Source organism: Balaenoptera acutorostrata, chromosome 7 (assembly GCF_949987535.1).
Source record: "Balaenoptera acutorostrata chromosome 7, mBalAcu1.1, whole genome shotgun sequence".
NCBI lineage: Eukaryota > Metazoa > Chordata > Mammalia > Artiodactyla > Balaenopteridae > Balaenoptera > Balaenoptera acutorostrata.
The window spans coordinates 82,912,353-83,056,531 of NC_080070.1; the positions used below are offsets into that span (position 1 = coordinate 82,912,353).

The 144,179-nt window shown below is 40.1% G+C and overlaps 1 long non-coding RNA gene across 2 annotated transcripts; it reads right to left on the minus strand.

The window, feature by feature from the left end:
- Window positions 1–10,824: 10,824 nt before the first annotated feature.
- Window positions 10,825–68,334, minus strand: LOC130708550 (uncharacterized). Of its 2 annotated transcripts, none has more exons than XR_009008770.1 (4): window positions 68,078–68,334; window positions 17,061–17,132; window positions 14,926–15,106; window positions 10,825–12,994 (listed from the first exon to the last, which is right to left on the minus strand). It is a non-coding gene; the product is annotated as an uncharacterized LOC130708550 (long non-coding RNA). The 2 variants fall into 2 exon arrangements; XR_009008771.1 differs by lacking the exon at window positions 68,078–68,334 and adding an exon at window positions 18,364–18,456.
- Between the last annotated feature and the right edge of the window lie 75,845 nt (window positions 68,335–144,179).

The following is a 144,179-nucleotide window of genomic DNA, read 5'->3' on the forward strand; positions in this document are numbered from 1 at the left end:
AATATGGCTTTCCATAATTTTATGATTTCAAAATTAACAATTTAAAAATATTCTATCTGCTTTACTTTTCCAAATCTTGAAATCAGAATTTCAGAAATCATGTATTATGCACCTGTGTATTACATATGAAAATATTTATTTTACATTAGAATTGAGATTTAATAATGAAAAACATGTTTGGAGCCATTTTCTTAAAGAGTTACATTTTGGGGGGCCTACTTTCTTTTTGAATTTTTATTTGTACTATTAAGTACCAACTAGAAAAAAGAATGTACCATATAAATATGTGATGGAAGAAGTCCACTCTTATAGAGAGGGTCCCTATACACTAGAAGAATAAATACTAGTGTGTTGAATCATTTTGTGACTCAGTTATTGAGGGGGCATTTCAGGTAAACAAATTTTATTTTCTGTGAGGCAATTCAATCTGTTTTAAATTATTCTTTGACCTCTTCATTTTCTGTGGCTGCTAGGTGGTTAGAAAACATTTTGTTTTATTACACCTCTGTGGCTAAACTTAATTAAACCTGGTAGTGTCTCTTTGACTGCACATCTGTCTTCAATTAGTTTGCTCTGTTGATTTTTCCCCTCTACCATATATACATACTTTAAAAATGCAGAAGTATCACTGTGCCTACCACGCGATGGCAGCACCATGTGCAAAGTCTCGGATCAGAATTGTAGATGATTTTATAATTGTGGAATCATGGAAATTAAAAGCTGGTAAGGACTCTAAAGATAACCTGTTCCAGAACCATCATCTTGCTTATAGAAAAACTAAGCCCTGGAAAGTTTAAGTGACTTGTTCCAGGTCACAAATCAAAACTAAAAAGTGCTCATCCACTTTTCTATCATATTGAATTGTCTCAAATTAAGAGGGGTTGCCTACCTTAGAATTCAGTGCTTGGAATGTATGAAGCTTCACTTCCATTGGTTTTATATCTTTGGTCTAGCTCAAAGGTATTTCCAAATATTTCAGGAGTAATTTATTATGTAGGTAACCTGTAATTTCCCAAATTACTTGGTTGATGCAGTATTAGTATTATCTTCATAGATACAATGTATAGGATTTTAGGAGCAACTGCTTGAAATTAAGAGAAATCAATCAATAATTCTTTCATTTATTCCAATAGTATAATGATGGAACTGAAATAACTACTTGGTTATTTTAGATATTATATACTTATAGCATGCTTTTTTTTGGTTCTTTAGTTAGTTTAATTTAGCTGGTATTAACTTTAGTGACCTTTTCTACTTTATCTCCTTTACCTTTCACTCTTTCTATTTATCTATCTATCTACCTTTTATTATTGCTGTTGTTTTAGTTGTTATATTTACTAAAGAGATTTTACAGTTTTATCTCATTTGTTGATTGGATTTGGATGTAGCCCTGAAAAATGTCAACTTTTGGTTTCCACTGTTACCAGTACTGTTGGTAGGTTTCCCCTTGAATTATGTGAAATAACATTTTTAGGTTTTCTACTATCATCCAGGGGTATTAAGAAGGGGTGTTGGGCTTCCCTGGTGGTGCAGTGGTTGAGAATCTGCCTGCCAATGCAGGGGACACGGGTTCGAGCCCTGGTCTGGGAAGATCCCACATGCTGTGGAGCAACTAGGCCCGTGAGCCACACCTACTGAACCTGCGCGTCTGGAGCTTGTGCTCTGCAACAAGAGAGGCCGCGATAGTGAGAGGCCCGCGCACCGCGATGAAGAGTGGCCCCCGCTTGCTGCAACTAGAGAAAGCCCTTGCACAGAAACGAAGACCCAACAAAGCCAAAAATAAATAAATAAATAATAAAATAAAGGAATTCCTTTAAAAAAAAAAGAAGGCGTGTTGCATCTTACAAGGACTTTAGAAATTTAATATACTTTATTTCTGAATTTACTTCAGTATATTCATTATCCAATTTGGAAAAATTTAAAGGAAGACACTAGAAAAATGGCATAGGTAGCTTCAATACAACTATTTGTAGGAGTGTTCACATACTTCCAAATTACGAGTTTTCACAAATAAAAGTATTTAAAGTAGACAACTCTGATTTATACAATATATCAGTCATTTGTAAACCCTTGCATGGGGTCAGTGAAAGGAAGGATGTCATTGAAATATTTTTTAAATGAAAAATTATTGGTGATTATATTACCTCTCTCCCAGGGTCGTTGAGGATGAAATTAACACTAACACTGGGCTTGGTCACTCAGAAAAAATAATTATATATATCAGAAAGTTATAACAAACTTATAAAAATCAAAATATGTCCCTCAAGATATTCCATATTATTCACATAGTAGCTTCTTTCAGAGAGGGAGATGAAGATGCGATGCCTCTATTTTCTATGTCCTGGGAAATGTTGGTAAAGCTTTAAATCATGTTCGCACTCTTCCCTCTCCATCCACATTGGCCTTACAACCGACTTTTTCAAGACATTTTAATAATCAGTTCAATCTTTTTTGATCTAATGCATCACCATTTTGCAGCTGTCTCCCATTCACTCCCTAGCTTTACGGATAATAAGATCAATGATCACTTTAGGGAACAGAAGTAATAGCATATAACTTCAATACAACACGTATTTGAAATGAGAGTAAAGTTAGCTTAATAACATGGTAGAGAGGATTTTTTTCTTACATAAATACAATATGTGATGGCTCAGTGTACTATAGTTCTTGCATTTATGCTATAATGTTGCCTTTTAAGTGTGTCTTCCTTTCTAAAGGTGTTTTTGGTTCAGAACTTATTTTGGAAGAAGAAACTTAAAATAAATACAGTTTAAGTGGGGATGAAAATTTCAGAGTAAATAATGGATAAAAGTTTGATTAAGACATCATAAAGAAAGTAAATTCATTTTATCTTTAATAAGTTTAATTTATAATTCCAGCTATGTCCAAATAAATAGAATGAACAAAGAGTTTATCAAGGACCAAGTTTTGGTTTTGTGCTAAAAAAATGCTAACGCAATTAAGATCTTTACCTTTAAATAACACAATAGGGGCTTCCCTGGTGGCGCAGTGGTTGAGAATCAGCCTGCTAATGCAGGGGACACGGGTTCGAGCCCTGGTCTGGGAAGATCCCACATGCCACGGAGCAGCTGGGCCCGTGAGCCACAACTACTTAGCCTGCGCGTCTGGAGCCTGTGCCCCGCAACGGGAGGGGCCGCGATAGTGAAAGGCCCGCGCACTGCGATGAAGAGCGGTCCCCGCACCGCGATGAAGCGTGGCCCCCGCTTGCCGCAACTAGAGAAAGCCCTCGCAGGAACCGAAGACCCAACACAGCCAAAAATGAATAAATAAATAAAGTAGCTATAAATAACACAATAAAGATCTTTACCTTTAAAAAGATTAATAGTAAGGAGAATCATATTTGAAAGAAAATAATATTCAAGATCTACATCAATTTTTCAAGGGCAACTCAACTTTTCAATATTTATTTCATTCTCCTTTGAAACTGAAATATTCTCTCTCACAGTTTGCTTGCAAAACAAGTGGTCCTGTTTGAGTGAAAGTAATTATAAAAACAGTTTTGAAAAATGTTCTTACATAATCCTGAAACTGATCACCTAGATCATGAATACTAAGATAACAAGGATGTTATCTTTAAACGGAATCCAAATAATTTGATTTATACAAAAATCCTGCCCAAAGAAGACATTTCCAGTGTAAACAAATACAAATTAATAGCATACTGATTTACATAGCTAATGCTACAACAAACACTGAGTATTATTTTTTATATCATTCAAATGTAGTCAATGGCCATAAAGTAAAGAGGAATTTGGACAATTATTTGGTAAACACATGTCGAGTCCCATGGAATCCAACATCTCTAATTAATTTCATTAATATTCTTACCTTCTCCAAACAGATCATCTGCAAACACTTTCTCTCCTCCTATACTTGGTTATATCCCAGTGAACTGTAAAGATTACGAGAGAGAACCAGACCAGAACAAATAACAAAATAATTCTGTTTTCAGATATTTCTAAAGATGATGGTGTCTGTGCATGTAAACTTATCAATGACTAATTGCAATGTTCTACTTCAATTTCAGTTGAAGACAGACAAAACTCATGCTTCTGTCATTCTTCAAATTTTTCCCACATATCTTTAATTGGTTATTTGATAAATATTACTAGGATGGGAGATTTATGGGGACAGTGATTTTTGTCTATTGTGTCCACTGCAGAATCACTAACACTTTGAAGAGTTTCTGAAACATACTATTCATTTAAAAAAAATGTGTGTATGAATGTGAATAAATGATGAGCAACTAATATGGGTAATTCAGATAATATTTTCTGTAAATGATAAATACATATTTTCAGAATTCCCTTTTTAGCTTTAATTATTTAAAAACACAATAAATTACATGTTTGAAATTAAGAATCAAGGATTACGTAAGAGGTAAGAAACTTAACGTTTCCTCAAATTTGAATCAAAGTGATGATCTTCAGTGTTCTATTGTTATTTATGCCAACAATGAATTTGCAATGTATAGGACCACTAATATAGATAATACAATAGAAGATTAAAGAAACAAATAATTTATAAATGTTTTTCCAATAAATTTTATCATCAAAATAAGGACACAAATAAAATGTATTCTACCTTTGTAATACTCCCTCTCATTCTACCTTAGGCTAGGAACAACTTGATTAAAGTTGACAGACAACTTACCAGTCAAACTGCAAATGTAAATAATGAATATGGGCATATAATCATAACTTAATCTAAATCATGCCCAATAAAATATTTAAAATAAGAATATAAAATGAAAAATTATTTGTCAATCTTAAATTATAAATTAACATTAAATAAGAAAAGAAAGTAGGGGTTCCAAAATGCAATACAAGATATAAAAGGCATAGAAAATTTAGAGGCAAATATGATAATTATATTTTGTAAGAAATTTCTAATTATCCAACATCATTGACTATTGGAAAAATTATGATTGTGCCCAGATATAGATCAGTGGCTCTTAAATATTTTGGTCTCAAGACCCCTTTTCCAGTCTTAAATATTGTTGAATTTCTTAAAGAACTTAGCTTTGTGTGTGTTATATCTATCAATATTTATCATATTCAAAATTAAGAAAAATTTAACATAAGTAGTTGACAAATACATATTCCATTAGCCATCAAAGCAATGATGTCATGACATCTCATGGAAATGTGGGAAAAGTCCACTGCACACTAAGGAAGGAATGAGAGTAAAAAAGGCAAATAACATCTTAAGAGTCTTAATAATTTTTTGACCTTGTAGAGTCCTGAAAAGCTCTCTGAGACACCTAGGGATCAATGGACATACTTTGAGAATCACTGGTCTACATCTACAGTGATGAAAATGAAGTATGAACTGTGAAAATGAAAAAAAAAAAGAAACAATTAGCACCAGATTTTTTTGACAATCATCTTAAACCAGTACATACATGACAATCATTCTATGGTGTCTTTTATTTTTTATTTTCTGCACTAAAAAAAATCAAGTTCTAACACCTTACTTGAAAAGATTTATTATTATTATCATCATCCTTTTAATTTCTCTAAGCTTCTTTAGAATTTGTTTCACCCAGAACTTTGCAACTCTAGAATTATAAGGTCTAAATTAAATATTATACATATCATAAAAATTTGTCTCTTCTATTTTTGCCTTAAAAACTCCACAAAAAACTATATTACACAGAAATCCAGAGTAAATAATGAAATTTGGCAGGCATAAAACAATGCAAATTCTTCCCCAAACAGCTTTTCTCTACATTAAGTCTCTTCAATTTTCTTGTACATTAATAGTTGGATGGAGCCAAAGTAGTTATTTACTTGAAAAATGTCAGTAGCAATGAGAATGCTTTACAGTAAACTAAAAGTATATATAGAAAGTATATATATATCCATATAGAAATAAATTTGAATTGTGTAGTATAAAAATTACATTTTCTCTCTCTCTAGATTCCGACCTCATTTTACCTAGAGTCAGATAAAAATATAATGTGACCTGTATGTATAACTGAATCACTTTGCTGTATACCAGAAACTAACACAACATTGTAAGTCAACTATATTTCAACATTTTTTTAAGAAAAATAAAAGCTATAAGATCTCTGAAAAAAATTAATGTGACCTATAGAACTTAAAATAATGTGGTTTTTAGTTTCAAATGTCTTAATGAGGAAAAGTAGATTTTGCTTCTGTGTTCTTTTAAGAACAAATAAAGTAGAAGTAGAAATTTTATTCCATTGTCTTTCTTATGTTTAGAAATAGGGACCTACCTCCTGACTTTTTTCTTTTTTAAAAAAATTTTTTTTTTGGCCGCACTTTGAGGCTTGTGGGATCTTAGTTTCCCAACCAGGGATTGAACCTGGGCCCTTGGTGGTGAGAGTGTGGAGTCATAACCACTGGACCACCAGGGAATTCCTACCTCCTCATTTTCATCAAGCATTTTCTTCTTAAAAACTTATCTGTTCTTGTTTGATTTGTAATATTAATATTTTGATTAGGTTCTGTTCAAATGATCATTTAATTAATTTTATCTTTCAGTATTTTAAAACACATTGAGGTATAAAGCTATGGTTCTATCTACATTATTTCTCTTTATACATCTGAAAACCATAATACCCCAATCAAAATATTGTTGAAATGTTTTCATTTGAAATCCGAAAGTTTTTTTTGTCACCTCAATGATTAAAATATATATTTACAGACTTAACAAAGTAATAAAATTTAAAAAAGGCTATTTTTCACAGTCTGACTCATTAGACATAAAGATTCCTTTCATCCTATCCCATCCCCATATGTCCCACTCCCTCCCAAAGATTATCTTGCACAACAGAGAATGGGTGAAATATCATGATTTTACATAATGTAGTACATTCGGATGAAAAGTGGGGAAAAAATCAAGTAATTCATGGATAGATATCTGGAATTAGGCAATGTTGTTAAGTAGCTACCTATTAGCCTTTGGCATTCCTCCACCTCTCCCCAGGTGTCATTTCACCCAGTTCCAGGATCCTTCCTACCCAGGTGATCACGTTCCCAGCCCCAAGCTCAGATTGTACCCTCTGTCCATGGTCCCACACTGTGTCCCCATCAGCCTTCTCATGCTCCATGCTTCTCATTTCTTTCCTCCATCAGCATTTACTTGCCTGTCTCATTTGCTCTGGGTCCTGCTCTCTGCTGGTAATTTGGTAAATTAACTTTTTGAAAATAAATTTGTTTATACCTAAAATAAAATAATTTGCAATCCAAAAAGTAAGTTTAACTTTGTTAAAGACATGTCATAAATAGCATTTAAGGGACTTTGACATGTTAAAAATTAGGCCTTTCTCTTCTCGGATCATGTATTAATAGTCCTGCTCAATCATATAGGCCCATAGTTAGATCACGTGACAAAGGCACAGCAATACTGAAGCCAAGTTTGATACTTAGATAGGCCAGTTGGTCCTGCTATTCATGTCAGATGAAATGAACATAGAAGTCCTCAGTATGAACCAGTAGTTCTTTATGTGGATGGCTTGACACACTCATGGCTACTACTAGAAAAGAACAAAAGTATCCATTGATGATACGTCAGTGAATTCACCTTTGGGAAGGAAGGTGCATAAACAAGAGACAGTGTCATATGTTCAGAGCTATATATTTACTGTCTGTGCCTCTGCATGTGCAGCAGAGATATTTCTGGCAATGAATGTGAAATGACTATAGAAAGATTTGAAAATGCATAACCAATCTTTCTGAGAAAATATGGAAACTCTTAAAAACCCAAAACTTTAGAAGAACACTTTGATTTTCACAGACAACAAAGAAATACAACCCTTGCCCCCAGAGAAATAGGCAGAAAACTTTGAAAGCTGAAATCCAATTTGATTCTCTCAGATTTTTGCCGGCTATTTGCTGTGCTCACATCATTACAGTTTGTTTTCTTTTTATTTTAAACTACCCAAAGTTTCCTTTTTAAAGCTTTTCTCTGCTGCCTTTCTTTTCTTTGCACAAACACATTGAAATGAGGAATGTTAAGTCTGTTTTCATTAACCTCTTACACACATTCCAGAAGACTTCACCTCCAAATGATCTCATTCTGATTTCTTTCCCTTTTGAACCCTCTCCTTTCCAGAAACAGAGAACATCAAATTCCTTCTGATCAAAAGTGACCATTTGCTTCTGGTCAGAAGAGAATGGACCACTGATCAGCTACTACCTTTGTAACCAACACTTCTCTCCACTCCCAGTGCCCGCCCTGTTTCCCAACCCAGCCACCCATACCACTTGCCCAAGACAGCAGCTCTCACAGAGAGATGGCTTAGTCAGAGTTCACCACGGCAATATGGATAGGAAACTTCTTTGACAGGTGCCGCAAAGGAGCCTTACGGAAAGTGGAGTTTCCAGCAGCGGTCTGTGGAAGTAGCTTCAGGACCTTCTCCTACAATTCAGCCACAACAAGGGACCTTCAGTCATATTTCCTCACACAACTCAGACAATGATTCATCTTCTTACTAACCTCTCCAAGCTCTCAACTTATTGCCCAGGGTGGAGGGATACTTCTATCCATCCTGTATGAGTGTTTCTAAACTTAAAGCTTACTTAAAATCTCAGCATCAAACAAAAACAGCTCAGGAATTTAAAAATGCCATTAATATACATATAAAATATAATATATTCCATAGCAACTAAATTAATTTTCAAGGTTTTAAAAATACTTCAATTTGTTTTAGTTTGGGTATGGTTTTAAAAAACAACCTATTTTGAAACTCTTTTCCCTGGTTGGTGTTACCTTCTAAAACAGCTGGGCCTATATTCCACCAAACCAACTAGCTTGGGAAAAAACATTTCCAAGAATTTCTAAATACAAACGGAGAGTTGTTTAGGTATCAGGATGATCTGGCACAATCTGTCTAAATCCTGTCCTTCAGGTTTCCTAGAATGCAACTAAACCCTGGAGGGAGAGAAAAAGTTCCTCCTGGCTTACTCCATAATTCTTACCTGACCCATATTTTCTGCTACTTCAAGCAGAAATCTGCTGAAAAGCTCACCAAAAGGAAAAAAATATATGAAAAGCTCTTTAGGGACAATTTCGTCACCCTTGATAGAAATGACTGCAGATGTACACACAGCCTCCTCTACAGAGCCTGCTTACTGCTGCACTCGGCTTGTGCAGTGGGAGGGTTTTACTTCCTTGGTTTGTGGCAGCTTAATTATCAGCCTTCAGAAAAGAGGATCAAGTAGGTAGACCAAGTCTAAATTGTATTCTGCCATAATTTCTAGCAACCTCTAATCATTTGTAAGGACTGGAGTGTAAACAGCAAATTAGTAAATGACAATTGTTTTTAGTGAAATCAGGAGAGTTTGATTTCAAAGGAGCCAATGTATTTAAAAAGCAAAGGCTTATTAGGTGCAGTCATAAACACCGGTTAGCTGCCGATTCTGACAATTTCCAGCTATGTGTTCTTCATCAGTCATGCTGCCACCCGCACACCCCGACTCTCTGACGGCTCACTCAGAAAACAGAAATTAAAATATCTGCAACGAATCCCTCATCCACTAGGTGTGACAAAATGAGAAAATGGGTGATGAAACACTTTGCACAATGTGAAGAGCTATTCTAAATGTATGAGAATATCCATTAGAGCATTATTCAAAAAAAGGGAGTTAAATGCATTTTGCTGCAAATTTTAAGACCCACACCTAGGAAAACTCAGACAAAGTATCATAGGAATACTTAAATCATGATAATTAAAAATAGAGTGAAATAAGAGAAGCATTTGACTACTGTGACATTTACAATTATGAAATATTTGCAGTAAGAAAATGAAGTAAGAAATCAACTGAACTTATTTGATGGAAAAAAAGGTGAGAGGTGGAATTTTAAGTACTCTTGGACAGTACTAGTAAGGCTAAATAGAAAAGGGAAACTGCTTTGGTGATAGTCTATAAACTGGGCTGAGTAAATGCATATTCACAATTATCTTAATATTTAAGCTGTTTCCTTAACTCCCTGCTACTTCAAGGAACATCACAGTGGTTTGCCCTTTGTACTGCCACATACATCCTCCATTGCTCCTAAATATCTGATTAGTTGGGACAAAAACATATTAAATTTTAAAAATTTCTGAGAATACAGAGAAATGCAATAAGAAAGTACAAGTCTTAATTTTAGTTTTGTGGAAAGTACAGAATCATAGAATCAAGTGTTTTAGGGCTGGAAGGGACTTAAGGGGGCAAACACTGCTATCTTTTTTTTAATCCTTTCTTTGATATGTGTTTTTGAATTAAAATTAAAATTAAATTTGAATTACAATGAAGATAATTTTATAATCACCCTGGTTTGATCCCTGTCACTGGCAGTGAGTGGCATTCTTTCTCGAGGAAAATTCCACAGATTTTTTGATGTCAAGTTAGGGACAGAAATTAACTTGCTTTCCTTCCTAACAAAGCCATGGAATCAAGTCTAGGTGCCTGTCTGGAGCAAGACTCATTGGATTTGTCTTCCTCTATCCAGAAAGCTGAGAAGATTGTGAAGTAGATCACACGTGCAAGAAAGGAAGAGTGGAAGCATTGCCTAGAGTAGCCCAAACCCATTATTTATTTACGTTTATGTAAGCTCTGGTGCTTTTATTTGGTCATAATTCCCCATCTATCTTATGCTTCCGACATGAAACTTTGTCCTGAAACTCAATATTCTATCATTATAGCTCTCACTAGCAACGAACTAGCAACTTTAAATTCTCTATTGCGAGGAATCAAATGAGAAAGCAAAAACTGACACACTCATTTTAAGCTGCATCATATAACAATGGCTCACAACCCAGTGGTTTATGAATGAAATAAAGATAATTTATTTATTACACACGCACTTGGATATTCACATGCCCAACACATGATACACTTGACAACTACGGAAACATGAGTGGAAAAAATGTGTTCGTAGGATCAGGAAAGAACTTTCACCATGTAAAGGTGAATGAGTGCATTAACAATTTTTTCCTTTACTTTCCTCTAAGAATTTCCAAAATCCACTGAATTTTTTTGAAAAAGTTACACTTGAAATAATATTCAACAAAAACTGATCTACATTCCAACTGGTATGCTAACTCGAATTGTGAGCAGTTTAAACTTTTATCACAGTGAAACATATTTATAGTCATGCTTGAACAGATTAGGTTAGTAGCATGCGTTCCATTCTGCAATATGAATACTGTTAATCTATTTCCCAACAAAAGTCAAAAGATGCCCAGTGCATAGAAAAATACAAATCACTGTAGCCAATATATTATGGGACTGATCTTGGGACTTACACAGTGATGATGAAGTCCTAAAATGCCATGCCCGCAAAAGCACATTAAAAAGTGGATAAACATACTTTATCAGACAATCTCTAAAAATTAAAAGATGAGGGCTTTAAATTTGGGGGATGTTCTTGCTGTGTACTTTGAATAGCGCCTTTCTGCTCACCTCCTTTTGGCTTGACTGGTCCATCAGACATCACCTTCCTGAGGGCTAGCTGGCTTTGGTCTTGGTTGCCATTAGCTGGTGGAGGCAGATTATCAGACTGAGTTCTTTGAATGGGGAGGACTCCTGCTATGCTGTGTCTGTGCTGCTTCCTGGCATGATTAGACTGACCACTTTTATGTGCTGCTGTGGTAGTGTGGGTGAAATGGAAACCCAGAGTATGTATCCTCAGATGGAACCAGCTTGAATGTTATTCATGCAAACAGAAGTGATCTTTTGCTCTATCGAAGTAAGTTGTGTGTTCAAATGCCAAAATGACACCACATGCACAGCACTAAAGGGGGTTAAAACTGGCTGTTTCTTTGGAAATGATGACTTTGGGAGATGGGGAGAACATTCATCTATCTCCATTGTTTGGCTGATGCCTCTTGGAAGTAACAGTGCCCCTACATTTTTAAAGTCTCTGTACTCACTAAGTTCTTATATAATTCTATCATTTGAAATTACAGCAGTTAAGATGGGTGAATTGTTATGCTTTAATTGATATCTTAACTTCCAAAGGATTTCCAGTGTTTTGAAAAAAGAATAACCCTATAAATTCTCTTGTATCATATACACAGTGTGATCCAACAGAATGGACCCAACTGTGCTCCTTAATGAGGTAACATGGCCTCATCGAATATGCTTGAACATATATTAATACTACATACTTTTTGGAGAATATAAGAAACATTATTTTCTTTACAGATTTTTTTCCCAAAAGACTAGAAAATTTCTCACATGGAAAGCTTCATTATTTCACATGCATAATTTATTAAAAATTTTAAACGTAAAATGGTTTTTCCATTTCCCCTAGGTTCTAGAACTTGACTGTTTGTTACATGTCTCTTCTGCCTAAATTTTTTTAGTGTTTTTCAGAGGTGAGACTCTCATTGCTAATCTGCTCAAAATGCTTATGTGTGTGCCTTTTTTTGGTGTAATGCCTGGAAAACCGGCAGCCACTTGTGCTTATAATTCCTGTATTCTAAAGGACATTTAAGTGCACACAAAAAGGACACACAACATAGTTTTGCCTGCACACATCACAGACACAGCTACCAAATACTATGAGCCAGGTTGGATGGATGGTGGAGACAAAGGAGAGACAGCCAGTTTTATTTCATTCTATGTAAATTAAAACAAAAAAGAACTAAATGAGAGAGAGCATATTTATGTATCGATACTGTTCCTACACAGACAAAGGGACAGAGAACAGAGGGAGCCGGGAATGCACAAAACAAAGCAAATGGGGAAGGACAGCAGGAAAGAAAGGCAACAGATGAATATTAAGCTGCCATGCTGAGGAATTTATTTGCGTCTTTTACTTGGTTGAAGGCGGAGTTGTTGCACGGCGGCTTTGGCAGCGGCTATAGCAGCCCCTGCATCTTCCAGGTGGGTCTGAGTGACGCTGGTTTTGCTTTGACTGCGAGATGGTCCATGAGAGCGGAGATGGCCTTCGGATGAGGATTTCGAGCTACCGGGACTACTATGGGATTTCTCAATGGTGGGAACCTGCATGTCTGGTTACAAAAGGGTAAAACATGAGTTAAAGTTGCTCCAGCGTTCCTCCTGTCAAGCTGGGTCTCACATAATTTGAAACCGTCTAAGATTTATGTTAATTCTGTTTCTTTTTTGGCATGTTTATACAACTGCTCACCATACAGCAATGTGATTCAACATTTGGGAGGAAAGGCAAGAGGATGATAATCTTGAGAGGTTTGAGAAGAGGAATACATTCTAAGTAGTCTCATATAAATGAATATATTAACTTATAGTTTCACCAAGCAACTCTGCTAATTCTAGCAGGGACCAAGTAAGAAACACTAGGCTGACACTGCCCCAGGAGGAGTTTTAAGTAAAATTCCTGGAGGAAGGTGTGTGAGTCACTGGGATACATGGAAGTGGAGACTGTATTATATCATCATCTCAGGTGATTTTACAGAATGTATATATAAGATCACACATTTACTGTGATAGTCATAGAGAGAGAGGTCTTTATACCAATCATCTTCCAGAATGTTAATTGGTGAAGAGTTGATCTGGTTAAGTGGATTCCAGAAATGATCTATACAACTCATAAGTAATCTATAGCACTTATTGTAGTCAGTGGTTTATTGTATCAACTCAGTGGTCTTCTGGACATGACCTCAGTTTTTCATCTCTTAGAACACTTGCATTTCCAATCCAAATTGCAAAGAACCACTTTTCAATTAGCTGTACTTCCTGAGAAGAGGCGAAAAGGAAGGAATACTCAGATCCAATATAAAAATTTTTATTTAATACTTATAAATAGCTCAGCATATCCTGGAAATATACTACATGGTTCTCTCATACAGGCAGTAACTCATCTGATGATGAAGATTACTGTTGTGTTGTAGGATAACTGGTTAATGAACCTCCCAAAGGAAAAGCTCATTCCAATGGGAAAGCTGTGCATATTGCCAAACCCAATGTATGATGCTGCAATTTAAAAATAATAATAATAGTTTAAAAATATCATATAGGGCTTCCCTGGTGGCGCAGTGGTTGAGAATCTGCCTGCCAATGGAGAGGACATGGGTTCGAGCCCTGGTCTGGGAAGATCCCACATGCCGCGGAGCAACTGGGCCCGTGAGCCACAACTACTGAGCCTGCGCGTCTGGAGCCTGTGCTCCGCAACAAGAGAGGCCACGACAGTGAGAGGCCCGCGCACCGCGATGAAGAGTGGCCCCCACTCGCCGCAGCTAGAGGAAGCCCTCGCACAGAAACGAAGACCCAACACAGCCAAAAAATACATAAATAAATGAAAATTAAAATAAAATACAGCTGCAATAAATGTCTTTGCAAATAAATTTGTAAAAAAAAAATCATAGAATTAGTTTGAATGCACCATTTAGGAATGGTTTAAGTAATTTTCAGCATACCAATTGTTTTGATGACATGAGGAAAATGTTTTTGATATAATTAAAAAGCAGAATGCAAAACTGTTTATGTCCATATATTACATATATGATTTATGAGTAAGAATATAGATATGAAAAAATAGGGATTTAAACAGAAGAAACATGCATAAATGGTAATGATGATTATGTCTAGTCAATGAACTGTTGAGGATTTTTATGTTTTCTTTATGAAATACCCCAATGTATTTTATAAAATCATATTAACCTAAATTTTGAGAGATGAAAAAGACCCAATAGCTCATATAACCCAACCTCCTCCATTTTATAGGTTGAAAAACAGAGAACCAGAGAGGTGAAGATCACAAAGGCATCAACCTAATTATGGGCTGATCTGAGACTAAAGCCCATTTCTCCTGATTCCATATCCATTACTCTTTGCATGATATTGTATTAAATATTTCCCAATATAATACCTTTCAAAAGATATTAAATATACAGGCACTCATATTCAAGAAGATACTGAGTGAATAAACAGACAAAAGCTTTTTTCAACTTGAAATATCTCTTACCCTTGGATGGGTCAGGGAAGATACCATGGCTTCTGCTTTTGATGACAGACGGCTTTGGGGACTGCTGGCTGCTTTGACTGGAATGGGACTTGCCATGATCAATGCTTTCAGTCTGTTCTTTGAGAGGATACCACCTAGGCGTGTTATCGAGGTGAGATGTGCTAGATTAATCAATCAATACCTGAAAAAAAGTGCAATAAGTGAATAAAATTTATGGATTAAGCTGTAATTCATTTGTTTTTTTTCTGTGATCTGAAATTTATTCAAGGACGTAAGTCAAAGGATATAGTATAACCTTTAAGATGATGAAGTCTTCCTCATTTTTCTTCACCCATGATACTGAGAATGTCTTGTGCATACCAGATGCTGTATAAACATTTGGTTAAATCGAACTGTATGACATCTCTATTAATTAAATTATTGGGAGATGATGCAAAAAGGTAGAGTCACAAGTCAATCTCTTTATGAAATAAAGTCTTCTTTTGTTAAATGGACACATGATATTCTTAAACTGGGCTAGTGTTTTTTTTGCAGATTGTTTGATTTTAGTTACAAGAGGGACAAAATGAAAAAGAATGGCTAATTTTCAATTACTAACTTATTCCCTCTATTTTAAAACACACTTTAGTTCACATTTGAAACAGAGATATTACCAACAGTTTACAATAAGAAAGCGCTGTGTCATGGTTTAATTGGCAATATTTTTTCTTTCTTAGTGGTACATAAACAATGGTGCATTTTACAGTAGTTGGCATCTTAAATTTGAGCAGATATTAAAAAATAAAACCGGGCTTCCCTGGTGGCGCAGTGGTTGAGAATCTGCCTGCTAATGCAGGGGACACGGGTTCGAGCCCTGGTCTGGGAAGATCCCACATGCCACGGAGCAGCTGGGCCCGTGAGCCACAATTGCTGAGCCTGCGCGTCTGGAGCCTGTGCCCCGCGACGGGAGGGGCCGCGATAGAGAAAGGCCCGCGCACCGCGATGAAGAGTGGCCCCCGCTTGCCGCAACTGGAGAAAGCCCTCGCACGAACCGAAGACCCAACACAGCCAAAAAATAAATAAATAAATAAATAAATAAAATCAAGTAAAAAAAAAAAAAACAAAAAACCAAAAAAAAACAAAAAAAAAAAAAAAAAAAACAAAAAAAAAAAAAACAAAAAAAAAAAAAAATAAAAAAAATAAAACCACACAATGGATATATGCTTTAGGTTCATGTGAACAATAAATTATAAGGACTTCAATAAATCAGATTTTTGAAATAGGACAATAAATCAGATATAACCATACTCTAGAGTAGTTCTGTCTAAGACCAAGATTAGTCCAAGTGGCTATACCACATGGAGCCTGCAGGTGAAGTTCAGATGATCTAGTTTTGATGGGAAAGAGGTATAGAGTGTAGGAACCAAACAAGACCTCATGTCACCCAGACTACTCAACTGTTTTCTATTGTCTCTATCAAAAAGATATTGTATTTTTTGGTGTTATATATTTTTGGAGATTTATTTTTTTAACATTAATTCATAACTTCTGCTTTAAGCAAATATCACTAAACCAAATATGTATTTTTGGAATATGATAGATGAAAGATATCACAGAATGTGACCATCCTGCCACATTTCATAATTAGGTTACATTCCTTGTGAATTTATAAAAATTGTTTTTACTGTTTTCTCCTACTTCTAGTTTTGCTTCTTAAAATATTTTGAGATGTTTTGTGGGACACTTAAAAGAAACAAGAATGTAAAATGTCAAATCAAGTCATTCATACGTGCAATGAGGAATAGCAATTAAACTGAAAATGCATTTGAAAAAAATCCAGCTCATTTTATAATACAATAAATTTATCTCAAATCTTTTACATAATCATTTAGATTCACAGCATGATTATATAACTTTCTATCAAAACAATTAATATTTCATCTTGCAAATTAATTATAAAGTACAAGTGGTAAAGTGAAAATTATTTCTCCAGTTGCTATTCATCTATTCAAAGAGTCATTCATAAATAAATTCTATCCACCAAAGAATTTCATCCAGAAATAGTTATCTTATACACTTAAGAAATATGCTTTCCATAAAGATTTAATTGATGGTTTATAATGAAGCAAATTAAAAAAAGGAAACCATAGGCTCACCTCACCAAGAAAATCATTGGAAGAAAATCTATCATAATCCCAGACTGTCACCTCCAGTGTTTTCTTCTTGAGCTACAGTTCAAATCAAAATGTCATTAACCTCATTTCTCATCATAAATTTTCATTATACACATATAATAGACTCATTTATATTTTCATTCCTTGAACTCCTTCCGCTTATGTAAAAATACTTTAAGTTTATATAAAACTGTACACTTACATTCAATATTATGTAAACTGTCAATCATTTTGTGGTCCAACCAAGTATTTGATCATAACATACCTCACTATTTTGCAAAAAAAGGGTGATTTTTACTTATTTCCTGTTATTCTACCCCTGCCCATTATTAAAAGTACCAAGCAGAATCTATATATACTCTTTAAATACATGAAATTCATAGGTTGCAAAAATGTCTAGGTTATTCAGAGTATTTGGATTATAGTTTTTTGTTTCAGTAAATTGCCAAAACACATTAGTAGCACTGTCTAATTTCTGCAGATGAATTTAACTTATTTTAAATTCAAGAACCCAGATCACAATTTATATCCAGCTTCAATTTCATAGTCAAATTAGAAATCTTCCAAAGGATAAATTAGAAACCTCATTTTGAAAGACAACTCATCTGTAAATTGTTTTCATGGATGTCTTCTTCCTATTCTATTTGTATTCTTTTCTCTCTGAATTCATCTTTATAAACCATCAGCTATTTTCTATTATTGATACAAAGTTATGACATGAAGATTTTCAGAAACACATTGATGCAACTTTGCTTAGAGTCATCTATTTGTTGTGATAATCCTTTACACTAGTCTTCTTCATGCTTTCTTCTGTACAGTTTAGTTGCACAATGCCAGATCCGTAGGAAGCCTCAATTTAGAAAAGAGATGATCCCTAAATTGTTGCCAGGAGGGGTAATTCATTTCAGTGCATCTGAATCTTATTTCTTCTTTGTTTATGAAAGTCAAAATACAGCTAGTTGGAAAATATTTTCCCTCAAAATATGAAAAACAAAGCCCAGTCTATTGAAATATTTAATTTTGAAATAGTCAAGGGAAAATGTCCCACTAGTCTTACTCATTTTGTTTATTTTTTAGCTGTTTTGTCAAAATGTGCACATTTTCTTTCACTGTACCTTCGAACTGCACCCAGTTCCTTTTACTGGCTATATTTCTTGCATGTATTTCACTTAATTTTTTTTGTTTGTATGGAAAAATTGATATGAATCACAATCTTTCAATAATTCTGTCATCACTATTTTTAGATTAGCCTGAATCTGTCATATAGAAAATAATCATTGCATACCAGTTCCATGGAGATACTTTTGTAAATTACTGTTTGATTCCACTCAGGATTAAGACTTTTCTGAACATATTTAGTCCTTCTCTTGTACTCAGCACTGAATTGGAAAAAAAGAAAGAATTACCCTGATTATTTACCTTGACCGATGACTTCATAGTCAACCTGAAGGGCATGCAGACTTCTAAATGTATTCTTTTTTAAACATCTTTATTGGAGTATAATGGCTTTACAATGTTGTGTTAGTTTCTGCTTTATAACAAAGTGAATCAGTTATACATATACATATGTTCCAATATCTCTTCCCTCTTGCATCTCCCTCCCTCCCACCCTCCCTATCCCACCCCTCTAGGTGGTCACAAAGCACTGGGCTGATCTCCCTGTGCTATGCGGCTGCTTCCCACTAGCTATCTATTTTACGTTTGGTAGTGTATATATGTCCATGACACTGTCTCACTGTCCCAGCTTACCCTTCCCCGTCCCCATATCCTCAAGTCCATTCTCTAGTAGGTCTGTGTCTTTATTCCCATCTTACCACTAGGTTCTTCATGACCTTTTTTTTTTTCCTTAGATTCCATATATATGTGTTAGCATACTGTATTTGTTTTTCTCTTTCTGACTTACTTCACTCTGTATGACACACTCTAACTCCATCCACCTCACTACAAATAACTCAATTTCGTTTCTTTTTATGGCTGAGTAATACTCCATTGTATATATGTGCCACATCTTCTTTATCTATTCATCTGATGATGGACACTTAGGTTGCTTCCATGTCCTGGCTATTGTAAATAGAGCTGCAATGAACATTTTGGTACATGACTCTTTTTGAATTATGGTTTTCTCAGGGCATATGCCTAGTAATGGGATTGCTGGGTCGTATGGTAGTTCTATTTTTAGTTTTTTAAGGAACCTCCATACTGTTCTCCATAGTGGTGGTATCAATTTACATTCCCACTAACAGTGAAAGAGTGTTCCCTTTTCTCCACACCCTCTCTGGCATTTATTGTTTGTAGATTTTTTGATGATGGCCATTCTGACTGGTGTGAGATGATACCTCATTGTAGTTTTGATTTGCATTTCTCTAATGATTAATGATGTTGAGCATTCTTTCGTGTGTTTGTTGGCAATCTGTATATCTTCTTTGGAGAAATGTCTATTTAGGTCTTCTGCCCATTTTTGGATTGGGGTGTTTGTTTTTTTGTTATTAAGCTGCATGAGCTGCTTGTACATTTTGGAGATTAATCCTTTGTCAGTTGCTTCATTTGCAAATATTTTCTCCCATTCTAAGGGTTGTCTTTTGGTCTTGTTTATGGTTTCCTTTGCTGTGCAAAAGCTTTTAAGTTTCATTAGGTCCCATTTGTTTATTTTTGTTTTTATTTCCATTTCTCTAGGAGCTGGGTCAAAAAGGATCTTGCTGTGATTTATGTCATAGAGTGTTCTGCCTATGTTTTTCTCTAAGAGTTTGATAGTGTCCGGCCTTACATTTAGGTCTTTAATCTATTTTGAGTTTATTTTTGTGTATGGTGTTAGGGAGTGTTCTAATTTCATACTTTTACATGTACCTGTCCAGTTTTCCCAGCACCACTTATTGAAGAGGCTGTCTTTTCTCCACTGTATATGCTTGCCTCCTTTATCAAAGATAAGGTGACCATATGTGCATGGGTTTATCTCTGGCCTTTCTATCCTGTTCCATTGATCTATATTTCTGTTTTTGTGCCAGTACCATACTGTCTTGATTACTGTAGCTTTGTAGTATAGTCTGAAGTCAGGGAGCCTGATTCCTCCAAATATTTTGTTTTGAATCACTATGTAATCATCTCATCATCCTCATGTCTTAAACTGTATTTTAAGTTGAATGCACAATGACAATTTAAAAATATCTTGGATGCCTTTAGTTTTATTTTCCCTAAGGTATTTTTTTTAAAGAAAAGCTTTTAGGTGTTCTAACTAGAATACAATTTTACAAATCTTAATCTCTCCTGAATGTGTGAGATAATTACATGAACTATACAGTAACGTCAATATCTTCTTGTCCTATAAATAATAATTTGATATTTAACCTTCCAATAGTTTTGCAACTGATCATGTCAGCAAAGCCAAATGGTCTTTCAATTCATTTTTTTCTATAAAAAGCTGAAATAACTGTACTGACTGAGGAAAGGATGAAAAATGGCTGTTGCTATAGCTGAGATTCCATGAACATTTGTTACCTTATATTTATAGTAGATTTTGACACCCTTGGTAAAGTAGAATACTTAATCTAGTTATGAAACAATCTTAATTAAATACAAATTCTTGGTTTATGTCAATAGCTTATGTTACAAATGATGAATGAAATCAAAACTTGTCCTCATTCATTATAACTTGGGGCATTTCAGTTTATCCTTGACTCTTCCATGCCCTCTGATCACCAGTTAGAAGCTTATATCTTACACATTTAAGCATAACTTATTTTCAAAACTTATTCTAATTAAGTCTGACAAAACATTTATAACTGGCATCAACCAGCTAATGGGGTTGGAATTATTGCTATTTGCTATGAGCCAATGGTGCCCACATAAACAAAGCTTTTCTCTAACACTCACTGGCTTTTTCCAAATTTTCTGCCTAGAAAACAAACCTACTTGTTTGGGGTCCATTCATGTGCCTGGACTTCATAAACTGCCTTACCCTAAAGGTACTGCATCCTGACCCTGGACCTGTAGTTCTATTCCCAACTGTTGGCAGACCAACTCTTGTTATATTCCTGGTCCCAAGCATTGCCAAATTCTGGAATACCTATTATTGTTCCCCAGATGCTAATTTACTTATTCATTCTAGATAAAACTATTAAGAATCAAGCTCCAGTTCACCATTCACTTTTAGAGATGGGTCTACAGCCAAGTATCTTTTTTTCTCCCTCTGGCTTTATTCTATTTCTTATCAGACATACACAAGGGCAATAATTTCCAACATTGACTGCATATTAGGATCACTTTGGGATCTGAGTTCCCAGGGTGGTAGGTGGGGCAACTAGCACGGCACCCACATCCCCCTGCCCTTCACCCCCAAGGAGAGTCTTATTTTACAGGTCTGGGTTGAGGCCTGAACTTCAGAATTTTAAAAATGATCTAGGTAAATCTAAAGTATTGCCAAGACTGAGAACCACTGAGAACCACTGAGCTCATGTCTCCTAGGACCTCACATTTCAGCCACTGTGAACTGAATCCAATTTAAGAAATGAAGCAGCACTATTCTCATTTGTAACCAACCTATCTGAATGTACAAAAAAAGAGAGTAGGATTTGACAATTTTGTCATTCAGCACAAAGTGCAAATAATTCTGGGGAAATGTATAGGCAATGATTCAAAGACACAGGAACTTTCATAGACTGTGGACAGAAAGTATACATTTGTACATATACTTTTTAGGTAAGTTTGTCTATGTCTAGTGAAGTTTATGTACTCAAGTACCCAGAAAATTCCACTTTGACTTAATTCCACTTCTACTTTAGAGAAATTCTCCCACATGTACAAAAGGAATTTGTTAAAGAACATTCATTGCAACATTGTTTCTAATAGTGTGTTAATAATATAATAAATACATTATGATATATTTATTCAATGAAATTTAAGCAGCAGTTAAATTAAATGAAATACACCTTCATTTATCAAGATAGATAAATCTTAAAAAACATCTTAAGCAAATAATTTGCAGAAGAAAACCTATCATGATATAAAATTAAAATTACATGAAATAATACTGTAAATTATTTATGTCTACTTGTATATATGTATGACAAACATTAATATCATAAGACAGCTTGGGAATTATAGATGTTAAACTCTATTTTGTGGTTATCTCAGGAGGACAGGGGAATGGTTTCAGAGGACTTCAGGGGTATCTGTAATATATTTTTTATTAAAAAATATCTGAAGCCAATATAGCAAAATGTTACGATTTGGTAAAATTGGATAGCAAGAACACAGTATTTGTGACAGTATTTTCTATAATTTTCAGTAAGTTTAAAATATTTTATAACAACATTCAAAACTATTTTAACAAATTATGTCCCTTTATACTTTATGATTTTGATTCTTTAAATTAATGACATAAGAAGAATGAATATGACCACTTTTAAGTTAATATTCAACTTTGGTTGCTACTTTAGAATTCATGGCTATTCCTGTAGTAGGTATACTAAGAAAAAAACACATTGTGTAGTATGAGCTTTAAAGTTTCTATTTGTTTTGGACTTAATTATCCAAGTGGTGAGATCATGGGAAAAACATATTAGGGATAAGATTCATAATACAGTGAACAGTGGTAAAATAGTTATTTTTTTTCAAATTCTGAAAAATGGAATACACAAAATTTTAAAATAAGATTGAAGATGGAAATTAATGTCAAAGGCAAACTCATGTATTTTTAGTAAAACACTAGATATGTCAGTATATATTAAAATAGCCTGAACTATTGAAATGTCTTCAAAAAGATGTATTAGTCAACATATTTTCTTAATTTATAAATATTAATAATTGTTATATTTCACATGCATACTTTAGTCATTTTTTTCACCCATATGTAGCAAAATTATTGAATGCCAACTCTGCACCAGGAATTATGCTCTATCAAAATGTACAACTGCAAAACTCTTAATTGTACTGACATACCATTATGTCATGAGAAGCACTTTATAAAGTAAGCACATTGAAATAATAACAGCTAACATTTATGAAATGCTACTTTTTCACAGGCAGAGTTCTAAGTGCTTTTCATGTGTTATATTATTTAACCCTCAAAGCAACTCTATGAGTCCAGTATTATTTATTATCCTATTTTATAGCTGATAAGAACTGAAGCTCAGAGGAATTCAGGCATGTTGGCAAGGTTGCATAGTTATTAATTCATAGGACCAGGTTTCAAACACAGGGAAACTAATTTCTTGCTCCGAAACATGGGCTATATGAACTCAACTGATGAGGCCCATCATAAAATTTCTTAATTGCAGGTTTCATTAGCTGAAGTGTCTAGTTTGTCTTCTTTATTTTACAGTCAAAAACTGCACACTTCAAATTGAATATATGTTTTATATATACAACATAAATTATTTATAGTGTGTGTATATATACACATATCGAAAATGAGGACAGCTTTAGAGTTGCCTAGGGAAATATTGAATGGTATATTCTAAGACTAAAAGAGTGCTGTGGAACAACTAGGGATAATTATTATAAAAATTTACTTTTGCTCAGATACACTCACATATAACCCCAATTAGTTGGGAAAAATCTAGATGTTCACTTTACTAGGTTATCTTAATCTTACAAATAAGTTTGAATCTCTAGTTCTCTCAAGACTCAAGGTCTGTGTCCTTTAGGGTTAACGAGGGTAAACACACCTTTCTCCTGATCCTGCCTCTACCAGCCCTGGTTGACCTGTGTAAATGCCAGTGAGATCCTTTGCAATCTTTTCACACTTGAATTTCCTGACACGCAGAGATGGCCACACAAATCTCTTCCTTCAAGAACCCTTGTTTCATAGCTACCATGTATTGACCATCTTGGGCATGATGTCAATGGGCTGTGTTCCCACTTTACACAATTGAAAACTCCACAGTTCTCATTGCCATATCAAAATCTGTGGATTTACAAGTTGAAGGTGGCCAGGTAAGCAGAGGGATTCTTGAATGTGAGCAGAAATCCAGGCTGAGAAATAAGTGGAGTTCCTTTTCCTTTCCTACCATGTCTGGTAAACACGCTACAATCCCTCATGGGAAGACTGCAATAATTACATTATTCTAGGACAGTTAAGCCATATGTAATAATCAGAGAAGTTTTTTAATAAAGGAAAATAAAAAGTCAATTAATCAAGATGGAACACGGTGCTTATCAAAGAAAAATCTAGGGACTTCCCCGGTGGTCCAGTGGTTAAGACTTTGCCTTCCAATGCAGGAGGCGTGGGTTCGATCCCTGGTCAGGGAACTAAGATCCCACATGCCGTGGGGTGCGGCCAAAAACTTAAAAAAAAAAAATCTAAACCTTTATTTCCTTAAAGTTTTGACTAATTTCTTTTTTCTTTCTTTCTCTTTTTTATTATTGGACAATCATTTTCTCATAGGTAGATATGATTTTAAGGCTGGCAGAAAAAGGTACTTAAAATTCAATTACCCTCTCCTAAACCAGCAGAATAAAAACAGTTCTCTGAGTTTCTCTGTAAAAAAAATTGAGAAAGAAGAATGGAATATAATGGCTTGTTTGTTCTTAACTTTCATAGAATTATCTAAAGTACTGAAGGTCTTCATTTGTATTTGGTTTTTCTTGATTGGAAAAAATACATATATATTTCTTTATTGAAAAAATATATAATGAGTCCAATAAAGATATATATATATATATATATATATATATATATATGTGTGTGTGTGTGTGTGTGTGTGCGCGTGTGCGTGTGTGTGTGTGTGTGTGTGTGTGTAGTTTTTTCAAAATTACTCCTGTGAGGATGTTGCCTTTAATTTAGAAAGAAGCAAAGAGCATATCCCATTTTATAAGCTCTGTTTCTCTGTGTGCAATAGTGCATTTATGGGCTGTCACTTGATTGTCCTCTGTGCTCCCTGAGGTCTGACACTATGGCTGTGTTCTCAATTCCAACCCCAGCACAGAGTCTGGAGCAGTCTGTGCTAAATAAATGGTTTTTGGATGGGTCTTTAAAACATGTTTGTACTTCTCTTTTTCCTTTAAAATCTATTGAAATAAAATGTTTTGGCCTTCAAATTGTAAATACATACACACCTGAATCTGCTTTACATTCTTTCCAGAGGATATAGTTTGAGATACTAACAAGGGTGTTTAGAGAAAGTCCAGCCAGGAATTAGGCTTCCAGGTATCATGACAGCAAAAATCAGCTTCAGTCATGGCAAAATCTCATTAGTGGGAAAAAAATCTGTACTTTGTCCCACAGTGTGATGAGAGAACACCACAACGAAATCCTTCAGATATGCTCATTTCCATTTCTTAATTATCCGGGGACAAGTTTTGAGTTCATGGACTCTTCAGGCTATTTCCTTGTCTTTCTTTCACCTCCTCTCGGCTGACATTTGGGCTGTCAGAGCTTATGAGTATCTTGATTAAAGGATGGCAAGAGGAAATGAAAGGAGACAAGAAAACTGGACCAGTGAAATTCTTTTAGTTAACACAACATTTTAAAAAAAGATTTAAGAATGAAGGATGTATTACACTTATTATTGAAGAAAAGTTGTTTGATTTTCTATATAGTGTTGTTAAATAATTTGGTGTAATTCTGTAGCCCAAGCATGCTGCATTTCTTTTTTGCAGGGATAACTGACCATTGGCTATATGAAGTTTATTATACATATTTCTAGCAATAATAGCAACTGCCATTTATTGAGAGCTTATTACGTGCCGGACATTATGCTTATCATTTTTGGTACATTCTCCCTGTGTTTCACAAAAACCCTGGGAGGGGGGCTATTATGATTCCTAGGTGGAAGAGGAAATAGTTTTAGAGAAACCTCACAACTTCTAAGTGGCAGGGCTGAAATTCAAATCCAAGTTCTTAAGGACTTCACTCATTGGCCTCCTCAGCTTAACTTACAATGTCAGTACCTCATCAGTATAATTCCTTTTCACATTGACAATTCTCGAAGAGATGATGAAAGTGATTTCAAGATGAAAGATATGATGAGAAAGTGACTCTAGATCTTCTAAATTGTAATCTAATACATCCCAGAATATTCTGACCATTATTTACATTTACAGAAAACATGTTCTCTTCTAAGTTAAATATAGACAATCATTGTCATTCTGACAATTTCCCCATGGTTTCTCTGGATAAAAGAGAGGAAGCTTCTGAATAAAGTGACTGATAATGTCTGTTGTAAAATGACACTATTTCTTTGAAACAAAACTCATTTCGCGTATCAGTCTGAGAGATCTGGAGATGAGAGAGCCAGTCATAACAAGCAACCTTTCTCAGTAACAAATTTTACTGGTTGCCATAATTATGTGGTTTCAAAGAAACAGAAAGTTTCTGGGCACCAGAAATGTTGTAGTGACTAATACTATTCTTTGAGATATTTAAATATCTAAGCCTTTACAAATCAGAAACTTCCTCTTTTGGGCAACAGCTTGTCAGGGTTAGTAAAGATGCTGAATTTTAATGTCACAGACAAAAATCCTGTACCACTAATATTCTGGGTGGGACTAAAATTCCCATCACCCTGTTGCTACAGGTGGTACAAAATTCACCTCCCCAACTAAATAACACATTTAATTTATAATGCAATGAGATGTGCAAAAAAATGCTTTTGGCTATGTGTTAAGAAATATCCTTAGCTGACAATGTAATGATGCAACATGCTCTAGCAGAAAACAGACAAACCAAAGAGGTTGCTCTTATGCTGTTGCTAACACCCTAGAGCAGGCAGATTCTGGCATCCTATATTACACAGCAATAATTTTGTGGTACAGAAGGTATAAAGGCATGAAGATGTTTCAATATCAGGTCTAAGTGAGGGTAAAAGACCAGACAGCTCTCATCTTTAAGATGAGATACACACCTAGTACTGGTCATCCAGAAGATCAGTTAATTCCTTTTGAAAAATGACTAGATTTTTTTGTTTGGTTGTCATAGAAGACTCAGAAAAATCTGAGCCATGGTTTTTGCATGAGAAGCTAAATGAATTTTAGCAGACAAATTATAAATGAAAACTTTAGTTATATCTAATTTCAAAGTGATAGTTCCTTATTCATACCTTCCTATGTTTTTACACTTTTCTACTTTTCTGGGCTCCAATGCACATACCTGCTACACATATTTAGTAATGTTGTGGTCAGAATAGTCTGCTATTAGCCTAATTCAATTGATACCAACATGTAGAAAAATAAAAATTATAGCCGAAGTTGAACTGCAGGTGAATGTACTTAAAAGGCAAACAGGAGAACTCTAGACATTTCATTGAAGTGTGACACTGAAAGAGAACCAACTCTACCTTGCATTCTGGACAACCATGACTTGACTGCATTGATTCCAAGAGCGAGAATGAAGGATACAGCAGGAAAGTAGGAAAGACAGGAAGAAAAAGTTAGGAACAGAAATAAGGAAGAAAATGTGAGAATAAAAACTAGATGAGCTATACCATAATATATTAACAACATGAGGCAGAAAATAATCTTAGAAGTAAAGTGAAAATAATACCTCACAAGTGTAGTAAATTCCAAGGTCTTGGCCACTGTAATAATTAGGAGTAATTTAATGAAAGGGCTAAGAATTGAATACGAGTAGCACAATAGCCTGCTTTTTGGTCAAATTCCACCCAGAAGGCATGTTTTGTTTGACAAATGGCATGGGGATAGCTTTAGGTGGGACCTCACTCTTCATTTCACTATAGTTCCCACCCTTCTTTCTCTGTTACCTACTGCAGAATGGACTGACATATTCATGCCACCTGCCTGACCTTTCCAGTTATTCAAGTTTGCAATAGTCTAATTGAAACATATTCTGTAACAAATAAAAGATAACCACTCTCTTATAGTATAAAAAGGTGATACTAAAGGATATTAAAGAAGATAGAAAATAAAAGACAGTGCTTTATTTTCGTTCATTCATTAGCAAAAGCTGATTAGAGATATACCCTTAGCAGTCATTTCCTCTTGTCTCATAATGCTGTCATTAGATAACACTGAAGGTCTAATGACCCAAATCAAAGGCAGAATGAAGTTATCAGTTTGTTATATTCATGTTAAAAAAAATAGTGGTGGGATGAGGGATAAATAAGGAGTTTGAGATTAGTAGATACAAACTACTACATACAAAATAGATAAATAACAAGGTCATACTCTGTAGCACAGGAAACTATATTCAATATCTTCTAATAAACTATAATGGAAAAGAATATGAAAAAATATACATATATATGTATAACTGAATCACTTTGCTGTATACTACAAACTAATGCAACATTATAAATCAACTATACTTCAAAAAAGTAGACAAATTACAGTTATAACTACTACATAAAGACATAAACTAACATAAAATAAAAACTTCCCTTTCCTGTTCTATATGGATCGTTGGTAATGTCTGAATTAAATTCATTTCAGCCTGCAGAATTCTCTTTGTATTTCTCAAAGGGCAATTCAGCTGGGGAAAATGTGTTTCTCAGATTTGTTTTTCTGGCAATGTCTTATTTATTTATTTAACATCTTTACTGACACAGGCCGAAAATACTACACTGCAGCACTATTTACCCTAGCCAAAACTTGGAACAACCAAAATGCCCATCAACAGATGAATGCACAAAGAATTGGTCCATGTACACAATGGAATATTACTCCGATAAAAAATATAAATTAAATATAAAAAACAAACATAAGTAAGGAGACATAAGCTTTGGGGGTTTATCCGGGGACATTCCACTCTAATTTACGACCAAGGTACACTACTTCCAGGAAGGTACTGTTTCCCTAGTAACCAGAGTGTGGAAAGTAGAAATGCTGCCGCCCTGTGGCCGATTGCCGCAACAGCAGCTTTAAAACCTGTGCTAAAGGTCACTTCATATTCACAAGGACTGCACAGCTATAAATGACACCCGCCAACAAAATGTGTTGAGGGAGGTAATGGCCAAAAACATTCAAAATATGACGCATACTTCAAGAAACCATTTACATAGGTAAGCTGTACTCACTCTTTAAAAAACAATAAAAAAGTACAGGGCTATAAACTCAATATAAGGAATTATTAGACATATGCAAATTCAGCCACAAAAAGGTATCAGCTCACACCGGTCAGAATGACCATCAGCAAAAAAAAAATACAAACAATAAATGCTGAAGAGGTTGTGAAGAAATGCATACCCTAGACTTTAAATGGCTCATAAACTGGTAAGTGCTGCTAATGAAAACAGAATGGAGGTGCCTTTAAATGGTAAACAATGAGATACCATATGATCCCACAGGCCCACTCCTTTGCCTATAACCCAGGAAGACAGAAATGGAAAGACACAGGCAGGCAAAACTGCACTGCAGCAACATTACAATAGCCAAGACATGGAACCAACTAAAAAGTCCATCAATACACAAATGGACAAAGAAGAACTGGTACGTGTACAGATGGAAAATTAGCCATGGAAATGAAATGAAACAGTGCTGTTTGCAGCACCATAAATGAGTCTAGAGGTAATCACAGCTTGAAGTAAGTCAGAAAGTGAAGGACACATATCCTATGATATCATTTAATGGTGTTACCTAAACACTGATACAAATGAAGATTTTTCACAGAGAAAGGCAATCATAGATTCGATCAACAAACGTATGGTTAACTAAATAGAAAGTTGTGAGGATTGGATAAATTAGGATACTGCAGTAAAGAGAGATGTACCAACACATGTGAAATATATAAGCACCAAATACCTACGGAAAACCAAGAGAAGACTACTCAACGTTGTGTCATAACCCACATGGGAAATGGATCCAAAGATGAATAGATATATGTATATGTGTAAAAGAACCACATCTTGCACACCTAAAACAAACAAAACATTGTAATCAAATTTGCTGTGATAACAAATAAAAATTAAATTAAGAAAACCAACAAGAAGTAATGAGACATAAACCTATGGGAGTTTCTACTGGCACATTCCATTCTAACTTACTAGTTGGAACATTACAGCCAGGAAGGCTCTTTGCCCAAGTAACCAGATTTGGGAGTGCAGAAATGTCACAGACTTGTGATCGTCACCTGCAAAAGCAGCTTTAAACAAAGTGCTAAGGGTCACTTAATCTTCACAAGAATTGCAGCTCTGTAAATGACACCTGCCCTCAAAAAAACTCCTGGGTTCCAATATCGAGGAAAAAATTCGAAAGAGGGCAACCTTTCAAAAAGACAATTTCAAGAGACATACTTAACTCACAATTTTTCTTTTCCTTCATTTCTTTTTGTTTAACAAAAAAAGCCATGGAAAAAGCTCAACATTAGGAATTAATAAAGACATGCAAATCCAATCTACAAAAACTTCTACCTGACAAAAGCCAAAATGATCATCAGCAAAAAATCTGGAAACAATAAATGCTCAATGGATTTTAGAGAACTGTGTACCCTCTAGCTGCTGGTGGGAAGACAAATGGTAACAGCAAGTAGTGAGAACAGAAAGCAGGTACGTTTAAAAGTAAAAATTGAGCTACTATAAGATTTCGTAGGCCCACTACTGGGCCTATCACCTGAGAAGACCAGAAACAAAAAGCCACAAGCACGCCAACGTTCAGTGCTGTTCTGTTTACAACAACCTCGACTTGGGTACACCTTAAATATCCCAGGAAAGAGAAAAATGGATAAAGAAGTGGGGTACTTATATACACTGGACTATGACTCAGCCATGAAATCAATGTCATAAGGCTAGTAGCACCATAATGACGGGATTTAGGTACGATGATTCTAAGTGAAATAAGTCACACAGAAAAAGAAACTTATCTTAAGATATCACTTAGAGAGGGAAGGTAAAACTCGTTACACATGAACTGAATTACAACACAGAACAGAGTCACATATTTAGAAAACACACTTACGGCTTCTAAAGGGGAAAGGAGTGATGGTGTGATGCATAAAACAAGAGTTTGAAATTAGCACAGACACCGTTCCATAAACCAAATATGCAATAGACAAGACCTACTCATTGCTCAATGAACTGGACTCAACACACTCTATTCTCCGCAGAAGCATATATCTAACTGGTAAGAATCTGAAAACAGTATTTATTGATATCTCTCTGTAAGTGAATCAAGTGCACACAAAGTGGCAAAAACACAGCAGTGAAAATCAGCTAAACCCCATTATAAAAATAAATTACAAAAAAAAAAAGACTGTGAAAGAGAGAGAACTTCTTACAAAATTCGTTCAGGGGATGTGATGCAACCTGGATTGAGCACATCTAGACCCACAGCTGGATGAGACATAAGGCTGGACACTCTTGGGGCTGAGAGGATTGTTGAGGTTGCATGAGCAAACGCAGACCCTTTAAAGTAATACTTCATGGTATCCATTCTAAGGGTCCCAAATCTCCAGGTTCAAGGGAATCATCCTACAGCGAAAACAAGCATGGGAAACCCAGTGGATGGTATACAGTGTGATCGGGAAAGGTTTCTGAAATGCACCTCATTTCTCATCTCCTGGTGCTCGGGTTAGCCATTCCAGCCGCTTTACTAACAATCTCCCGACTGGGAGAATCAGCACCTTTCACCTCCTGTTTCGTACAGTTTCCAATTTGTCTGGAAGGTGAACAGGAAGAGGGGGAACCAGTGAGAGATTAGCTCTAGGTGTTGGGACAGGCACAGGTCACTCTATTTTCCCATCAGGAAGAAGAATTAACCACAGGCTCAGCCTGCCCCCAGAACAAGATTAGGGCCTGAAGCAATCCTGCCGTTTTGTGGCCTACTCCCAAAAAAGCGAGTTCGAAAATGGAGCTCAGGGGCACTGCAATTCACAAACCTGCAGAGATATAAATGATAACTCTCGTCCACAAATATATTGAGGGAAGGCAACGAAGAGGATTTGAAAGCAAGGCAGAATTGCAGGAAACAGATTTCAGGAGGTAGATTCGAATCGCCTTTAAAGCACAGGAAAAGCGGCAAAACCTCAACAATGATGCCCTTGGCCAAAAAAGGCGTATGCGTTTTTTCCTGAATATATTCAGGAAAAAACGCATACGCCCTTTTTGGCCAACCAAACAACCTGGAAAGGCAAATCAGCGCTACAAAGAAGTCTCGCTTCCCATCGGTCAAAAGGGCCATGCTGAATAAAGTGTCAAAACCAGAAATGCAGGACAGGCCATGGAGAAACGGGAGCCTTGCTACGCTGATGGGCGGGATGTAAATTGCCAACAGCCACTCTGGAGAAGTGTACGGTGTGTCCTGAAACATCTAAAAACTCAGTTTAGAGAGCATAGGGCACTTCCACTCATGGGCGTATAAATTGGGAAAACTAAAAATCAGCAAGACACAGGCACCCCAAAGTTTAGGGCTGCTGTGTTGACAAGAACCTCCCCTTCGTTACACCTTAAATATCCCAGGAAAGAGAAAAATGGATAAAGAAGTTGTGGTCCTTATGTACAGTGGAATATCACTCAGCCATGAAATCAACGTCATAAGGCTAGTAGCAGCATGATGAGTGGATTTAGGTACGACGATTCTAAGTGAAATAAGTCACACAGAAAAAGACACTTATCATAAGATATCACTTATAGAGGGAATGGGAAAACCCCTACACTTGAACTGAATTACAAAACAGAACAGAGTCACACGTTTAGAAAACACACTATGGCTGCTTAACGGGAAAGGTGAGGTGGGGTGATGCATAAAACAAGGGTTTCAAATTAGTTCAGATACCGTTCCATAAACCAAATATGTAATAGAGAAGACCTACTTCTTGCTCAATGAACTGGACTCAGCACACCCTATTTACCGCAGAAGAATATATCTGACTAGTTAGAATCTTAAAACCTAGGTATTGACATCTCTGTAAGTGAATCAAGTGAGTGTAAAGTGGCATAAACACAGCAGTGAAAATCAGCTAAACCTCATTATAAAAATAAATTCCAAAAAAATAAGACAGTGAAAGAGAGAGAAATTCATACAAAGTTCGTTCAGGGGCACTGAAGCAACCTGGATTGACAATATCTAGACCCACAGCTAGATAAGACATAACGCTGGACACTCTTGGGGCTGAGAGGATTGTTGAGGTTGGGTGAGCAAACGCAGACCCTTTAAAGTAATACTGCATGGTATCCATTCCATCGGTCCCAAATCTCCAGGTTCAAGGGAATTTTCCAACAGCTAAAACATGCATGGGAAACCCAGAGGATCGTACACCGTGATATCAGGAACGGTTTCTAAAACGCACCTCATTTCTGATCTGCTGCTGCTGGGGTTCCCCATTCCAGCCACTTTACTAACAATCTCCCCAATTGGAGAATCAGCACCTATAACCCCCTGTTTCGTACAGTTTGCAATTTGTCCGGAGGATGAAGGGGAAGAGGGGGAACCAATAAGAGACCAGCTCTAGGTGTATGGAAAGGCACATGTCACTCAAATTTCCAATCAGGAAGAAGAATTAACCACAGGCTCAGCCTGCCCTCCGGAACCAGAATAGGGCCTGAAGCAATCCTACGGTTTTGCAGCCAGCTGCCAAAAAGCCGAGTTGAAAAATGGAGCTCAGGCCCACTGCAATTCACAAAGTTGCAGGTTTATAAATGATAACTATCATCCAAAAATATATTGAGGTAAGGCAAGAAAGAGGATTTGATAGTAAGGCAGAAATGCAGGCAACAGTTTTCAAGAGGTAGATTGGAATCTTCTTTAAAGCACATGAAAGGCGGCAAAACGTCGACTGTGATGCAGTTGGCCAAAAAGAGCGTATGCGTTTTTCCCTGAATATATTCAGGGAAAAACGCATACGCTCTTTTTGGCCAACCAAACAAGCGGGCAAGGATATTCTGCACTACAAAGAAGTCTCACTTTGCTTCGGTCAAAAGGGCCATTCTGAAAAAGTGGAAAAACCAGAAATGCAGGACGGGCCATGGAGAAAAGGGAGCCTTGCTACGCTGATGGGCGGGATGTAAATTGCCAACAGCCACTCTGGAGAAGTGTACGGTGTGTCCTGAAACATCTAAAAAACTCAGCTTACAGAGCATAGGGCACTTCCACTCATGGGCTTATATCTTGTGAAAGCCAAACATCGACAGGACACAGGCACCCCAATGTTTAGGGCTGCTCTGTTTACCTGAACCTCGACTCGGATACCCCTTAAATATCCCAGGAAAGAGAAAAATGGATAAAGAAGTTGTGGTACTTATGTACAATGGAATATTACTGAGCCATTAAATCAATGAAATAAGGCCAGTTGCAGCAACTCGTGGAGACTTAGGTACGATCATTCTACGTGACATAATCAGATATAAGAAGAGACATATCATAAGGTATCACTTATAGATGGTATATTAAAATGGCTAGAGATGAACTAAATTACAAAACGGAAACAGAGTTACACATTTAGAAAACACACTTATGGCTTCTAAAGGAGAAAGGTGGGGTGGGGTGAGGCATAAACCAGGAGTTTGAAAATAGCATAGATACGGTTCCGTAAACAAAAGAGGTAATAGACAGGACCCACTGTATAGCTCAAAGATCTGGACTCAGCACACTGTTGTCAACGGAAAAGGATATATAAGACTGGTAAGAATCTGTAAAAGAATTTATTGATGTCTCTCTTTAAGTGAATCAAGTGGATAGATGTAGAGCAGGAAGAAACACAGTATTGCAAATCAGGGATACCCCATTACAAAATTAAATAACAAGAACCAAAAAAAAAAAAAAGACAGTGAGAGAGAGAGAAATTCTTACAAAATTTGTTCAAGGGCTGTGATGCAACCTGGACTGACCACATCTAGACACACAGCTGGATGGGACCTAAGGCTCTACACTCGTGGGGCTGAGAGGCTTGGTGAGGATGGGACACCAAATGCAGCCCTTTTAGAGTAATAGTGCCTGATCCCCATTCCATGGGTCCCATATCTCCAGGTGCAAGGGACCCTTCCTACAGCTGAAACATGAATGGGACATGCATAGGATGGTACACCGTGTGTTTGGGAAGAGTTTGGAAAAGTCACCTCATTTCCACTTCTCCTGGTATTCGGGTTCCCCCTCCAGCTCCTTTCCTTAAGTTTCCCCACTTTGGGAAGGCAGCACACTCAACAGCCGGTTTTGCACAGCTTGGAATTTTCCGGTGAAGAAGGGGAAAGGGGGGATGGGATGAGACACAAGCCCTAGATGTTTGGACAGGGATATGCCACTCTACTTTCCTAATCTGGAAGAAGAATTTCCCTGTCCTTCGGGTGCCCCAGAAACCGGAATGGGTCTGTAGAAATCCTGCCCCTTTGTGGCTGCTTCCCTAAACAACAAGTTGAAAACTGGTGCTCAGGGGCACTGCAATTCACAAACATGCAGGGTTGTAATTGACACCTCGAATGGAGTCATTTCTTGAGCCAAGTATTCGTAAAGGACTTGTAAGTAAGGCAGAATTGCAGGAAAGGGATTTCAAGAGGTAGTTTGCACTCGCCATTAAAGCACATGCAAAGCTGCTGAACATCGCCAATGATGCAGTTTGCCAAAAAGGCCGTATGCGTTATTCCTTAATATATTCAGGAAAAACCCTTACTCCATTTTTGGCCAACAAAACAGGCGGGCAATGCAAATTAATTCTACAAAGGGGTATCACTTCACACCAGTCAGAATGGCCAATCGCACAAAGTGTAAAACCTGAAAGGCAGGACAGGGCATGGAGAAAAGGGAACCCTGACAAGGTGATGGTGGGAATGTAAATTGCTAACAGCCACTCTGGAGAAGTGGGTGGTGATTCCTTAAAAATCTAAACACCAGAGCTTCAGAGCATATGGCGCGTCCACTCCTGGGCCTGTATCTTGGAAAAAACGTAAATTGACAGGACCCAGGCACTCTAAAATTTATGCAGCCCTGTTTACAAGAGCCTCTACTCGGAAGCTACCTAAAAGTCCTTGGAAGGAAGAATGGATAAAGGAATTATGGTTGATATGTACAATGGAATATTACTCACTCATGAAATGAATGAAATACGGCCATTTGCAGCCACTCAGAAGGACCTAGATACATTCATACTAAGTGTCATAAATCACAGAATGATAAATATCATATGATATTACTTATTGGTGGAATCTAAAAATTGATTCAAAGATACTATCTTACAACACAGAAATAGAGTCCCAGACTTAGAACACAAACTTATGGTTACCAAACTGGAAAGGTGTGTTGGAGGCATAAATCATGCGGTTGGAGTTAGTATATACATATTTACAGAGAGAAAACTTGTAATCAACATGGACCTGCTGTAGAGCACTTGGAACTCTTCTCAACACCCTTTAGTAACCTCAATGGGAAAATAATTCTAAAAATAATATATAGTCATCTCTGTATAAACGAATCATGTTGGTGTACATCAGAAACGAACAAAACATGGCAAATCAACTATACTCCATTATAAATTTAAAATTAAATTACAGGAAAGAAAAATGATCACTAAATTCGTTTAGTCGCGGTGAGCGTGCTAGGGTCACATCCCTGGACACAGACTCAATTTGGTCCCAAGGCTGGACTGTTGTGGGCCTGAGGACCTCGGGAGGGTATGCCAGCTCATTCGCCCCCCTTGAACATGCAGTACCTGGTCCCCTCTGCATGGGATCACTATCTCCAGATCTAAGTGTGCCCTCATACTACTAAACCAACCCTCTGACACCCAAAGGATGGTGGACTCTCTGGGCTGGATGACATTTGGAAAATCACCTGCTCTCAACATATCCTGGTGTTTGGGTTCCGACCTCCTGACTCCTTCATTAGGGTCATCCCACTCTGCAAGACAGCACCCTCTACAGGTGATTTTCAGGGGTTTATACTTGTTCGGGGGATGAAGGGTAAGGGGGAAGAAGGAATGGGACAGAAGCCCTTCCATGTTTGGTCAGGCACATTCCACTCTAATTTAAAATTCAGGAACAGGCCTTTCCCTACATCTAAGGTGGTGTCAGTAACCAGAGAGGGACAGTAGAAATCCTGCCGCCTTCTGTTTCCCATAACAACAATTCTAAAACTGGACCTTATATGCACTTCATATCCACAATGCCTGGGGAGCTGTAAATGACAACAGACTTCATAAAATATCTTGGGGTAGGTAATCGAAATAGACTTCAAAACAAGGCAACCTTTCAATAACCCTTTTTCAAGGGGTAAATTTTACTCACACTGTTTAAAAAAAAAGCACTTATGAAGATGCTCACCATTGCTTTATGTTGGACAAATGCAAATCAGATGTACAAAGAAGTATCACCTGGAAACACTCAGAATAGCCATCATCACAATGTCTGCAAACAAGAAATGCTTCAGAGGGTGTGGAAAAATAGAAACCTACTACTTATTATTATTATTATTTTTTAATCTGCATTGGGTCTTCATTGCTGCGCACGGCTTTTCTATAGTTGCAGCAAGCGGGGGCTACTCAACTTTGTGGTACGCAGCCTTCTCTTTGCAGTGGCTTCTCTTTTTGTGGAGCACAAGCTGTAGGCACGCAGGATTCAGTAGTTGTGGCACGTGAGCTCAGTAGTTGTGGCTCATGGACTCTAGAGCACAGACTGAGTAGTTGTGGTGCACGGGCTTAGTTGCTCTGCGGCATGTGGGATCTTCCCAGGCCAGGGCTCAAACCTGTGTCCCCTGCACTGGCAGGTGGATTCTTAACCACTGCCCCACTAATACTACGCTATTGGTGGCAATGCCAATTGGTAACAGCCACTATGGAGCACAGAATGGAGGTTACCAGAGTAAGGGGAGGCGGGAGGGATAAATTGGAAATTGGGATTGACATATACACACCACTATATATAAAAGAGACAACAAATAAGGGCCTACTGTATAGCACAGGGAAGTCTACTCAATACTCTGTAATGACCTGTATGGGAAAGGAATCCAAAAAGGATTGGACATATGTATAACTGCTTCACTGTGCTGTGCAGCAGAAAGTAACACAACATTGTAAATCAACTATACTCCAAAAAAATTGAAATTGAAATGAAATGAAATAAAATAAAATGAAATAGAGCTACCAGATGATCCAGCAAGTTCACCCCTGTGTGCATATCTGGAGGAAAGCATAAATCGAAAAGAAACATCTTCCCCAATGTTCACTGCAACACTATTTACAATAGCAAAGAAATGGAAGCAACCAAAATGTCCATCAACATATGGATATAGGTAAAGAATATGTGGTACATATATATAATGGAATATGACTCAGCCGTAAAATAGAAGAAAATAATGCCAATTGCAGTAACATGGATGGACCTAGAGATGATTGTACTAAGTGAAGTAAGTCAGACAGAGTAAGACAAATATTGGATGATATCACTTCTAGGTGGAACCTAAAAATTGATACAAATGAACTAACTTACAAAACAGAGACACACTCACAGACTTGGAAAACAAACTTATGGTTACCAAAGGGAGAGGTGGTGGGTAGGGATAAATCAGGAGCTTGGGGTAAACATACAAATACTACTATATATAACATAGATAAGCAACAAGGACCTACTGTATAGCACAGGGAACTCTACTCAATATTCTGGGAATACCTTTATCAGAAAAGAATCTGAAAAAGAATTAATATATGCATATGTGTTACTGAATCACTTGCTGTGCAGCTGAAACGAACATAACATTGTAAATCAACTATATGCCAATAAAATTTAAATTAAAAAATAAAGAAAATCACCTGTATTTCAAAAGAAAAAAAAGAATTCCCATCTCTTTATATGGCTTGATAGCTTACTTTTTTAGTGCTCAATATTATCCCATTCCCAGAATATATTAATACTCTATCATTTCTTTCACCTATTGGAGGACACCTTAGTTTCATTCACATTTTGGCAATATTGAATTAGGTGCTATAAATATCCATATGCAGGTTTTTGTCTGGACGTATGTTTTAAACTACTTTCAGTAAATATCCATGAGAACACTTGCTGGATTGTACAGTAAGGGAATGTTCAATATTATAGCAAGTGTCAATCAGACTACCAAATAGCTGTATTATTTTTCATTTCCACTAATAACAAATGACACTTGCTATTGTTCCACATCCCCTACAGATTTTGTTCTTGTCATTTTAGCCATTCTAAGTGTTACATAGTGGTATGCAATTATATTTTTAATTTGCTTTTTCATGGCAGCATGTAATCTGGATTATTCTTCTGTATACTTATATGCATAGTGTCTATTTTCTTTGGTGAGGTGTCCATAAAGTATATTGGTCCACATTTTATTTAGGCTGCTTTCATTTTTTTCTACCCAATCTGTATTTATTTTATTTATGTTCGTGCCTTATTGCATTAGCAAGGACTTGGAGTAAAATATGGGAAAGGAGTCATGAAAGGGGACATCCTTGCTTTTACCTGAACTTAGTGGAAAAGCTTCATGTTTCTGACCATTAATCATGATGTAAGAGAAAAGTTTCCTGTAGATCTTTCTTATCAACTTGAGAAAGCTCCAGTCTATTTCTTTAACTGAGAGTTTTTATGAAGAATGGGTGTTAGATTTTTTTCAAAGGTCTTCTGAATCTATTGATATGCTAATGATTGTCTTTAGGGTGTTGATATGATGGATATAATTATTTCATTTTAGAATGTTGAAACAGCCGTGCATACCTGGGATTATTCCCTCTCATTCATGATATAAAATTCTCTCAAAATATTGTTGGATTAGATTTGTTAATGTTTTGTTGAGGATTTTTGCATTGATGTTCCTGAGAGATATTGGTCAATTTTCTTTACTATTCATACGTTCCTCTAAGTTTGGATGTTGTGGTTTTAGTGTCAGACATTCATTTGGGGAGATTCTCAGTCATTTTTTAAAAAATATTTTCTGTTCTTTGTTATCTTTATTCTCCTCCTGCTATACCCATTACGTATAGTTCACAGCATTTTTCATTGTTCCACAATTATTGATTATTCTGTTCTGTTGATTTCTTTCCTGCCCATTTTCTCTTTTCTTTTGAGATTTAAAGGTTTCTCTTGATATGTCTTCAAGCTCACAGATATTTCTCCTCAGCCAGCTCTTTGACTGCTAAAACAAAATACGAGAGACATGGTATTTTATAAACAACAGAATTTTTTTTTCCCATAATTGCTGAGGCTGAAAAGTTCAAGAAGAAGTAACCAGGGGCTTCCCTGGTGGCGCAGTGCTTAAGAATCCACCTACCAATACAGGGGACACGGGTTCAAGCCCTGGTCTGGGAAGATCCCACATGCCATGGAACAAGTAAGCCCGTGCACCACAAATACTGAGCCTGTGCTCTAGAGCCCACAGGCCACAACTACTGGGCCCGTGTGCCACAACTACTGAAACCCACACGCCTAGAGCCCGTGCTCTGCAACAAGAGAAGCCACCCAATGAGAAACCCACACACCGTAACAAGGACCCAATGCAGCCAAAACATTAATTAATTAATTAATTAATTTTTTTAAAAAAAGAACAAGTTACCAGCTGACTTAGTGTCTGGTGAGAGACCAATTTCTGATTCATAATGTGGGTCTTCTGTCTCGGCAATGAAATCATGTAATGCGCATAAGATCTTCTGTGTGCTCCATTTATTAGGTCACTAATCCCACGTTTGAGGTCTCTGGCCTCATGACCTAATCACCTCGCAAAAGCCCCACCTCCTAATACCATCAACATGGGAGCTGGGTTTCAAAATTTTAAAATTAGAGGTACAAAATGTTTACATCATAACAGGGACCACAGAGGTAATTGATTTTTCCTTTCATGTTAAAGGTTTGCACATTTATATTTATTATATAAACCCCATACCCTTGGGGTTTTTTTAAGATTGTTTTCCCGTATAGGCCAGTACAGACCATTGAGTAGAGTTCCCTGTGCTATAAAGCAGGTCTTTATCAATACTTTCTATTTTATATATAGTAGTGTGTATATGTCAGTCCCAATCTCCCAATTTATCCCTTCCTCACTTATTCCCTGGTAACCAGAAGTTTGTTTTCTATATCCATGACTCTATTTCTGTTGTGTAAATAAATTCATTTGTACCTTTTTTTTAGATTCCTCATATAAGCAATATTATATGATATCTGTCTTTCTGTGTGACTTGCTTCAGTCAGTATAACAATCTCTAGGTCCATCCATGTTGCTAAAAAACAATTAATTGTTAAAGATAAGTCTCGAGAGATTAACCAAGATGGCGGAGTAGAAGGACGTGCTCTCACTCCCTCTTGCGAGAGCACCAGAATCACAACTGGCTGCTGGACAATCATTGACAGGAAGACCCTGGACTTCACCAAGGAGGATACCCCACGTCCAAGGACAGAGGAGAAGCCACAGTGAGATGGTAGGAGGGCCACAATCAGAGTAAAATCAAATCCCATAACTGCTGGGTGGGTGACTCACAGACTGGCGAACACTTATACCACAGAAGTCCACCCACTGGAGTGAAGGTTCTGAGCCCCACGTCAGGCTTCCCAACCTGGGTGTCTGGCAACGGGAGGAGGAATTCCTAGAGAATCATACTTTGAAGCCTAGTGGGAATTGATTGCAGGACTGTGACTGGACTGGGGGAAACAGAGACCCCACTCTAGGAGGGCACACACAAAGTAGTGTGTGCATCGGGACCCAGGGGAAGGAGCAGTGACCCTGGGGGAGACTGAACCAGACCTACCTGCTGGTGTTGGGGGGTCTCCTGCAGAGGCGGGGGGTGGCTCTGTTTCACTGTGGGGACAAAGACACTGGCAGCGGAGGTTCTGGGAAGTGCTCTGTGGCGTGAGCCCTCCCGGAATCTGCCATTAACCCCATCAAAGAGCCCAGGTAGGCTCCAGTGTTGGGTTGCCTCAGGCAAAAACAACCAACAGGGAGGGAACCCAGCCCCACCCATCAACAGTCAAGTGGATTAAGGTTTTACTGAGCTCTGACCGCCACAGCAACAGTCAGCTCTACCCACCACCAGAGCCTCCCATCAAGCCTCTTAGATAGCCTCAACCACCAGAGGGCAGACAGCAGAAGCAAGAAAAAACTACAATCCTGCAGCCTGTGGACCAAAAACCACAGTTACAGAAAGATAGAGAAGATGAAAAGGCAGAGGGCTATGTACCAGATGAAAGAACAAGAAAAAAACCCAGAAAAACAACTAAATGAAGTGGAGATAGGCAACCTTCCAGAAAAAGAATTCAGAATAATGATAGTGAAGATGATCCAGGACCTCGGAATAAGAATGGAGGCAAAGATTGAGAAGATGCAAGAAATGATTAACAAAGACCTAGAAGAATTAAAGAACAAACTAACAGAGATGACCAATACAATAACTGAAATGAAAACTACACTAGAAGGAATCAATAGCAGAATAACTGAGGCAGAAGAACGGATAAGTGACCTGGAAGACAGAATGGTGGAATTCACTGCTGTGGAACAGACTAAAGAAAAAAGAATGAAAAGAAATGAAGACAGCCTAAGACACCTCTGGGACAACATTAAACGCAACAACATTCGCATTATAGGGGTCCCAGAAGGAGAAGAGGGAGAGAAAGGACCAGAGAAAATATTTGAAGAGATTATAGTCGAAAACTTCCCTAACATGGGAAAGGAAATAGCCACCCAAGTCCAGGAAGCGCAGAGAGTCCCATACAGAATAAACCCAAGGAGAAACACGCCGAGACACATAGTAATCAAAGTGGCAAAAATTAAAGACAAAGAAAAATTATTGAAAGCAGCAAGGGAAAAACGACAAATAACATACAAGGGAACTCCCATAAGGTTAACAGCTGATTTCTCAGCAGAAACTCTGCAAGCCAGAAGGGAGTGGCATGATATACTTAAAGTGATGAAAGGGAAGAACCTACAACCAAGATTACTCTACCCGGCAAGGATCTCATTTAGATTTGATGGAGAAATCAAAAGCTTTACAGACAAGCAAAAGCTAAGAGAATTCAGCACCACCAAACCAGCTCTACAAGAAACGCTAAAGGAACTTCTCTAAGTGGGAAAAACAAGAGAAGAAAAGGACCTACAAAAACAAACCGAAAACAATTAAGAAAATGGTCATAGGAACATACATATCGATAATTACCTTAAACGTGAATGGATTAAATGCCCCAACCAAAAGACATAGACTGGCTGAATGGATACAAAAACAAGACCCATATATATGCTGTCTACAAGAGACCCACTTTAGACCTAGGGACACATACAGACCGAAAGTGAGGGGATGGAAAAAGATATTCCATGCAAATGGAAATCAAAAGAAAGCTGGAGTAGCTATACTCATATCAAATAAAATAGACTTTAAAATAAAGAATGTTACAAGAGACAAGGAAGGACACTACATAATGATCCAGGGATCAATCCAAGAAGAAGATATAACAATTATAAATATATATGCACCCAACATAGGAGCACCTCAATACATAAGGCAACTGCTAACAGCCATAAAAGAGGAAATCGACAGTAACACAATAATAGTGGGGGACTTTAACACCTCACTTACACCAATGGACAGATCATCCAAAATGAAAATAAATAAGGAAACAGAAGCTTTAAATGACACAATAGACCAGATAAATTTAATTGATATATATAGGACATTCCATCCAAAAACAGCAGATTACACGTTCTTCTCAAGTGCGCACGGAACATTCTCCAGGATAGATCACATCTTGGGTCACAAATCAAGCCTCAGTAAATTTAAGAAAATTGAAATCATATCAAGCATCTTTTTGGACCACAACGCTATGAGATTAGAAATGAATTACAGGGAAAAAAACGTAAAAAACACAAACACATGGAGGCTAAACAATACGTTACTAAATAACCAAGAGATCACTGAAGAAATCAAAGAGGAAATCAAAAAATACCTAGAGACAAATGACAATGGAAACACGATGACCCAAAACCTATGGGATGCAGCAAAAGCAGTTCTAAGAGGGAAGTTTATAGCTATACAAGCCTACCTAAAGAAACAAGAAAAATCTCAAGTAAACAATCTAACCTTACACCTAAAGAAACTAGAGAAAGAAGAACAAACAAAACCCAAAGTTAGCAGAAGGAAAGAAATCATAAAGATCAGAGCAGAAATAAATGAAATAGAAACAAAGAAAACAATAGCAAAGATCAATAAAACTAAAAGCTGGTTCTTTGAGAAGATAAACAAAATTGATAAGCCATTAGCCAGACTCATCAAGAAAAAGAGGGAGAGGACTCAAATCAATAAAATCAGAAATGAAAAAGGAGAAGTTACAACAGACACCGCAGAAATACAAAGCATCCTAAGAGACTACTACAAGCAACTTTATGCCAATAAAATGGACAACCTGGACGAAATGGACAAATTCTTAGAAAGGTATAACCTTCCAAGACTGAACCAGGAAGAAACAGAAAATATGAACAGACAAATAACAAGTAATGAAATTGAAACTGTGATTAAAATTCTTCCAACAAACAAAAGTCCAGGACCAGGTGGCTTCACAGGTGAATTCTATCAAACATTTAGAGAAGAGCTAACACCTTTCCTCCTCAAACTCTTCCAAAAAATTGCAGAGGAAGGAAAATTCCCAAACTCATTCTATGAGGCCACCATCACCCTGATACCAAAACCAGATAAAGATACTACAAAAAAAGAAAATTACAGACCAATATCACTGATGAATATAGATGCAAAAATCCTCAACAAAATACTAGCAAACAGAATCCAACAACACATTAAAAGGATCATACACCACGATCAAGTGGGATTTATCCCAGGGATGCAAGGATTCTTCAATATACGCAAATCAATCAATGTGATACACCATATTAACAAATTGAAGAATAAAAACCATATGATCATCTCAATAGATGCAGAAAAAGCTTTTGACAAAATTCAACACCCATTTCTGATAAAAACTCTCCAGAAAGTGGGCATAGAGGGAACCTACCTCAACATAATAAAGGCCATATATGACAAACCCACAGCAAACATCATTCTCAATGGTGAAAAACTGAAAGCATTTCCTCTAAGATCAGGAACAAGACGAGGATGTCCACTCTCACCACTATTATTCAACGTAGTTCTGGAAGTCCTAGCCACGGCAATCAGAGAAGAAAAAGAAATAAAAGGAATACAAATTGGAAAAGAAGAAGTAAAACTGTCACTGTTTACGGATGACATGATATTATACATAGATAATCCTAAAACTGCCACCAGAAAACTGCTAGAGCTAATTAATGAATATGGTAAAGTTGCAGGATACAAAATTAATACACAGAAATCTCTTGCATTCCTATACACTAATGATAAAAAATCTGAAAGAGAAATTATGGAAACACTACCATTTACCATTGCAACAAAAAGAATAAAATACCTAGGAATAAACCTACCTAGGGAGACAAAAGACCTGTATGCAGAAAACTATAACACACTGATGAAAGAAATTAAAGATGATACCAACAGATGGAGAGATATACCATGTTCTTGGATTGGAAGAATCAACATTGTGAAAATGACTATACTACCCAAAACAATCTACAGATTCAATGCAATCCCTATCAAATTACCAATGGCATTTTTTACAGAACTAGAACAAATCATCTTAAAATTTGTATGGAGACACAAAAGACCCCAAATAGCCAAAGCAGTCTTGAGGGAAAAAAACGGAGCTGGAGGAATCAGCCTCCCTGACTTCAGACTATACTACAAAGCTACAGTAATCAAGATAATATGGTACTGGCACAAAAACAGAAACATAGATCAATGGAACAAGATAGAAAGCCCAGAGATAAACCCACGCACCTATGGTCAACTAATCTATGACAAAGGAGGCAAAGATATACAATGGAGAAAAGACAGTCTCTTCAATAAGTGGTGCTGGGAAAACTGGACAGCTACATGTAAAAGAATGAAATTAGAATACTCCCTAACACCATACACAAAAATAAACTCAAAATGGATTAGAGACCTAAATGTAAGACCGGACAGTATAAAACTCTTAGAGGAAAACATAGGAAGAACACTCTTTGACATAAATCACAGCAAGATCTTTTTTGATCCACCTCCTAGAGTAATGGAAATAAGAACAAAAATAAACAAATGGGACCTAATGAAACTTCAAAGCTTTTGCACAGCAAAGGAAACCATAAACAAGACAAAAAGACAACCCTCAGAATGGGAGAACATATTTGCAAACGAATCAACGGATAAAGGATTAATCTCCAAAATATATAAACAGCACATTCAGCTCAATATTAAAGAAACAAACACCCCAATCCAAAAATGGGCAGAAGACCTAAATAGACATTTCTCCAAAGAAGACATACAGACGGTCTCAAAGCACATGAAAAGATGCTCAACATCACTAATTATTAGAGAAATGCAAATCAAAACTACAATGAGGTATCACCTCACACCAGTTAGAATGGGAATCATCAGAAAATCTACAAACAACAAATGCTGGAGAGGGTGTGGAGAAAAGGGAACCCTCTTGCACTGTTGGTGGGAATGTAAATTGATACAGCCACTATGGAGAACAATATGGAGGTTCCTTGAAAAACTAAAAATAGAATTACCATATGACCCAGCAATCCCACTACTGGGCATAAAGCCAGAGAAAACCATAATTCAAAAAGACACATGCACGCGAATGTTCATTGCAGCATTATTTACAATAGCCAGGTCATGGAAGCAACCTAAATGCCCATCAACAGACGAATGGATAAAGAAGTTGTGGTACATATATACAATGGAATATTACTCAGCCATAAAAAGGAACGAAATTGAGTCATTTGTTGAGACGTGGATGGATCTAGAGACTGTCATACAGAGTGAAGTAAGTCAGAAAGAGAAAAACAATTATTGTATATTAACGCATGTATGTGGAGCCTAGAAAAATGGTACAGATGAGCCGGTTTGCAGGGCAGAATTTGAGACACAGATGTAGAGAACGGATATATGGACACCAAGGGGGAAAACTGCGGTAGGGTGGGGATGGTGGTGTGCTGAATTGGGCGATTGGGATTAACATGTATACACTGATGTGTATAAAATTGATCCCTAATAAGAACCTGCAGTATAAACAAACAAACAAACAACTAATACTAAACTTTCATTGGGTTATTTGTATGGAAATATGTTAATGTAAATGTTTCAGACATTACATGAAATTTCTAAAAATCTTATATGTTCTGGTATAATGTTTTAAGTCATAATCCTAGTTATTACCTTAAAATGTATATCTCAGAAATAACTAATTTTCTTGTCAACTGCATTATTATGAACTTTCATCAAATCTTTAACTGTGGTCATTTTTAAGTCTTTTGTCATTTACAGACAGTTCTGGGTGTACTCTGATGCTTTTGCATCTTTTGCATCTTTAAGAAATTCATGGAAAAGACTTTGACAAGTACAGGTTTCTGGTAACTGACTATACTGCTGAAGTGAATGAAGAAGCATTTTCAGAACTCTAATGAAAACTGATGAACTAATAAAAGTGCCAACAAAATATCAAGATAAAAAAAAACTTAATTACATGGTACTGAGTGAACTGATGAGGATGAATATAATTTTTGTGACTTTCTGTCTGAATTAAAAAAAAAATCCCACAAGGACTCAGAGGCAAAGAATATACAAATCAATTTTCACTGCAAAGTAAAGGAGCTGTTACAGTGGAGGATTACTGGACTGAATTTCAATATTATGACATAGTATGAGTGTGTTTCATGTTTGGTAATTGCAATCATTGTTGCCTTTGTTGTGGTCATCCATGCACAATGCTTGTTGTCAGTCTATTTATCTCTTGTAAAAATAAAATACAGTGTGTGTGTGTGAAAAAAATGTTTTCTTTGTTTTTGTGTTGGTTTTTTATGTACTGTTTGTGTGAAAAGTATGATAAACCTATTACGGTACAATACCATATAGCCAACTGTGTAAGTTGGGTACCTAGGCGAACTTTTTTGGACTTACAAACAAATTGGACTTACAAACGCACTCTTGGAACAGAACTTGTTCATATGTAGGGGACTTACTGTAAAAGCAAAAAAGAAAGAGGAACTAATCAAACTTATAAGCTTTTGCACAGCAAAGGAAACCATAATCAAAATGAAAATACAACCTATGGACTGGGAGAAAATATTAGCAAATGATGAGGCTGACAAGGGCTTAATTTCCAAACTATACAAACAGCTCATACAACTCAATAACAAAATAACAAATAACTCCATGGAAAAATGGGTAGAAGACCTAAATATACATTTCTCTAAAGAAGACATACAGATAGCCGATAGGCACATGAAAAGATGCTCATCTTCACTAATTATTAGAGAAATGTGAATCCAAATTACAATGAGGTACCACTTCACACTGATCAGAATGGCCATCATTAAAAAAATCTACAATTAACAAATACTGGAGGGGGTATGGAGAAAAGGGACCCCTTCTACACTGTTGGTGGCCATGTAAGTTGGTGCAGCCACTATGGAAAACAGTATGGAGGTTCCTCAAAAAAACTATAAAGAGAGTTGCCATATGACCTAGCAATCCCACTTTTGGACATATATCTAGACAAAACTATAATTCAAAAGATATATGTAACCCTATGTTCATAGCAGCATGATTTATAACAGCCAAGACATGGAAACAACCTAAATGTTCATTGAAAAATGAATGTATAAAGAAGGTGTGGTATACGTATACAATAGATATTACTCAGACATAAAAAAGAATGAAATAATGCCATTTGCAGCAACATGGATGGACCTAGAGATAATGATACTAAATGAAGTAAGTCAGAAAGAGAAAGACAAATACCATATAATATCACTTATATGTGGAATCGAAAACAGGACACAAATGAACATGTCAGCAAAACAGAAACAAACACACAGATATAGAAAACAGAGTTGTGGTTGCCAAGGGGAGAGTGAAGGAAAGATTGGGACTTTTGGAATAGCAGAAGCAAACTATTCTACACAGGATGAACAAACCACAAAGACCTACCGTATAGGAGAGGAAACTATATTCAATATCCTGTGATAAACCATAATGGAAAAGAATATATATAGATATATAGATATATAACTGAATCACTTTGTTGCACAGCGAAAATTAATACAACAATGTATAAAGGCTGCAGAGGGTGTGGAGAAAAGGGAACCCTCCTGCACTGTTGGTGGGAATGTAAACTGATACAGCCGCTATGGAGAACAGTATGGAGATTCCTTAAAAGCTAAAAATAGAACTACCATATGACCCAGCAATCCCACTACTGGGCATATACCCAGAGAAAACCATAATTCAAAAAGATACATGTACCACAGTGCTCACTGTAGCACTATTTACAATAGCCAGGACATAGAAGCAACCTAAATGTCCATCGACAGATGAATAGATAAAGGAGATGTGGCACATCTATACAATGGAGTATTACTCAGCCATCAAAAGGAACAAACTTGAGTTATTTGTGGTGAGGTGGTTGGACCTAGAGTCTGTCATACAGAGTGAAGTAAGTCAGAAAGAGAAAAACAAATACCGTATGCTATCACATATATATGGAATCTAGAAAAATGGTACTGATGAACCTAGTGACGGGCAAGAATAAAGACACAGATGTAGAGAACGGACTTAAGGACACAGAGGGGAAGGGCAGACAGGGACGTAGTGAGAGAGTAGCACTGACATATATACACTACCAAATGTAAAATAGCTAGTGGTAAGCTGCCGCATAGCACAGGGAGATCAGCTCGGTGCTTTATGTCCCTCAGAGGGGTGGGATAGGGAGTGTGGGAGGGAGGCTCAAGAGGGGGGGATATGGGGAATATATGTATACATATGGCTGATTCACTTTGTTGTAAAGCAGAAACTAATACAATGTTATAATGTAAGTATACTCCAATAAACATGTATTCAAAAAACGCACATTATAAATCAACTACACTTGAAAATATTTCTTAAGTGAAAAAAAAATTTTTGAATGTAAGTTTTATTGTGTGTGTGTACCACAGGTTCAATATACATGAATTATGTCAAATTGATTACATTGTTGTTCAAAATAAAGAATTTTTGATATTTTACATCAGCTTCATAATATAAATGTAGAAAAACTATATTATTTTTTTCTAAATTTCAGAAATAGCCATTTTGCTCATTCGGTATACTATAAACCATTAACTTTATTAAAAAGGGATTCGTGACCTCTTCCTTCCAAAGAAGTATTTCTCCACTCACACAAGTTTAATAGAATGTTGTACCATGAACTGACTTCCCACTTTAGAGACACGAGATTTGCATCCTGAAATCACTTTCTTGCAAAAATGTCCAACTAGCATCCTAGCATTACAGAAAAAAAATGCTTTTTTCCAGATCTCAAATTCCATACAACTTTACTCAAGACATCATGTGTGTTTTTCACACACACACACACACACACACACACACACACTGTATTTTAATTTTACAAGAGATAAATAAAGTGACACCAAGCATTGTAAATGGATGACCACAACAAAAGTAACAATGATTGCGATTACCAAACACGAAACACACTCATACTATGTCATAATATTGACATTGAGTCCAGTAATCCTCCACTGTAACAGCTCCTTTACTTTGCAGTGAAAGACATCATGCATTTTTAAATAATCAGCACTCACCTGAGGTCTTTAAAAATCAACATAAACATAATTTTGTGTTCTCTTTCATTTATTCTGGTTCTAAGTGGTCATTTCTAAACGAAAGTATTTAAGTATGTTAACGTCATCTTATAACATCATATTTCAAATGACTACCGTCTCTCCAAAGATGAAATATGAGGAACTCATAATTAGGCTCTCCAAAGTTTTACTCTCTGAATCTGTATGACCCTTCTGCTGAACTCCACACTGTTCATTATTCTCTGAGAATATTCTTTTTCTTGTATGGCCATCTCACATGCTCTTTCATTTCATGAATTTTTTCCTACAATTTTATGCCTAGTTTACTTCTGAGAAAATGCATTATTTCAGATTGATATTTATAGACACAAAGACTTCCCTATAATTCCCTGAGAGTTTCAAGAACTCCTTCTTCTTTTTTTTTTCTTTTAATACCTAGATTCTGAAGCTCTCCACAAAGCATTACTAAACTTGCATTTACATAAGTATCTACATATTAATCACACATTAATGCATTTACAATTGTATTATGATTTATTGCTAATTTTGGAGTATAAACGTAGCTTTCTTATTAACCACCCTCGTGGAAATCACTTTAATATTTGCACTTAGGACTTGAAAGAGAATGGATAAATAAAAACCTGAAAAATATGCAGATACAATTTATATATTTCTCATAAAATCAGGTGATTATCTAACCTTTATGTGGAAAAAAGAAGAGTCCAGATACTCTGTAGGCATGATACTCGAGAATGTATGGTCTTACAGCAGGAAAACATGCAGTAATCCATGTGGCATAGTTTACCTGTGACCAGCTGGGGTTAGTGACCTATGCATTCCTTACATGTAACATATCAGGAGTGGAAAAAGGGAATTTGTCAGTTGTGGCAATAAGTATAATGAAGTTTTGTAGCAGGTCATGCTCATATATTCAACACAGGTACAATAAAAATTTTGCTCAATTCTGGTAAACCTAAGTCTGTATCTCTTACCTTGTCTTTAATGAGGAAATGTCAGAACTGACTTACCAAAAAAAAATATATATATATATATGTGTGTGTGTGTGTGTGTGTGTGTGTGTGTGTGTGTGTTTTGTTTGTTTGTTTATTTAAATTACATTCACGGTGAGTAAGACATAGCTCAGAACAGCTAATGTGACTTAGTGATTCTCTCATCAAGAAATACAGTTCCTATTTCCTTGTTAATTCTCCACATCCCGTAGTAAGTAAAGTTTCAATGAAAGATAAATCTACAGGGCGAAAAGGAAAGAAAACTTACATGTGTTGATAAGATCATTTTGACAGGTTTTACCATATATGTCAGTGTTTCTCGGGATGGACACAAGCCAGAGCTCCCTACTCTGACATTTTCACTGATGTCATTCCCCTTGATCCTCAATTTGAAAGTGGATAAAAATGTTTTCTATGCTTTCTTCTTTAAGAAATTAAATAAAGAATGCTTTCTAGACATGATCCTCTAATGATTTTCAGCCAGTGGTCATCAACAGAGGAAAAGCACAGAATCTCATCCCCATAGAAGGGTGACATTCAGTCAGGTAAGAACATTCTCCCCGAAATCAGAGCTTCATCTTTAACATGCAATCAAAGGCTTTCACAGGTTCTTCATCACTCTGCACTCAGCCCTACCATATGGGATTGGCTCTGAGAATCTCACATCAGATGACTGACAAACATGTCATAGTACACTGATCTGGTACCAGATCCTGCCTCTCTTAATGATCTCCCACAGGGACATTGGAATATTCTAGGATATTTCCTGGAGCCCTCTATTCTACACAGGTACACTTCCAAGTAGAAGCAGAAGCTTGGATTCTCACTGGGACCCCTGCTCTGTCCAACCAACCTCTCTAGAAATATGATGTTCTAATCTCTCCTGATTCGAACATTTCAAGGTCTCTCCCTGTGCTAATTTAGTAAAGGTAAAAGAGAAACAAGAAAGAGCAAACTATGCAGGGAGCAATATATAAGATTCCTTTACTTAACGTATTTATCTGATATACCCAAATACTGAGAAATATAGATTCATTTCATAATGTTCAAGAAAAGAGGAGGAGGAACCTCCATGCCAACAGTATATATAAAATGGAATCAATATTGCATAAGCTCCAGCTTCAGCTTAGCTACGAGGTACTAACCCTTCTCATAAAGAAGCAATAGTTCTCCATCATTTGAAGCACACTGAGGACTCAGACAGCTGGACACTGCAGGTGTAGCCTCCTCACTCGAATTCTGTACCTGCATCACAGAGCAGTGAAATATTCCCAAAGAATTATTAAGGATGAGTGGGGGAGGCGAAATAAAAAAGATGAATCCATAGTCTGTCCTACCGTCTGTTCTGTTGGATATTACCACCATCTTGGCCCAATATGACCTTCCCACTTTCCTCTGGGTCTCCCTACTTTCCACCTCCATCCTCTCATTATATCTTACCTACACTTGGGAACGACTCTAGTTTTTCCACTTATCTTTATCAACAAGTAATCCAAATAGCAACTGTGTATATAACTCCTTAGAAACCTCAAGTCTGACTCATTAATACATGACCTTCGAAGTCCAAAGTTTTCCTAATTCCCTTTATTATTTTTTTTCCCAAATTTCCATGTACTTACACTCTCAGGACCTCCACTGTTCTCAAGTTCGTCTTCCCTGCAAAATCTGTCAACCTAGACATAGACTTAAGTACCACCCTCTAATTATCTCATAGGGAATCCAGTTTTTTAAAAAGCCTCAGCAAGCCTTATGGACTTTATTAAAGACTCTTTAAGATAACCCATGGGAGATAGCAGTACACCCATAGATATCTATTTAATACACCCTCAGAGTAATTTTTTTTAAAAAATAAAATCTCTTCTGTCCAATGAAGACTCTCAGCTCTTCTTCTTCAACACATGCAGTGTCTCACCCTTCTGATTACTCTCTGCTCTATCCCAGGTCCACTCCCTTTCCTGATATTACATTCTTTCCCAATTTTGTATGTTGGTAAAATCAAAGAACATAAAATATAACATGTTAATTATTATAAAGTGCACCATTCAGTGATATTAAATACATTCATATTATTGGGTGATCAACATCACCATTTATCTTTCTAATTCTTTTCTACGTTTTAAAACTGTAACTCTATGTCCTTTAAACATAACTTTCCTTTTTGTTCCATAACCACCTGAAAAGCATCATTACCCTCCCAATTTCTATGGTTTTGACTACACTAAGTACCCCCATATAATTGAAATAAGGAGTTGTATTGTTATGACTCACTAAACGTCACAAAAATGGCATTTTTGGTAGCTAAAGTTCCTCAAGATTCATCCATGTTGTAGCATATTCCTAGATCTTTTCCTTCTTAAGACTAAATAATATTGGATTATATGGGTATACCACACTTTGCTTATCCAGGAACTAGTGGATAAACACTTAGGTTGTTTTCATAGTTTAGCTACTGTGATTATTACTGCTCTATACACTGGAGTACAAATATTTCTTTAAGACCCTGATTTCAAATCCTCTGGGTATACCTCAAAGTAAAATTCCTGGATCACGTAGTAATTCTATTTTTCAATATCTGAAAAATTGCCATACTCTTTTGCAAAGCAGCTGTATCATTCTACATTCCCACTGACATAACACAATGGTTCCAACTCCCTTACATCCTCACCAATACTTGTTTTCTGCTTCTGTATGTGTGTGTGTGTGCTTGTGTGTGTATGCATGCACACACATATATAAACATGCATTTAGTGATATGCAGCATCTATTCAAGTGCTTAGTCATTTATACATCTTTTTGAAGAACCATCTATTCAAGTCTTTTATCCATTTTTGAATCAGGATGTTTGCTTTTTGGTCAGTTGTAGGAGTTCTCTGTATATTCTGAATAGAAATCTCTTGTCAGATACATGGCTTTCAAATATTTTCTCCCATCTTGTGGGTTGCCATTTTATTCTGTTTACATTTCTTTGATACACATTTTTTTAAAAAAAATTATGTACTGCAAATTGTTTATTTTTTTGTTAGCTGTACCTTTTTTGTCCCTTCGTTTCATACTGAGGGAAACACTGCCAAATCCAATGTCATGAAGCTCTTGTCCTGTATCTTCTTCTAAGACTTTTTATTTTATTAGGTCTCATATTTAGTTTCTTGATACATTTTCATTAATTTTTGCATATGATGTTAGGTAAGGGTCCATCTTCCTTCTTTTGCATGTTGACCACAAGACTTCTCAGCACAATTGGTTGAAAATACTATCCTTTCTACTTTGAAAAGTCTTGGCAACTTGTCAAAAATCATTTGGCCATATATCAGGGATTATTTCTGGGTGTTCTATTCTATTCTATTGGTCTTGAATAAGGGAGAAAATAGTATAACCTATCCAGGTTGATGAAGAACATAAAGAAAGACCAGGACTGAGAATTAGGAGGGCAGTATAAAACAGCAGGGAGTAAAAGACAGTGTGAGAGAAGATCTTCTATTTGCGAGTTCATGGAAACATGATCAGCCTAAAACCACTAAATGCCTGACTTTGAACAATACGGTAAATGTGCCAGCAAGAAACATAACACTTACCCATCTCTGGGAAATACAGTATGGGCATAAAGATAAACTACACACAAATATATTAAAAAAGGGAAGGGTTTTCATGGTGTGAGAATATTGTGGCATTTGAAATACAATTTACTTCTGTTCTACCATTGTCTCTAAAATTTATCAAAGTGTATATACAAGCCATTCCAATTCTGGTAATGTGCTTGACAGGTTTATATATGAACTTCAGCAGACCAGTAAATGTACATTCATAGTAGGCCTGTTCCCTAAACCAAAAACAAAACACAAAAACTGCAAAGACTAGAGTTCACTTTGTCAACACACATACAGATGCAATGATGGTTAACGGTCTGAAAACAGAAGGTGAGCATGGGTGCAAGAGGTTAATCCCCAGGCTGGGGTGGGGTGCAGAGTTTGAGGGTAACACAGGTAGAAAAGGTTTTTGTCCTATCCTTGATTTTTGAGGTATGGAAATTCACAGGTCACTACCTTCATTTCAAACTGAATGAATGCACTATTCAATTTTTTTAAACAGGCGAAGTAAACATGAGTGATAATAAATTTCAAACTGTCGCTAATCAAATAAGATACTAAGAAAAATTAAATAATGTGATTTAAGAATGAAGTGGAGAGATTGTCCAAGATGGTAACATTCAAAGACCCAGAGCTTGACGCCTCTCATAGGCACACCAAAGTCACAACTGTTTACAGAACAGCAATTGATGAAAAAGGCCGGGACCTACCATAAAACATGTTTTACAACTAAGGACATAAGGAAGGCACCTCGACAAGACAGGAAGGAAGGGCAAAATCTCAACAGAGTCAAGACCCATACCACCAAGTGGGTGGCCCACAAATGGGAGAATGATTACAATTTCAGAGGTGCTCCCAGGTAGCAAGGGGTATTAAGCCAACATCAGGCTCCCAAGCCCAGGGATCCTGTTGCGGAAAGAAGAGTTCCTAGAAAGTTGGACTTTCAAGACCAGTAGTGCTTATTTTCCAGAGAGCCAGAGGGTTGTGGGAAATAGAGATTCCACTCTTAAAAGATGCTCACAAAATACCACATGATCCGAGAATCAGAACAGAAGCAGTTATTTTTTTTGAAAGGATCCCGGGTCACACCTACCTCCTGATCTTGGAGAGTCTCCCAGAGAGGCAAGAGGCAACTACAGCACAGCCTCAGGGACATAGACACTGGCAGCAGCCATTTGGGGGAGTTCCTTCTACCTCGTGGACACTGGTACCAGCAAACATAATTTCAGAATCCTCCCTCTATCTTTTTAGCCTCGGGACCTAGCCCTACCCATTTCCACCAGACTATAGACACAAGTACTAGGATGCTGCAGGTCAAGCAACTAATTGAGCAGGGGCATAGCCCTATCCACCAGCAAACAGACTGCCTTCAGATACTCTCAGTGCACAGCTGCCCCTGGACATGGGTCCAGCCACCAAAAGCCCCAGGACCAGCCTCCACACCTCAGTGGACAGGCACCAGACCCAGAGTCCCTGGCCCCTCTGACAAGTGAGCCTGCTCTGGCCTTGGAGTCAGCCTCACCATCGGCAGGTGATTTCTGCACAGGGACTGGATGGAGCTTGGACCTACCCAACAGCAAACCTGCTTTAGCAGTGGGATCAGCCTCATACACCAACAGGCACACACCAGCTCCAGGAATACCACAGCCCAGCAGCCTGTGTAACCAGGCCACTTAATTGCAGGCCAGAAGCAGCCATGGACTCAGCTGGGTCCTGACCCTGCCCATCAGAATGCCAACACAAGATTAGGGATACCCCCGGCCCTGCAGAGAGCTGGGTCAGAAACAGTGATCCAACACCAACTCTGTGGCTCCTGGGCCCTGCAGCCAAAATGCGGGACCTGTCTCTTCCTCCCAGTAGCCAGCATAGCCCGAGGACCAGTGACTGGGCACTAACCCTGATATCACCTGGACTGCAATTCTACCCATACGTGAACCAGCACCAGATTTGGTGTCCCCTAGAGTTGTGCAGCCAGCTGCCTTATGATTTAGTCTCACCAAGCAGCACAGACAGCCTCCATACAAGGCAGAGCCTGGCAAACAAGCATTCTGGGGACAGCCAAGCCTACCAGACTACCCACAGTAGTCTGCCCACCATAGCAGAAGAGGCCAAGCAGTCCACATAGGGGGTACACCTAGAACATATAGTTCTAGTGACCAGGGGACAGTGGGCTGCTGGGACACATAGGACTTCTCCTACAAAAGGTCACTTCTCCAAGGTCAGGAAATATAACGAACCTACTACATACATAGCAATAAAAACAGCAAGTTAAGGAAAATGAGGTGACACAGAAACACGATCCAGATGAAGGAACAAGATAAGAACCCAGAAGAAGATCTAAGTGAAGTGGAGATAACCAATCTATTCAAGAAAGCATTCAAAGTAAGGACTGTAAAGGTGATCAAAGAACTCAGGAGAAGAATGGACGACCAGAGCAAGAAGTTAGACGTTTTTTTAAAAGAGTTAGACTCTTAAAGAACAACCAAACAGAGATGACTAATACAATAAATGAAATGAAAATTACACTAAAAGGAAACTACTGTAGACTCCATGATACAGAGGAATGGATCAGAAAACTAAAGGACAGAGTACTGGCCATCAATGAAGATGAACAGTTAAACTATAGAATAAAATGAAATGAGGAAAGTTGAACAGACCTGTGAACAACATCAAGTGTACTAACATTTGCATTATACTGGTCCCAGAAAGAAAAAAAGGAAAGAGAAAGGGGTGTAGAACATACCTGAAGACATAAAAGCTGAAAACTTCCCTAACCTGGGAAAGAAAACAGACATCCAAGTCCAGTAAACACAGTAAGGCCAAAACAGGATCAACCCAAAGAGAACCACACCAAGACTCATTGTAATTAAAATAGCAAAAAAAAAAAAAGATAAAAAGACACTATTAAAAGGAGCAAAGGGAAAACGACAAGTTACAAACATGGGAACTTGCATAAAGTCATCAGCGGACTTTTCAGGATAAATTCTGCATGCCAGAAGGGAGTGGCATGGTATATTTAAAGTCATGAAAGGGAAAACCCTATAACCAAAAATACTCTAAACAGCAAGGCTCTCCTTCAGATTTGATGGTGAGATCTAAAGTTTTACAGAGAAGCAAAACTAAAAGAGCTCAGCATCGCCAAACCAGCTTTATGAGAAATCTTAAAGGGGCTTTTCTAAGTGAAAAAGAAAAGCCACGACTGAAACATAAAAATTAGGAAAGGAAACTTCCTAAAGGAAAAACCTCATTGGTTAAGGCAAATATTCAACAAAGGTAGTAAATCAACCATGGACACAGCTAATAGGAAGGATGAAAGATAACAGTAATAAAATCATCTATATTCACAATAAGAAGTTAAGGGACACACAAAACAAGTAGATGTAAAATATAAGGTCAAATTCAGTAACTGTGGGGGAGCAGAGTAACAATGCAGGGTGGTTAGTGTCCATGTGAAATTAAGAGCGCAACAACTTAAATAATCACACACACACACACACACACACACAAAACTGAAAGAAATCCAAACATAATATTAAAGATAGTCCTCACATCACCGATGAAGGGAATAAAAGGGGAAGAAAGGAACACTGAAGAAATTAAAGAGGGATTCTAAAAATACCCAAGACAAATGAAAATGAACACACAATCATCCAAAATCTATGGGACACAGCCAACACAGTTCACAGGGGGAAGTTATAGTGATACAAGCTTATTCTTAGGAATCAAGAAAAATATCAAATAAACAACCTAACATTACACCTGAAGGAATTAGAAAAAGAAGAAAAAACAAAACTCAAAGCTGTCAGAAAGAAAAATTAAGAAAACTGTACCATATGCAATGACATCAAAAAGAATAAGATACCTAGGAATAAACACACCTAAGCAGGTAAAAGACATGTGCTCAGAAATCTATCAGCCATTGGTGAAAGAAGTTGAAGACAACACAAAAAGATGGAAAAATATAGCATGCGCATCGACTGGAAGAATTAATACTGTTAAAATAACCATACTACCAAAGACAATCTACAGATTTAATGCAATTCCTATCAGAATACCAAAGCATTTTCACAGAACTTGAAAAAGTAATTTTAAAATTTGTATAGAAACACAAAGACCCCAAAGAGCCAAACAATCTTGAGAAAGAACACAGCTGGAGGCATCACGCACCTTGACTTCAGACTATACTGCAAAGCGACAGTAATCAAAGAGAAAGGTACCAGAGCAAAAACAGACACAAAGATCACTGGAATAGAATAGAGATCCCAGAAATAAGCCCACACACTTATATTTAATTGATTTATGACAAAGCAGGCAATATGGAGAAAAAACTGTCTCTTCAATAAGTGGTACTGGGAAAACTTTTCAGCTCCATGGAAAAGAATAAAATTAGATTATTTTAGCACACCATATATAAAATAAATGCAAAACTGAATAAAGACCTAAATGTAGGACCAGAAACCATAAAACCCCTAGAGGAAAATATAGAACATTCTTCCACATAAATGATAGCAACAGTTTTAGTTTCAGTCTACTAAGGCAAATGAAACAAAAGCAAAAATAAACAAATGGGACTTCACTAAACTTAAAAGATTTTGCACAGCAAAGGAAACCAAAGACAAAAGGAAAAGACAACCTGCTGAGGGAGAGACAATATTTGCACATGATAAGAGGTTAACATCAAAAAAGATGACCAAGCAAGGGTTCATATCTAAACTACAGAAACAGCACATACAACTCAATATCAAAAAAACACCCAAAATCTTTTTTTAAAAGAATGAGAAGACCTAAATAGACATTTTTCCAAGGAAAAAATACAGATAGACAGCCAGAACTCACAAAGATGCTAAACATAGCTAATCGGCAGTAAAATGCAAATCAAAACTATGAGATGTATCACCTCAGTCTTGTCAGAATGGCTGTCATCAAAAAGATCACAAATAACAAAAGTTAGTGAGAATGTGGAGAAAGGGAAACTCTTGTACACTCTTGATGTGAATGTGAATTAGTGCAGCTACTGTGGAAAGCAGAATGGAGGTTCCACAAAAAACTAAAGATAGAACTACCATAATGTCCAGCAATTTCACTGTTGGGTATATCAGAAGAAAACCAAAACACTATTTCAAAAAAATAACTGCACACCAATGTTCATAACAGTGTTATTTGCCATAGCCAAGATATAGAGTCAAACTAAGTGTTCATCAATAGGTTAGTGGATAAAAAAGATTTTTTATGATGACTTCAGCAAAAAATGAAATTTTGCCATTTGCAAGAACATGGATGGGCTTGGAGCGTATTATGCTTAGTAAAATAAGCCGCAGAGAAAACAAGCATGGTATGTTATCACTTACACATGGCATCTAAAAAATTGAATACAACAACAACAACAACAAAACAGACTCACAGATTAAAGAACAGACTAGTGGTTACCACCAGGGAGAGATAGGGTGGAAGAGCAAAATAGTGGTAGGAGATTTTGAGGTATAATCCACTATGTATAAAATCAATAATCTGCAATGATGTGCTGTATAGCATGGGGACTATAACCACTCTTTTATAATAACTATAAATGGAGAATAACCTAAACATTTATGAATCACTATGTTGTACCTCTGAGACTAATATAATAATGTAAATTAACTATAGATCAATAAAATATAAAGCAAGAAACAATAAAGGGGAGACACAGATTATTAGATAGAAATCAATTAAATAAACACAAGTTTTGGAAATCAAGGCATTAAAAAACAGCATGTAAGACACAACATTTGCATTTAAATTGTACAATCTATTCATTTAAAAGAAATAATTTAAGTGGTAAAAAATGGTACCCATTCTCATAGTTTTGTATGTCTAGGATAAATTATTATCCACAAAAAAATGTTACAAATATTCACTCAAAAAGAAAGAGAAAATTTGGGTTAACCCATTTTAGTATACAAATTTAATATCAAAGTGTGTATCTAAAATTGATTTGAATAAGTTCTGTTAGCCACTTCTAGTTTCTTTGTGATGTAAACTCTTTTAAAGCATAAAATTCAGCCTTTCTCCATTATTCCATTAGACACACATAGAAGTTAAAAGAAATGAGAAGACAGAACAATCAACCAGGAAGGTGAATTTACTGAGAAACAGTCATTCTTTCTCCCTCCTCCCTTTCTTTTCCTCCTTTTCCAGGTCTCTTTCGGTTCCAATCAAGAGAAGTCTTGAGAGTTCTGAGAATATTTCTTTGAGGGCTTCAAATCACCATACCTACATCCTCTGCCACAACTACACACACAGGAACAAAAATAAACCTCTGCTATCTACTCACGTAGGAGGGATTCATGCAAAATAAACTCCTACATGGAGACCAATAGGTGAGTTTTCTACCTGTTTTTTATAATGTCCTTCCATTATAGTAAATCCCACACATTATGAGGCAGAAGCGGTTATGTGAGCTTTTCCTTGAAGTCAAAAAACTTGCATTCATTTCAAGTACCTGGTGATCATAGGGTACAGCCAGGGAAGGTGCCATCCCACATGGGGGGAGGGGCGGTGGATGGGCTCCCGCACCCATGCACCTCCTGATGCACAGATTCTGGAGAAACAAAGGGTGGTCACACCGCAGTCAGCCTGTCAGGCTGTCGGGCCACTGGGCAACCCGACCAGCCTGGAAGTGCCCCATCAGTTGCTCAAAGCAAAACTCTGTCCGCTCTCTGAAGCCAGGTAATTTGGGCCAGAGAGTCAGAGGAGACCGGTAATCAACTCCTCCTCTCTGCTCAGCTCCTTGGGGTTACAGCAACCCCATCTCCAAACCCAAATCTGACCCTGGAGTGCCAAACTGGGAGTGGCAGGGGGGCTCTGCCGGTGCTTCAGCGCCCTCTGGAGGTTGTCTGCTCTAATGGCAACTCTCAGCCCTTCCTCCTCCTCCTTCCCTAGTACTGGGGGCTGCCTTGGCCTCCTGCAGCTGCTGGCCTGATTTCATTCTTCTTTTTTCTCCAATTACAATGAAGTGTCTGACAGAAGTTTGGAATCTCTTGAAGAAGGAAGATCTTTTAGTCAATACACCTTAACTGTGAGAAGTTGGTTTCAAGAATGAACCTGAAATACTCTAGTTTTCTCCTGATGATTCCAAGGAGAGACATCTCACGTTTTCTAAATCATAAGAAAAACCAAGTTATAAATATGATATTCTGAGCCAGAGATGAAAAAGCAGTTTGTAGCACCGCCTCCTCATGTCATATGACCGGGGTTTAAATCAATCAGCTGCCACTGGTTTTTAAATCACATGACCCAACTTTAAATCAATCAGCTGCTTCCCTGTAACTCATGTGACTTGGCTTCGAATAGTAAGAAACGCAGAGGTATATAAATGATGTTCTGAACAATAAATGGGAAAACAACATTTTAGAAAGTTTTTTTTTTTCTTTTCAAATGGACCATTCGTTGCATACAGAATAAAGGATTCCCTTGTGGATTTCTTGAACTGTAAACACATACAATGTCTCCGTTGGCTAGATTGACTTAGTTTTTTTGGTGTTTTGTTGTTGTTGTTGTTGTTAACATCTTTATTGGAGTATAATTGCTTTACCTTGTTGTGTTAGCTTCTGCTGTATAACAAAGTGAATCAGCTATTCGTATACATATATCCCCATATCCCCTCCCTCTTGTGTCTCCCTCCCACCCTCCTTATCCCACCCCTCTAGGTGGTCACAAAACACCGAGCTGATCTCCCTGTGCTATATGCAGCTGCTCCCCACTAGCCATCTATTTCACCTTTGGTAGTGTATATATGTCCATGCCACTCTCTCACTTCATCTCAGCTTACCCTTCCCCCTCCCTGTGTCCTCAAGTCCATCTGTTCTCTACATCTGCATCTTTATTCCTCTGTATTGACTCCTGCTAGGGATGGATACTTCCTTTAATGCTCAGGGAAATCCCCTAGTTTGAATATGATTTGAGTTTGATCCTGTGAAACCATCAGAACTTCCCACCAGAGATAAATGAGGAGATTCTGGCCTTTATTAGTATGCATGATGAACACGGGTGTCCTGGCTGTACTTGCCAACCCTCCCATTTTACCCACCTATTTTTATCCACCTTCCTCCCTGTGAGTACCTTTGACCAACCCTGAGTTCAGATTCCTGACCTATTACAGTGACTTTGTCAGCCTTTCTTTAAAAATGGACAGGTAATAAAACGAATTTAACCTAGAAGCAGCAGTTCAGTAAGGGAAATAAAATCATCAGAAGTTATCTAATCACAGCCACAGCCATCCAGGGCTCTGTCTTACCTGCTGGGTCATAAGAATGGGACCTTCCTAAACTTGAAGGGCATCCAATCAAATAAGTAAAGGTCTGCTCACCTCTGGCTCTTGGAGGGATTGCTAGGCACTCTACCCAGTGTATACTAACTGCAAAACACTGTCATGGTTGTGAAACACCTATGTTCCAGGAAAGCTTTTTGGGGTGCATGGGGAAGGTTTCTTTTGGACATCAAGCAAAAAATAAATCACCAAGCTCTTTGAGCACAGGGGTTCTTAAGAGGGCAGTAGAAGGAAGGAATGGGCAGAAAAGACGATCTCCAGTGAAGTGAAGGCCGTTTTTCCAAAAGAGTAGGATTTAGTCTCAGTTTAAGGAGAACACTTTTAAATAGCTGGGACAGCTCCAAACTGCAGTTTAGGGAACGAGTGCTTCAAAAGAACAGTGCTTTAAAAGTCCTGGCAAGGCAGCAAGAGGATGAAGAGTTGGTTTTGCATAGTTTTGAACACAGGAGTAAAGAAGCAGAGGCATCTCTGACTAAAAGGCCCTGAGATCCTATGGCATCAATGGGTCAGTTGCAGGGGCAGGGGGTGTGGGGGGCGATATTTCTCTCTCAACGTCTCCCAGGGCAGCCACCCCTCCCGACCCCACCCCCCTCCACTCCCTTCACCCTTGCTCCCTCCACTGTTGGGTCCCCAGGGACAGCACTTTTCAAGCTGGAGCCCTCAGGCACCATCTCTGCTGTCTGGATTCTTCCTGGAGCCTGGCAAGTTCTGGGACAGGAATGCGGGTCTGCAAGGCCGCTGCGGTGCAGTCGGACCTGGAGGCCTGGAGGGGAACTGGAGCCCTGAAGCCCACCCACGTCCTTGAAGCCGAGGGAGGAACACATCCTCCTAACAGTACTTCTCAGGGGTCAGCGTGCTCCCCACCCGACGGTGATCCATACTCACTTGAGGCAGCAAGGACTGCCTCTAACTGGCCCCCTCGTTTCCGCCTTAAGGGTCCTCGCACATGTGTGATAGCGCAGGCCCCGGATCTCTTTAGTCAGCTGAGGCCAGTGCTGCCGGCATCCCTCCAGTCCCATCCCCCAGCCCCTCCCTCTGGGACTGTATCTAATAGAAGAAAGAGCACAGAGGAATTGGCTGAATCAAGGGACCTGGGAGCCTGGGGATGAGTTTGAAGACCAAGAACCTAAGGCGCAATTACATATTATTGGAAACTCTTGTGGAGTGTGGGGGGGGGGAGGTTAGGAGGCTGAGAGGCTGAGTCGACCTGGTGAGTCCAGCCCCAGGACACCACACAGCCCTGTCCCCCTTTCCCTGCCATCAGACAAGCGGTGCCGCAACTCCAGCCGGGACTCTGCACTTCCCCCTCCCTGATTCTCCAGAAGAGCAGGTGGCCCCCCTCTGAGGGCAGGGGCAAGACAACGGACCAAGTCCCCCTGCACTAAGGCGCTACTGGAATCTCTTCCTGAACAGCAGTGCTGGCTTGGAGCGAACCCGTGCACCGCCAAAGTTGGTCTCGTCCTGCAGCTGAGGGACGCAGGCTTTAAGTCAGCTGCCTTGGCTTTAAATCAATCAGTCCCCCCTTTAAGTCAGGTGACCCGACTTTAAATCACTGTGTGCCCCTCAAGCCTGCCACTTCAAAAGTTGGGAACTTCACTTTGATCCCAGCACCTCACACAGCTGAATGCACACTGTAGTCACCCCCAAGCCTGGTTTAGAGGCAGGATATAAGGTAAGGGGATGGGCTGCACACATGGTGAGGAGGGTGCACTTCATGTACCAGAAGGGTCCAGGTACTCTGGGTACAGCAAGCAGTGCACGACACAGCAGCTCCCTGGCAAAGCTGGTGATGCACAGGGGGAGCAGGCACACCCAGGCACGCAGAGGTTCCAGGCCGGGAGCTGGGGCACAGCCAGCCGGGAGGGTGTGAAAGCCGAGGATCTGAGCCTTCTTGAGAAAGGCAGACACAGAGGATGGATGAGAAACAAAAACCAGATGAAACATGGATTTGAAAAGCACACCCTGCTCTTGAAATTGGGGTGGGGTCACCCCAGATTTGAGTCTTCTTACGCCCCAGTACCTAGTGCTTTGGCATTTGCCCAATTACTTATAAAATGTGACTGATAATATCTAAACCGTAGAATACTGCATTTGGAGTGGTTTTGCGTGTTTATGTTTCTATACTGGAATAATCTTTTCTACAAGAAAAATGTACACAATCTGAAATAAATTCAAACCCCTCTTTAAAAAGTAGTATATCGGACTTCCCTGGTGGCGCAGTGGTTAAGAATCTGCCTGCCAAGGCAGGGGACATGGGTTCGAACCCTGGTCAGGGAAGATCCCACATGCCACGGAGCAGCTAAGCCCATGCGCCACAACTACTGAGCCTGCAGACCACAACTACTGAAGCCCGCGCGCCTAGAACCGGTGCTCCACAACAAGCGCAGCAAGAGAAGCCACCGCAATGAGAAGCCCGCGCACCGCAACAAAGAGTAGCCCCCGCTTGCCGCAACTAGAGAAAGCCTGCGCATAGCAACGAAGACCCAACGCAGCCAAAAACAAATTAATTAATTAGTTAACTATTTTAAAAAGGTACTATATCCTTCTGTACAGCTTCTCTGGGAAGAACAGAGAGATGCTGTAGGAGAGTGAGAAAGACCAATACTTAGTGCACATCTCTCATGCAGGTGCTCTGCTGGCTCAGATAGATTTATCCCCACTCTACAAAGGAGGAAAGAGTCTCAGAGAGGTTTAGTAATTTTCCCAAAGCCAAACAGCTATGGAGTGGCAGAACCAAGATCTGAACCAAGTCTGTTACCTTCAAAGCATAAGTCCTCATCACAGCAAAACTCAATTAATATTTACATTTATCGAATTACATTGCAACCTGGGGAGTTCTTGGCACAATCCTGAATAAGAGTGAGAAAGAAAGAAATAGCATTGTTCCTACAGTCAACCCAAATTTTTGGAGCAGCTCCTAGATGCCTGGCCCTTTTTGAGGTTCAGCAGTGATCAAGACAGGAAGAGTCCTGCTTTCATGAACCACGTAGTGGGGAGGAGAGACGGGTGCAACTTGGGTGAGGGATTTCACCTTGCTGGACCTCTGTTTTGTCATCTGGAAAATGGGATGGGTGTTCCTCATTTTCTGGGATTGTCCAGCCCTCACATTCTCTGATTCCATAAGAAGCATTTGTTTTCCTGTTTCTTTAAAATTCATTCAGGCCGTGAGCTGTGATGAATGTTGTTAGCTGCTCCCCAAAGCACTCTATTCCCACCCTTTTCCTGTGATCAGGTCTTTCCCGAAACATGACTCACAGTCAGTCAAGTCACAGAACCTAAGGGGCACCCAGCAGAAAAATGCCAACCCTTGCTTCCCAGGAGCTCTGCGGTCTACCTGCCAGGTAAACTTAAGTCACCTGGCACAAGGTGGCCATCCCTGGTTTCACATCAACATGATCTCAGGCACAAACCTCCTTGTTTTTCCATTTTCTCTTTAAGTTACTTGTTGAAACAACTGCACAAATATGACACAGGTATGAAATCAGGCATCTTCTGCCCCCAGTGCCTACTAATAAATGATTTTCTGCCACTTTAATGATAAAGATAGAACATTTCAACATTCTGCTACCCTTATTATTTGTCATTTTTCTTGATATTTCTATTGAATACATCTTTCAATATTTTAACAATGGAACATTTATTTAGGTTGTTCCAGACCCAGCCTTTAGTGGTAAAGGTTTTGTTGTTATATTTCTATTATGTTTCCTTTAAAAATCATTATCCTATTTAAATGGATTAAGTCAATTCTATAGGCATTTATCTATGATATTGATGAAATTGATACATAGAGGTCAGTAGTACAAGTTGATTGGACTTGAGAACATCTATTAGCAGAGTTAAGTATAAATATTATCTATATGTAAACCAAAGTACATGCCGAGTGAGATTCTCCGACTTTTTTTCACTGTCTGCCCCTCAAGCCTGCGGGAAATGGAATGTTTCTTGCCATATCAGTAAACAAAGGATGTCACAGTCTTCAGCACTTGCAGGCCTCCAATGTGAGCCGGCGGGCCCTGAGGCACTCAGGATATGCAAATACAGAATGCAGGCCCCAGAGAGCTGAGGTGCATATCAAAGGAAGGATTTCAGTGAGCCCAGGCCAAGAAAAGCGCCGCATTCCTCACCTTGGGAGAGCTGGTTTTCCTTAGTTAACAATCACCTTTTGATGTTCCCCATTACCTGCGCCAGTCCCCTGCCCTGTCCCCTCCCCCCGGTACTTTAGCTCAGGGAGGAAGGAGCGCAGAGGGACTCGGCTGAATAAGGGGCCTGCGCGCCTCGGGAGGAGTTTTCAGCCGCTTTCCCCGCAGTCGGGAGGAGGGGCGCTGACGCTGCAGCCGGACCCTGCGCCTCCCTTGCCCCGTTTCCCCTCAGGACGCTCAGGCCGACCCCCTCCCCATGCCCACCAGGCCTCGCGAGCCAGGCCGAGGGCAGGGGCGAGAGGAGGGACCGAAGTTCCCGGGGACCAGACGCTGGAGGCCGCTCTTTCTGCACAGCAGCGGCGGGTGGCAGCGAACACCTGCCCCTCAGAAGCTGGTCTTGTGCTGCCGCCCGGGCACCGGACCAGGCAGAGGGTCGGCGCCCACTTACCCGGCCCGCCGTCCCCGCGACTGTCACGGCTTCGGCCGCCGGGACACCTCCAGAGCCGGCAGCCTCAGTGAGGTCGCCCTCCCCTCGGGCTGCGGGGCAGTTCCGTGAAGGCGGAGGGAAGAGACCCCGCCCGAGCCGGGAGTTCCAGCTCTGAGGAAACGCGGGCTCTGTTCAGCGCGCAGTGGGTGGGACCGCTCTGCCCCGAGGCCTTCCGGGAGGGAGCGGGGCGGCGGGGGAGGGAGCCGCCAGGAGCGCAGGGCCCCGTCGGGGGTCCTGGAGGGGCGGCCCGGCCTGGGGGCCACGCCCACTGTGGCCGCAGCCCAGGTCTTTTTCCTGGAATCCTACACGAAAAAGTTAGAAAGATACACAGTCTATAGTAAATATTCACAAATGATTGTTGCTGCTCTGCTCACTATTCTATTAAAGGTGTAAAATCCATAAAACACTTTACGTTCAAAATTAAATATGAATTTTTACCTTTCTAATTATGTCTCTGATATTCACAGTTGTGGTTAATGAATCAGAGACTGTGGCATCACTAGGTAAAAATGAGCTTGTTAAAAAAATAGAACTCAGGCCCACCGGACCTACTGAATCACAATCTGCACTTTTACAATCTCCCCAGTGTACTTGTGTACCCATGAATAGTTGAAAGGTACATTTCTACCTCGACAGGTCTTTTCTCTATGAGAAATACACACATTTTATCCAGTTTGATATAAAGAAAACACTCAAAAATGCATATGCCTGTGTTGAAATCATCATTTTATCATTTCTTTTCCAGACAAGTATAGTCTCTATACTGGTTTTGTGGATCACATGCCACACTCTTTTCTTGTAGTTAGAAATAAGGTAGAGAAAGTTACTTTGTAAAAAAAAAAAAAACATGTATATATATATATATATATATATATATATATATATATATAAGTGGATAATTGAAGACACTCTTCTAAAGTAAAACCTTCTCTTAACTTGCTGTTTTCTTCTTGGGTCATATTATGAACTCTTCCCGTGGCCACATGGCATGTGTACTTTTAATTACAGGGACTGCTGACATTCCAGGATGTGGCCATAGATTTGTGTCAAGAGAAGTGAGAATGCCTGGACCAAGATCAATGGGAATTGTACAGGGATGTGATGTTAGAAAAGTATAGGAACCTGCTCTCCTTGGGTGAGGATACCTTCCTTCCAGAATTCCTTATCCAACCACAGGGTTTGAAGTCCTTCATTTGTAGAATGTCTCCTGAAATCTTCTGCTTCCTACAATAGGGTTTCAGATTGCAACGTTTCAGGAAAGATTGGGAGTTTGTGGGTATAATTTTTCTTATTCTATTAAAATTGCAGCCTCCCTTTTAATATACTTTGTAACTGCTTGGGATGTGTCTATATGAACTGTGTACTATATGCTTCTGTTATAGTCCTTACAATATTTTATTGTCTTATTTTCTGTAACCATTTTCCATGGATTCTTTGGGCTTAAGGTATATTAAAAGGGAGACTGCGATTCTCCCTTTAAAAGGGGACTTATTAAAAGGGGACTTCCCTGGTGATGCAGTGATTAAGAATTCGCCTGCCAATGCAGGGGACCCGGTTCGATCCCCGGCCCGGGAAGATCTCACGTGCCACGGAACAACTAAGCCAGTGGGCCACAACTACTGAGTCTGCACGCCACAACTACTGAAGCCGGTGTGTCTTGAGCCCGTGCGCCATTTATTTTTTGGAGAATAAAACCACTTCTGAGTGATTAAAATTTAGGCCAGCTAGTCAAAATGCTTTATCACCTGTTCTTCTAAAACACTGATCAATGGAACAAGTTTTACTAGGGATAACAGTGTAATTGTATTCTGGAGTTCATATGGGCAATATGGTTTATGACCTTGATGCTGGATCACGACATTTCAACGGTATAACTGCTATTAATTGTCTGTTTGTTCAACGATTCAAGTCTCACGTGATCTGAGTTCAGACTGGAGTCATCCTGGTTGGTTTCTGTCTATTGCAGATTTCTTCCAGTATGAAAGGACAAGAGCAATACGGCTTACTTTACAAAATGTCTTCAAACTAAATGATGATATAATCTACATTCAATTAATTTATATATACCCTACTGTAGAACAGGGTTCGTTACGCTGGCAGAGCCCGGTAATTATGTAAAACTGAAACTTTTTCTGCACTGGTTCAAGTCCTCTTCCTAAGAATATGTTTATAATCAACATTCTTTCACAAATTACCCAATTTAATTCACCATAGCATTCCTCATATTAACTAAATGGAAAATCCTAGGCTATATACAAATCCAGAAAGGGCCAAAAATCATCAGCCCCCATGGATGATTACAACCCATTGCTGAGGCATTCAAATTACTTATTAAAGAACCACTATGTCCATCAACATCATCAATTTATATATTATTGCCCCAATGCTAGCCTTAACCCTGGCTCTCACAACATGAATTCCTCTTCCCATATCTTATCCACTAATTAGTATAAATGTAGGCATATTATTTATATTAGCCATATCACACCCAGCCATTTATTCCATCCTCAGATCTGGATGAACTTCACATTCAAAATACTCACCACTGGAGCTCTAGGAACAATAGCACAGACAATCATCTCATATGAAGTAATGTAGCAGTTATTCTATTCTCAGTCTTACTGGTAAATGGATCATTTACACTTTCAACAGTAATTATTACACAAGAACACCTATGACTAATTTTCTCCTGACCCCTACCCAGAATTTGATTATCTCCGCAGTAGCAGAAATCCAGTGAAGCCCCACTTGATTTAACAGAAGTAGAATCAAAACCTGTATATGTCTTCAATGTAGAAAATGTAGCAGGCCCATTCACCCCGTCCTTCCTAGAGAATATGTCAATTTCCCTATAATAAACATTTCCACAGCAATCTATTTTTAGGAGCATTCGACAATCCCTAGGTGCCAGAATTATAGATTCTTTCATCTTGTAAATATAGTTTTTTTTTAATAATTTTTATAGTTTTACTACCTTTAAACAAAATGTACTCCATTGCTGGGGAATATTCCTTCATAGGAGCGTGCATGGTTCATTTCTGCATCCGTCTGTGATGGCCTTTAGGTTCTTTCAGGTTTGGCTCCTGTGGCTGCGAGTCCATGTCCGTGTGTCCTGGTGCAGGGCTGGTGGGTTTGTGTTCAACTGGGAGGACCACTGTGGGTCTCTGTGCACGGACTTCGCTATCTGAGGCCCGATTGCTTCAGAAGTGGTTGCATCCCCACGTTGCGTACCAGGCTTTCCATTGCTCCACATCCTGCTGATATTTGATACTATGTCTTTCATGTCTGCCATTCTGGTAGGTGTATGCACAGTATTTTTCTTATGGCTTTAATCCCTCTGTTGTTAGTGAAGTTGTGCATCTTGTGGTATTCATGGACTATTTCCTGTTGTTTTTTAAAAAGTTTTAAAAATTGTGGTCTCGTACACATAACATAAAATTTACTATCTTAACCATTTTTAAGTGCACATTTCAGGGTCAAGAAGTAATTCACACTGTTGTGCAAACCTGACCACCATCATCCTCCAGAACTTTTTCATCTTGCATAATTGAAACAGTCCCCATTAAACACTCACTCCCCATTGTCCCTCCCTCAGCCTCTGGTACTCAACATCCTACTTTATGTCTCTATATTTCCGACTGCTCTAGGGGCCTTGTATGAGTGGATCAAGCACTGTTTGTTTTTCTGTGTCTAGCTTACATCACTGAGCATAATGCCCTCAAGGTTCATCCCTGCTGCATCCTGTGTCAGAATTGCCTTCCTTTTTAGGCTGAATAGTATTCCCTTGTATTGATGGACCGTGTTTTTCTTCTCCATTCATCCATTAATGGGCACATGTAATATCTACATTCATTTCTACTGTCATAATATTTGTGGAATAATATCAGAAAGTCCTATGAATCAAAAGTCATTTGCCATTAACTTTTTTCTTAAACTTTTTATTGTGAAAAACATCAAGGCTAAGAAAAGGGTAAAATACATGTCAGCTTCACTTGTGTTCAGGAATTAATGCTTTACGGATTCACTTTATTCCCTGTGTGTGTGCTATGCGTGTGCATGTGCCTGTTTGCATACATATGCTGTGCATGTGCATAGGTATGTGCACTTGCACACATTAGTGTGTGCATGGGCATATGCGTGCATGTGTGTTCACATGCTAGTGTGTGAATATATTTGTGCTGTGCACATGCATATGTCTGTGTGTGTGCTGTGCCTGCCCGTGCGCACACCTGTGTGTTTGCTGGAACCACTTGCAAGTTGGCTGCAGACTGAACTGTGCCCCAGATATATCCGCACGCAGCTGCTCTAACAATCCTGCGTAGCCACGTAAAGGTCACAGATCTCAGGGATTTAAATGGATGGAGCAGGATATCCTGACACAGAGTTTGTCTTCCAATGACTGTCACTGTCTCAGTAACATCCTTCACACCTTCTTTAAGCCCCATTCAGGGTCCAGTTTAAACTCCCATTACATTCAGTCGCCTGCCCCAGGTCCCCTAAAGCAACAATGTCACCGTTGAAGAGCCCGGCCAAGGCTGGGGGTGCCCCTCCTGTTGGCCTGGCCTCCAGGCCCTGCACTTGGCTCCTGTGTTCCCATCTCTCAGCCAGGCCCCGACTTGGATGGGGCCGCCACCTCTTTCCACACAGGGTCCCATCGCCCAGTCAAGGGGGTTCATTCTCCCCAAACACAGCATCAGGAGTGGGGGGGTGACAGTCCCCACTGGGTCTCCTTCATGTGAGACCCTGTGCTGTTGAAAGAGCAGGCACCCTGCCCTCGGGGGTGGGGGGCTGGGGGGTGACATGCGGCCCACGATGGGCAGGCGGGTCTCCGGGTGGGGCGAGCCAGTGTGCAAGGAGTTTCGCGGTGGGTTCTCCTCTCCAACGGCTTCTGTGCCCCTACCTCTCCCCGTGCCTCCCCTCGAAGACAGCGCGGTGCCCGGGACGGGAGCCATGGGAGCCGTCAGCCACCGCCCCCTCTACACACACACACACACACACACGCACACGCACACGCACACGCTGCAAGGAAGCAGGACCTGAGTGCAGGGCTGTCAGCGGCCCTGAGCGCCCCGCCCGGAATCGGCCAGCCGAATGGACAGACCGGATCTCCCGGCCCGGACCATGCAGGACTCTCCTGCCTGGGCTTCCAGTGTGGCCGCCTCCTTCTGGAAGCCTGGGAGGCTGGAATCAGGCCACTTCTTGTCTGTCCTGGCAGCAGACTGGGCTGCACTCTAAGAAGTTCGTGGCTCACCCGTGGATCCTGACCATCAGGTGGCCAGAGAAATTGGGAACATTTCTGTTTTGCCTGTTGAAATGTTTAATGACAAAGATTTTGTTCAGTTTCCTGATGTGGGTGTCCAAAGATGAGAAACCCATGTGTGTGATCTGTACCTCCTATGAGATCAGCCCTAAGCTAGTTTAAACATGATCAAGTTCTGTCTACATGGTAGATTTAGACCTCTGCATGTCCTGTCTACTGATTATGTTTAGAGCTGACCATGTGTTGTCTATAATAAGAAGATTTAGACCTGACCATGTTCTGTGTACGCTAGGACTATGGGGACCTGGGTAGAGACCCGGCCGGGCCTCAGTACTGGGAAGCTCCGTGCCTGCATCTGAATGTCAGTGCTTAGATGTCTGGGGTCTGGAGCTGAGGTGGGCTTGTCTATGTAACAGCCTCTCTTCTGAGTGTGGTGACCTGGTCCTCCCAAGGGTCAGTGCTATGGTTGGGGCCTTAGTCATAATCCCTGCAAGGTTCACCTTCCCTGGGGCTCATGGAGAATCCTCAGGAGGACTACCTGGCAATAATTCCAATTCACCAGCACGTGCATGGTGCATAGGGAAGCAGGTTTAGCTGGTGAATTGATTGCAGGGCACGCAGATCGGGCAAAAGGCCGATGGGTGACAGCTGAGGCTGCTGCTGAGCTCTCCCTCCAGTCTACCGTCCATACTCAGCAGAGTCCAGAGCTGCCCCTCGGCTTTCAGCCCTGCTGTCCTGTGAGTTTTCTCAACATGTAAGTGAGATGAGAAAGGACTGAGCATGCCAGCACCAGGGTCGTGTGTTCAACTCTAGTATGAAAGCTTTAAAAACAGTTAAAATCACACAGAACCAAAGTGAGAAGAGGAGGACTCCTCTGGGACAAGTGTGGGGAAAGGAGACCCACCTGACACTTTTTCCCATCCCAGGAGGTCCCAGGGACCCAGCTTGTTTCCACATTGGGGGAGCCCCCTGCAGAGCCATGGTGTCCTGACCAAGGGGACGTGTGACCCCAGGTGCAGGGTCTGGGGAGGTGAGGTCACCCTGGGACTGTGGACATGTGACCCAGGTGGAGGGGTCTGGGGAGGTGGGTCACCCTGGTGAGTGTGGATGTGTGGCCCCAGGTATAGGGTGCGGGGACTGTGTGGGTCTCACCGTACCTGCATGGGTCAGGATCACATGTATGGGGAGACCGCATATGTGCTCTTTGCCTGCAGTGTGTCCTGACCCCTTTGAGATTTCCAACCTCTGCATTAAGGATGTTGTCCTGATTAACCTGTGGTTCCTTTTCTTCTCTTAATCTTGTCACAATCATATGAGGTCAGGCATGTTTGAGTGGGTTGCTGCTCTGTGTTCCGGTGAGTGACAACACTTGGTGGTATCATATTAATACTATAGCATATCATATGCCTAATCTATGGGGGTCACCACTGCCTGGGTCGCCCTGGACAGAGGTCAGGTGAGCACAGACTAGCCCCCCCCCCTAAGAATGGTCTCCCACGTGCTCTGTGAGGGTACCGTGATGGCCCCTAAGGTAGGGGACTGTGTCTGGGCCTCCGACATTTGTGATGAAGGGGAGTCGAAATGGAATCTCAATTAACAAGACATTATTTTAAGAATTTATTTTAAGTGAAATAAAACACACGTCACATACCCTTTACCATCATCACCATTTTAAGTGCACGTTTCTGAGGCATCAGATATATTCACTTTCTCGTGGAGCCATCACCACCATCCCTAGAACTTTTCATCTTGCAAAACCAAAATTCCACAGCCATGAAAGTCTCATTCCCCATTCCCTCCCACTGCCCCTGGCACCGATATCCACTTCAGTCCCTGAGTTGTCGACTCCAGGGCACCCACTGGAGTGGAATCCTGCAGTGTTTGCTGACGGGTCATTTTGGAAGAGCTGACTTTCAGTCTGAAGCTCTGCCTGTTTGCATCTGAAGAATCTGCATTTAAGGAGACGGTGTATGAGGAAGGGGGTGTATGCGGGACAAAGGTGTCCGGGGTGCAGGTGAGCCAGGACCTGACCAGCTGCCTTTTGGGTCCTCTGGTCCCATCTCTTGGTCTGTGCCTCATCTGCATCATCACTGTCCCCGCTGGCACCGCTGGGGTGTTGTTGTCTGAGTGAGATTCCCCTGGTGCCCCTGCTCTCCTCCCCTCCTCCTGCTGGTTGGGGAGGGAACTGCTTGCTGTGTGGTCTCTACTCCTGAGGCATGAAGGACCCTGCAGCATGGACCTGCAGAGTGTGGGGTGTGGTCCCAAGAGCAATGGACCCACATAGGACACGACATCGGGGCGTGACAAGTGCTAGGGCTGCCTCATCACTGACAGGGATTGTTGCCCAGATCCTGCTCGAGAGGGCGTGGTGGGTGGCCTGGGACCCTAGAGGCCCCATTCCTATACTGGAGCTTGGAGAGTGCATCCCCATGGGCTCCAGATTCACCCCATATCTCAGCCATATCCCTCTGTCCTGTCTTTGAACTCAGGAAAACGAGCTCTCTTGTTCACAACATAGGCCTGGTCCTGTTGATATTAGGATTCTTGAAGTTAGGCGTCCTGGGATCGCAGCTCTTTTTAGGCCTGAGAAGGAACAACTCCGGAGTGTACAACAATTTCAGATGAAACTCATATTCAATGACTATCCCTAACTACTCGGTTGTTGACTTCTATTAGTCATTATTCTCCTGGTTTTAGCTCTGATGTGGGGATTACAGAGGAGTCAACATTTAAATCTTCATAATCTGTGTATTTGTAGCTTCAGTATCATTACTGACCCATAGTTTCTTATGGTTTGGGAAGAGTTATTGATTTCATGTATCATGTAAAGGATTCACAATGATGATAGGGCAATTAAGATTACAATAATAGCTAGTAAATTGTTCACATTTTCTCTACCTGTGCATCTATTGTACGCATATGAGTTTAGATGTCAATATTAGTGAAATGATATAGAGGACTAGAGATCTTATTTTAAAAATCACTATTAATGTGTGATGAAGAAAATGTAAAAGTTCTTCCATAGTCGGGGATGTTGTGTCTTGAGAGCCTAGATGAAATTGATATGCCTTAGGGATATACAGACTTTTAGCCTATCATTTAACTTTGACAAAGCTACATCACTTTTTACTTTTATCTCATTTACTGAGGAAGACATAATTGTTATGGTGTTGGCTTGAAACGGGTTGAAAAGGACTTGAGTCCTTCCTTATTTTACATTTACATAGGTAGGATCTTGAAACATGGGATATGGTGGAGGACATCCGTGTAACCATTCTAGGTTAGGAGTAGCAATTTCCACTGCTAAGACTTCTTGTTTAGACACAAATGCTTTTCAAAGTATGAAGATTATTAGCATTACTGCTGCTACTGAGATGAATGAGCCTAAAGACAAAATATTTCATGTTGTGTGTGCCTCAGGGTACTCAGACTAACGTAGTGACATCCCTGAGAGGCCACGAAAGTGCTGCAGGAAGTCATATTTACTACTACAAATATACTGGTGAAGTGAATTTTTGCTCATGCTGAGTTAACTGTATAACCTGAGAATAGTGGGAATCAGTGTAGGAAGCCTCCTATAATAGTGAAGACTGCTCCCATGGACATTAGGTCATGGAAGTGTGCTACTACATAGTATGTATCCTGGAGGACAATGTCTGGGGATGAGTTGGCTAAGATGATTCCTGTCAAACCACCTACTGTAAAAAGAAAAACTAAAGCCTAAAACTCATAATATAGTGGGAGGTCATATAGTATTACCTCCGTGAAGAGTTGCTAACCAGGGACTTCCCTGGTGACGCAGTGGTTAAGAATTCGCCTGCCAATGCAGGGGACACGGGTTCGAGCCCTTGTCTGGGAAGATTCCACATGCCGCGGAGCCAAAAGCCCGTGTGCCACAACTACTGAGCCTGCCCTCTAGAGCCCGCAAGCCACAACTACTGAAGCCCACGCGCCTAGAGGCCGTGCTCTGCAACAAGAGAAGCCACTGCAATGAAAGGGCCGCACACCGCAACGAAGAGTAGCTGCCGCTCACCGCAACCAGAGAAAGCCCGTGCGCAGCAACCAAGACCCAACTCAGCCAAAAAAAAAAAAGAAAAGAAAAAGAAAAATTAAATAAAGAATTGCTAATCAGCTAGATACTTTTACTCCTGTAGGGATAGAAGTAATTACGGTAGCTGATGCAAAGTATGCTCCTGAGTCCACAGCTATCCCTATGGTAAACATATGATGGGCCCACAAGAGAACTCCTAAAAAACCAGTGGACATGACTCATACTATTCCCAGATAGCTGAAAGGCAATTTTTGTCCTAAATAGTATGTAATGATATGTGAGTTTATAACAAACCCTGTTAGGCCATGAATACAGACTTCAGGGTGAGCAAAGTATCAAAATAGGTGTTGGTATAGGATTCGGTCTCTTCCTGCAGGGTCAAAGAAAGTAGTGTTTAGATTTCTATCTCTTAACAGCATGGCAATTCTGGCTGCTTGGACTGAGATTGGTAATGATAGTAATATGGCTATAGTTGGGGAAGATTAAACAAATACTGGTGTTTGGTATCGGGATATGACTGCTGGTTTTGTATTAAAGACTATAGTAATAAAAGTAATAATACCAAGAATTGAGGAGACACCTGCTAAATGTAAGGAGAAAACAGTTAGGTCGACAGAGGCTCCTGCATGGGCCAGATTGCAGGCTAGAGCTGAATACACGGTTCCACTGGTACCAAAACCAGCTTCTACTATTGGTGATATGAGTAGGAGTAAGAATGATGGGGGAAGTAGTCAAAAGTTTATATGATTTATTGGGAGAAATGCTACCTCAGGTGTCCGAGTTATTAGTGGCCCAAGTCAGTTTTCAAAGCCTGCAATCATAACGGGTACAGCTATAAAGAAAATTATTACAAGTGCAGGGACTGTTATGACGACCTTACAGATTTGGGCATCTCCAAGGAGCGGTCCAGGTCAGCATAGATCAGCCTGGATTAATATAATTAAGGTGCTGCCTGCTACTCCAGCTCAAGCACCAAATAGTAAATATAAAATGCCGATATCTTTGTGATTTGTTGAAAATAATCAGCAGTGTATGAACAGAGGTAAAATGACTGAGTTAGCATTAGACTGTAAATCTAAAGACAGAGATTGAGCCCTCTTTCTGTCAAAGCCTGTGGTGAATCAACAAATTGAATTGTAACTTCAGAGAAGCAGCTTCAATTCTGCCAGTGATTTTCCTGCCTTTTTTTTTCTTTTTTTCTTTCTCAAATGAAGGAGAAGTAGACTGAAGCCAGTTGACTAGAGGATTTGCCTGTTAACTAAAGTTTCCTGGGGTTAAAACTCATCAATCTCGTAAAGATTTGGCTTAAATACAGTGTTTGCTTTACATTCAATTGATGTAGAAAAAAGTCTTGCAATCCTTATTTTTAGGAATTAAGTAAATTTCACTTGTTTAGGGTTTTGAAAGCTCTTGGTCTGAACTAACCTAAATTCCTAGTCCAGCACCGATAGAATGGGTGTTGTGTGTAGTAATCGTGTGGGTATTATGATTGGTAATGATAGGAAGGTTATTTCTTTGTATGTTCAAATTGTTTTGTGTTTGTGTTGTTTAATGAAGGGAATATAGTTAGTGATGTGGAGTATGTTAGCTGCAAGTAGAAATATATGCTGAGGACTGCTATGATGGCTATTAGTGTTGGTAGAATGATGTTGTCGTTTCTGTTATCTCTTGGATAACTATTCATTTGGGTAGAAACCCTGATAGTGATGGGCGATGTCCTAATGATACAATAATGGTGAGGAAAATGATTGTGATGGGAGGTGTTTTATCTCATGTGTGTGATAACGATACTCTTGTAGTACATGATCTGGGCATAAATAAGAAGAAGATAGTGTTGTTATGATATAAATTAGCATGTTTAGGATTGCTATAATCTGAATATACATTATAATAGCTGTTATTCATCCTATATGGGCAATTGATGAGGAGGGTGTAATATTTTCCCGGTGAGTATGGCGAAGTCTGCCTCAGCCTCCAGCTATGATTTATAATATCACTATGATTAATAGTATATTTAGGTTGATGGATGGTGACATGTGGTATAAAACTGATAGGGGTGCAATTTTGTCATGTTGATAGCATCAGGTCTGCTGTTCATGGGATGCCTTGTGTGACTTCAGGCACTCAGAAGTGAAATGGGGAAAGTCCTACTTTTGTGACAAGGGCGATTGTCATGAGGGTGGATGCTGCTGGATTAAAGATTCTTCTTATTCATTGAGCTCTTTGGCCAGAGTATATTAGATTAATGATAATAGCCATTATAAGTAGTATTGATGTGGTGGACTGTTTTAGGAAATATTTGTTGGATGCTTCTGTAGCTTATGGGTTCATGTTTTTTATTAGAATGGGGATACCATTAAGCAGTGTGAGCTTGTTATACAATTATATTTCCTGAGAAAATGGTCAGTAGAATGATGGTAAAAACAATGAGAGTTTATTAGCACAGGAAGGATATACAAAAATATTTTGGGGGTATGGGCCTGAAGCTTACTTAGAGAACTTTACTATAGAGCATGTGGTGTAATGTGGTAGGTAGCATGGAGAATGTAAAATTATTAGGAAGAATTCAATTCCAGGAATAAGAGCATTGAAACCTCTATGATTGACTCTATCAAAGTAACTCTTTTGTCAGACATATTTCTTAAATTTGTGCTGGGTTGCCTGGTATGATGACAAGTAGTGAAAACTCTCATATACGTAGGGTTAATGTTAGTCGTAAAAAGAAACTTTTTATAAGAGATGTATGCGTTGATCATATCAAAATTGTAGGTAGGAGGCTCAAATTCGTAGAAAGGAGATTCTTAGATGTGTTTTAATGATGACTTGGGCTGTATATAATTCTGGCACCTAGGGATTGTCGAATACTCCTAAAAATAGATTGCTGTGGAAATGTTTATTATAGGGAAATTGACATATTCTCTAGGAGGGACAGGGTGAATGGGCCTGCTACATTTTCTACATTGAAGACATACACGGGTTTTGATGCTACTTCTGTTAAATCAAGTGGGGTTTCACTGGATTTCTGCTACTGCGGAGATAATCAAATTCTGGGTAGGGGTCAGGAGAAAATTAGTCATAGGTGTTCTTGTGTAATAATTACTGTTGAAAGTGTAAATGATCCATTTACCAGTAAGACTGAGAATAGAATAACTGCTACATTACTTCATATGAGATGATTGTCTGTGCTATTGTTCCTAGAGCTCCAGTGGTGAGTATTTTGAATGTGAAGTTCATCCAGATCTGAGGATGGAATAAATGGCTGGGTGTGATATGGCTAATATAAATAATATGCCTACATTTATACTAATTAGTGGATAAGATATGGGAAGAGGAATTCATGTTGTGAGAGCCAGGGTTAAGGCTAGCATTGGGGCAATAATATATAAATTGATGATGTTGATGGACATAGTGGTTCTTTAATAAGTAATTTGAATGCCTCAGCAATGGGTTGTAATCATCCATGGGGGCTGATGATTTTTGGCCCTTTCTGGATTTGTATATAGCCTAGGATTTTCCATTTAGTTAATATGAGGAATGCTATGGTGAATTAAATTGGGTAATTTGTGAAAGAATGTTGATTATAAACATATTCTTAGGAAGAGGACTTGAACCAGTGCAGAAAAAGTTTCAGTTTTACATAATTACCGGGCTCTGCCAGCGTAACGAACCCTGTTCTACAGTAGGGTATATATAAATTAATTGAATGTAGATTATATCATCATTTAGTTTGAAGACATTTTGTAAAGTAAGCCGTATTGCTCTTGTCCTTTCATACTGGAAGAAATCTGCAATAGACAGAAACCAACCAGGATGACTCCAGTCTGAACTCAGATCACGTGAGACTTGAATCGTTGAACAAACAGACAATTAATAGCAGTTATACCGTTGAAATGTCGTGATCCAGCATCAAGGTCATAAACCATATTGCCCATATGAACTCCAGAATACAATTACACTGTTATCCCTAGTAAAACTTGTTCCATTGATCAGTGTTTTAGAAGAACAGGTGATAAAGCATTTTGACTAGCTGGCCTAAATTTTAATCACTCAGAAGTGGTTTTATTCTCCAAAAAATAAATGGCGCACGGGCTCAAGACACACCGGCTTCAGTAGTTGTGGCGTGCAGACTCAGTAGTTGTGGCCCACTGGCTTAGTTGTTCCGTGGCACGTGAGATCTTCCCGGGCCGGGGATCGAACCGGGTCCCCTGCATTGGCAGGCGAATTCTTAATCACTGCATCACCAGGGAAGTCCCCTTTTAATAAGTCCCCTTTTAAAGGGAGAATCGCAGTCTCCCTTTTAATATACCTTAAGCCCAAAGAATCCATGGAAAATGGTTACAGAAAATAAGACAATAAAATATTGTAAGGACTATAACAGAAGCATATAGTACACAGTTCATATAGACACATCCCAAGCAGTTACAAAGTATATTAAAAGGGAGGCTGCAATTTTAATAGAATAAGAAAAATTATACCCACAAACTCCCAATCTTTCCTGAAACGTTGCAATCTGAAACCCTATTGTAGGAAGCAGAAGATTTCAGGAGACATTCTACAAATGAAGGACTTCAAACCCTGTGGTTGGATAAGGAATTCTGGAAGGAAGGTATCCTCACCCAAGGAGAGCAGGTTCCTATACTTTTCTAACATCACATCCCTGTACAATTCCCATTGATCTTGGTCCAGGCATTCTCACTTCTCTTGACACAAATCTATGGCCACATCCTGGAATGTCAGCAGTCCCTGTAATTAAAAGTACACATGCCATGTGGCCACGGGAAGAGTTCATAATATGACCCAAGAAGAAAACAGCAAGTTAAGAGAAGGTTTTACTTTAGAAGAGTGTCTTCAATTATCCACTTATATATATATATATATATATATATATATATATATATATACATGTTTTTTTTTTTTTTACAAAGTAACTTTCTCTACCTTATTTCTAACTACAAGAAAAGAGTGTGGCATGTGATCCACAAAACCAGTATAGAGACTATACTTGTCTGGAAAAGAAATGATAAAATGATGATTTCAACACAGGCATATGCATTTTTGAGTGTTTTCTTTATATCAAACTGGATAAAATGTGTGTATTTCTCATAGAGAAAAGACCTGTCGAGGTAGAAATGTACCTTTCAACTATTCATGGGTACACAAGTACACTGGGGAGATTGTAAAAGTGCAGATTGTGATTCAGTAGGTCCGGTGGGCCTGAGTTCTATTTTTTTAACAAGCTCATTTTTACCTAGTGATGCCACAGTCTCTGATTCATTAACCACAACTGTGAATATCAGAGACATAATTAGAAAGGTAAAAATTCATATTTAATTTTGAACGTAAAGTGTTTTATGGATTTTACACCTTTAATAGAATAGTGAGCACAGCAGCAACAATCATTTGTGAATATTTACTATAGACTGTGTATCTTTCTAACTTTTTCGTGTAGGATTCCAGGAAAAAGACCTGGGCTGCGGCCACAGTGGGCGTGGCCCCCAGGCCGGGCCGCCCCCCTCCAGGACCCCCGACGGGGCCCTGCGCTCCTGGCGGCTCCCTCCCCCGCCGCCCCGCTCCCTCCCGGAAGGCCTCGGGGCAGAGCGGTCCCACCCACTGCGCGCTGAACAGAGCCCGCGTTTCCTCAGAGCTGGAACTCCCGGCTCGGGCGGGGTCTCTTCCCTCCGCCTTCACGGAACTGCCCCGCAGCCCGAGGGGAGGGCGACCTCACTGAGGCTGCCGGCTCTGGAGGTGTCCCGGCGGCCGAAGCCGTGACAGTCGCGGGGACGGCGGGCCGGGTAAGTGGGCGCCGACCCTCTGCCTGGTCCGGTGCCCGGGCGGCAGCACAAGACCAGCTTCTGAGGGGCAGGTGTTCGCTGCCACCCGCCGCTGCTGTGCAGAAAGAGCGGCCTCCAGCGTCTGGTCCCCGGGAACTTCGGTCCCTCCTCTCGCCCCTGCCCTCGGCCTGGCTCGCGAGGCCTGGTGGGCATGGGGAGGGGGTCGGCCTGAGCGTCCTGAGGGGAAACGGGGCAAGGGAGGCGCAGGGTCCGGCTGCAGCGTCAGCGCCCCTCCTCCCGACTGCGGGGAAAGCGGCTGAAAACTCCTCCCGAGGCGCGCAGGCCCCTTATTCAGCCGAGTCCCTCTGCGCTCCTTCCTCCCCGAGCTAAAGTACCGGGGGGAGGGGACAGGGCAGGGGACTGGCGCAGGTAATGGGGAACATCAAAAGGTGATTGTTAACTAAGGAAAACCAGCTCTCCCAAGGTGAGGAATGCGGCGCTTTTCTTGGCCTGGGCTCACTGAAATCCTTCCTTTGATATGCACCTCAGCTCTCTGGGGCCTGCATTCTGTATTTGCATATCCTGAGTGCCTCAGGGCCCGCCGGCTCACATTGGAGGCCTGCAAGTGCTGAAGACTGTGACATCCTTTGTTTACTGATATGGCAAGAAACATTCCATTTCCCGCAGGCTTGAGGGGCAGACAGTGAAAAAAAGTCGGAGAATCTCACTCGGCATGTACTTTGGTTTACATATAGATAATATTTATACTTAACTCTGCTAATAGATGTTCTCAAGTCCAATCAACTTGTACTACTGACCTCTATGTATCAATTTCATCAATATCATAGATAAATGCCTATAGAATTGACTTAATCCATTTAAATAGGATAATGATTTTTAAAGGAAACATAATAGAAATATAACAACAAAACCTTTACCACTAAAGGCTGGGTCTGGAACAACCTAAATAAATGTTCCATTGTTAAAATATTGAAAGATGTATTCAATAGAAATATCAAGAAAAATGACAAATAATAAGGGTAGCAGAATGTTGAAATGTTCTATCTTTATCATTAAAGTGGCAGAAAATCATTTATTAGTAGGCACTGGGGGCAGAAGATGCCTGATTTCATACCTGTGTCATATTTGTGCAGTTGTTTCAACAAGTAACTTAAAGAGAAAATGGAAAAACAAGGAGGTTTGTGCCTGAGATCATGTTGATGTGAAACCAGGGATGGCCACCTTGTGCCAGGTGACTTAAGTTTACCTGGCAGGTAGACCGCAGAGCTCCTGGGAAGCAAGGGTTGGCATTTTTCTGCTGGGTGCCCCTTAGGTTCTGTGACTTGACTGACTGTGAGTCATGTTTCGGGAAAGACCTGATCACAGGAAAAGGGTGGGAATAGAGTGCTTTGGGGAGCAGCTAACAACATTCATCACAGCTCACGGCCTGAATGAATTTTAAAGAAACAGGAAAACAAATGCTTCTTATGGAATCAGAGAATGTGAGGGCTGGACAATCCCAGAAAATGAGGAACACCCATCCCATTTTCCAGATGACAAAACAGAGGTCCAGCAAGGTGAAATCCCTCACCCAAGTTGCACCCGTCTCTCCTCCCCACTACGTGGTTCATGAAAGCAGGACTCTTCCTGTCTTGATCACTGCTGAACCTCAAAAAGGGCCAGGCATCTAGGAGCTGCTCCAAAAATTTGGGTTGACTGTAGGAACAATGCTATTTCTTTCTTTCTCACTCTTATTCAGGATTGTGCCAAGAACTCCCCAGGTTGCAATGTAATTCGATAAATGTAAATATTAATTGAGTTTTGCTGTGATGAGGACTTATGCTTTGAAGGTAACAGACTTGGTTCAGATCTTGGTTCTGCCACTCCATAGCTGTTTGGCTTTGGGAAAATTACTAAACCTCTCTGAGACTCTTTCCTCCTTTGTAGAGTGGGGATAAATCTATCTGAGCCAGCAGAGCACCTGCATGAGAGATGTGCACTAAGTATTGGTCTTTCTCACTCTCCTACAGCATCTCTCTGTTCTTCCCAGAGAAGCTGTACAGAAGGATATAGTACCTTTTTAAAATAGTTAACTAATTAATTAATTTGTTTTTGGCTGCGTTGGGTCTTCGTTGCTATGCGCAGGCTTTCTCTAGTTGCGGCAAGCGGGGGCTACTCTTTGTTGCGGTGCGCGGGCTTCTCATTGCGGTGGCTTCTCTAGCTGCGCTTGTTGTGGAGCACCGGTTCTAGGCGCGCGGGCTTCAGTAGTTGTGGTCTGCAGGCTCAGTAGTTGTGGCGCATGGGCTTAGCTGCTCCGCGGCATGTGGGATCTTCCCTGACCAGGGCTCGAACCCATGTCCCCTGCCTTGGCAGGCAGATTCTTAACCACTGCGCCACCAGGGAAGTCCGATATAGTACTTTTTAAAGGGAGGTTTGAATTTATTTCAGATTGTGTACATTTTTCTTGTAGAAAAGATTATTCCAGTATAGAAACATAAACACGCAAAACCACTCCAAATGCAGTATTCTACGGTTTAGATATTATCAGTCACATTTTATAAGTAATTGGGCAAATGCCAAAGCACTAGGTACTGGGGCGTAAGAAGACTCAAATCTGGGGTGACCCCACCCCAATTTCAAGAGCAGGGTGTGCTTTTCAAATCCATGTTTCATCTGGTCTTTGTTTCTCATCCATCCTCTGTGTCTGCCTTTCTCAAGAAGGCTCAGATCCTCGGCTTTCACACCCTCCCGGCTGGCTGTGCCCCAGCTCCCGGCCTGGAACCTCTGCGTGCCTGGGTGTGCCTGCTCCCCCTGTGCATCACCAGCTTTGCCAGGGAGCTGCTGTGTCGTGCACTGCTTGCTGTACCCAGAGTACCTGGACCCTTCTGGTACATGAAGTGCACCCTCCTCACCATGTGTGCAGCCCATCCCCTTACCTTATATCCTGCCTCTAAACCAGGCTTGGGGGTGACTACAGTGTGCATTCAGCTGTGTGAGGTGCTGGGATCAAAGTGAAGTTCCCAACTTTTGAAGTGGCAGGCTTGAGGGGCACACAGTGATTTAAAGTCGGGTCACCTGACTTAAAGGGGGGACTGATTGATTTAAAGCCAAGGCAGCTGACTTAAAGCCTGCGTCCCTCAGCTGCAGGACGAGACCAACTTTGGCGGTGCACGGGTTCGCTCCAAGCCAGCACTGCTGTTCAGGAAGAGATTCCAGTAGCGCCTTAGTGCAGGGGGACTTGGTCCGTTGTCTTGCCCCTGCCCTCAGAGGGGGGCCACCTGCTCTTCTGGAGAATCAGGGAGGGGGAAGTGCAGAGTCCCGGCTGGAGTTGCGGCACCGCTTGTCTGATGGCAGGGAAAGGGGGACAGGGCTGTGTGGTGTCCTGGGGCTGGACTCACCAGGTCGACTCAGCCTCTCAGCCTCCTAACCTCCCCCCTCCACACACTCCACAAGAGTTTCCAATAATATGTAATTGCGCCTTAGGTTCTCGGTCTTCAAACTCATCCCCAGGCTCCCAGGTCCCTTGATTCAGCCAATTCCTCTGTGCTCTTTCTTCTATTAGATACAGTCCCAGAGGGAGGGGCTGGGGGATGGGACTGGAGGGATGCCGGCAGCACTGGCCTCAGCTGACTAAAGAGATCCGGGGCCTGCGCTATCACACATGTGCGAGGACCCTTAAGGCGGAAACGAGGGGGCCAGTTAGAGGCAGTCCTTGCTGCCTCAAGTGAGTATGGATCACCGTCGGGTGGGGAGCACGCTGACCCCTGAGAAGTACTGTTAGGAGGATGTGTTCCTCCCTCGGCTTCAAGGACGTGGGTGGGCTTCAGGGCTCCAGTTCCCCTCCAGGCCTCCAGGTCCGACTGCACCGCAGCGGCCTTGCAGACCCGCATTCCTGTCCCAGAACTTGCCAGGCTCCAGGAAGAATCCAGACAGCAGAGATGGTGCCTGAGGGCTCCAGCTTGAAAAGTGCTGTCCCTGGGGACCCAACAGTGGAGGGAGCAAGGGTGAAGGGAGTGGAGGGGGGTGGGGTCGGGAGGGGTGGCTGCCCTGGGAGACGTTGAGAGAGAAATATCGCCCCCCACACCCCCTGCCCCTGCAACTGACCCATTGATGCCATAGGATCTCAGGGCCTTTTAGTCAGAGATGCCTCTGCTTCTTTACTCCTGTGTTCAAAACTATGCAAAACCAACTCTTCATCCTCTTGCTGCCTTGCCAGGACTTTTAAAGCACTGTTCTTTTGAAGCACTCGTTCCCTAAACTGCAGTTTGGAGCTGTCCCAGCTATTTAAAAGTGTTCTCCTTAAACTGAGACTAAATCCTACTCTTTTGGAAAAACGGCCTTCACTTCACTGGAGATCGTCTTTTCTGCCCATTCCTTCCTTCTACTGCCCTCTTAAGAACCCCTGTGCTCAAAGAGCTTGGTGATTTATTTTTTGCTTGATGTCCAAAAGAAACCTTCCCCATGCACCCCAAAAAGCTTTCCTGGAACATAGGTGTTTCACAACCATGACAGTGTTTTGCAGTTAGTATACACTGGGTAGAGTGCCTAGCAATCCCTCCAAGAGCCAGAGGTGAGCAGACCTTTACTTATTTGATTGGATGCCCTTCAAGTTTAGGAAGGTCCCATTCTTATGACCCAGCAGGTAAGACAGAGCCCTGGATGGCTGTGGCTGTGATTAGATAACTTCTGATGATTTTATTTCCCTTACTGAACTGCTGCTTCTAGGTTAAATTCGTTTTATTACCTGTCCATTTTTAAAGAAAGGCTGACAAAGTCACTGTAATAGGTCAGGAATCTGAACTCAGGGTTGGTCAAAGGTACTCACAGGGAGGAAGGTGGATAAAAATAGGTGGGTAAAATGGGAGGGTTGGCAAGTACAGCCAGGACACCCGTGTTCATCATGCATACTAATAAAGGCCAGAATCTCCTCATTTATCTCTGGTGGGAAGTTCTGATGGTTTCACAGGATCAAACTCAAATCATATTCAAACTAGGGGATTTCCCTGAGCATAAAAGGAAGTATCCGTCCCTAGCAGGAGTCGCTGCAGAGGAATAAAGACGTAGATGTAGAGAACGGACCTGAGGACACAGGGAGGGGGAAGGGTAAGCTGGGATGAAGTGAGAGAGTGGCATGGACATATATACACTACCAAAGGTGAAATAGATAGCTATTGGGAAGCAGCTGCATATAGCACAGGGAGATCAGCTCAGTGCTTTGTGACCACCTAGAGGGGTGGGATAGGGAAGGTGGGAGGGAGACACAAGAGGGAGAGGATATGGGGATATATGTATACGAATAGTTGATTCACTTTGTTATACAGCAGAAGCTACCACAACAAGGTAAAGCAATTATACTCCAATAAAGATGTTAACAACAACAACAAAAAAACCCCCAAAATCTAAGTCAATCAAGCCAACGGAGACAATGTATGTGTTTACAGTTCAAGAAATCCACAAGGGAATCCTTTATTCTGTAGGCAATGAATGGTCCATTCGAAAAGGAAAAAACTTTCTAAAATGTTGTCTTTCCATTTATTGTTCAGAACATCATTTTTATACCTCTGCATTTCTTACTATTCAAAGCCAAGTCACGTGAGTTACAGGGAAGCAGCTGATGGATTTAAAGTTGGGTCATGTGATTTAAAAACCAGTGGCAGTTGATTGATTTAAATCCCGGTCATATGACATGAGGAGGGGGTGCTAAAAACTGCTTTTTCATCTCTGGCTCAGAATATCATATTTACCTTGGTTTTTCTTATGATTTAGAAAACTTGAGCTGTCTCTCCTTGGAATCATCAGGAGAAAAATACAGTATTTCAGGTTCATTCTTGAAACCAACTTCTCACAGTTAAGGTGTATTGGCTGAAAGATCTTCCTTCTTCAAGAGATTCCAAACCTCTGTAAGACACTTCATTGTAATTGGAGAAGAAAGAAGAATGAATTCAGGCCAGCAGCTGCAGGAGGCCAAGGCAGCCCCCAGGACTATGGAAGGAGGAGGAGGAAGGGCTGAGAGTTGCCATTAGAGCAGACAACCTCCAGAGGGCGCTGAAGCACCGGCAGAGCCCCCCTGCCACTCCCAGTTTGGCACTCCAGGGTCAGATTTGGGTTTGGAGATGGGGTTGCTGTAACCCCAAGGAGGTGAGCAGAGAGGAGGAGTTGATTACCAGTCTCCTCTGACTCTCTGACCCAAATTGCCTGGCTTCACAGGGGGGACAGGGTTTTGCTTTCAGGAAACTGATGGGGCACTTCCAGGCTGGTCGGGTTGCCCAGTGGCCCGACAGCCTGACAGGCTGACTGCGGTGTGACCGCCCTTTGTTTCTCCAGAATCTGTGCATCAGGAGGTGCATGGGTGCGGGAGCCCATCCACCGCCCCTCCCCCCAAGGGGGATGGCACCTTCCCTGGCTGTACCCTATGATCACCAGGTACTTGAAATGAATGCAAGTTTTTTGACTTCAAGGAAAAGCTCACATAACCGTTTCTTCCTCATAATGTGTGGGATTTACTATAATGGAAGGACATTAGAAAGAACAGGTAGAAAACTCACCTGTTGGTCTCCACGTAGGAGTTTATTTTGCATGAATCCCTCCTACGTGAGTAGATAGCAGAGGCTTATTTTTGTTCCCGTGTGTGTAGTTGTGGCAGAGGATGTAGGTATGGTGATTTGAAGCCCTCAAAGAAATATTCTCAGAACTCTCAAGATTTCTCTTGATCGGAACCGAAAGAGACCTGGAAAAGGAGGAAAAGAAAAGGAGGAGAGAGAACGAATGAGTGTTTCTCAGTAAATTCACCTTCCTGGTTGATTGTTCTGTCTTCTCATTTCTTTTAACTTCTATGTATGTCTAATGGAATAATGTAGAAAGGCTGATTTTTATGCTTTAAAAGATTTTACATCACAAAGAAACTAGAAGTGGCTAACAGAACTTATTCAAATCAATTTTGCATAGAGACTTTGATATTAAATTTGTATACTAAAATGGGTTTATCCCAATTTTCTCTTTCTTTTTGAGTGAATATTTGTAACATATTTTTGTAGATAATAATTTATCCTAGATATACAAAATTGTGAGAATGGGTACCATTTTTTACCACTTAAATGATTTCTTTTAAATGAATAGATTGTACACTTTAAATGCCAATGTTGTGTCTTACGTGTTGTTTTTTAATTCCTTGATTTCCAAAACTTGTGTTTATTTAATTGATTTCTATCTAATAATCTGTGTCTCCCCTTTATTGTTTCCCTTTATATTTTATTGATCTATAGTTAATTTACATTATTATATTAGTTTCAGAGGTACAGCATAGTGATTCATAAATGTTTAGGTTCTTCTCCATTTATAGTTATTATAAAAGAGTGGCTATATTCCCCATGCTATACAGTACATCACTGTAGATTATTGATTTTATACATCGTGGATTGTACCTCAAAATCTCCTACCACTATTTTGCTCCTCCACCCTATCTCTCCCTGCTGGTAACGACTAGTCTGTTCTTTAATCTGTGAGTCTGTTTTGTTGTTGTTATTGTATTCAATTTTTTAGATGCCACGTGTAAGTGATAACATACCATGCTTGTCTTCCCATACCATACCATGCTTTTCTTCTCATAACATGCCATGCTTGTTTTCTCTGCGGCTTATTTTACTAAGCATAATACCCTCCAAATCCATCCATGTTCTTGCAAATGGCAAAATTTCATTTTTTGCTGAAGTCATCATAAAAAATCTTTTTTATCCACTAAGCTATTGATGAACACTTAGTTTGACTCTATATCTTGGCTATGGCAAATAACACTGTTATGAACATTGGTGTGCAGTTATTTTTTTTGAAATAGTGTTTTTGTTTTCTTCTGATATACCCAACAGTGAAATTGCTGGATATTATGGTAGTTCTATTTTTAGTTTTTTGTGGAACCTCCATTCTGCTTTCCACAGTAGCTGCACTACTTCACATTCACATCAAGAGTGTACAAGAGTTTCCCTTTCTCCACATCCTCACTAACCTTTGTTATTTGTGATCTTTTGGATGACAGCCATTCTGACAAGACTGAGGTGATATATCTCATAGTTTTGATTTGCATTTTACTGCCGATTAGCTATGTTTAGCATCTTTGTGAGTTCTGGCTGTCTATATGTAGTTTTTCCTTGGAAAAAATGTCTATTTAGGTCTTCTCATTTTTTTAAAAAAAGATTTTGGGTGTTTTTTTGATATTGAGTTGTATGTGCTATTGCTGTAGTTTAGGTATGAACCCTTGCTTGGTCATCTTTTTTGATGTTAACCTCTTATCATGTGCAAATATTGTCTCTCCCTCAGCAGGTTGTCTTTTCATTTTGTCTTTGGTTTCCTTTGCTGTGCAAAATCTTTTAAGTTTAGTGAAGTCCCATTTGTTTATTTTTGCTTTTGTTTCATTTGCCTTAGTAGACTGAACCTAAAACTGTTGCTATCATTTATGTGGAAGAATGTTCTATATTTTCCTCTAGGGGTTTTATGGTTTCTGGTCCTACATTTAGGTCTTTATTCAGTTTTGCATTTACTTTATATATGGTGTGCTAAAATAATCTAATTTTATTCTTTTCCATGGAGCTGACCAGTTTTTCCAGTACCACTTATTGAAGAGACAGTTTTTTCTCCATATTGCCTGCTTTGTCATAAATCAATTAAATATAAGTGTGTGGGCTTATTTCTGGGATCTCTATTCTATTCCAGTGATCTTTGTGTCTGTTTTTGCTCTGGTACCTTTCTCTTTGATTACTGTCGCTTTGCAGTATAGTCTGAAGTCAAGGTGCGTGATGCCTCCAGCTGTGTTCTTTCTCAAGATTGTTTGGCTCTTTGGGGTCTTTGTGTTTCTATACAAATTTTAAAATTACTTTTTCAAGTTCTGTGAAAATGCTTTGGTATTCTGATAGGGATTGCATTAAATCTGTAGATTGTCTTTGGTAGTATGGTTATTTTAACAGTATTAATTCTTCCAGTCGATGCACATGTTATATTTTTCCATCTTTTTGTGTTATCTTCAACTTCTTTCACCAATGGCTGATAGATTTCTGAGCACATGTCTTTTACCTGCTTAGGTGTGTTTATTCCTAGGTATCTTATTCTTTTTGATGTCATTGCATATGGTATAGTTTTCTTAATTTTTCTTTCTGACAGCTTTGAGTTTTGTTTTTTCTTCTTTTTCTAATTCCTTCAGGTGTAATGTTAGGTTGTTTATTTGATATTTTTCTTGATTCCTAAGAATAAGCTTGTATCAGTATAACTTCCCCCTGTGAACTGCGTTGGCTGTGTCCTATAGATTTTGGATGATTGTGTGTTCATTTTCATTTGTCTTGGGTATTTTTAGAATCCCTCTTTAATTTCTTCAGTGTTCCTTTCTTCCCCTTTTATTCCCTTCATCTGTGATGTGAGGACTATCTTTAATATTATGTTTGGATTTCTTTCAGTTTTGTCTATGTGTGTGTGTGTGTGTGTGTGTGTGTGTGTGTGATTATTTAAGTTGCTGAGCTCTTAATTTCACATGGACACTAACAACCCTGCATTGTTACTCTGCTCCCCCACAGTTACTGAATTTGACCTTATATTTTACATCTACTTGTTTTGTGTGTCCCTTAACTTCTTATTGTGAATATAGATGATTTTATTACTGTTTTTTTTTCATCCTTCCTATTAGCTGTGTCCATGGTTGATTTACTACCTTTGTTGAATATTTGCCTTAACCAATGAGGTTTTTCCTTTAGGAAGTTTCCTTTCCTAATTTTTATGTTTCAATCGTGACCTTTTCTTTTTCACTTAGAAAAGCCCCTTTAAGATTTCTCATAAAGCTGGTTTGGCGATGCTGAGCTCTTTTAGTTTTGCTTCTCTGTAAAACTTTAGATCTCACCATCATATCTGAAGGAGAGCCTTGCTGGGTAGAGTATTTTTGCTTATAGGCTTTTCCCTTTCATGACTTTAAATATACCATGCCACTCCCTTCTGGCATGCAGAGGTTATCCTGAAAAGTCAGCAGATAACTTTATGCAACTTCCCATGTTTGTAACTTGTTGCTTTTCCTTTGCTCCTTTTAATAGTGTCTTTTTATCTTTTTTTTTCATTTTAATTACAATGAGTCTTGGTGTGGTCCTCTTTGGGTTGATCCTGTTTTGGCCTTACTGTGTTTACTGGACTTGGATGTCTGTTTTCTTTCCCAGGTTAGGGAAATTTTCAACTCTTATGTCTTCAGGTATGTTCTACACTGCTTTGTCTTTCCTTTTTGCTTCTGAGACCAGTATAATGCAAATATTAGTACACTTGATGTTGTTTCGCAAGTCTGTTCAACTTTCCTCATTTCATTTTAATCTATTGTTTTACCGTTCATCTTCAGTGATTGCCAGTACTCTGTCCTTCAGTTTTCTGATTCATTCCTCTGTATCATTTAGTCTACAGTAGTTTCCTTTAATGTATTTTTCATTTCAGTTATTGTATTCCTCATCTCTGTTTTGTTGTTCTTTAATGGTCTAACTCTTTTTAAAAAAATTCTAACTTCTTGCTCTGGTCGTCCATTCTTCTCCTGAGTTCTTTGATCATCTTTACAGTCATTACCTTGAACCCTTTGTTGAGGAGATTGGCTATCTCCACTTCACTTAGATCTTCTTCTGAATTCTTATCTTGGTCCTTCATTTGGATCGTGTTTCTGTGTCACCTCATTTTTCTTAACTTCCTGTTTTTATTGCTATGTGTGTAGTAGGTTCGTTACATTTCCTGACCTTGGGGAAGTGGCCTTTTGTAGGAGCTGTCCTATGGGTCCCAGCAGCCCCCTCTCCCCTGGTCACTAGAGCTATATATTCTAGGTGTACCCCCTATGTGGGCTGCTTGGGCTTTTCTGCTGTGGTGGGCTGACTACTGTGGGTAGTCTGGTAGGCTTGGCTGCCCCCAGACTGCTTGTTTGCCAGGCTCTGCCTTGTATGGAGGCTGTCTGTGTTGCTTGGTGAGACTAAATCATAGGGCAGCTGGGTGCACAACTCTGGGGGACACCAAATCTGGTGCTGGTTCACGTATGGGTAGAATTGCAGTCCAGGTGATATCAGGGCTAGTGCCCAGTCACTGGTTCTGGGGCTATGCTGGCTACTGGGAGGAAGAGACAGGTTCTGCGTTCTGGCTGCAGGGCCCAGGAGCCACAGAGTTGGTGTTGGGTCACTGTTTCTGACCCAGCTCTCTGCAGGGCCGGGGGTATCCCTAATCTTGTGTTGGCATTCTGATGGGCAGGGTCAGGACCCAGCTGAGTCCATGGCTGCTTCTGGCCTGCAATTAAGTGGCCTGGTTACACAGGCTGCTGGGCTGTGGTATTCCTGGAGCTGGTGTGTGCCTGTTGGTGTATGAGGCTGATCCCACTGCTAAAGCAGGTTTGCTGTTGGGTAGGTCCAAGCTCCATCCAGTCCCTGTGCAGTTACCACCTGCCAATGGTGAGGCTGACTCCAAGGCCAGAGGAGGCTCACTTGTCAGAGGGGCCAGGGACTCTGGGGCTGGTGCCTGTCCACTGAGGTGTGGAGGCTGGTCCTGGGGCTTTTGGTGGCTGGACCCATGTCCAGGGGCAGCTGTGCACTGAGAGGATCTGAAGGCAGCCTGTTTGCTGGTGGATGGGGCTATGCCCCTGCTCAGTTAGTTGCTTGGCCTGCAGCATCCTAGTACTTGTGTCTGTAGTCTGGTGGAAATGGGTGGGGCTCGGTCCTGAGACTGATAAGCTACAGGGAGGATTCTGAAATTATGCTTGCTGGTACCAGCGTCCACGAGGTAGAAGGAGCTCCCCCGAATGGCTGCTGCCAGTGTCTCTGTCCCTGAGGCTGTGCTGTAGTTGCCTCTTGCCTCTCTGGGAGACTCTCCAAGATCAGGAGGTAGGTGTGACCCGGGATCCTTTCAAATGACTGCTTCTGTTCTGATTCTCAGATCATGTGGGATTTTGTGAGCATCTTTTAAGAGTGGAATCTCTATTTCCCACAACCCTCTGGCTCTCTGGAAAATAAGCACTACTGGTCTTGAAAGCCCAACTTTCTAGGAACTCTTCTTTCCACAACAGGATCCCTGGGCTTGGGAGCCTGATGTTGGCTTCATACCCCTTGCTACCTGGGAGCACCTCTGAAATTGTAATTATCCTCACATTTGTGGGCCACCCACTTGGTGGTATGGGTCTTGACTCTATTGAGATTTTGCCCTTCCTTTCTGTCTTGTCGAGGTGCCTTCCTTATATCTTTAGCTGTAAAACATCTTTTATGGTAGGTCCCGGCCTTTTTCATCAATTGCTGTTCTGTAAACAGTTGTGACTTTGGTGTGCCCATGAGAGGCATCAAGCTCTGGGTCTTTGAATGCTACCATGTTGGACAATCTCTCTACTTCATTCTTAAATCATAGTATTTAAGTTTTCTTAGTATCTTATTTGATTAGCGACAGTTTGAAATTTATTATCACTCATGTTTACTTCGCCTGTTTAAAAAAATTGAATAGTGCATTCATTCAGTTTGAAATGAAGGTAGTGACCTGTGAATTTCCATACCTCAAAAATCAAGGATAGGACAAAAGCCTTTTCTACTTGTGTTACCCTCAAACTCTGCACCCCACCCCAGCCTGGGGATTAACCTCTTGCACCCATGCTCACCTTCTGTTTTCGGACCATTAACCATCATTGCATCTGTATGTGTGTTGACAAAGTGAACTCTAGTCTTTGCAGTTTTTGTGTTTTGTTTTTGGTTTAGGGAACAGTCCTACTATGAATGTACATTTACTGCTCTACTGAAGTTCATATATAAACCTGTCAAGCACATTACCAGAATTGGAATTGCTTGCATATACACTTTGATAAATTTTAGAGACAATGGTAGAACAGAAGTAAATTGTATTTCAAATGCCACAATATTCTCACACCATGAAAACCCTTCCCTTTTTAATATATTTGTGTGTAGTTTATCTTTATGCCCATACTATATTTCCCAGAGATGGGTAAGTGTTATGTTTCTTGCTGGCACATTTACCGTATTGTTCAAAGTCAGGCGTTTAGTGGTTTTAGCATGATCTTATTTCCATGAACTCGCAAATACAAGATCTTCTCTCACACTGTCTTTTACTCCCTGCTGTTTTATATTGCCCTCTTAATTCTCAGTCCTGGTCTTTCTTTATGTTCTTCATCAACCTGGATAGGTTATACTATTTTCTCCCTTATTCAAGACCAATAGAATAGAATAGAATACAACACCCAGAAATAAACCCTGATATATGGCCAAATGGTTTTTGACAAGTTGCCAAGACTTTTCAAAGTAGAAAGGATAGTATTTTCAACACATGGTGCTGAGAAGTCTTGTGGACAACATGCAAAAGAAGGAAGATGGACCCTTACCTAACATCATATGCAAAAATTAATGAAAACGTATCAAGAAACTAAATATAAGACCTAACAATATAAAAAGCCTTAGAAGAAGATACAGGACAAGAGCTTCATGATATTGGATTTGGCAGTGTTTTCCTCCATATGAAACGAAGGAACAACAAAGGTACAGCTAACAAAAAAATAAACAATTTGCAGTACATAAGTTTAAAAAAATGTGTGTCAAAGAAATGTAAACAGAATAAAATGGCAACCCACAAGATGGGAGAAAATATTTCAGAGCCATCTATCTGACAAGAGATTTCTATTCAGAATATACAGAGAACTCCTACAAGTGAACAAAAAGCAAACACCCTGATTCAAAAATGGATAAAAGACTTGAATAGATGGTTCTTCAAAAAGAGGTACAAATGACTAAGCACTTGAATAGATGCTCCATATCATTAAATGCATGTTTATATATTTGTGTGCATGCATACACACACAAGCACACACACACATACACAAGCAGAAAACAACTATTGGTGAGGATGTGAGGGAGTTGGAACCATTGTGCTATGTCAGAGGGAATGCAGAATGATACAGCTGCTTTGCAAAAGAGTATGGCAATTTTTCAGATATTGAAAAATAGAATTACTACATGATCCAGGAATTTTACTATGAGGTATACCCAAAGGTATTGAAATCAGGGTCTTAAAGAAATATTTGTACTCCAGTGTTTAGAGCAGTAATAATCACAGTAGCTAAAATATGAAAGCACCCTAAGTGTTCATCCACTAGTTCCTGGATAAGCAAAGTGTGGTATACCCATATAATACAATATTATTCAGTGTTAAAAAGGAAAAGATCTAGGAATATGCTACAACATGGATGAATCTTGAGGAAATTTAGCTACCAAAAATGCCATTTTTGTGACTTTTAGTGAGTCATCACAATACAACTACTTATTTCAATTATATGGGGGTACTTAGTGTAGTCAAAACCATAGAAATCGGGAGGGTAATGACGCTTTTCAGGTGGTTATGGAACAAAAAGGAAAGTTATATTTAAAGGATATAGAGTTACAGTTTTAAAACGTAGAAAAGAATTAGAAAGATAAATGGTGATGTTGATCGCCCAATAATATGAATGCATTTAATATCACTGAACGGTGCACTTTATAATAACTAACATGTTATATTTTATGTTATTTGATTTTACCAACATACAAAATTGGGAAAGAATGTAATATCAGGAAAGGGAGTGGGCCTGGGATAGAGCAGAGAGTAATCAGAAGGGTGAGACACTGCATATGTTGAAGAAGAAGAGCTGAGGGTCTTCATTGGCCAGAAGAGACTTTATAAAAGAGAAAAACCATTACTCTGAGGGTGTATTAGATAGGTATCTGTGGGTGTGCTGCTATCTCCCATGGGTTATCTTAAAGGGTCTTTAATAAAGTCCATAAGGCTTGCTGAGGCTTTTTTAAAAACTGGATTCCCTAGGAGATAATTAGAGGGTGGTACTTAAGTCTATGTCTAGGTTGACAGATTTTGCAGGGAAGACGAACCTGAGAACAGTGGAGGTCTTAAGAGTGTAAGTACATGGAAATTAGAAAAAAATAATAATAAAGGGAATTAGGAAAACTTTGGACTTTGAAGGTCATGTATTATGACTGAGTCAGACCTGAGGTTTCTAAGGAGTTATATACACAGTTGCTATTTGGATTACTTGTTGATAAAGATAAGTGGAAAAACTAGAGTCGTTCCCAAGTGTAGGTAAGATATAATGAGAGGATGGAGGTGGAAAGTAGGGAGACCCAGAGGAAAGTGGGAAGGTCATATTGGGCCAAGATGGTGGTAATATCCAACAGAACAGACGGTAGGACAGACTATGGATTCATCTTTTTTATTTTGCCTCCCCCACTCATCCTTAATAATTCTTTGGGAATATTTCACTGCTCTGTGATGCAGGTACAGAATTCGAGTGAGGAGGCTACACCTGCAGTGTCCAGCTGTCTGAGTCCTCAGTGTGCTTCAAATGATGGAGAACTATTGCTTCTTTATGAGAAGGGTTAGTACCTCGTAGCTAAGCTGAAGCTGGAGCTTATGCAATATTGATTCCATTTTATATATACTGTTGGCATGGAGGTTCCTCCTCCTCTTTTCTTGAACATTATGAAATGAATCTATATTTCTCAGTATTTGGGTATATCAGATAAATACGTTAAGTAAAGGAATCTTATATATTGCTCCCTGCATAGTTTGCTCTTTCTTGTTTCTCTTTTACCTTTACTAAATTAGCACAGGGAGAGACCTTGAAATGTTCGAATCAGGAGAGATTAGAACATCATATTTCTAGAGAGGTTGGTTGGACAGAGCAGGGGTCCCAGTGAGAATCCAAGCTTCTGCTTCTACTTGGAAGTGTACCTGAGTAGAATAGAGGGCTCCAGGAAATATCCTAGAATATTCCAATGTCCCTGTGGGAGATCATTAAGAGAGGCAGGATCTGGTACCAGATCAGTGTACTATGGCATGTTTGTCAGTCATCTGATGTGAGATTCTCAGAGCCAATCCCATATGGTAGGGCTGAGTGCAGAGTGATGAAGAACCTGTGAAAGCCTTTGATTGCATGTTAAAGATGAAGCTCTGATTTCGGGGAGAATGTTCTTACCTGACTGAATGTCACCCTTCTATGGGGATGAGATTCTGTGCTTTTCCTCTGTTGATGACCACTGGCTGAAAATCATTAGAGGATCATGTCTAGAAAGCATTCTTTATTTAATTTCTTAAAGAAGAAAGCATAGAAAACATTTTTATCCACTTTCAAATTGAGGATCAAGGGGAATGACATCAGTGAAAATGTCAGAGTAGGGAGCTCTGGCTTGTGTCCATCCCCAGAAACACTGACATACGTGGTAAAACCTGTCAAAATGACCTTATCAACACATGTAAGTTTTCTTTTCTTTTCACGCTGTAGATTTATCTTTCATTGAAACTTTACTTACTACAGGATGTGGAGAATAAACAGGGAAGTAGAAACTGTATTTCCTGATGAGAGAATCACTAAGTCACATTAGCTGTTCTGAACTCTGCCTTACACACCGTGACTCTAATTAAAACAAACAAACAAACAAAACACTTTTTTTTTTTGGTAAGTCAGTTCTGACATTTCCTCGTTAAAGACAAAGTAACAGATACAGACTTAGATCTACCAGAATTGAGCAAACTTTTGATTGTACCTGTGTTGAACATATGAGCATGACCTGCTACAAATCTTCATTATACTTATTGCCACAACGGACAAATTCCCTTTTTCCACTCCTGATATGTTGCATGTAAGGAATGCATAGGTCACTAACCCCAGCTGGTCACAGGTAAACTCGGCCACATGGATTCCTGCATGTTTTCCTGCTGGAAGACCACACATTCTGGAGGATCATGCCTGCAGAGTATCTGGGCTCTTCTTTTTTTCTGGATAAAGGTTAGATAATCACCTAATTTTATGAGAAATATATAAATTGTATTTGCATATTCTTCAGGTTTTTATTTATCCATTCTCTTTCAAGTCCTAAGTGCAAATATTAAAGTGATTTCCAAGAGGGTGGTAAATAAGACAGCTCCAAAATTAGCAATAAATCATAATACAATTGTGAATGCATTAATGTGTGATTAATATGTAGATACTTATGTAAATGCAAGTTTAGTAATGCTTTGTGGAGAGCTTCAGAATCTAGGTATTAAAAAAAAAAGAAGAAGGAGTTCTTGAAACTCTCAGGGAATTATAGAGAAGTCTTTGTGTCTATAAATATCATTCTGAAATAATGCATATTCTCAGAAATAAACTAGGCATAACATTGTAGGAAAAAACTTCATGAAATGAAAGAGCATGTGAGATGGCCATACAAGAAAAAGAATATTGTCAGAGAATAATGAACAGTGTGGAGTTCAGCAGAAGGGTCATACACATTCAGAGAGCAAAACTTTGGAGAGCCTAATTGTGAGTTCCTCATATTTCATCTTTGGAGACACGGTAGTCATTTGAAATATGATGTTATAAGATGACGTTAACATACTTAAATACTTTCGTTTAGAAATGACCACTTAGAACCAGAGTAAATGAAAGAGAACACAAAATTATGTTTATGTTGATTTTTAAAGACCTCAGGTGAGTGCTGATTATTTAAAAATGCATGATGTCTTTCACTGCAAAGTAAAGGAGCTGTTACAGTGGAGGATTACTGGACTGAATGTCAATATTATGACATAGTATGAGTGTGTTTCGTGTTTGGTAATTGCAATCATTGTTGCTTTTGTTGTGGTCATCCATTTACAGTGCTTGGTGTCAGTTGATTTATCTCTTGTAAAAATAAAATACAGCCTGTGTGTATGTGAAAAAAAACATACATGATGTCTTGACTAAAGTTGTATGGAATTTGAGATCTGGAAAAACGCATTTCTTTTCTGTAATGCTAGGATGATAATTGGACATTTTTGCAAGAAAGAGATTTCAGGATGCAAATCTCGTGTCTCTAAGGTGGGAAGTCAGTTCATGGCGGAACATTCTATTAAACTTGTGTGAGTGGAGAAATATTTCTTTGGAAGGAAGAGGTCCCGAATCCCTTTTTAATAGTTAATGGTTTATAGTATACCGAATGAGCAAAATGGCTATTTCTGAACTTTAGAAAAAAATAATATAGTTTTTCTGCATTTATAACACGAAGCTGATGTAAAATATCAAAAATTCTTTATTTTGAAAAGCAATGTAATCAATTTGACATAATTCATATAGATTGAACCTGTGGTACACACACACACAGTAAAACTTACATTCAGAAAATGTTTTGCACTTAAAAAATATTTTCAAGTGTAGTTGATTTAAAATGTTGTGGGGTTTTTTAAATACATGTTTATTAGAGTATACTTACTTTATAACACTGTATTAGTTTCTGCTTTACAACAAAGTGAATCAGCTATATGTATACATATATTCCCCGTATCCCCCCCCCTCTTGAGCCTCCCTCCCACACTCCCTATCCCACCCCTCTGGGGGACATAAAGCACCGAGCTGATCTCCCTGTGCTATGCGGCAGCTTACCACTAGCTATTTTACATTTGGTAGTGTATATATGTCAGTGCTACTCTCTCACTTCGTCCCTGTCTCCCCTTGCCCCCTGTGTCCTTAAGTCCGTTCTCTACATCTGTGTCTTTATTCCTGCCCTGTCACTAGGTTCGTCAGTACCATTTTTCTAGATTCCATATATATGTGTTAGCGTACGGTATTTGTTTTTCTCTTTCTGACTTACTTCACTCTGTGTGACAGACTCTAGGTCCAACCACCTCACTGCAAATAACTCAATTTTGTTCCTTTTTATGGCTGAGTAATACTCCATTGTATAGATGTGCCACATCTCCTTTATCTATTCATCTGTCGATGGACATTTAGGTTGCTTCTATGTCCTGGCTATTGTAAATAGTGCTACAGTGAACATTGTGGTACATGTATCTTTTTGAATTATGGTTTTCTCCGGGAATATGCCCAGTAGTGGGATTGCTGGGTCATATGGTAGTTCTATGTTTTAGCTTTTAAGGAATCTCCATACTGTTCTCCATAGTGGCTGTATCAGTTTACATTCCCACCAACAGTTCAGGAGGGTTCCCTTTTCTCCACACCCTCTGCAGCCTTTATACATTGTTGTATTAATTTCTGCTGTGCAGCAAAGTGATTCAGTTTTATATCTATCTATCTATCTATCTATATCTATATATCTATATATCTATATATATTCTTTTCCATTATGGTTTATCACAGGATATTGAATATAGTTTCCTGTGCTATACAGTAGGTCTTTGTGGGTTGTCCATCCTATGTAGAATAATTTGCTTCTGCTATTCCAAAACTCCCAATCTTTCCTTCACTCTCTCCTTGGCAACCACAACTCTCTTTTCTATATCTGTGTGTTTGTTTCTGTTTCGCTGACATGCTCATTTGTGTCCTGTTTTCGATTCCACATATAAGTGATATTATATGGTATTTGTCTTTCTCTCTTTGACTTACTTCACGTAGTATCATTATCTCTAGGTCCATCCATGTTGCTGCAAATGGCATTATTTCATACTTTTTTTTTTTTTTTTTACATTTTATAGCTACTTTATTTATTTATTTATTTATTTTTGGCTGTGTTGGGTCTTCGGTTCGTGTGAGGGCTTTCTCCGGTTACGGCAAGTGGGGGCCACTCTTCATTGCGGTGCGGGGACCGCTCTTCATCGCGGTGCGCGGGCCTTTCACCATCGCGGCCCCTCCCGTTGCGGGGCACAGGCTCCAGACGCGCAGGCTCAGTAGTTGTGGCTCACGGGCCCAGCCGCTCCGTGGCATGTGGGATCCTCCCAGACCAGGGCTCGAACCCGTGTCCCCTGCATTAGCAGGCAGATTCTCAACCACTGCGCCACCAGGGAAGCCCCTCATACTTTTTTATGTCTGAGTAATATCTATTGTATACGTATACCACACCTTCTTTATACACTCATATTTCAATGAACATTTAGGTTGTTTCCATGTCTTGGCTGTTATAAATAGTGCTGCTATGAACATAGGTTTTCATGTATCTTTTTGAATTATAGTTTTGTCTAGATATATGTCCACAAGTGGGATTGCTAGATCATATGGCACCTCTCTTTATAGTTTTTTTGAGGAACCTCCATACTGTTTTCCATAGTGGCTGCACCAACTTACATGGCCACCGACAGTGTAGAAGGGTTCCCTTTTCTCCATACCCCCTCCAGCATTTGTTAATTGTAGATTTTTTTTTAATGATGGCCATTCTGATCAGGGTGAAGTGATACCTCATTGTAATTTGGATTTGCGTTTATCTAATAATTAGTGATGATGAGCATCTTTTCATGTGCCTATTGGCTCTCTGTATGTCTTCTTTGGAGAAATGTTTATTTAGGTCTTCTACCCATTTTTCCATTGAGTTATTTGTTATTTTGTTATTGAGTTGTATGAGCTGTTTGTATAGTTTGGAAATTAAGCCCTTGTCAGTCTCATCATTTGCTAATATTTTCTCCCAGTCCATAGGTTGTATTTTCATTTTGATTATGGTTTCCTTTGCTGTGCAAAAGCTTATAAGTTTGATTAGTTCCTGTTTCTTTTTTGCTTTTACAGTAAGTCCCCTACATATGAACAAGTTCTGTTCCAAGAGTGCGTTTGTAAGTCCAATTTGTTTGTAAGTCCAACAAAGTTCGCCTAGGTACCCAACTTACACAGTCGGCTATATGGTATTGTACCGTAATAGGTTTATAATACTTTTCACGCAAACAATACATAAAAAACAAGCACAAAAACAAAGAAAGCATTTTTAATCTTACAGTACAGTAACTTGAAAAGTACAGTAATACAGTACAACAGCTGGAATACTCGGGCTGGCATCGAGGGAACAGGCGAGCAGAGTTACTGATTGGAGGAGGGAGAGGAGGTGGGAGATGGTAGAGGTGAAGGATTATCAGCAGTAGGAGACAGAGGGCAAGCTGCAATTTCACTCATACCTGACGTTGATGGCAAAGGTTCTGGTTCCTTACTGGATTTAATTCTATCTACCCTCTTGAAAGAATGATCCTTTGATGTCTGGGTAGTAGCTCTTTTTTTCTCATCATGGATGACAAGGTAGCACTGGATTGCATTCTGAATGGCTGCTGCCACCTTTGGGTCCCATTCTAGGTTCGGGTCCTGTGCCTCAAAAACTAACAGTGCTTCCTCAAATAATGAAGATTCCCTTGCCATTTGCTGCGTCGTGAATCTCTTCAGTTCTTCAGTTACTTTTTCTTCCTCCTGTCCCTCTTCATCCTTTCTCTGGGCCTCCAATTCCATCAGTAAGCTCCTCATGTTGCACAGCAAGGAGTTCAGCGAAATCGTCCTCTTGCAGATCTAGCTCCAGCTTCTCGCTGAGGATCACTACGTTGCTGAAGACCTCTTTGGACTTCTGATCTACCTTCTCAAATCCACAAAAATCATGAACAAACTGTGGGCAAAGGTTCTTCCAAACCCCATTCATGGTGACCGCCATACCCTCACACCATGCAAAGTCAATGTTTTTTATGGTCTTGTAGATGTTATAGTCCTTCCAAAGTTGTCCCTAGGTTGTTCCTGATTTGTCACTTACCTTTACTGCCTGACAAAAAGTGTGACATAAATAATATTTCTTGAAAGTCGCTATAACGCCCTGGTCCATAGGTTGGATGAGCAATGTAGTATTTGGTGACAGATGCAGTATTTTGACGTTGGGATGAAAGTCATCCATGAATGGGAGGTGGCGCAGAGCATAGTCGAGCAGCAAGAGAATGTTTTGCTGGAACGTCCTTCTCCAAGCAATATTTCTCTACATCTGGGATAAAGTGGTGGCAAAACCAGTCCTGGAACGTGGCCTGTGTAATTCGGGATTTGGGGTTACGCTTCCACACAACAGGAAGAGAGCCCTTGGCTATGTTTTTAAGGGTTCTTGGGTTCTGTGAATGATAAACTAAGAGAGGTTTCAGCTTCAATTCACCGGAAGCATTGCCACCAAACAACAGTTAGCCTATCTTTTGCTGCTTTACAGCCCGGCATCAACTTTTCCTCCTTACTGATGTAACCTCGGTCTGGCATCCTCTTCCAGTACAGTTGTGTCTCATCCACATTAAAAACCTGGTTGGGTAAATACACGCCATCATCAATAATTTCTCAAAGTGTTTCTGGAAGTTCCTGGACAGCTACCCTATCTGCACTTGCTGTCTCTCCACTTACTTTTACATTGTGAAGGCTGGCTCTAGCCTTGAACCGATGAAACCAGCCATGGCTGGCATTAAAAGATGTGCCCTCTGATTCTTTGCCGTGTTTCTTCTTCAAGTCTTCATAAAGGCTTTTAGCTTTCTCTTGAATCAGCGTTAAGTTGAGCAGGACTCAGCGCTGATGTTGATCCTGCATCCGCACACTGAGAAGTTTCTCCATCTCCTCCATCACTTTTCCATGCTTCTTGGATATTTTGTCAACATCGTCGGCACAGCAGACTTCACATGTTCCATGATCTTGTCCTTGTTCTTTAGATTCGTGCCAATGATTGAATGATTCATGTTATAAGAATGAGCGATGTCTAACATCTTTTTGCCTCGCTCCACTCTCTCAATTACTTTCACTTTTGTTTCCGTCATTATCGCTTGGCCCTTCTTAACAGTACCAGCTACATCACCTCTGCTTTTACGCTTGCTTCCAGGCATCTTGGGCTTGAAATAAAGGTACTGTACTACTGTACTCTATACAGTACTGTAAAGTACACAAGAGCACAACCACATATAGAGGAAGCACGCACGTGACAATGTATGCCAGACACGTGAACTAACTTACATGATTGGACACGCGAATGGACGTTTGCATCTTTGAAAGTTTGCAACTTGAAGGTTCGTATGTAGGTGACTTACTGTATTTGTACTGCCTAAGGAGAACTACCTAGGAAAATTTTGGTATGACTTATGTCAGAGAATGTTTTGCTTATGTTCTCTTCTAGGAGTTATAAGGTGTCCTATCTTATATTTAAGCATATAAGCCATTTTGAGTTTATTTTTGTGTATGGTGTGAGGGTATGTTCTGACTTCACTGATTTGCATACGGCTCTCCAACTTTCAAAACACCACTTGCTTAAAAGACTATCTTTTCCCCATTGTATATTCTTGCCTCCTTTGTCAAAGGTTAATTGACCATAGGTGTGTGGGTTTATTTCTTAGCTCTCTATTCTATTCCATTGATCCATGTGTCTCTTTCTGTGCCAATACCATGCGGCTTTGATTACTGTAACTTTGTAGTATTGTCTGAAGTTTAGGAGGGTTATGCCTCCTGATTTGTCCTTTTTCCTGGGGATTGTGTTCACATTTCTGACTTTTTATGGTTCCAGATACATTTTAGGATTATTTGTTCTAGTTCTGGGGAAAATGTCATGGGTAATTTGATAGGGATCACATTAAATCTGTAGATTGCTTTGGGTAGTATAGCCATTTTAACAGTATTAATTCTTGCCATCCAAGAGCGTGGGATGTCTTTCCATTTCTTTGAATCATCTTCAGTTTCCTTTACTAATGTTTTGTAGTTCTCAGTATATAAGTCTTTCACCTCCTTGGTGAGGTTTATTCCTAAGCATTTTATTTTTTTGATGCCATTAAAAAAAGGATTGCTTGTTTACATTTCCTTTCTGATATTTCATTGTTAGTGTAAAGAAATGCAACCAGGGACTTCCCTGGTGGCTCCGTGGGTGAGAATCCGCCTGCCAATACAGGGGACACGGGTTTGAGCCCTGATGCAGGAAGATCTCACATGCCGTGGAGCAACTAAACCTGTGTGCCACAACTACTTAGCCTGCACTCTAGAGCCAGTGAGCCACAAATACTGAGCCCATGTGCCACAACTACTTAAGCCTGCGTGCCTAGAGCCCATGCTCCACAACAAGAGAAGCCACTGCAATGAGAAGCCTGTGCACCACAAGAAAGTCTAGTCCCCACTGGCCACAACTAGGGAAAGCCCGTGCACAACAATGAAGACCCAATGCAGCCAAAATAAATTTAAAAAAAAAGAAAGAAAAACCAGGAAATGCAACCAATTTATATATGTTAATCTTGTATCCTGCTACTTTGCTGAATTTGTTTATCAGTTCTAGTAGTGTTTGTGTGGAATTTTTAGGGTTTCCTTTATATATATTATCATGTCATCTGCACATAATGACAACTTTACCTCTTCCCTTCCAATTTGGTTAGATTTTATTTCTTTTTCTTGTCTGATTGTTGTGGCTAGGACTTCCAATACTATGTTGAAGAGAAGACGTGAGAGTGGGCATCCTTGTCTTGTTCCAGATTTTAGCGGGAAGGCTTTCAGCTTATGAACGTTGAGTATTATATTGGCTGTGGGTTTGTCATAAATAGCTTTTATTATGTTGAGATATGTTTCCTCTATACCCACTTTGGTAAGTGTTTTTATCATGAATGTATGTTGAAGCTTTTCAAATGCTTTTTCGCCATCTGTTGAGATGATCGTTTGTTTCTTGTTTTTCCTTTGTTGATGGGGTGTATCATGTTGATTGATTTGCATATGTTGAAACAGCTTTGTGACACTGGGGTGAATCAAATTTGGTCATGGTGTATGATCCTCTTATGTGTTGTCGGATTCGGTTTTCTAATATTCAGTTGAGAATTTTTGCATCTATATTTATCAACGATATTGGCCTGCAGTTTTCTTTTTTGGTATTGTCTTTCTCTGTGTTTTTTTTAAAGTCTTTATTGAATTTGTTCCAATATTGCTTCTGTTTTATGTTTTGGTTTCTTGTTTGTGAGGCATGTGGGATCTTAGCTCCAAAACCAGGGATCGAACCTGCACCCCCTGCTCTGGAAGGCGAAATCTTAACTGCTGGACCACCAGAAAAGTCCCCATCTGTTTTATTTGTTTTTTTTTTAAGTAAATTTCTTTCTTTCTTTATTTTTGGATGCATTGGGCATTCGTTGCTGTGCTCAGGCTCTCTCTAGTTGCGGTGAGCGGGGACTACTCTTCGTTGTGGTGTGCAGGCTGTTCATTGTGGTGGCTTCTTTTGTTGCAGATCATGGGCTCTAGGTGCGTGGGCTTCAGCAGTTGTGGCTATCAGGCTCAGTAGTTGTGGCTCGTGCGCTGTAGAGCGCAGGCTCAGTAGTTGTAGCACACAGGCTTAGTTGCTCCGTGGCATGTGGGATCTTTCCAGACCAGGTCTCGAACCTATGTCCCCTGCAGTGGCAGACAGATTCTTAACCACTGTGCCACCAGGGAAGTCCCCCCCCCATCTGTTTTTGATATCAGCCTGATAGTGGCTTCATAGAATGTCTTTGGAAGTATTCCTTACTCTTCAATCTTTTCGAAGAGTTTGAGAAGAATCAGTGTAAGTTCTGCTTTTTATATTTGGTAGAATTTGCCTGTGAAACCATCTGATCCTGGACTTCTGTTGGTAGGGAGTTTTTTAAAATTACAGATTCTATTTTTTAAAAAATTCTATTTATTTATTTTGGCTGTGTTGGGTCTTCGTTTCTGTGCGAGGGCTTTCTCTAGTTGCAGCGAGCGGGGGCCACTCTTCATCACGGTGCGTGGGCCTCTCACTATCGCGACCTCTCTTGTTGCGGAGCATGGGCTTCAGACGCTCAGGCTCAGTAGTTGTGGCTCACGGGCCCAGTTGCTCCGCGGCATGTGGGATCTTCCCAGACCAGGGCTCGAACCCGTGTCCCCTGCATTGGCAGGCAGATTCTCAACCACCGCGCCACCAGGGAAGCCCTCTATTTTGCTTTTAGTGATCAGTATGTTCAAGTTATCTATTTCTTCTTGATTCAGTTTTGTTCGGCTGTAAAAAAAACAAAATATATTTTTAAGTTATGTTAGCACCTAAATACTTACCATGTATTAGACCGCAAAAGAGCGAAGAAAAAATATTAAAATATTTTTTCAAGTACAAAAAGTATTAAAATGTTTTAAAGAAATTGGTATAATAATACTAATTACAATAATGACAAATTTTTCTGAACTTAAAGACTACTTATATCTAAGATGCATATTATATGCTTATTGTTTTATTGTTTTTAAATACATGGAATATTTTCTCCTTTCTAATGTAATTCTTTTATTTTACCTGTATATTGTGAAAAAAGTCTAGTTGCACATAATATAAAAAAAATTACACTTTAATAGGAGATATTAATCCATTTACATTTACTATAGTACTGAAAATACTTAGGTTTAGCATTCCATGTCATTGAGTGCTCTTATTTATTTATTTATTTAAAAAAAAAGATTTAATTTGGTGGGGGCATAAATTATTTATTTACTTATTTATTTAATTTTAACATCTTTATTGGACTATAATTGCTTTACAATGGTGTGTTAGTCTCTGCTTTATAACAAAGTGAATCAACTATACATATCCATATATCCCCATATCTCCTCCCTGTTGCGTCTCCCTCCCGCTCTCCCTATCCCACCCCTCTATGTGGTCATAAAGCACTGAGCTGATCTCCCTGTTCTATGCAGCTGTTTCCTACTAGCTAGCTATTATACATTTGGTAGTATATATAAGTCCATGCCACTCTCTCACTTCGTCCCAGCTTACTCTTCCCCCTCCCCATGTCCTCAAGTCCATTCTCTATGTCTGTGTCTTTATTCCTGTCCTGTCCCTAGGTTCTTCCCAACCGTTTTTTCCCTTTTCTTTTTAGATTCCACATATATGTGTTAACATACAGTATTTGTTTTTCTCTTTCTGACTTACTTCATTCTGTATGACAGACTCTAGGTCCATCGATCTCACTACAAATAACTCAATTTCATTTATTTTTATGGCTGAGTAATATTCCATTTTATATTGAAGATGTGCAACATCTTTTTTACCCATTCATCAGTTAATGGACACTTAGGTTGCTTCCATGTCCTGGCTATTGCAGATAGAGCTGCAATGAACATTGTGGAACATGACTCTTTTTGAATTATGGTTTTCTCCAGGTATATGCCCAGTAGTGGGATTGCTGTGTCATATGGTAGTTCTATTTTTAGTTTTTTAAGGAACCTCCATACTGTTCTCGATAGTGGCTGTATCAATTTACACTCCCACCAATGGTGCAAGAGGGTTCCCTTTTTTCCACACCTCTGCAGCATTTATTGTTTGTAGATATTTTTGATGATGGCCATTCTTACCTGTGTGTGGTGATACCTCATTGTAATTTCGAGTTGCATTTCTCTAATGATCAGTGATGTTGAGCATTCTTTCATGTGTTTGTTGGCAATCTGTATATCTTCTTTGGAGAAATGTCTATTTAGGTCTTCTGCCCATTTATGGATTGGGTTGTTTGTTTGTTTGTTTGTTTTGATATTGAGCTGCATGGGCTGCTTGTAAAGTTTGGAGATTAATCCTTTGTCAGCTGCTTCGTTGGCAAATATTTTCTCCCATTCTGAGGGTGACCTTTTTGTCTTGTTTACGTTTTCCTTTGCTGTGCAAAGCTTTTAAGTCTCCTTAGGTCTCATTTGTTTATGTTTCTTTTTGATTTCCGTTTTCTAGGAGGTGGGTCAAAAAGGATCTTGCTGTGATTGATGTCATAGGGTGTTCTGCCTGTGTTTTCCTCTAATAAGAGTTTGATAGTGTCTGGCCTTACATTTAGGTCTTTAATCCATTTTGAGTTTATTTTTGTGTATGGTGTTAGGGAGTCTTCTAATTTCATTCTTTTACCAGTAGCTGTCCAGTTTTCCCAGCACCACTTATTGAAGAGGCTGTGATTTCTCCATTGTATATTCTTGCCTCCTTTATCAAAAATAAGGTGACCATATGTGTATGGGTTTATGTCTGGGCTTTCTCTCCTGTTCCATTGCTCTATATTTCTGGTCTTGTGCCAGTACCATCCTGTCTTGACTACTGTAGCTTTGTAGTATTGTCTGAAGTCAGGGAGCCTGATTCCTCCAGCTCTGTTTTTCTTCTCAAGATTGCTTTGGCTGTTCGGGGTCTTTTGTGTTTCCATACAAATTGTGAAATTTTTTTGTTCTAGTTCTCTGAAAAATTCCATTGGTAGTTTGATAGGGATTGCATTGAATCTGTAGATTGCTTTGGGTAGTAGAGTCATTTTCACAATGTTGATTCTTCCAATCCAAGAACATGGTATATCTCTGTATCTGTTTGTGTCATCTTTGATTTCTTTCATCAGTGTCTTATAGTTTGTTGAGTAAACGTCTTTTGTCTCCTTAGGTAGGTTTATTCCTAGGTATTTTATTCTTTGTGTTGCAGTGGTAAATGGGAGTGTTTCCCTAATTTCTCTTTCAGAATTTTCATCTTTAGTGTATAGGAATGAAAGAGATATCTGTACATTAATTTTGTATCCTGCAACCTTACCAGTTCTTTGATTAACTCTAGTAGGTTTCTGGTAGCATCTTTAGGATTCTCTATGTATAGTATCATGTCATCTGCAAACAGTGAGAGCTTAACTTCTTCTTTTCCGATTTGGATTCCTTTTATTTCTTTTCCTTCTCTGATTGCTGTAGCTAAAAATTCCAAAAGTGTGTGGAATAATAGTGGTGAGAGTGGGCAACCTTGTCTTGTTCCTGATCTTGGTGGAGATGGTTTCACTTTTTCACCATTGAGAACGTTGCTGGCTGTGGGTTTGTCATATATGGCCTTTATTATGTTGAGGAAAGTTCCCTCTATGCCTACTTTCTGGAGGGTTTTTATGATAAATGGGTGTTTAATATTGTCGAAAGCATTTTCTGCATCTATTGAGATGACCATATGGTTTTTATCCTTCAGTTTTTTAATATGGTGTATCACATTGATTTGCATGTATTGAAGAATCCTTGCATCCCTGGGATAAACCCCACTTGATCATGGTGTATGATCCTTTTAAGGCACTGTTGGATTCTGTTTGCTAGTATTGTGCAGTGGATTTTTGCATCTATGTTCATCAGTGATATTGACCTGTAGTTTTCTTTGTTTGTGACATCTTTGTCTGGTTTTGGTGTCAGGGAGATGGTGGTCTCATAGAATAAGTTTGGGAGAGTTCCTCCCTCTGCTATATTTTGGAAGAGTTTGAGAAGGATAGGTGTTAACTCTTCTCTAAATGTTTGATAGAATTTGCCTGTGAAGCCATCTGGTCCTGGGCTTTTGTTTGTTGGAAGATTTTTAATCACAGTCTCAAGTTCAGTGCTTGGGATTGGTTTGTTTGTAGTTTCTATTTCTTCCTGGTTCAGTCTTGGAAGGTTGTGCTTTTCTAAGAATTTGTCCATTTCTTCCAGGTTGTCCATTTTATTGGCATATAGTTGCTTGCAGTAATCTCTCATGATCCTTTGTATGTCTGCAGTGTCAGTTGTTACTTCTCCTTTTTCATTTGTAATTCTATTGATTTGAGTCGTCTCCCTTTTTTTCTTGATGAGTCTGGCTAATGGTTTATCAATTTTGTTTATCTTCTCAGAGAACCAGCTTTTAGTTTTTTTGATCTTTGCTGTTGTTTCCTTCATTTCTTTTTCATTTATTTCTGGTCTGATCTTTAGGATGTCTTTCCTCTGCTGACTTTGTTTTTTTTTTTTTTTTCTTTCTTTCTCTAATTGCTTTGGGTGTAAGGTTAGCTTGTTTATTTGAGATATTTCTTGTTTCTTGAGGTAGGATTGTATTGCTATAAACTTCTCTCTTAGAACTGCTCTTGCTGCATCCCATAGGTTTTGGGTCTTCATGTTTTCATTGTCATTTGTTTCTAGGTATTTTTTAATTTCCTCTTTGATTTCTTCAGTGATGTCTTGGTTATTAAGTAGTGTATTGTTGAGCGTCCATGTGTTTCTATTTTTTACAGATTTTTTTCCTGTAATTGATATCTAGTCTGATAGCATTGTGGTCGGAAAAGATACTTGATACGATTTCAATTTTCTTATATTTACCAAGGCTTGATTTGTGACCCAAGATATGATCTACCCTGGAGAATGTTCCAGGAGCACTTGAGAAAAAGTGTATTCTGGGGCTTCCCTGGTGGCGCAGTGGTTGAGAATCTGCCTGCCAATGCAGGGGACACGGGTTCGCGCCCTGGTCTGGGAAGATCCCACATGCCGCGGAGCGACTGGGCCCGTGAGCCACAATTACTGAGCCTGCGCGTCTGGAGCCTGTGCTCTGCAACAAGAGAGGCCGCGATAGTGAGAGGCCCGCGCACCGCGATGAAGAATGGCCCCCACTTCCCGCAACTGGAGAAAGCCCTCACACAGAAACGAAGACCCAACACAGCCATAAATAAATAAATAAATAAATAAATAAATAAATAAATAAAATATTAAAAAAAAAGTGTATTCTGTTGTTTTTGGATGGAATGTCCTATAAATATCAATTAAGTCCATCTTGTTTAATGTATCATTTAAAGCTTGTGATTCCTTATTTATTTTCATTGTGGATGATCTGTTCATTGGTGAAAGAGGGGTGCTAAAGTCCCCTACTATGATTGTGTTACTGTCGATTTCCCCTTTTATGGCTGTTAGCATTTGCCTTATGTATTGAGGTGCTCCTATGTTGGGTGCATAAATATATACAATTGTTATATCTTCTTCTTGGATTGATCCCTTGATCATTATGTAGTGTCCTTCTTTGTCTCCTGTAATAGTCTTTATTTTAAAGTCTTTTTTGTCTGATATGAGAATTGCTACTCTAGCTTTCTTTTGATTTCCATTTGCATGGAATATCTTATTCCATCCCCTCACTTTCCATCTGTATGTGTCCCTATGTCTGAAGTGGGTCTCTTGTAGACCACATACATACCGGTCGTGTTTTCGGATCCATTCAGCCAGTCTATGTCTTTTGGTTGGAGCATTTAATCCATTTACATTTAAGGTAATTATTGATATGTATGTTCTTATTACCATTTTCTTAATTGTTTTGGGTTTCTTATTGTAGGTCTTTTCCTTCTCTTGTGTTTCCTGCCTAGAGAAGTTCCTTTAGCATTTGTTGTAAAGCGGGTTTGGTGGTGCTGAATTCTCTTCGCTTTTGCTTGTCTGTAAAGGTTTTAATTTCTCTGTCGAATCTGAACGAGATCCTTGGTGGGTCGAGTAATCTTGGTTGTAGCTTTTCCCCTTTCGTTACTTTAAATATGTCCTGCCAGTCCCTTCTGGCTTGCAGAGTTTCTGCTGAAAGTTCAGCTGTTAACCTTATGGGGATTCCCTTGTATGTTATTTGTTGTTTTTCCCTTGCTGCTTTTAATATTTTTCTTTGTATTTAATTTTTGATAGTTTGATTAATATATGTTTTGGCATGTTTCTCCTTGGGTTTATCTTGTATGGGACTCCCTGCGCTTCCTGGACTTGATTAACGATTTCCTTTCCCATATTAGGGAAGTTTTCAACTATAATCTCTTTAAATATTTTCTCAGTGTCTTTCTTTTTCTCTTCTACTTCTGGGACCCCTATATTCGAATGTTGGTGCGTTTAATGTTTTCCCAGAGATGTCTCAGATTGTCCTCAATTCTTTTCATTCTTTTTTCTTTATTTTGCTTTGCAGTAGTTATTTCCACTATTTTATCTTCCAGGTCATTTATCCATTCTTCTGCCTCAGTTATTCTGCTATTGTTTCCTTCTAGAGAATTTTTAATTCCATTTATTGTGTTGTTCATCATTATTTGTTTGCTCTTTAGTTCTTCTAGGTCCTTGTTAAACGTTTCTTGTCTATTCTCCATTCCAGTTCCAAGATTTGGGATCATCTTTACTATCATTACTCTGAATTCTTTTTCAGGTAGACTGCCTATTTCCTCCACATTTGTTTGGTCTGGTGGGTTTTTACCTTGCTCCTTCATCTGCTGTGTGTTTCTGTGTCTTCTCATTTGGCTTTGGGGACTGTGTTTGGGGTCTCCTTTTCAGAGGCTGCAGATTCGTAGTTCCCGTTGTATTTGGTGTCTGCCCCCAGTGGCTAAGGTTGGTTCAGTGAGTTGTGTAGGCTTTCTGATGGAGGGGACTGGTGCCTGTGTTCTGGTGGGTGTGTCTGGATCTTGTCTTTCTGGTGGACAGATCCGCATCTGGTGGTGTGTTTTGGGGTGTCTGTGACCTTATTGTGATTTTCGGCAGCCTCTCTGCTAATGGGTGGGCCTTCATTCCTGTCTTGCTAGTTGTTTGGCATGGGATGTCCAGCACTGGATCTTGCTGGTCTCTGAGTGGAGCTGGGTCTTAGCGTTGAGACGGATATCTCTGGGAGAGCTTTCGCCATTTGATATTACAAGGTGCCAGAGGTCTCTGGTAGACCAATGTCCTGAACTCGGCTCTCCCACCTCAGAGGCACAGGCTTGACACCCGGCTGGAGCACCAAGACCCTGTCAGCCACACAGCTGGGGGTGAGAGCAAGAGGTAGCTTTGGTACATCTCAGAGACCACCAATGAGGTTCACTGACCATTTTCTCTCCAGAAGTGAAGAAAACAAAATTCAGACTTTGGCTAGTCAGCCACTTTGGTAGCCAGCCTCCAAGATGGACCTAATTATCCCCTAATTATCTCCCAGTCTTCATGTACCAGTGTAGCTCCTCGCACTTGAAAAGGGTTGACTGTTTAACTAATAAGAAATTGCAGAAATGACAAAGTGCAGCTTCCAAAGTTATAAAAGACATTACAGCTTCTGCTTTGGTTTCTGCTAGATCACTCATCCTGGGGTAAGCCAGCTGCCATGTCATGAGGACACTCAAGCAGCCCTAAGGAGAGATCCATGTGGCAAGGAACTGAGGCCTCTTACCTACAGCCATGTGAGTGAGTCATCTCAGAAGTCAAAAGATTTAATTTTTTTAAATTTTTGGTTGTGTTGGGTCTTTGTTGCTGCACAGGGTTTCTCCAGTTGTTACTAGAGAAGCAGGGGTTACTCATCGTTGTGGTGCATGGGCTCTAGGTGCATGGGCTTCAGTAGTTGTGTCATGCAGGCTCAATAGTTGTTGCTTGCAGGCTCTAGAGCACAGGCTCAGTACTTGTGGCACACGGGCTTAGTTGCTCTGCGGCATGTGGGATCTTCCCAGACAAGGGATGGAACCCCTGTTCCCTGCATTGGCAGGCAAATTCTTACCCACTGTGCCACCAGGGAAGTCCAGTGTGCTCTTTCTTAAACCTAGTCTGTTTTCATTATTTTCTATCTTAACGATTCTGTATTAAAGAAAAAAAAATAATACTCCTTTCTACCCCCTCCTCTTTGAGGATTATATATGAAGAAGTATGTCTTATTTATTAACCTCAAATTTTCACCTTACTTTTAAGAAGTAATCACAATGTCAAGTATTTAATACTTTTCACTTCCACCTTGAAAAGCATGGATATTAAAGTGCTAATACAATTACCTTCCCTGGTCTATCTTTTTTAGTTTTTGTTATGTATAAAAAACAACAAAAAACATGCATGGTTTGTAAGGAAATGACCAATTTCAGAAAATGCAACATCTGAATACACTCTAAACATAGCTTCTAGATAAAGACACAGAAAATTGCCAGATACTCAGAGGCCCCCTGGTCCCATTCTAGTGACTCCCCTTAAGGTTTAATATTGTTCTGGTATCTAACAAAAAGATAACTTTACCTGTATTTTGTATTTTATATACGTGTTATGGCACAGTAAAATCACTTTTGGATTGGGCTTTTTTATTTTATGTTGTTTGTGAATATGCCTATATGGTTGCCTGTTGTTGTGATCATGCATTGCCACTGTTGCATAGGATACCATAGTGTAAATATTTAACTATTAATTAATTTATTCCAATGTGTATTACAATATGAGTGATTTTCAGTTTGTGTCTATTGAGAACAGCACTGGTATATAAATTCTAGAACTTGAGCTTTGGTGGTGTGTGTCTAAATTATTGTTCAGTATACACGTAGTAGTAAAATTTTCGAGTCATAGCTTTCTTGTGTTTATCTTTTTAGATATTTCTAAATATTTTCAAAACATTTGTATGATTTTTCTTCTTCAGCAGCAGTGAATGAGATTCAAGGATTATACACATTCTTGTCAAACTTGATAATACCTGTCATTTTCATTTGAACTTTCTGGTTGGTGAGTGATAATTCCAGGTATCACGCTTTTGCATTTAATTGACTACTAAGAAGCCGAGCATCTTTTGATATGTTTACATAACATTCTGTACTCTCTTTTTTGAAATATCTTTTGGTATATTTCCCCCATTTTGCTATTCCATTATCTTCTTATTGAAGACTTCCTTTTTCTTAACATCTGAAGACTTCTTATTTAGGAGTTTTTAATACATGCTTGAGATGAGTTCTTCTCTCTTTCTGTCTCTCCTTCTCTTTCTTTAGATGAGTGTCAGTTTTTAATGTTAATAACATCTAATTTGTTATTTTCCTCTTTATTTATTTAGTCTTATTTCTATTTATTTATGTAGTCTTCTTACCTGTAGCAGAACACATTATTTATTCTAAACCACAAATATGTTTTCATTTCTTCAATAAATGTAATTATTAAGCTTTAAATTTAACTTAACTTTCTAAACTAAATATGTTGTATCATAGTGAGTATTAATTTTTCTATGACAGCTGAAAGGTTACATTTATTCAGAAAATGTTGTATCAGCTTTCTTTTCATTTGCTCCTACTTCTCATTGATTCACAGTGGTAAACATCACTTCATCCATGGATCTGACTTTTCTCTGATTTCTCATGGTCATTCTCACTAATTCGTCTTGCCTCCTGAAATCTTTAGCAATCCCATTATTCCACAGAAGCAAAAACCTTCCTTGGGCCTTTTTCCTCAGAAGATTGATTATTCCCACATTTTAAAGGGGAGATTGCAATAAGTTAGGAGAAAATGCCACAAGGGTCTCTCATTTTTTTTTCACATCCTGTATCAGCCTCTGCTTGCACTCTCTGTTCACAGATATTTGTGCAACACATTGATGGAAGATGCCACTTGTTTCTCTCCTTGGGGAAAAGACAGATTAATTACCTAACAAATAAAATAAAGAGAGTGTCTTGCTCTTTTCAAATGTTGGACAGGATTGCTTGCATCCTAATTTATTATTATTATTATTTATTTTTGTCTGTATTGGGTCTTCGGTTCGTGCGAGGGCTTTCTCCAGTTGCGGCAAGCGGGGGCCACTCTTCATCGCGGTGCGGGGACCGCTCTTCATCGCGGTGCGCGGGCCTTTCTCCATCGCGGCCCCTCCCGTTGCGGGGCACAGGCTCCAGACGCGCAGGCTCAGCAATTGTGGCTCACGGGCCCAGCTGCTCCGTGGCATGTGGGATCTTCCCAGACCAGGGCTCGAACCCGTGTCCCCTGCATTAGCAGGCAGATTCTCAACCACTGCGCCACCAGGGAAGCCCTTGCATCCTAATTTAAATGTTTCAGGTGACTGAAGCTTAAGATTCCTAAGCTTTAATCCATACTTGCACCATGCACAGCACCCAACAGGAGAGCTTTACATAACCCCATGAGACACTTGTGTGCAAGTGGAACAGATAAAAATATAAAACTATTGCTGTCTTTTTGTGTCATAAAAATGATTTTTTGTCTCATTTAAAATATTTTTTTCTAAAATCCAAAAACGTGTCAGGCTAAAATATTGTTATTTCAAATATGGTAAAATCGAAGACCCTTCAAATTTCTTTCCAGTTTTGTTGATGATGGGATGCCGTCAGAGATATGACTTCATTAAACACAATAGGTAAGATTCCTTCATAAGCCTGATTGGGGAATATGAAAATAAACCCCAGAAAAATCTGGACATTTTCTAGTTCTCAAATATTGGTTAAGATGGTAGAAAGGGCCCTTCATTGTCCTATATGTTAATGCAGATCTATTGTGAGAGGTGGGGATAAAACAAGCAGCCTAAATATCCTTTATGTTTGTTGTACTACTAGTAGAAAGAGGAAGGGTCAACATGTCACCATGGTTGATATAGCAAATAAGCTGCTTGAAACTACACAGAAATGTACCTGCTTGTATTTTCTGTGCAGTTACCCTCTCTTTTGGTGTGCCCAAAATTATGTACCAACTCCAGCAGCATTAAGCAGAAATCCAAAGAAATCTATTCTTTGGAATTATGAGGAAGGGAAGAGTCAAACATTTTATAACATGCTCTATACAAGGATACACGTCACCATCCTTATCTATGTCATGCCATGCATGGAGGGTCAGTAGTTTCAGGGGATTCTGGAAGCACCAAGTTCTGTGGGGTTAATCACAGTTGCATTCATGGGCAGTAAAAGAGAAGGGCCTTATCTTGGTCACTTTCTCAATGCTAGTAGCTACAAAAAGAAGAGGATAGCAGACATCTTAGGGAGAAGAACCAACATTAAATGAAATGTCCTAATTACTCTAGGCAACCTCTCATGGTGGCCTCCCATAGCTCCTCAAATCCCTACATACTTGCACAAGGGATAGTGTAATATTACTGGAGTGTCTGACTGCAGATTAACATTATTTTTGTTGAAAAAAATAAAAATAGGTTCAAGTGATAGGGTTTGAAAAGGGTTCACAGTGTGAGGGAAACTAATGTAACAATGTGGACAGAACCCTTTGGATGGATTCATCATGTTTTTTTGTTTTTTTTTTTTTGTTTGTTTGCTGCTTCAGAATCTGTAGTAGCGATTGGTGTGTTCCATGATACATCCCCACTTCTTATAAGTTTTAGATGGAATACCCCATTAGGAAGAAGTGCACATAAGGAAGATTAGTGAGTCAAACTCCTCTGCCCTCTGTCAGCAGTGGGTGCAAAGGGATTTAGACCAAGTGCTTTCATCCTTTGATTTGCAAAGTTTTCACTATATGAATGATGTTTTGTTTGTTTGCAGGTCAGGAGCCTTGGTCTCAATATCCCTGTTTAAAAAGTGTTATCACGTGTCTGCCAGAAAGAATTGCTGATGATACTGGGAAAAATTGAGAGTTATCCTTAACAATTAAGGGTTTTGTAGCAACATGGATGGACCTAGAGATTGTTATACTGAGTGAAGCAAGTCAGACACAGAAAGACAGATATCATATGATATTGCTTATATGAGGAATCTAAAAAAGAAAAAAAAAAGGTACAAATGAACTTATTTACACAACAGAAATAGAATCATGGATATAGAAAACAAACTTATGGTTACCAGGGGATAAGTGGGGAAGGTATAAATTGGGAGATTGGGACTGACTTATACACACTACTATATATAAAATAGATAAGTATTGATAAAGACCTGCTTTATAGCACAGGGAACTCTACTCAGTGGTCTGTACTGGCGTATACGGAAAAAGAATCTTATAAAAAAAAACAAGGGTTTTGGGATTATATAATAAATATAAATGTGCAAACCTTTAACATGAAAGGAAAAATCAGTTAACTCTGTGGCCCCTGTTATGGTGTAAATATTTTGTACCTCTAATTTTAAAATTTTGAAACCCAGCTCCCATGTTGATGGTATTAGGAGGTGGGGCTTTTGGGAGGTGATTAGGTTATGAGGCCAGAGACCTCAAACATGGGATTAGTGACCTAATAAATGTAGCACACAGAAGATCTTATGCCCATTCCATGATTTCATTGCCGAGCGAGAAGACCCACATTATGAACCAGAAATTGGTCCCTCGCCAGACACTAAGTCAGCTGGCAACTTGTTCTTTTTTAAAAAAAAAGATTAATTAGATAATTAATTAATTAATTTTTTGGCTGTGTTGGGTCTTTGGTGCGGTGCACGGGCTTCTCATTGAGTGGCTTCTCTTGTTGCGGAGCACGGGCTCGAGGCGTGTGGGTTTCAGTAGTTGTGGCTCACGGGCTCAGTAGTTGTGGCCTGTGGACTCTAGAGCACAGGCTCAGTATTTGTGGTGCACGGGCTTAGTTGTTCCATGGCATGTGGGATCTTCCTGGACCAGGGCTCGAACCCTTGTCCCCTTTATTGTTAGGCAGATTCTTAACCACTGCACCTCCAGGGAAGCCCCTGGTTACTTGTTCTTGAACTTTTCAGCCTCAGCAATTATGAGAAAACAAAAATATTCTGTTGTTTATAAAATACCAAGTCTCTCGTATTTTATTTTAGCAGTCAAAGAGCTGGCTGAGGAGAAATATCTGTGAGCTTGAAGACATATCAGGAGAAACCTTTAAATCTCAAAAGAAAAGAGAAAATGGGCAGGAAAGAAATCAACAGAACAGAGTAATCAATAATTGTGGAACAATGAAAAATGCTGTGACCTATACATAATGGGTATAGCATAAGGAGAATAAAGATAATAAAGAACAGAAAATATTTTTTAAAAATGACTGAGAATCTCCCCAAATGAATGTCTGACACTAAATCCACAACATCCAAACTTGGAAGAACATATGAATAGTAAAGAAAACTGACCAATATCTCTCAGGAACATCAATGCAAAAATCCTCAACAAAATATTACCAAATTGAATCCAACAATATTTTGAGAGAATTTTATATCATGAATGAGAGGAAATAATCCCAGGTATGAAAGGCTGGTTCAACATTCTAGAATCAAATAATTATATCCATCATATCAACACCTTAAAGACAATCATTAGCATATCAATAGATTCAGAAGACCTTTGAAAAAATCTAACACCCATTCTTCATAAAAACTCTCAGTTAAAGAAATAGACTGGAGCTTTCTCAAGTTGATAACAAAGATTTACAGGAAACTTTTATCTTACATCATGATTAATGGTCAAAACCATGAAGCTTTTCCACTAAGTTCAGGTAAAAGCAAGGATGTCCCCTTTCATGACTCCTTTTCCATATTTTACTCCAAGTCCTTGCTAATGCAATAAGGCACGAAAATAAATAAAACAAATACAGATTGGGTAGAAAAAAATGAAAGCAACCTAAATAAAATGTGGACCAATATACTTTATGGACACCTCACCAAAGAAAATAGACACTATGCATATAAGTATACAGAAGAATAATCCAGATTACATGCTGCCATGAAAAAGCAAATTAAAAATACAATTACATACCACTATGTAACACTTAGAATGGCTAAAATGTGAACAATGACAAGAACAAATTCTGTAGGAGATGTGGAACAATAGGAAATGTCATTTGTCATTGGTGGAAATGAAAAATAATACAGCTACTTTGGTAGTCTGATTGACACTTGCTAGAATATTGAGCATTCCCTTACTGTACAATCCATCAAGTGTTCTCATGGATATTTACTGAAAGTAGTTTAAAACATACTTCCAGAGGAAAACCTGCATATGGATATTTATAGCACCTAATTCAATATTGCCAAAATGTGAATGAAACTAAGGTGTCCTCCAATAGGTGAAAGAAATGATAGAGTATTAATATATTCTGGGAATGGGATAATATTGAGCACTAAAAAAGTAAGCTATCAAGCCATATAAAGAGATGGGAATTCTTTTTTTTTCTTTTGAAATATAGGTGATTTTCTTTATTTTGAAATTTAAATTTTATTGGAGTACAGTTGATTTACAATGTTGTGTTCATTTCAGCTGCACAGCAAGTGATTCAGTTACACATATGCATATATTCATTCTTTTTCAGATTCTTTTCTGATAACGGTGTTCTCAGAATACTGAGTAGAGCTCCCTGTGCTATACAGTAGGTCCTTGTTGCTTATCTGTTATATATAGTAGTATTCGTATGTTTACCCCAAGCTCCTGATTTATCCCTACCCACCACCTCTCCCCTTTGGTAACCATAAGTTTGTTTTCCAAGTCTGTGAGTCTGCCTCTGTTTTGTAAGTTAGTTCCTTTGTATCATTTTTTAGCTGCCACCTAGAAGTGATATCATCCAATATTTGTCTTACTCTGTCTGACTTACTTCACTTAGTACAATCATCTCTAGGTCCATCCATGTTACTGCAACTGGCATTATTTTCTTCTATTTTATGGCTGAGTCATATTCCATTATATATATGTATCACATATTCTTTACCTATATTCATATGTTGATGGACATTTTGGTTGCTTCCATGTCTTCGCTATTGTAAAGAGTGTTGCAGTGAACATTGGGGAAGATGTGTCTTTTCGATTTATGCTTTCCTCCAGATATGCACACAGGAGTGAACTTGCTGGATCATCTGGTAGCTCTATTTTATTTTATTTTACTTCATTTCATTTCAATTTCAATTTTTTTGGAATAGAGTTGATTTACAATGTTGTGTTACTTTCTGCTGCACAGCACAGTGAAGCAGTTATACATATATCCAATCCTTTTTGGATTCCTTTCCCATACAGGTCATTACAGAGTATTGAGTAGAGTTCCCTGTGCTATACAGTAAGCCCTTATTTGTTATCTCTTTTATATATAGTGGTGTGTATATGTCAATCCCAATTTCCAATTTATCCCTCCCACCTCCCCTTACTCTGGTAACCTCCATTCTGTGCTCCATAGTGGCTGTTACCAATTGGCATTGCCACCGATAGCATAGAATTGGTGGCACATTGGTTAAGAATCTGCCTGCCAGTTCAGGGGACACAGGTTCGAGCCCTGGCCCGGGAAGATCTCACATGCCACAGAACAAGTAAGCCCATGCACCACAACTACTCAGTCTGCGCTCTAGAGCCCACGAGCCACAACTACTGAAGCCTGTGTGCCTACAGCTTGTGCTCCACAACAAGAGAAGCCACCACAAAGAGAAGGCTTCGTACCACAACGATGAGTAGCCCCCGCTTGCTGCAACTATAGAAAAGCCGCGCGCAGCAACGAAGACCCAACGCAGATTAAAAAAAAATAAGTAGTAGGTTTCTCTTTTTTCCACACCCTCTGAAGCATTTCTTGTTTGTAGACATTGTGATGATGGCTATTCTGAGTGGTTCCAGGTGATACTTCTTTGTACATCTGATTTGCATTTGTCTAACATAAAGCAATGGTGAGTATTTTCATATGTGCTCTTTTTTTTGAACAGTGTCAGTAAGATTTATCCCTTGAAAAAGGGTTATTGAAAGGTTGCCTTGTTTTGAAGTCTACTTCGATTACCTACCCCAAGACATTTTTTGAGGGCTGTTGTCATTTACAGCTCCCCAGACATTGTGAATATGAAGTGCGTATAAGGTCCAGTTTTAGAATTGTTGTTATGGGAAACAGAAGGCGGCAGGATTTCTACTGTCCCTCTCTGGTTACTGACACAACCTTAGATGTAGGGCAAGTCCTGTTCTTGGGTATTAAATTAGAGTGGAATGTGCCTGACCAAACGTGGAAGGGCTTCTGTCCCATTCCTTCTTCCCCCTTACATTTCATCCCCCGAACAAGTATAAACGCCTGCAAAATCACCTGTTGAGGGTGCTGTCTTGTAGAGTGGGATGACCCTTATGAAGGAGTCGGGAGGTCAGAACCCAAACACCAGGATATGTTGAGAGCGGGTGATTTTCCAAATGTCATCCAGCCCAGAGAGTCCACCATCCTTTGGGTGTCAGAGGGTTGGTTTAGTAGTATGAGGGCACACTTAGATCTGGAGATAGTGATCCCATGCAGAGGGGACCAGGTACTGCATGTTCAAGGGGGGCGAATGAGCTGGCATATCCTCCCGAGGTCCTCAGGCCCACAACAGTCCAGCCTTGGGACCAAATTGTGTCTGTGTCCAGGGATGTGACACTAGTACGTTCACTGCGACTAAACAAATTTAGTGATCATTTTTCTTTTCTTTAATTTAATTTTAAATTTATAATGGAGTATATAGTTGATTTATCATGTTGTGTTCATTTTTGACATACACCAACATGATTCATTTATACAGAGATAACTATATATTCTTTTTAGAATTATTTTCCCATTGAGGTTACTAAAGGGTGTTGAGAAGAGTTCCAAGTGCTCTACAGCAGGTCCATGTTGATTACAAGTTTTCTCTCTGTAAATATGTATATACTAACTCCAACCTCATGATTTATGCCTCCAACACACCTTTCCAGTTTGGTAACCATAAGTTTGTGTTCTAAGTCTGGGACTCTGTTTCTGTGTTGTAAGATAGTACCTTTCTATCAATTTTTAGATTCCACCGGTAAGTAATATCATATGATATTTTTCATTGCCTGATTTATGACACTTAGTATGAATGTATGTAGGTCCTTCTGAGTGGCCCTAAATGGCCTTATTTCATTCACTTCATGGCTGAGTAATATTCCATTGTACATATCTACCATAATTCCTTTATCCATTCTTCCTTCCAAGGACTTTTAGGTAGCTTCCGAGTAGAGGCTCTTGTAAACAGGGCTGCATAAATTTTAGAGTGCCTGGGTCCTGTCAATTTACGTTTTTTCCAAGATACAGGCCCAGGAGTGGAAGCGCCATATGCTCTGAAGCTCTGGTGTTTAGATTTTTAAGGAATCACCACCCACTTCTCCAGAGTGGCTGTTAGCAATTTACATTCCCACCATCAGCTTGTCAGGGTTCCCTTTTCTCCACGCCCTGTCCTGCATTTCAGGTTTTACAGTTTGTGAGGTTGGCCATTCTGACTGGTGCGAAGTGATATCTCTTTGTAGTATTAATTTACATTGCCCGCCTGTTTTGTTGGCCAAAAATGGAGTAAGGGTTTTTCCTGAATATATTAAGGAATAACGCATACGGCCTTTTTGGCAAACTGCATCATTGGCGATGTTCAGCAGCTTTGCATGTGCTTTAATGACGAGTGCAAACTACCCCTTGAAATCCCTTTCCTGCAATTCTGCTTTGCTTACAAGGCCTTTACGAATACTTGGCTCAAGAAATGACTCCATTAGAGGTGTCAATTACAACCCTGCATGTTTGTGAATTGCAGTGCCCCTGAGCACCGGTTTTCAACTTGTTTAGGGAAGCAGACACCAAGGGGCAGGATTTCTACAGACCCATTCCAGTTACTGGGGCACCTGAAGGATAGGGAAATTCTTCTTCCAGGTAGGAAACTAGAGTGGCATATGCCTGTCCAAACATCTAAGGCTTGTGTCTCATTCCATCCCTCCATTCCCCTTCTTCACCGGAAAATTCCAAGCTGTGCAAAACCGGCTGCTGAGTGTGCTGCCTTCCCAAAGTGGGGAGACTCTAAGGAAAGGAGCTGGGGAACCCGAATACCAGGAGACGTGGAGATGAGGTGACTTTTCCAAACTCTTCCCGATCAGACGGTGTACCATCCTCTGGATGTGCCATGCATGTTTTAGCTGTAGGAAGGGTCCCCTGCACCTGGAGATATGGGGCCCATGGAATGGGGGCCAGGCAGTATTACTCTAAAAGTGCTGCATTTGCTGTCCCATCCTCACGAAGCCTCTCAGACCAACGAGTGTAGAGCCTTAGGTCCCATCCAGCTCTGTGTCTAGATATGGTCAGTCCAGGTTGCATCACAGCCCTTGAACAAATTTTGTAAGAATTTCTCTCTCTCTCACTGTCTTTATTGTGTTCTTGTTATTTAATTTTATAATGGGGTATAGCTGATTTTCAATACTGTGTTTCTTCCTGCTCTACATCTATCCACTTGATTCACTTAAAGAGAGACATCAATAAATTCTTTTACAGATTCTTACCAGTCTTATATATCCTTTTCTGGTGACAACAGTGTGCTGAGTCCAGCTCTTTGAGCTATAGAGTAGGTCCTGTCGAATACCTATTTTGTTTATGGAACCATATCTGTGCTAATTTCAACCTCCTGGTTTATGCATCACCCAGCCCCACCTTTCTCCTTTAGCAACCATAAGTGTGTTTTCTAAATGTGTGACTCCGTTTCTGTTTTGTAATTGCGTTCATGTGAAGGCATTTTTAGATACTATCTATAAGTGATACCTTATGATAAGTCTCTTTTTATGTCTGACTTATGTCAGTTAGAATGATCGTACCTCAGTCTCCACGAGTTGCTGCCACTGGCCTTATTTCATTGATTTAATTGCTGAGTAATATTCCATTGTACATAAGTACCACATCTTCTTTATCCATTTTTTCCTTCCAAGCACATGTAAGTTGTACCCAAATCGAGGCATTTCTAAACAGAGCAGCCCTAAACTTTGGGGTGCCTGTGTCTTGTCGATTTTTTTGGTTTTCCCAAGATATACGCCCATGAGGGGAAGTGCTGTATGCTCTGTAGCTCTGTTTTTTAGAAGTTTTAAGATACAGCATACACTTCTCAAGAGTGGCCGGTGGCAATTTACACCCCACCGATCAGCATAACAAGGCTCCCTTTTCTCCATGGCCTGTCCTGCATTTCTGGGTTTTACAATTTTTCAGCATGGGCCTTTTGACCAATCCGAAGTGAGACATTTTTGTAATGCTGATTTGCATTGCCCGCTTGCTTAGTTGGCCAAAAATAGCATCTGCATTTTTTCCAAAATTTATTCAGGAAAGAACGCAGACGCCGTTTTTGGCCAACTGCATCATTGTTGAAGTTCTGCGAAATTTCATGTGCTTTAAAGGCGAGTCCAATCTACCTGTGAAAAACTGTTTCCTGCAATTCTGTCTTGCTTTGAAATCCTCTTCGTTGCCTTACCTCAATACATTTTTAGACGAGAGTTATCATTTATAAATCTGCAGATTTGTGAATTGCCGTGCTCCTGAGCTCCATTTTCCAAATTGCTCTTTTGGGAGCTGGCCGCAAAAGGGCAGGATTGCTTCGGACACTATTCTGGTTCCCGGGGGCAGGCTGAGCCTGTGGTTAATTCTTCTTCCTGATGGGAAAATAGAGTGACCTGTGCCTGTCCCAACACCTAGAGCTAGTCTCTCATTGGTTCCCCCTCTTCCCGTTCATCCTCAGGACAAATTGCAACCTGTACGGAACAGGAGGTTAAAGGTTCTGATTCTCCAAGGAGGGAGATTGCTATTAAAGAGGCTGGAATGGCGAACCCGATCACAAGGAGATGAGAAATGAGGTGCGTTTTACAAACCTTTCCCGATCACACGGTGTACCATCTTCTGGGTTTCTCATGCATGTTTTCGATGTAGGCAGATGCCCTTGAACCTGGAGATTTGGGACCCCTGGGATGGGTACCATGCAGTAGTACTTTAAAGGGTCTGCATTTGCTCCCCCAACCTCACCAAACCTCTCAGCCCTTGAGTGTCCACCCTTATGTCTCAATCAGCTGTGGGTCTAGATATGGTCAATCCAGGTGGCATCAGAGCACCTGAACGAATTTGGTAAGAATTTCTCTCTCTTTCACTGTCTTTGTTTCACGGGGTTTTTAAAGTAAGTGATTTTTATAATGGGGTTTAGCTGCTTTTCACTGCTGTGTTTCTGCCACTTTACACCCACTTGACTCACTTACAGAGAGATATCAATACATAGGTTTTAACATTCTTACTAGTCAGATATATTCTTGGGCGGTGAATAGGGGGTGTTGAGTCCAGTTCACTGAGCAAGGAGTAGGTCTTTCTGTTACATATTGGGTTTATGGAACGGTATCTGAGCTAATTTGAAACCCTTGTTTTATGAATCACGCACCTCACCTTTTCCGATAAGCAGCCATAGTGTGTTTTCTAAACGTGTGCCTCTGTTCTGTTTTGTAATTCAGTTCAAGTGTAGCGGTTTTTACATTCCCTCTATAAGTGGTATCTTATGATAAGTGTCTTTTTCTGTGTGACTTATTTCACTTAGAATCGTCGTAGCTAATTCCACTCATTATGCTGCTACTAGCCTTATGACGTTGATTTCATGGCTAAGTGATATTCCTTTGTACATAAGGACCACAACTTCTTTATCGATTTTCCTGTTTCCTGGGATATTTAAGGTGTAACGAAGTGGAGGTTCTTGTCAACAGAGCAGCCCTAAACTTTGGGGTGCCTGTGTCTTGCTGATTTTTAGTTTTCCCAATTTATACGCCCATGAGTGGAAGTGCCCTAAGCTCTCTAAGCTGAGTTTTTTAGATGTTTCAGGACACACCGTACACTTCTCCAGAGTGGCTGTTGGCAATTTACATCCCGCCCATCAGCGTAGCAAGGCTCCCGTTTCTCCATGGCCTGTCCTCTATTTCTGGTTTTGACACTTGATTCAGCATGGCCCTTTTGACCGATGGTAAGCGAGACTTCTTTGTAGCGCTGATTTGCCTTTCCAGGTTGCTTGGTTGGCCAAAAAGGGCGTATGCGTTTTTTCCGGAATATATTCAGGAAAAAACGCATACGCCCTTTTTGGCCAAGGTCCTCATTGTCGAGGTTTTGCTGCTTTTCCTGTGCTTTAAAGGCGATTCGAATCTACCTCCTGAAATCTGTTTCCTGCAATTCTGCCTTGCTTTCAAATCCTCTTCGTTGCGTTCCCTCAATATATTTGTGGACGAGAGTTATCATTTATAACTCTGCAAGTTTGTGAATTGCAGGGCCCCTGAGCTCCATTTTTCAACTCGCTTTCTTGGGAGCTGGCCGCAAAAGCGCAGGATTGCTTCAGGCCCTATTCTGGTTCCCGGGGACAGACTGAGCCTGTGGTTAATTCTTCTTCCTGATGAGAAAATACAGTGAGCTGTGCCTGTCCCAACACCTAGAGCTAGTCTCTCATTGGTTCCCCCTCTTCCCGTTCATCCTCAGGCCAAATTGCAACCTGTACGGAACAGGAGGTTAGAGGTGCTGATTCTCCAAGGAGGGAGATTGCTAGTAAAGCGGCTGGAATGGCGAACCCGAGCACAAGGAGATGAGAAATGAGGTGCCTTTTAGAAACGTTTCCCGATCACACGGTGTACCATCTTCTGGGTTTCTCATGCATGTTTTCGATGTAGGAAGATGCCCTTGAACCTGGAGATTTGGGACCCCTGGGATGGGTACCACGCAGTATTTCTTTAAAGGGTCTGCGTTTTCTCTCCCAACCTCACCAAACCTCTCAGCCCCTGAGTGTCCACCCTTATGTCTGAATCAGCTGTGGGTCTAGATATGGTCAATCCAGGTGGCATCACAGCCCCTGAACGAATTTGGTAAGAATTTCTCTCTCTTTCACTGTCTTTGTTTCACGGGTTTTTAAAAGTAAGTGATTTTTATAATGGGGTTTAGCTGCTTTTCACTGCTGTGTTTCTGCCGCTTTACACCCACTTGTCTCACTTACAGAGAGATATCAATACATAGGTTTTAAGATTCTTACTAGTCAGATATATTCTTGGGCGGTGATTAGGGGGTGTTGAGTCCAGTTCACTGAGCAAGGAGTAGGTCTTGTCTATTACATATTGGTTTAATGGAACGGTATCTGAGTCAATTTCAAACCCTTGTTTTATGCATCACCACACCTCTCCTTTCACGTTAAGCAGCCATAATGTGTTTTCTAAACGTGTGACTCTGTTCTGTTTTGTAATTCAGTTCAAGTGTAGCGGTTTTTCCATTCCCTCTATAAGTGGTATCTTATGATAAGTGTCTTTTTCTGTGTGACTTATTTCACTTAGAATCGTCGTAGCTAATTCCACTCATTATGCTGCTACTAGCCTTATGACGTTGATTTCATGGCTGAGTGATATTCCATTGTACATAAGGACCACAACTTCTTTATCCATTTTTCTCTTTCCTGGGATATTTAAGGTGTAACGAAGTGGAGGTTCTTGTCAACAGAGCAGCCCTAAGTTTTGGGGTGCCTGTGTCTTGCTGATTTTTCGTTTTCCCAATTTATAAGCCCATGAGTGGAAGTGCCCTATGCTCTCTAAGCTGAGTTTTTTAGATGTTTCAGGACACACCGTACACTTCTCCAGAGTGGCTGTTGGCAATTTACAACCCGCCCATCAGCGTAGCAAGGCTCCCGTTTCTCCATGGCCTGTCCTCTATTTCTGGTTTTGACACTTTACTCAGCATGGCCCATTTGACCGATGGGAAGCGAGACTTCTTTGTAGCGCTGATTTGCCTTTCCCTGTTGGTTGGTTGGCCTAAAAGGGCGTATGCGTTTTTTCCGGAATATATTCAGGAAAAAACGCATACGCCCTTTTGGCCAAGGGCATCATTGTCGAGGTTTTGCCGCTTTTCCTGTTCTTTAAAGGCGATTCGAACCTACCTCCTGAAATCTGTTTCCTGCAATTCTGCCTTGCTTTCAAATCCTCTTCGTTGCCTTCCCTCGTTATATTTCTGGACGAGAGTTATCATTTATAACCCTGCAGGTTTGTGGATTGCAGTGCCCCTGAGCTCCATTTTTAACTCACTTTCTTGGGAGCTGGCCGCAAAAGCGCAGGATTGCTTCAGGCCCTATTCTGTTTCTGGGCTGCAGGCTGAGCCTGTGGTTAATTCTTCTTCCTGATGGGAAAATAGAGTGAGTTCTGCCTCTCCCAACACCTAGAGCTAGTCTCTCATTGGTTCCCCCTCTTCCTCTTCATCCTCAGGACAAATTGCAACCTGTACGGAACAGGAGGTTAGAGGTGCTGATTCTCCAAGGAGGGAGATTGCTAGTAAAGCGGCTGGAATGGCGAACCCGAGCACAAGGAGATGAGAAATGAGGTGCGTTTTAGAAACCTTTCCCGATCTCACGGTGTACCATCTTCTGGGTTTCTCATGCATGTTTTCGATGTAGGAAGATGCCCGTGAACCTGGAGATTTGGGACCCATGGGATGGGTACCACACAGTAGTACTTTAAAGGGTCTGCGTTTGCTCCCCCAACCTCACCAAACATCTCAGGCCCAAGAGTGTCCACCCTTATTATGTCTCAATCAGCTGTGGGTCTAGATATGGTCAATCCAGGTGGCATCACAGCCCCTGAATGAATTTTGTAAGAATTTCTCTCTCTTTCACTGTCTTTGTTTCATGGGATTTTTAAAGTAATTGATTTTTATAATGGGGTTTATCTGCTTTTCACTGCTGTGTTTCTGCCGCTTTACAACCACTTGACTCACTTACAGAGAGATATCAATATATAGGTTTTAAGATTCTTACTATTCAGATATATTCTTGGGCGGTGAATAGGGGGTGTTGAGTCCAGTTCAGTGAGTAAGGAGTAGGTCTTTCTGTTACATATTGGGTTTATGGAACGGTATCTGAGCTAATTTGAAACCCTTGTTTTATGAATCACGCACCTCACCTTTTCCGTTAAGCAGCCATAGTGTGTTTTCTAAACGTGTGCCTCTGTTCTGTTTTGTAATTCAGTTCAAGTGTAGCGGTTTTTACATTCCCTCTATAAGTGATATCTTCTGATAAGTGTCTTTTTCTCTGTGACTTATTTCACTTAGAATCGTCGTACCTAAATCCACTCATCATGCTGCTACTAGCCTTATGACGTTGATTTCATGGCTGAGTGATATTCCATTGTACATAAGGACCACAACTTCTTTATCCATTTTTCTCTTTCCTGGGATATTTAAGGTGTAACGAAGGGGAGGTTCTTGTCAACAGAGCAGCCCTAAACTTTGGGGTGCCTGTGTCTTGCTGATTTTTAGTTTTCCCAATTTATACGCCCATGAGTGGAAGTGCCCTATGCTCTCTAAGCTGAGTTTTTTAGATGTTTCAGGACACACCGTACACTTCTCCAGAGTGGCTGTTGGCAATTTACATCCCGCCCATCAGCGTAGCAAGGCTCCCGTTTCTCCATGGCCTGTCCTGCATTTCTGCTTTTGACACTTTATTCAGCATGGCCCTTTTGACCGATGGGAAGCGAGACTTCTTTGGAGCGCTGATTTGCCTTTCCAGGTTGCTTGGTTGGCCAAAAAGGGCGTATGCGTTTGTTCCTGAATATATTCAGGAACAAACGCATACGCCCTTTTTGGCCAAGGGCATCATTGTCAAGGTTTTGCCGCTTTTCCTGTGCTTTGAAGGCGATTCGAATCTACCTCCTGAAATCTGTTTCCTACAATTCTGCCTTGCTTTCAAATCCTCTTCGTTGCCTTCCCTCAATATATTTGTGGACGAGAGTTATCATATATAACTCTGCAGGTTTGTGAATTGCAGTGCCCCTGAGCTCCATTTTTCAACTCGCTTTCTTGGGAGCTGGCCGCAAAAGCGCAGGATTGCTTCAGGCCCTATTCTGGTTCCGGGCGGCAGGCTGAGCCTGTGGTTAATTGTTCTTCCTGATGGGAAAATAGAGTGGCCTGTGCCTGTCCCAACACCTAGAGCTAGTCTCTCATTGGTTCCCCCTCTTCCCGTTCATCCTCAGGACAAATTGCAACTTGTACGGAACAGGAGGTTAAAGGTGCTGATTCTCCAAGGAGGGAGATTGCTAGTAAAGCGGCTGGAATGGCCAACCCGAGCACAAGGAGATGAGAAATGAGGTGCGTTTTAGAAACCTTTCCCGATCACACGGTGTACCATCTTCTGGGTTTCTCATGCATGTTTTCGATGTAGGAAGATGCCCTTGAACCTGGAGATTTGGGACCCATGGGATGGGTACCACGCAGTAGTACTTTAAAGGGTCTGCGTTTGCTCCCCCAACCTCACCAAACATCTCAGGCCCAAGAGTGTCCACCCTTATTATGTCTCAATCAGCTGTGGGTCTAGATATGGTCAATCCAGGTGGCATCACAGCCCCTGAATGAATTTTGTAAGAATTTCTCTCTCTTTCACTGTCTTTGTTTCATGGGATTTTTAAAGTAATTGATTTTTATAATGGGGTTTATCTGCTTTTCACTGCTGTGTTTCTGCCGCTTTACACCCACTTGACTCACTTACAGAGAGATATCAATATATAGCTTTTAAGATTCTTACTATTCAGATATATTCTTGCGCGGTGAATAGGGGGTGTTGAGTCCAGTTCACTGAGCAAGGAGTAGGTCTTTCTGTTACATATTGGGTTTATGGAACGGTATCTGAGCTAATTTGAAACCCTTGTTTTATGAATCACGCACCTCACCTTTTCCGTTAAGCAGCCATAGTGTGTTTTCTAAACGTGTGCCTCTGTTCTGTTTTGTAATTCAGTTCAAGTGTAGCGGTTTTTACATTCCCTCTATAAGTGATATCTTATGATAAGTGTCTTTTTCTGTGTGACTTATTTCACTTAGAATTGTCGTACCTAAATCCACTCATCATGCTGCTACTAGCCTTATGACGTTGATTTCATGGCTGAGTGATATTCCTTTGTACATAAGGACCAGAACTTCTTTATCCATTTTTCTCTTTCCTGGGATATTTAAGGTGTAACGAAGGGGAGGTTCTTGTCAACAGAGCAGCCCTAAACTTTGGGGTGCCTGTGTCTTCCTGATTTTTAGTTTTCCCAATTTATACGCTCATGAGTGGAAGGGCCCTATGCTCCCTAAGCTGAGTTTTTTAGATGTTTCAGAACACACCGTACACTTCTCCAGAGTGGCTGTTGGCAATTTACATCCCGCCCATCAGCGTAGCAAGGCTCCCGTTTCTCCATGGCCTGTCCTGCATTTCTGCTTTTGACACTTTATTCAGCATGGCCCTTTTGACCGATGGGAAGCGAGATTTCTTTGGAGCGCTGATTTGCCTTTCCAGGTTGCTTGGTTGGCCATAAAGGGCGTATGCGTTTTTTCTTGAATATATTCAGGAAAAAACGCATACGCCCTTTTTGGCCAAGGGCATCATTGTCGAGGTTTTGCCGCTTTTCCTGTGCTTTGAAGGCGATTCGAATCTACCTCCTGAAATCTGTTTCCTGCAATTCTTCCTTGCTTTCAAAACCTCTTCGTTGCCTTCTCTCAATATATTTGTGGACGAGAGTTATCATTTATAACTCTGCAGGTTTGTGAATTGCAGTGCCCCTGAGCTCCATTTTTCAACTCGCTTTCTTGGGAGCTGGCCGCAAAAGCGCAGGATTGCTTCAGGCCCTATTCTGGTTCCGGGCGGCAGGCTGAGCCTGTGGTTAATTCTTCTTCCTGATGGGAAAATAGAGTGACCTGTGCCTGTCCCAACACCTAGAGCTAGTCTCTCATTGGTTCCCCCTCTTCCCGTTCATCCTCAGGACAAATTGCAACCTGTACGGAACAGGAGGTTAAAGGTGCTGATTCTCCAAGGAGGGAGATTGCTAGTAAAGCGGCTGGAATGGCCAACCCGAGCACAAGGAGATGAGAAATGAGGTGCGTTTTAGAAACCTTTCCCGATCACACGGTGTACCATCTTCTGGGTTTCTCATGCATGTTTTCGATGTAGGCAGATGCCCTTGAACCTGGAGATTTGGGACCCCTGGGATGGGTACCATGCAGTAGTACTTTAAAGGGTCTGCATTTGCTCCCCCAACCTCACCAAACCTCTCAGCCCTTGAGTGTCCACCCTTATGTCTCAATCAGCTGTGGGTCTAGATATGGTCAATCCAGGTGGCATCACAGCCCCTGAACGAATTTGGTAAGAATTTCTCTCTCTTTCACTGTCTTTGTTTCACGGGCTTTTTAAAGTAATTGATTTTTATAATGGGGTTTAGCTGCTTTTCACTGCTGTGTTTCTGCCGCTTTACACCCACTTGACTCACTTACAGAGAGATATCAATATATAGGTTTTAAGATTCTTCCTAATCAGATATATTCTTGGGCAGTGAATAGGGGGTGTTGAGTCCAGTTCACTGAGCAAGAGGTAGGTCTTGTCTGTTACATATTTGGTTTATGGAACGGTATCTGAGCTAATTTGAAACCCTTGTTTTATGCATCACCCCACCTCACCTTTCCCGATAAGCAGCCATAGTGTGTTTTCTAAACGTGTGCCTCTGTTCTGTTTTGTAATTCAGTTCAAGTGTAGCGGTTTTTACATTCCCTCTATAAGTGATATCTTATGATAAGTGTCTTTTTCTGTGTGACTTATTTCACTTAGAATCGTCGTACCTAAATCCACTCATCATGCTGCTACTAGCCTTATGACGTTGATTTCATGGCTGAGTTATATTCCATTGTACATACGGACCACAACTTCTTTATCCATTTTTCTCTTTCCTGGGATATTTAAGGTGTAACGAAGGGGATGTTCTTGTCAACAGAGCAGCCCTAAACTTTGGGGTGCCTGTGTCTTGCTGATTTTTAGTTTTCCCAATTTATACGCCCATGAGTGGAAGTGCCCTATGCTCTGTAAGCTGAGTTTTTTAGATGTTTCAGAACACACCGTACACTTCTCCAGAGTGGCTGTTGCCAATTTTCATCCCGCCCATCAGCGTAGCAAGGCTCCCGTTTCTCCTTGGCCTGTCTTGCATTTCTGGTTTTGACACTTTATTCAGCATGGCCCTTTTGACCGATGGGAAGCGAGACTCCTTTGGAGCGCTGATTTGCCTTTCCAGGTTGCTTGGTTGGCCAAAAAGGGCGTATGCGTTTTTTCCTGAATATATTCAGGAACAAACGCATACGCCCTTTTTGGCCAAGGGCATCATTGTCGAGGTGTTGCCGCTTTTCCTGTGCTTTAATGGCGATTCGAATCTACCTCCTGAAATCTGTTTCCTGCAATTCTGCCTTGCTTTCAAATCCTCTTCGTTGCCTTCCCTCGATATATTTGTGGACGAGAGTTATCATTTATAACTCTGCAGGTTTGTGAATTGCAGTGCCCCTGAGCTCCATTTTTAACTCGCTTTGTTGGGAGCTGGCCGCAAAAGCGCAGGATTGCTTCAGGCCCTATTCTGTTTCTGGGCTGCAGGCTGAGCCTGTGGTTAATTCTTCTTCCTGATGGGAAAATAGAGTGAGTTCTGCCTCTCCCAACACCTAGAGCTAGTCTCTCATTGGTTCCCCCTCTTCCTCTTCATCCTCAGGACAAATTGCAACCTGTACGGAACAGGAGGTTAGAGATGCTGATTCTCCAAGGAGGGAGATTGCTAGTAAAGCGGCTGGAATGGCGAACCCGAGCCCAAGGAGATGAGAAATGAGGTGCGTTTTAGAAACCTTTCCCGATCACACGGTGTACCATCTTCTGGGTTTCTCATGCATGTTTTCGATGTAGGAAGATGCCCTTGAACCTGGAGATTTGGGACCCATGGGATGGGTACCACGCAGTAGTACTTTAAAGGGTCTGCGTTTGCTCCCCCAACCTCACCAAACATCTCAGGCCCAAGAGTGTCCACCCTTATGTCTCAATCAGCTGTGGGTCTAGATATGGTCAATCCAGGTGGCATCACAGCCCCTGAATGAATTTTGTAAGAATTTCTCTCTCTTTCACTGTCTTTGTTTCATGGGATTTTTAAAGTAATTGATTTTTATATGGGGTTTAGCTGCTTTTCACTGCTGTGTTTCTGCCACTTTACACCCACTTGACTCACTTACAGAGAGATATCAATATATAGGTTTTAAGATTCTTACTATTCAGATATATTCTTGGGCGGTGAATAGGGGGTGTTGAGTCCAGTTCACTGAGCAAGGAGTAGGTCTTTCTGTTACATATTGGGTTTATGGAACGGTATCTGAGCTAATTTGAAACCCTTGTTTTATGAATCACGCACCTTACCTTTTCCGTTAAGCAGCCATAGTGTGTTTTCTAAACGTGTGCCTCTGTTCTGTTTTGTAATTCAGTTCAAGTGTAGCGGTTTTTACATTCCCTCTATAAGTGATATCTTATGATAAGTGTCTTTTTCTGTGTGACTTATTTCACTTAGAATTGTCGTACCTAAATCCACTCATCATGCTGCTACTAGCCTTATGACGTTGATTTCATGGCTGAGTGATATTCCTTTGTACATAAGGACCAGAACTTCTTTATCCATTTTTCTCTTTCCTGGGATATTTAAGGTGTAACGAAGGGGAGGTTCTTGTCAACAGAGCAGCCCTAAACTTTGGGGTGCCTGTGTCTTCCTGATTTTTAGTTTTCCCTTTTTATACGCTCATGAGTGGAAGGGCCCTATGCTCTCTAAGCTGAGTTTTTTAGATGTTTCAGAACACACCGTACACTTCTCCAGAGTGGCTGTTGGCAATTTACATCCCGCCCATCAGCGTAGCAAGGCTCCCGTTTCTCCATGGCCTGTCCTGCATTTCTGCTTTTGACACTTTATTCAGCATGGCCCTTTTGACCGATGGGAAGCGAGACTTCTTTGGAGCGCTGATTTGCCTTTCCAGGTTGCTTGGTTGGTCATAAAGGGCGTATGCGTTTTTTCTTGAATATATTCAGGAAAAAACGCATACGCCCTTTTTGGCCAAGGGCATCATTGTCGAGGTTTTGCCGCTTTTCCTGTGCTTTGAAGGCGATTCGAATCTACCTCCTGAAATCTGTTTCCTGCAATTCTTCCTTGCTTTCAAAACCTCTTCGTTGCCTTCTCTCAATATATTTGTGGACGAGAGTTATCATTTATAACTCTGCAGGTTTGTGAATTGCAGTGCCCCTGAGCTCCATTTTTCAACTCGCTTTCTTGGGAGCTGGCCGCAAAAGCGCAGGATTGCTTCAGGCCCTATTCTGGTTCCGGGCGGCAGGCTGAGCCTGTGGTTAATTCTTCTTCCTGATGGGAAAATAGAGTGACCTGTGCCTGTCCCAACACCTAGAGCTAGTCTCTCATTGGTTCCCCCTCTTCCTCTTCATCCTCAGGACAAATTGCAACCTGTACGGAACAGGAGGTTAGAGGTGCTGATTCTCCAAGGAGGGAGATTGCTAGTAAAGCGGCTGGAATGGCGAACCCGAGCCCAAGCAGATGAGAAATGAGGTGCGTTTTAGAAACCTTTCCCGATCACACGGTGAACCATCTTCTGGGTTTCTCATGCATGTTTTCGATGTAGGCAGATGCCCTTGAACCTGGAGATTTGGGACCCCTGGGATGGGTACCACGCAGTAGTACTTTAAAGGGTCTGCATTTGCTCCCCCAACCTCACCAAACCTCTCAGCCCTTGAGTGTCCACCCTTATGTCTCAATCAGCTGTGGGTCTAGATATGGTCAATCCAGGTGGCATCACAGCCCCTGAACGAATTTGGTAAGAATTTCTCTCTCTTTCACTGTCTTTGTTTCACGGGATTTTTAAAGTAAGTGATTTTTATAATGCGGTTTAGGTGCTTTTCACTGCTGTGTTTCTGCCGCTTTACACCCACTTGACTCACTTACAGAGAGATATCAATATATAGGTTTTAAGATTCTTACTATTCAGATATATTCTTGGGCGGTGAATAGGGGGTGTTGAGTCCAGTTCACTGAGTAAGGAGTAGGTCTTTCTGTTACATATTGGGTTTATGGAACGGTATCTGAGCTAATTTGAAACCCTTGTTTTATGAATCACGCACCTCACCTTTTCCGTTAAGCAGCCATAGTGTGTTTTCTAAACGTGTGCCTCTGTTCTGTTTTGTAATTCAGTTCAAGTGTAGCGGTTTTTACATTCCCTCTATAAGTGATATCTTCTGATAAGTGTCTTTTTCTCTGTGACTTATTTCACTTAGAATCGTCGTACCTAAATCCACTCATCATGCTGCTACTAGCCTTATGACGTTGATTTCATGGCTGAGTGATATTCCATTGTACATAAGGACCACAACTTCTTTATCCATTTGTCTCTTTCCTGGGATATTTAAGGTGTAACGAAGGGGAGGTTCTTGTCAACAGAGCAGCCCTAAACTTTGGGGTGCCTGTGTCTTGCTGATTTTTAGTTTTCCCAATTTATACGCCCATGAGTGGAAGTGCCCTATGCTCTCTAAGCTGAGTTTTTTAGATGTTTCAGGACACACCGTACACTTCTCCAGAGTGGCTGTTGGCAATTTACATCCCGCCCATCAGCGTAGCAAGGCTCCCGTTTCTCCATGGCCTGTCTTGCATTTCTGCTTTTGACACTTTATTCAGCATGGCCCTTTTGACCGATGGGAAGCGAGACTTCTTTGGAGCGCTGATTTGCCTTTCCAGGTTGCTTGGTTGACCAAAAAGGGCGTATGCGTTTTTTCCTGAATATATTCAGGAAAAAACGCATACGCCCTTTTTGGCCAAGGGCATCATTGTCGAGGTTTTGCCGCTTTTCCTGTGCTTTAATGGTGATTCGAATCTACCTCCTGAAATCTGTTTCCTGCAATTCTGCCTTGCTTTCAAATCCTCTTCGTTGCCTTCCCTCAAAATATTTGTGGCCGAGAGTTATCATTTTTAACTCTGCAGGTTTGTGAATTGCAGTGCCCCTCAGCTCCATTTTTCAACTCGCTTTCTTGGGAGCTGGCCGCAAAAGCGCAAGATTGCTTCAGGCCCTATTCTGGTTCCGGGCGCAGGTTGAGCCTGTGGTTATTTCTTCTTCCTGATGGGAAAATAGAGTGAGCTGTGCCTGTCCCAACACCTAGAGCTAGTCTCTCATTGGTTCCCCCTCTTCCCGTTCATCCTCAGGACAAATTGCTACCTGTACGGAACAGGAGGTTAAAGGTGATGATTCTCCAAGGAGGGAGATTGCTAGTAAAGCGGCTGGAATGGCGAACCCGAGCACAAGGAGATGAGAAATGAGGAGCGTTTTAGAAACCTTTCCCGATCACACGGTGTACCATCTTCTGGGTTTCTGATGCATGTTTTCGATGTAGGAAGATACCCTTGAACCTGGAGATTTGGGACCCATGGGATGGGTACCACGCAGTATTCCTTTAAAGGGTCTGCGTTTGCTCCCCCAACCTCACCAAACCTCTCAGCCCCTGAGTGTCCACCCTTATGTCTCAATCACCTGTGGGTCTAGGTATGGTCAATCCAGATGGCATCACAGCCCCTGAACGAATTTGGTAAGAATTTCTCTCTCTTTCACTGTCTTTGTTTCACGGGTTTTTTAAAGTAATTGATTTTTTTTTTTAATATAAGCAAATTTTTTTTTAAGATTTCTTTAGTGATTGATTGATTGATTGATTGCTATGTTGGGTCTTCGTTTCTGTGCTAGGGCTTTCTCCAGTTGTGGCAAGTGGGGGCCACTCTTCATCGCGGTGCGTGGGCCTCTCACTATTGTGGCCTCTCTTGTTTGCGGAGCACAGGCTCCAGACGCGCAGGCTCAGTAGTTGTGGCTCACGGGCCTAGTTGCTCCACGGCATGTGGGATCTTCCCAGACCAGGGCTCGAACCCGTGTTTCCTGCATTACCAGGCAGATTCTCAACCACTGCGCAACCAGGGAAGCCCAGTAATTGATTTATATAATGGGGTTTAGCTGCTTTTCACTGCTGTGTTTATGCCGCTTTACATCCACATGTCTCACTTACAGAGAGATATCAATACATAGGTTTTAAGATTCTTACTAGTCAGATATATTCTAGGGCGGTGAATAGGGGGTGTTGAGTGCAGTTCACTGAGCAAGGAGTAGGTCTTGTTTATTACATATTGGGTTTATGGAACGGTATCTGAGCTAATTTCAAACCCTTGTTTTATGCATCACCCCACCTCTCCTTTCCCGTTAAGCAGCCATAGTGTGTTTTCTAAACGTGTGCCTCTGTTCTGTTTTGTAATTCAGTTCAAGTGTAGCGGTTTTTACATTCCCTCTAAAAGTGATATCTTAGGATCACTGTCTTTTTCTGTGTGACTTATTTCACTTAGAATCGTCGTACCTAAATCCACTCATCATGCTGCTACTAGCCTTATGACGTTGATTTCATGGCTAAGTGATATTCCATTGTACATAAGGACCACAACTTCTTTATCGATTTTCCTGTTTCCTGGGATATTTAAGGTGTAACGAAGTGGAGGTTCTTGTCAACAGAGCAGCCCTAAACTTTGGGGTGCCTGTGTCTTGCTGATTTTTAGTTTTCCCAATTTATACGCCCATGAGTGGAAGTGCCCTATGCTCTGTAAGCTGAGTTTTTTAGATGTTTCAGGACACACCGTACACTTCTCCAGAGTGGCTGTTGCCAATTTTCATCCCTCCCATCAGCGTAGCAAGGCTCCCGTTTCTCCTTGGCCTGTCTTGCATTTCTGGTTTTGACACTTTATTCAGCATGGCCCTTTTGACCGATGGGAAGCGAGACTTCTTTGTAGCGCTGATTTGCCTTTCCAGGTTGCTTGGTTGGCCAAAAAGGGCGTATGCGTTTGTTCCTGAATATATTCAGGAACAAACGCATACGCCCTTTTTGGCCAAGGGCATCATTGTCGAGGTTTTGCCGCTTTTCCTGTGCTTTAATGGCGATTCGAATCTACCTCCTGAAATCTATTTCCTACAATTCTGCCTTGCTTTCAAATCCTCTTCGTTGCCTTCCCTCAATATATTTGTGGACGAGAGTTATCATTTATAACTCTGCAGGTTTGTGAATTGCAGTGCCCCTGAGCTCCATTTTTCAACTCGCTTTCTTGGGAGCTGGCCGCAAAAGCGCAGGATTGCTTCAGGCCCTATTCTGGTTCCGGGCGGCAGGCTGAGCCTGTGGTTAATTGTTCTTCCTGATGGGAAAATAGAGTGGCCTGTGCCTGTCCCAACACCTAGAGCTAGTCTCTCATTGGTTCCCCCTCTTCCCGTTCATCCTCAGGACAAATTGCAACTTGTACGGAACAGGAGGTTAAAGGTGCTGATTCTCCAAGGAGGGAGATTGCTAGTAAAGCGGCTGGAATGGCCAACCCGAGCACAAGGAGATGAGAAATGAGGTGCGTTTTAGAAACCTTTCCCGATCACACGGTGTACCATCTTCTGGGTTTCTCATGCATGTTTTCGATGTAGGAAGATGCCCTTGAACCTGGAGATTTGGGACCCATGGGATGGGTACCACGCAGTATTACTTTAAAGGGTCTGCGTTTGCTCCCCCAACCTCACCAAACATCTCAGGCCCAAGAGTGTCCACCCTTATGCCTCAATCAGCTGTGGGTCTAGATATGGTCAATCCAGGTGGCATCACAGCCCCTGAATGAATTTTGTAAGAATTTCTCTCTCTTTCACTGTCTTTGTTTCATGGGATTTTTAAAGTAATTAATTTTTATAATGGGGTTTAGCTGCTTTTCACTGCTGTGTTTCTGCCGCTTTACACCCACTTGACTCACTTACAGAGAGATATCAATATATAGCTTTTAAGATTCTTACTATTCAGATATATTCTTGGGCGGTGAATAGGGGGTGTTGAGTCCAGTTCACTGAGCAAGGAGTAGGTCTTTCTGTTACATATTGGGTTTATGGAACGGTATCTGAGCTAATTTGAAACCCTTGTTTTATGAATCACGCACCTCACCTTTTCCGTTAAGCAGCCATAGTGTGTTTTCTAAACGTGTGCCTCTGTTCTGTTTTGTAATTCAGTTCAAGTGTAGCGGTTTTTACATTCCCTCTATAAGTGATATCTTATGATAAGTGTCTTTTTCTGTGTGACTTATTTCACTTAGAATTGTCGTACCTAAATCCACTCATCATGCTGCTACTAGCCTTATGACGTTGATGTCATGGCTGAGTGATATTCCTTTGTACATAAGGACCAGAACTTCTTTATCCATTTTTCTCTTTCCTGGGATATTTAAGGTGTAACGAAGGGGAGGTTCTTGTCAACAGAGCAGCCCTAAACTTTGGGGTGCCTGTGTCTTCCTGATTTTTAGTTTTCCCTTTTTATACGCTCATGAGTGGAAGGGCCCTATGCTCTCTAAGCTGAGTTTTTTAGATGTTTCAGAACACACCGTACACTTCTCCAGAGTGGCTGTTGGCAATTTACATCCCGCCCATCAGCGTAGCAAGGCTCCCGTTTCTCCATGGCCTGTCCTGCATTTCTGCTTTTGACACTTTATTCAGCATGGCCCTTTTGACCGATGGGAAGCGAGACTTCTTTGGAGCGCTGATTTGCCTTTCCAGGTTGCTTGGTTGGTCATAAAGGGCGTATGCGTTTTTTCTTGAATATATTCAGGAAAAAACGCATACGCCCTTTTTGGCCAAGGGCATCATTGTCGAGGTTTTGCCGCTTTTCCTGTGCTTTGAAGGCGATTCGAATCTACCTCCTGAAATCTGTTTCCTGCAATTCTTCCTTGCTTTCAAAACCTCTTCGTTGCCTTCTCTCAATATATTTGTGGACGAGAGTTATCATTTATAACTATGCAGGTTTGTGAATTGCAGTGCCCCTGAGCTCCATTTTTCAACTCGCTTTCTTGGGAGCTGGCCGCAAAAGCGCAGGATTGCTTCAGGCCCTATTCTGGTTCCGGGCGGCAGGCTGAGCCTGTGGTTAATTCTTCTTCCTGATGGGAAAATAGAGTGACCTGTGGCTGTCCCAACACCTAGAGCTAGTCTCTCATTGGTTCCCCCTCTTCCTCTTCATCCTCAGGACAAATTGCAACCTGTACGGAACAGGAGGTTAGAGGTGCTGATTCTCCAAGGAGGGAGATTGCTAGTAAAGCGGCTGGAATGGCGAACCCGAGCCCAAGGAGATGAGAAATGAGGTGCGTTTTAGAAACCTTTCCCGATCACACGGTGAACCATCTTCTGGGTTTCTCATGCATGTTTTCGATGTAGGCAGATGCCCTTGAACCTGGAGATTTGGGACCCCTGGGATGGGTACCACGCAGTAGTACTTTAAAGGGTCTGCATTTGCTCCCCCAACCTCACCAAACCTCTCAGCCCTTGAGTGTCCACCCTTATGTCTCAATCAGCTGTGGGTCTAGATATGGTCAAT